This window comes from Haliotis rubra, unplaced genomic scaffold, assembly GCF_003918875.1.
Source record: "Haliotis rubra isolate DU_JTF1 unplaced genomic scaffold, ASM391887v1 Scf123, whole genome shotgun sequence".
NCBI lineage: Eukaryota > Metazoa > Mollusca > Gastropoda > Lepetellida > Haliotidae > Haliotis > Haliotis rubra.
The window spans coordinates 1,600,740-1,744,918 of record NW_025765148.1 but is presented as its reverse complement, the minus strand read 5'-3'; the positions used below and the strand labels follow the sequence as shown (position 1 = coordinate 1,744,918).

At 40.4% G+C, this 144,179-nt stretch overlaps 1 protein-coding gene across 2 annotated transcripts; it reads left to right on the top strand.

Annotated features, from left to right (window-relative positions):
• The first annotated feature begins 29,112 nt into the window (after window positions 1–29,112).
• LOC124266078 (LIM/homeobox protein Lhx1-like) lies at window positions 29,113–87,518 on the top strand. Of its 2 annotated transcripts, none has more exons than XM_046700896.1 (6): window positions 29,113–29,661; window positions 30,788–30,990; window positions 43,230–43,828; window positions 61,968–62,136; window positions 78,295–78,435; window positions 84,974–87,518. In XM_046700896.1, exons 1-6 carry the CDS (start codon window positions 29,492–29,494, stop codon window positions 85,156–85,158), a joined length of 1,467 nt encoding a protein of 488 aa, XP_046556852.1. In that variant the 5' UTR covers window positions 29,113–29,491; the 3' UTR covers window positions 85,159–87,518. The 2 variants fall into 2 exon arrangements, with proteins under 2 accessions (XP_046556852.1, XP_046556853.1); XM_046700897.1 differs by having other exon boundaries at window positions 29,114–29,661; window positions 78,295–78,393.
• The last annotated feature ends 56,661 nt before the right edge of the window (window positions 87,519–144,179 follow it).

Below are 144,179 nucleotides of genomic sequence, written 5' to 3'. Positions count from 1 at the left end.
CGACAGTGCAGGACATCCATACCTTTTCAGTGAACACCCGGTGGCTATACTGATTTTCAGCGATGCACTCGCGATGCATTCAGCGGTATTTAGACTTTTATGTCAATGTTGGGCGAATATTCTCTGGTGCTGGCGTTTTATGATTTTGCTCGAAAGCGATCGTAAAGTAGCTTGTACTTTTAATACGTATGTCGTTTGACTTATTATTTATAAACATTACCTTGATACGACAGGGAAGTAGGAGCTCTGTAGTAATCACGTTAAGGTTGAGGTAGATGACGTGTGGGTACATGTGAAACGGGCAAACTTAAGGTTATATTACGTTAAGGAGAGTGAAAGAAATATTGTTTACGTTCTATTTACTTGAAGACATACTCCATACTTGAACAACATCTCAGACCAAGCCAACAGTCGGATGGTAGGAAGTGGTGGCGGCCTACGTCGCTATAGGCATTACGGGTAGTATTGACCGATCAAGGCTCGGCTACCCTGATTGAGATGATGATAGGTTGTGACTTAGCACTTTCACAGTCGAGTACCCCGACTAAATCCACGACGAGCTGAGACAAGCGTCTGTCACGACCCACCGACTCGACTTCTAGAACCCCAGACTGTCACGCAGTTCGCGTGAACGTACTTCTACCCGAGTTATGCCATTGTTTTCTGCGCAGCTCTGCTACGGTTCAATAATAAGTATGTGACTCACCTTTGTCATTATTTTGCTAATTTCTAATTGTACAAATTATTCTAACTACATCTAAATTCACATTCTTGTGATATAGGTCACGCTCATGCTACACTAGACTAACAACTAGTCTCTGAAATGAACATATTTTACTGAAAAAAGTTCATAGTAACAAAATAAAAAAATATATATAATGAAAAGAAGCCCTGAGACTTTCTTCATTTTCAGAAGCTGTGGAAATCTAGACTTGCCACATTTTCTAGACTTGCGTGGGCTTTCTTGGATATATTTGCTTCAGGGTCTGTACGACAGACTAATGTTACACGTGCATCATATTTACTGTACATAGTTCTGTAAGGTTGATGAAGCTAATTTTGTACGGCAAATTAGCACAAATCCTGTTAATTGGCCGGCCACGTTTAATTAGGCGATGGTGAAGATAAGTTGTTTTCTCCGAAGTCCGATGTCGCCGAGTAAATAAGACGAGCGGTGTAGGGTCAGCGCACACAGTGACTGCGACGCCATGCGTGGTCGAACTGCTACTCTTTGTGTCCGGGTTAGAATTGGTTCTTCAGCAACCCAAGCTTGTCGTAAGAGGCAACTAACGGGATCGGGAGGTCAGATGGTCATACTGTCCCAGGTGCGCAGATCGATGTTCATGTTGTTGATCACTGGATTGTCTGGTCCAGACCCGATTATTTACAGACCGCCGCCATATAGCTGGAATATTGCTGAGTGCGGCGTAAAACAACAAACCAACTGTTTGTCTCCTGATAGTTGCCTCTGGAATCTCGACCTGGAAACTTGGATGCGGATTATGTGAGATAGTTCTGTTTTCTGTAATGCTGGTGTTATTGCTTATGTCTGTTTAAGGTATATTGTTTTATAGCAGTTTGTCTTGAATCTTATCTATAGATTAACTTTAAAGTCCCTGTGACCTTTCTTCGTAAACTGGGATAAATTACTCGCGTTTTTATATGTTTACCAAGAGTAGGCCCTAATTCCTGGCCAAGTGCCTGTGTGAAATTCAGCGTCCCTTATTCTATAAGCAATTATTGGATTGTACTCAGTCACGTGGTGATAGTTTTATGGTCTTAATTAACATTCCGAATGTGGTTTGTAACTAGGCCTTATTTACCTCGACGATTAATTGTCACATATCATTGTCTACCTGTGCACTGCTGTAGATGTTGTCTCTTGTAGCTGTCTCTTTGCGTGGCGACCGTTCTCCTGGAGTGATTAGATCAATTACCCTAAGTGCTTCATCAAGCAGGGGTGTGTTTGTGGGCACTCATGTGTTGTCTAATGAAACTGAGTTAACTGCATTCCTTTGCATGTTTGTCATTGGCAGTTTTCGACACATAAGAAGTAATTATCTATAATTGTTGTACTTTGAGACGAACCCAAATGAACGAGTATATGACGTGTACAAATCATACAGGTGCTCTGACCTGCAGTATATACTGGAATGTGAAAAAGAAAATCGAAATAAAAGTAAAGTTAAATTCTTTCTGCCGTCCTGTTTTGTTTTATAATGCTACCCACTGTTCACATACGGGGAAGACTTTGACTGCACGTTTTGTTGAAACTTGAAAGGGCACAAGAATTATGTTTCCGTGGTTTCTCATCACACAGCAGCATAGATACATTTCCATATTAAATTAAATGAAAACCCCACTCATGTTAAAATCCGTATATATAATAATAACTCATAAACTATATAACATAAACGTGAAATATTCGTAATGCCATTAACACAGTAAATAATACGGCAAAACCTTGAGAGAATATAACTACGCTGTCTGAGTGCACATGATGGATCTATTATCCTCACGACTCTTCATGTACCACATACCCCGCGTTTTTTAGATGAATTGACATGCCTCTGCATGTGTTTGTTACCCGCGTCTTCGATTGGCCAGGGCATGCCATCTTTCTGGGAACACCTGGTATCATCACTTCTAGTGTTTGATAGTTATGAACAATACATAATCATTATAGAATCCGAATGCTAGAACTGAGTACCTTTACAAGTCTGGTCACGTACCTTTAATGTGAAGGTGAATTAGCCCTTGTATTGCGTGACATTTGATACGGTCACTTTCTCATATGGTTTCAGTCCAGTCGTACGAGTGTTTTACTGTTTGATTCGAAGTCAGTCGTGTGGATTATGTATGAAGAGGTTGTTTATCGATTTGACGGACATAAGCGACGCTAGCAGTAACGACATCAGTGACACTAACGACATCAACGACATCGGTTACATCAACAGTATTAACATTAACGACATCACCAGCATTAACATTAACGATCAGCGATATCAACGAACGACACCGACGACATCTCTTTACGCGTCCGTACACAAACTGCACATCTCCTATCTCCTGAAATGGTGCTGTTACACGTCACCGTCATGTCTGTACGACAATCAAGCTTCATCTCCGTCAAACCAGGCGCCATTAGATTAAGGTGATCACAGTCATGTGTGTTCTTCCAACTTGTCCGACACAAATTGTCGACACCTCGACACATGATCCCCCTGCATGCCCAGCCCGTGAAGCACGTGGGTGGCAGCGTCTGGGTGGGGAATGGGGGTCTTTATCCCCGGGGATTTGGCCCTACTCCCACCCCAGCCTCCGCTAGACATCCTGACTTCACGAGTTGATCTCTAAATCCTCAGTCACTATGCAGCAGTGTACAGCCACGGTGACGAACCAGGCAACTTGATACACAGCGGTAGCAACTTTGCCCATGACGAAGTCACACCACCCTCCCACATTGAGGGACTGCTGGGGGTTGGGGGTTGGGGGGTAATTAATGACAGTACGACATATGACCGGCTTATGAATATATAGAGGTGCCTCCATACGGCCTGTGCGTGTGATGAGGGATTTGGGTTTACCTTGAGATGAGGTTTGGCGTTGGGTATGGATTCAGATGTAGGATTATCTTGTCCTATGGGGGTGGGGGTCGAGGGTGGGGGTGGACGCCACCCGCTCAGAGGGTAAGACGAGTGCGCATTGATACAAAGACATATCAGAGACAAGATGACAAGAACGATGAAAGGACACCAAGAACGAAATACACGAAGATAGATATTTGGGAAAAGAGGAAACAATAGGACAAAATACACGAAAATAGATATTTGGGAAAAGAGGACACAATAGGACAAAATACACGAAGATATATATTTGAGAAAAGAGGACACAATAGGACAAAATACACGAAGATAGATATTTGGAAAAGAGGAAACAATAGGACAAAATACACGAAGATATATATTTAGGAAAAGGAAAAGAGAACACGATAGGACAAAATACACGAAGATAGATATTTGGAAAAGAGGACAAATAGGACAAAATACACGAAGATAGATATTTGGAGGACACAATAGGACAAAAGATACACGAGAGACACACAATAGAAGATATATATTTGGGAAAAGAGAGGACACAATACAAAATACACGAAGATATATATTTGGGAAAAGAGGACACAATAGGACAAAAGAAGACAATAATAGGACACACGAAGATATATATTTGGGAAAGAGGAAACAATAGGACAAAAATACACGAAGATAGGACACAAATAGGACAAAATACACGAAGATGAAGATAGGATACACGAAGATTATGGGAAAAGAGGACACAATAGGACAAAAATACACGAAGATAGATATTTGGACAAAATACACGAAAAAGAGGACACAATAGGACAAAATACACGAAGATATATATTTGGGAAAAGGACAAAATAGGACAAAATAGGACAAAATACACGAAGATATATATTAGGACAAAATACACGAAGATACACAATAGGACAAAATACACGAAAGATAGATATTTGGGAAAAGAGGACAAAATAGGACAAAATACACGAAGATAGATATTTGGGAAAAGAGAAAACAATAGGACAAAAGAGACCCACGGACACAATAGGACAAAATACACGAAGATAGATATTTTGAAAAGAGGACACAATAGGACAAAATACACGAAGATAGATATTTGGGAAAAGAGAGGACACGAAGATATATTTGGGAAAAGAGGACACAATAGGACAAAATACACGAAGATAGACAATAGGACAAAATACACGAAGATAGATATTTGGGAAAAGAGGACACAATAGGACAAAATACACGAAGATAGATATTTGGGAAAAGAGGACACAATAGGACAAAATACACGAAGATATATATTTGAAGATAGATATTTGGGAAAAGAGGACAAAATAGGAAAGAGGACACAATAGGACAAAATACACGAAGATAGATATTTGGGAAAAGAGGACACAATAGGACAAAATACACGAAGATAGATATTTGGGAAAAGAGGACAAAATAGGACAAAATACACGAAGATAGATATTTAGGAAAAGAGGAAAGAGGAAACAACAATAGGACAAAATACACGAAGATATATATTTGAGAAAAGAGGACACAATAGGACCAAATACACGAAGATAGATATTTGGGAAAAGAGGACACAATAGGACAAAATACACGAAGATAGATATTTGGGAAAAGAGGACACAATAGGACAAAAGGGGAAAAGAGGACACAATAGGACAAAATACACGAAGATATATATTTGGGGAAAGAGGAAACAAAAGGACAAAATACACGAAGATATATATTTGGGAAATTAGGACACAATAGGACAAAATACATGAAGATAGATATTTGAGAAAAGAGGACACAATAGGACAAAATACACGAAGATAGATATTTGGGAAAGGAGGACAAAATAGGACAAAATACACGAAGATATATATTTGGGAAAAGAGGACACAATAGGACAAAATACACGAAGATAGATATTTGGGAAAAGATATAGACAAAATACATGTAGATATATATTTGGGAAAAGAGGACACAATAGGACATAATTCAGCAGGATATATATTTGGGAACAGAGGACAAGACAGAACAAAGACACGAAGATATATCAGGGACAAGCGGACAATGTTGGGTCGCTATGCCACTTTTATTGATGTATGTGTAGATTCAGTGACACAAATATAGACTGAATCTAAATGGTTTCTTTTTTTGACATAACCACAGAATTGCACGAAATCATATTTGGACACAGTAGATGGAATAGTTTAAATGCATAGGGATCTATTTAGAAGTGAGTTGGGTTTTACGCCGCTATTAGCAATATTCCAGCAATATCACGGCGGGGACACCAGAAATGGGCTTCACACATTGTAGGGAATCGAACATTGGCCTTTAACAAGCGAACGCTGTAACCTCTAGGTTGTCCCACCGCCCGAGTTATTTAGAGACATAATGATAAACACATTACCGGCATTTCCTTGGTGGGTGGTGGTTCTGACGGATACCTGGGACGTGGAGGGTTTCTGTCAGAGGGCGGGAGGCGGTAGGGCGTCCACACGCCAGGACGCCAAAGCCAAATTATCAGAAAGAAATCAGCTAGCGTTTCATCATGCGCACAATACGTGTACTGATGGCTGGGTGCGGTATGGTCTTGTTTGTTGGAGGACAGTTTCAGTTAAAGCATGAAGCATAGACTAACACTTAGTCTCTACATTTATATAATCTTAGAAATATACAATTCCTTTTAAATTGAAAAGGAGTTCCTGTGACGTTTGAGATTCAGAACCTGAGGAAATCTGGACTTGCTTCATTTAGGGCTTTAGTATTAAAGAAAGGGCTGAAAAACAATGCGGCTGATGGACTGTGAGACAGACTACATCATGCAAGGAGTGCTATGCAAGCCCGATATGTAGGTCTGGGATATTTACAACCTTCAACACTCACAAGCCTCTCTGATATGCAGGACAACTCTGGGGATGTATATAACTGCTTGTTTGTCTGTTGTTTAATGGCGCACTCAGCTTAATGTTTTATATGTATTTGTACTAGCACGTGTCATCGAAATATTTTCTTCTTCTTCTTTCCTCTTCATTCTGCTTGTATGACATCGGTCTGTAAATTGCTGATTCAGGACTAGTCATCGATCAGCGAACCAGACCAGCCGATCACCTAAGTCGTCTTTTACGACCAGCGCGGGTTCATCATTTTCAATCCGAACCTTCATGGGGAACAAGCATGGGTTGGTGAGGGCCAATTCTAATACTGAACATCACGGGGGAACTAGCATGGGTTGCTGAGGGCCAATTCTAATACTGAACATCACGGGGGAACTAGCATGGGTTGGTGAGGGCCAATTCTAATACTGAACATCACGGGGGAACTAGCATGGGTTGGTGAGGGCCAATTCTAATACTGAACATCACGGGGGAACTAGCATGGGTTGGTGAGGGCCAAATCTAATACTGAACATCACGGGGGAACTAGCATGGGTTGGTGAGGGCCAAATCTAATACTGAACATCACGGGGAACTAGCATGGGGGAACATGGGTTGGTGAGGGCCAAATCTAATACTGAACATCACGGGGGAACTAGCATGGGTTGCTGAGGGCCAAATCTAATACTGAACATCACGGGGGAACTAGCATGGGTTGCTGAGGGCCAAATCTAATACTGAACATCACGGGGGAACTAGCATGGGTTGCTGAGGGCCAAATCTAATACTGAACATCACGGGGGAACTAGCATGGGTTGCTGAGGGCCAAATCTAATACTGAACATCACGGGGGAACTAGCATGGGTTGCTGAGGGCCAAATGTAATACTGAACATCACGGGGGAACTAGCATGGGTTGCTGAGGGCCAAATGTAATACTGAACATCACGGGGGAACTAGCATGGGTTGCTGAGGGCCAAATCTAATACTGAACATCACGGGGGAACTAGCATAGGTTGCTGAGGGCCAAATCTAATACTGAACATCACGGGGGAACTAGCATGGGTTGCTGAGGGCCAAATGTAATACTGAACATCACGGGGGAACTACTAGCATGGGTTGCTGAGGGCCAAATGTAATACTGAACATCACGGGGAACTAGCATGGGTTGCCAAATGAGGGCCAAATCTAATACTGAACATCACGGGGGAACTAGCATGGGTTGCTGAGGGCCAAATGTAATACTGAACATCACGGGGGAACTAGCATGGGTTGCTGAGGGCCAAATGTAATACTGAACATCACAGGGAACTAGCATGAGTTGTTGAGGGCCAAATGTAATACTAGAACATCACAGGGAACTAGCATGAGGGCCAAATGTAATACTGAACATCACAGGGGAACTAGCATGGGTTGCTTGAGGGCCAAATGTAATACTGAACATCACGGGGGAACTAGCATGGGTTGCTGAGGGCCAAATCTAATACTGAACATCACGGGGGAACTAGCATGGGTTGTTGAGGGCCAAATGTAATACTGAACATCACGGGGGAACTAGCATGGGTTGCTGAGGGCCAAATGTAATACTGAACATCACGGGGGAACTAGCATGAGTTGTTGAGCGCCAAATCTAATACTGAACATCACGGGGGAACTAGCATGGGGTTGCTGAGGGCCAAATCTAATACTGAACATCACGGGGGAACTAGCATGAGTTGTTGAGCGCCAAATCTAATACTGAACATCACGGGGGAACTAGCATGGGTTGCCGAGGGCCAAATCTAATACTGAACATCACGGGGGAACTAGCATGGGTTGTTGAGCGCCAAATCTACGGGGAACTAGCATGAGTTGTTGAGCGCCAAATCTAATACTGAACATCACGGGGGAACTAGCTGCGGTTGCCGAGGGTCAAATGTAATACTGAACATCACGGGGGAACTAGCATGGGTTGCCGAGGGCCAAATCTAATACTGAACATCACGGGGGAACTAGCATGACTTGCTAAATGCCAATCCTAACCAGCACCTTCAGGAGAGACATGCATGGGTTGCTGAGGGCCAATTCTGACCCGGAACTTCACGGGAGACATGCAAAGGTTCCTGAAGACCTAGCAGGAACTTCACGATGAGAAGCATGCGTTGCTGACGGCCAATCCTAACCCGCACCTTCACGGGAGACATGCAAAGGTTCCTGAAGACCAGTTCTAACCTGAACCGTCATGGGAGACTAGCATGGGTTTCTGAGAACCAATTCTAACCCGCACGGTACGGTATGAATAAGGAAATGCATTGCATTAATACATCAATCTGAGTTTGTGGACAAAGTGCCGTGTCTTACAGAGCGCCTTGTCTTAATACCACCCTGTATTAATGAAGTCACCCGTTAAATGTCAACGTCTGATCCCCAGTGATCCCCAGTGATCATCCAGTGATCCTGGCCCTGGATGTCTACGGGTAACCCTCATTATTATCGTCAAACCATCTCCCCATTAGCCGCCCAAGCTTCCCATTCTGATGTGTGGTGATCCGGCGTTCCCACTCCGAGTATGTGGGCGTGCATGTGTTAATACCCCGTGGACACTGCTGTCAGATCACGGCTCATACCGGTATTGATATTTCTCTTGGACGTCTCCGCCACGATGACGACGGTGGTCACCTTGGCGATGGCAAGGGTGCAGCAACAATGACGACGGCGGTCAACACGGCGGTAGCAAGGATGTTACAACAATACCGACGTCTACTGCATCAAAGCAGCGACGACACCATGTGCATCACCAGTAACCACTGAGTGCATAATATCGAGGCCCCTGGAGCATGTTTTTCAATTCACACGTATTTATATTGGATTCTCGTGAGTCAAAATGTATATGACAATATAAAAGTTATTTTCACGCCAATCATATTTTTCTGTATATATTTATCACAAACTCTCTTGCCTGACAGAACAGTCCTTCCATCCTCCCTGAACATAGACGTGTTAAATATTATATCATTTCTTCATTATGCCACATCTAATCACAGTTTAGTTTCATGGCCCAAATATTACCTCAAACCAGTAAGATCAAATTGGTAATTTTTGCTACACTTTGATGATGATGATGATGATGATGATGATGATGATGATGATGATGATTTGGAGATTTAACGTGCGCTTTCAGACATAATGCGTATTTCGCACACGGACCCTTTGCGCAGCGTCCTGTATGTATATGCTCAGTGTCCAAGATGGCTGCCCTGTCGGCCATATTCATAATCTACCGCCGATTGCAAGTTTTACATTTTGAATGGGATGGTGTGTATCATGCGTATGAGCAGAAACAAATATTCAGCTGGAGGCGTGAAACATGGTCATGGCTCGTCTGAGACTTTCAATAGTGGTACAGGAAAGACGTCATGATACGAGTATGTCTACTCCATTTCCTGTTCTGTTTCCAATGGCGTAAAGTTTACGATCGATTCTGAAGGATCTTCTGTGTTTTAGGACAAATATAAACGGAGTTGTTGATGTAGATTAAAAAGCATTTATTCAACAACATCCTATTTTTCACAGAAGTCTGACGTCATCACTGAATCATATATCATTTATCACCTTTTAAATTTGTCGTATGGATTATTGTTGAAATATTTCAGAAATATTAGCTGAATATGGCTTGAATTTTGTTGAAACATTGCTGGCATGTCGAGGAAATATTGTTAAAATAGAGCACTGTTATAGAAACCGACCTTCGCGCGTTCCGTGAAAACGCACATTCAACCGTATCGTGGACAATGAAATACACAATGCCATTTAGAAAGTGGTCAAACGTAACATATGTTATATTTGGAATAACACTTTCTTAGTAAAATACAGATTCTAGTACTTTTTGGGTTGAGTCCCATCCGGGATTCGAACCCACACCCTCAGAGTCAGGCACCTAATCGCCAGCACACAAAGTCAGCCGCCTAGATTGCTCAGCCAGCGGTGGAAGCTAGACAGGCTGAACCATAGCCCCAGTCTTCACGCACACACAATCTACACACAGTGGAGAGACAATGGCGAGGTGAGCTCCAGTCGCTAGTGCTTTTCGGCTTCTAATATATAACAAATATATCGACAATACAGTAGTGGTACAAGAACTTTTGGTACATGGTTTGGGTAGTATAACAACCAAAGGCATCATTTACACTATTTATCCGTAAATGTTGGAAAAGTTTGTTTTGAACATTGAAGAGCGTTCGCTATGAATTAAGTAGTAAATACTGGCCATAAATCGGACAACGCTCCTCAGCTCACAAGCTGCTGCCATCACGTAACGCGTTAGGTGGTCCATGCTAATGTGCCCTCAAACTTTAATTCGAACAATTCGAAAAATGTGTAAATCATGCACGGCTGTAAAAAAAGCGTATATTGTTTGTGCATTTTGCTCCCCGTGGTGACCTCATTATAACGCGCCTGTGCCATCACAGGTGGTACGGGAATATATCACAATTAGCAAGTCCTTTGTATATTAAACAGCCTTTGTGTTGTAATACCTGCACGCTGACAATCAGAGATGTACAGTTGCTAAGGTACGTTGTGAAAAGGTGGGCGTGTCCTGCCCCTTCATTAACACATGCATTAACAGTCAATTGTAACCTGACAAAAATCGGAAATATGATACAAGTAAAAAAGGTATTGCATCGCACATATGTTTTGTCATTGATGAAAATTTAGAAATTACCTCAAATTGTCTATCATAGACATTAGTAGAACGCTTCACTGAAGCCTTGAATGTTGTAGCCTAGATCGAACAACTGAGCAAGAGTGGTATGATGCTCTTGGTAATCTTGGATAAAAGACCATGCTCTGTTGTAGCTCACACGTTGTGAACTGTAAACACCAAAGGCTGGAGCTGCTGGAACATTGCTCGACATGAAGGGTGGTCGACTATTGGAAAGTTGAAATCATCCCTTTTGTCATACAACCCTGTCGATGGTTTTGGGCAGCATGAAGTTAACACCGGGGTCGTGTTTCGCTATTCGAATAACCGACAACGTGCTAGCATTGGGTTCGTTATGCATGAAAACATTTACAGTTATGTGTACTGAACTCATATAATAAAAGACATGGAGTTTATGTCCATCAATTTTATCGAGTCTTTGAACAGAAGTGATACACATATAGGCAAGAATTTATGGATCTCAATTTCTTTATTTTGATGGACACAAAATAAAGAATACAGTCCATCAAAATATAGAATCTGACATCCATAAATTCTTGCCTTTATCACTTTTATCCAATATAACATAGTCTATAGTCCCTTTCCAAACAACTGTTTAGTTATTGAACACTTCTGAATAACGGGAACTATGTCCACCAAGGAAACATGCTGGCATTGATTAAATGAGTTTCTAGTACTGTAGAAATGGCTTGAAACTGGGCGTTATACGAACCTTCCCGTCAATGAGAGAGTGTGTTTTAACTTACCGAGTGTGTGGAAGATGAGATGCATGTTTTACTTCAATGTCCAGTTTATAATGACGTCCGTAAAGATCTTCTAACTAAATGTAACGATGAGTGGCCTGATTGTAATGTACAAGATGATGATGTTAAGCTATCTGTTTTAACCTGGCCAGCCCAAGCGTTGTACATGTAAGTGCCAAAACCCGCAAAGCCATTTTAAATTTACGTAAGGATATTTTATATACCTTTTAGTGTTTTCACCTTTTACCTGTGTATATTATCCATGTTAGTTTTTTTCTCTCATTTGTATTATTAGTAAATTTAATTTGTACATTTTCAATGTTTAGCCTCTCATAACTCCAAAAGGAACGGCTCATTGCAATAACTTAATATACTTTAATGTATACTTGAGGTAAAAACTATAATAAACAATCTGTCTGTCTGTCTGTTTCATGTACAGCCTTTGAATAAGGAACCACTACCAACCAATAACGAAGAGCGAACCAAACAGAGAATCTTTCTGCATCTAAACACATGAGGCGGTCTCCCCGAGCAGAAATCCCGATTCATATACATAAACAGGGGCGGATACAGCTTTTTGAGAAAGTATGTGCGTGTGTGTGAGTGAGTGAGTGTGTTTGCGTGCGCGCGTACATGCAGGTCATTTTCACGAAGGTTTCAATGGTCATTCAATAACCTTTCAGGACAAGTAGTACGGGGTGGTGGTGGTTGCGCACCCCCTACCCCCCCCCCCCCACACACACACACACACACACACTATCAGTTTAAATAACACGAAGACATGAAACCTGTATGTTTAACAGTTATTACTGCTTGTAGCCACATTCAGGTAGTTAGTGCTCATCATCCTATCGATCAAGAGGCCAATACGTTGTTAATCAGAAAATGTTCATGCGTTTTAATTTAAGATTATTTCCTATGCCAACATTCATGAAGATCCGTGTTAGAATTGGTCTTCAGCAACCCATGCTTGTCTCCAGTTAAGATCCGGGTTAGAATTGGTCTTCAGCAACCCATGGTTGTCTACCGTTAAGATCCGGGTTAGAATTGGTCTTCAGCAACCCATGCTTGTCGTAAGAGGCCACTAACGGAATCAGGTGGTCAGACTCTCTGACTTGGTTGACAAATGTCATCGTATCCCAATTGCGTAGATCGATGCTCATGCCGTTGATCACTGGACTGTCTGGTCCAGACCCGATTGTTTACAGACCGCCACCATATAGCTGGAATATTGCAGAGTGCGGCGTTAAACAACAACCAAACCCAACCAATCCCTATGTCAACTCCGAACTAAAGGTTGATACGCATTATCTGATCCTGATTAAATAATATGGTTTCACTGGGAATTACGACACATACAGAACAAATAACTAAACTCAATTATCAACTTGACGTACGATTGTTTGAAAACATTTCAGCGTCAACACCTACCTATGAAGGAGTCTCTGTTTACAGAATCCCATAATCTACTTAAGGTCACTGAATATCCCCTCAACACCCCGGAACAATACCCGATAGATCAGCCCTCGCACCCAGCCCACCCAAATGTACAACGCAAGCTCCTCACAGCTTACACACGTTCAAGTGTCGCTTCTTAATCCCGCGATCACCTTAATTGTATACTCAGCCCTACTCCGATCAAGAGAGCATGTTTATTTAATCCATATCAGCAAGAATAACAGTACTTTGGCCATAACGACAATATATAAAGACAGTCCTTTAAATCCGATTACTTTTATTATGTGTCAATTTCGTTCTCTGGGGCGGTACTTACCGTTGGGTAGGTGTGAGGTCCTCGTCAAGCGGCCGCAGCTCAGACGGGCCAAGAATGTCCGTGTATACACGAATGATCAATTGCTGCTATACACACTCAGATATTCACTTAATAAAACTGTTCGCTGGTTTCGAATTCAAAGTAAGCAATATTTAGTATCAGGTTGTCTTCAACAGAGGGAAGAGGATATGTTATTTGACAGACTACACACATTTCAACGTGTGAGTGGGTTTCGGGGTGTTTATGGCATTGTATCCCTACATTTGTGAATACTGTATATATTTTTATACACCCTGTATAACTGTTATATTCCCCGATGCCGACGCGAACTGGGTCATGAATCATAGGAGGCAATTAAAAAGAATTTTTATTAAATAGAACGACATGAATTCGCAACTATTGCCTGCAATTGCATACTAGATTATTGTATGGTAATACCAATTTGTTAGAAACTAAAAGTTTTGACTAAAAAAGATATATTTACTGAGTGGGGCGTAACTTTTTTATATGCAATGAAGACTATGAATCAATGATGAGCAGAAGGAACTATAGGCTGGCTTCACAACTGCGTTTATAAATGTCGATTCTTACATTCAAATGGATTACATTTTGTGCAATGCTATGTAGATATGTAGCTCTGAACACATACTTGATAAAAGCAAGTCTTTCAGAATGTCAAATGGTCGGTCATTTAGACAGACTGGCTTGAGGAAACGAGTCTAGTTTGGTTGGACTGAAGTGGACGCTAGTCTGAAGTAGGGTTACATACACACGGGTCAAGGGTATATAGATAGTCAGCTGAAAAGTTGTGTGTAGCAACCATTATATTTCTTCATGTACGGTAAAGTTAGGTCTATCGGTATATGTGCTTCAGCCAAAGGTGTAGAGATATGATGTTCGCCTTCTGGCTTGTTGTTTTACGCTGCACACAGCAATATTCCAGCTATATGGCAGCAGTCTGTAAAAATTCAAGTCTGGACCAAACAATCCAGGGATCAACAGCATGACCATCGATCTACGCAATTGGGATACGATGACAAGTGTCAACCAAGTCAGCGAGCCTGACCACCCGATCCCGTTAGTGGCCACTTACGACAAACATGGGTTACTGAAGATCAATTCTAACTCTGATGTTCTCGGGTTGTAGAGATATGAAGATGACGAGAACACACGTTCGCTACTTAGTTGTTTGTTTCTTTATGTAACGCCCACGCAGCAACGCAGCTGGTTTGTAAATAATCGAGTCGGACCAGACAATCCAGTGACTGACGTCATGGGCACCGATCTACCCAACTGGCACACTAGAACACGTATCATCCATGCAACGTTTAAGATGTTCATTCGGAATGCAGAATACAGAATAGTTTTAAACGCTGCCGGTCGAACGCACGGCCGTGTAAAAAATATAACATTGCACGTGCTTACTCGGATCCACTCAAGTCAAATTAAATGGACCATCTCGAGGGAATGAGATAATGAAAGATTGGACGTGGTCCCAGTTGCACAAAGCGATCTTAGTGTGAAGACGATAACACCGCCCACAATTCACTTTGCCGAAGTGCTAACGCCATCATCACTCCCGTAACTCAACAAGAAAATATCCTGCACACAAATTTGACAAGCAAGGCGCGAATACTCAGGACATATGTATTTAAAATGTTTTCATTACTAACTACAGATCTGAGACAATCCTGTGATATACACTATAACTGTCAGTCTTTGACTGGCATTCTCGAAGCTGACGAGATGATGAATGAGAAATATTTTATGGATATACAACTTCTTTATTCTGTATAGGCGACGTTTCCACATAGATTCTAATGTCGTTGTCAAGCAAGTGGTGACTGTCTTCTCAAAATTACTGATATCATACCCACATGGGTACACTGTGTGAAACCCATTTCTGGTGTCCCCCGCCGTGATATTGCTGGACTATTAGTAAAAGCGTCGTAACACTAAACTCACTCACTCACTGATATCATACACAGTCAGTGAATATTCTGTACCACTCTGAAATGTGACAAATACGTTTTGTACAACTAGAAAACCCTCAAAATCGATGCATTCCAAATAAGACAGAATATCAATTAGAGTGAGTGAGTTTAGTTTTACGCTACTTTTCCGCAATATTTCAACAATATCACGGCGGGGGACACCAGAAACGAGCTTCGCACATTGTACCCATGTGGGGAATGGAACCAGGGTCTTCAGCGTGACGAGCGAGCATAGACTCATGCCAATAATGGTTGTCAAAAAAAACCCCAAAAACCCCACCCCCACCCCACATCCCCTCTCCAATTAAAAAGGTTTGAAGGGGGTGACAACCATTATTGGCATGAGTAGATATACATTAGAAGGTGACATATATCTTGAATCACATTAGACATAATGTGGCTCTATGGTTTCACGCAGGACTAACAAAAAGTCCCAGAATAAATCTTATTTAAGAACAAAATTATTCATCTGCAAAACAAGTCCAAATGGAGCCCAAAACACTCCTAGAGGCAAGCTAGACTTCCAAACTCATTTCAGACTTCAGTAGGGACTCCTGTTCAATATAGCTTGTGGACACTGGGAAACAAACTTCTTTCACTGATCAATTCAGAAACAGAACAAACTTATTTAAACCTTAAAAACTTGATAACATTTTTTTTAAGATCTACGTTATTCGGTAACTCGTCAGGGGTTGCGTTTAAGTAGTAGAGCTCCATCAGTCTCAAAACAGTACTTCTATAAAAGATAAGTGATCTGTAGAGCATCCATTATTTCCCGAACAAGCAATTCTCCGTTGTAATATAGCTCGACAGTAACGTTTAATATTCCCTAACACCACCTCTCATCCTTTCTATCTTTTATCTCAAAATATTGACAACCCAAACAAAAACATGGCGGAAGGCTTTGTGCTATCAACTTGGCCCACTCAAGGGATTATCCCTGATCTTCCGCCAGATCCAGCTAATCCAGAGGTGTCAACGATGATCTCAGTGACACGGTTGATCCCCAGAGCCTGCCTGACCCGTCAACTCCAGCCGTCGGATCTCACCCAGCCAAGATCCCGCCCCCCCCCGGGACTGATGGAACAGCACCCTGCCGTGAGATCCCTGGTGGGGACTCAGTCTGACAGACGTCCACCACGCTCCCTGAGAAACTCCTGGCAGGGTCGAAAGGCTTCGCTCGGACGCGCACATCAGGGACTTTGGATACCGCTCTGGTAACAACTTTAAAAGCTCCTGACAGGGTCGAAAGGCATCGGCTCGGACATGCGCATCGGCAGGCGGAGATAAAGACGACGGCAGTAACAACGTCGCTGGGGCAAATTACCCCATTTGAAAGTCCCTGGAGGATGCGCGATCGCACGAAAACTCCTCTTCTTCGTCATAATGGCTGTAGTGTGTTATTCCTATAGCCCATGGCTCAGAGCTGCGGGACAGGGCTAGCTTCATGGGTCATTGTGGTATTACATGGGGCATTTTATTGCCTGTCTTGGCCAGGAAAACCGGACAAAACAAATTTTCAATCTGTTAAGGGGTCGATATGTTCTGTCCATCACGGTAACTCGATCCTGTGACGGAACTTACCAGAGCATGAACGGCGAGTATCTTGCAGTGACTGAACTTGTTGTATGCCATTGATTGGAGTATTCGGACATTATTGACAGAAACGTTCACCTTATGTTAAGAACCAGAAAAAACAATTACGTTTTTACAATTAACAGTATAAGGGAGTTGTGTACTGGGAGAAAAACTCGAATGTCTTATGAATAATAATAATATTATAGACATCATGTCAACAACGAGGGCAGTAACTGTTGTTGCCGCAGCTAGGGTGAGTGAGTGAGTCTGGTTTAGCGCAGGTTTAATACTACTGTTACGTTCACTTGTTTTATGAAAGCGAGCCAAAGCGCAAGTGAGTGAGTGAGTGAGTGAGCGAATGAGCGAGTGAGCGAGTGTTCCAACACTTTCACTGTGAGGGGAATGGATATTACCCGTTCTACTCATATGGTGGGGGTGTGGGGTGTGGTGTGTGTGTGTGTGTGTGTGTGTGTGTGTGGACTAGCCTAGTGGTTAAAGCGTTCGCTCGTCACGCCGAAAACCCGGGTTCAATTCCCCATATGGGTACAATGTGTACAGCCCATTTCTGATGTCACTTGGAACATAACTTAGTGATTCTAGCAACAACAACATGACGATGGACATGTTGTGACGTCAAACAGGGTATGAACAGCTGGTGACTCAACGTGGTAGAGCAGAAGTCCTGTGCAGCATAACGTGGAACAATCTGAGCTAATCATTGAATTACTGACCATAATGGGGAAGATGTTTCTATCAGATAATGTTAAGAAATGAATTGTCAATATGATTTTGCAAAAGAGTTAAAATGAAGAAATGGTTGATCTGATGTAAGCGCTCAATAAATCTTCGATTGAATACGCCGGGGTCAGCTATTACGTGCTTCCACCGATTGATAATTGAGGAGGAACTATGGTCTACAGGTTTCTGGAAAAATGGTAGTAGTAGTAGTAGTAGTAGTAGTAGTAGTAGTAGTAGTAGTAGTAGTAGTAAAACAGTTTATTAAAGTGTCACACCCACAAAATTTGCAGTAAAATACAAAATCACATAAAACAGTTTATAGGAAGTGCGTCCAGCCATACATGGGCTTACGAGACACTATAAATACATTATAAATACATTAATGGTACACACATGATAGAATATAATATGGGATATAGAAATTTAGGCAGATTGTAGATAAGACACACTGATAACAACACTCCTCGATGAAACAACAAAAGAGAAAGAATAACAGTAGATTCTTAAGTAATCATAAATTAAGCCCATAAATGGGATATATATACATGTATATTAATACTATTCCGCCATTTGAAGTCTTTTAAACATATTAAAAAGTGCAGTTACTAATTATTTTTGTAAAACATATGAATTCATTATATAAGACAATTTATCTCCATCACAAAGGTGATTAAATTTTTTGTTGCTTTCTGCACCTGCGTTAAAAAGGTTAAATCTAACGTCTTTATAAAAAAATCATTTGATCAAAAAGTGAAATTCATTTACAATAAGATCTGTACAAGCATTTTTACAATATGTACATGGCCTTTCTGCAAGTGGCATAGAAGGCTTGGTATATCTGTCCGTTTCAACATACAATAACGGTAGATTCTTAAAATAATCATAATAAATTGAGTCCAAAGAAATAAGAATAAATGACACATACTTTGTATATATAAAATCAACATTATGGGTCAGTCTCAGGAAGTGTAATAAGTTTTCTCCTGAATACACAATGCCAATTAGAAAGCGGTCAAATGTAACACATGTTATATTTGGGATTATACTTTCTTAATAAAGTACAGATTCTAGTACTTTTGTTGGGTTGAGTTCCATCCGGGATTCGAACTCACAGTCTCGAAGTCTTTCATCTTATCCACTCAGATAAAGTGGCGATTAAGTGCCTTTCTGTGGTTTCAAATCCCGGTTGGGATATATAACAAACATAGTATGTACTTGTAATAATCTCATGTTTCATATTTCATGTTTCTATTTATGATTCAATTGCATCTAATTTAAATATTGATCCGGGTATTATTATTTAAATGTTGAGTGAGTGAGTGAGTGAGTGAGTGAGTGAGTAAGTGAGTGAGAGAGTGTTCCAACAATGTCACTGTGAGGGGAATGGATATCACCCGTTCTACTCACATGGGGATTCGTACCCAACCTCATTCTGACACATCAAACAAAGTGTGATCCACGGAATGACGAATTGTGATCTCATCGTCCAGACGTCATCCGTCTCTCACAGCAAGCAGCTGTTGACCCACTGACCTACCTATTCAAGTCCCAATAAGTCCCCATTCCTCGAGATAATTATCCAAATTATATTACATGATGAGTGTGGAAGCTGGTCACCGCCTTCACCACCAGGGTTAGAGTGAGTGAGTGAGTGAGTTTAGTTTTACGCCGCAGTCAGCAATAATCCAGCTATATGGCGACGGACTGTAAATAATTGAGTCTGGACCAGACAATCCAGTGATTAATAGCATGAGCATCGATCTGCGCAATTGGGAACGGATGACATGTGTCAGTTGAGCCTGACTGCACCCGATCCCGTTAGTCGCCTCTTACCACAACCATTGGTTACTGAAGATCAATATTCTAACCCGGACCTTCACGGGCACCAGGGTTAGATCTGAAGTAGACGACACCTTGTAGAGAATAGTCTTTTTTCTGACTAACATCAAAATCTCTGAAATGAAAATATTTCACAAAAATCCTTGGTTATTTCGTCTTCTGGTACACAACACAGGATCCCGGAAGTATTTCCAGGCACCGAAGGGATGTTGACTTAGAACAGTGTTGTACATTTGCTTGAGAGTTTCCTGATATTTGGTCCCTGGATCTGTGACAATATCCATGGTGTGTGTCGTCATAATCATCATCATCATGAAAACAAAGTCAAAACGGTATTTATTTCAGCGAAATCGTCTCAACGATGGAAAGAATACACGTGTGATAAAAATGTTTCTTGTGGTGCCAGCCGACCAAGGCATAAACAAACACACTACACCCATACTGACTGTCAGGATCTTGTAATGTGCCTTTGGTGCCGAGCGTCGGGCATGCAAGTAAAACATTTTGGCATGACGCGACCGGGACTAGAACCCTAGAGAGTCTGCTCTCCTACGCTGTATCCACTAGGCCACGAGGTGAGTGAGTTTAGTTTTACGCCGCTTTTAGCAATATTCCAGCAATATCACGGCGGGGGACACCTGTAATGGGCTTCACTCATTGTACCCATGTGGGGAATCGAACCTTCGGTGTGACGAGCGAACGCTTTAACCACTAGGCTAACCCACCGCCCCTAGACCACGGAACGTGTGTGTGTGCGTGCGAATGTGAGGATGAATTATGCAAGGCGGTGGAAGGAGAGGAAAGCCATTCTGATAAATAGATAACGGTGTTGAAATACCTCACACTCAGAACTATAACCTACATATTTTCAAATTGATTTATATATATGCACTTGTATTTTATACATGAACGTGCACGTAATCGACATACGTGTAAACTTCTGTAATACCATCTCAATAATTACCTGAAATGTGCAACTTAAACGAGATCGAAGATTAATTTCACGTTTTATGTGTTTTCCCAGCCTAGTTATCGTTAAGAAATATATATATAAAGAAATATTATCATGTACATTCTGAAACCCATAAGTTTATGTCATTGATGAATAATTCCAGTAAAACACATTTAGAAAGCGTGTCCATATATATTCACAAAGCTTTCATTCTCAGAAAGAATGTACTTCTATCCACACATGGTTGATTATTGCACTACAGGCCTGTGGCCTTTCAGCATGAAGTAAAGATTGAGTCACCTGAAATTATCTGTAATAACCAAATCACCCGAAAAGATTATTTATAAAAAATTTACCTACCAAATATATCCATGTAAATATATTATTTCCAGAACGCTAGTATAGTCAGTTAGAAAGACGACAGATATGTGAAGCCTACACCACCTGGTGTCTTGATACATGTACACTTAACTATAAAGGTAGTTTCATCTTAGCCAATCCGAATATAGTTTTTTATTCTGCCAAAACCTGCAAGCTTTTGCTTCAGAAGCGGAAACAAATTGTTATATGGTAATAAGTAATGGTTATATATTATGTATGTATATTTTATGATATCTTACTGATGTATTGTTTATTGTTCCTCGTTATTTAACAATAACTTCTATGTGTATATAGTTTTCATATTGCGTGTATATGTTCTTAGCTAATAGTCTCTCGTAACCCAGAAAGGGTGGCTCACTGTTGTATTGTACTTTTATCGTGTATTGTCATTATGCGCTTGTGAGGTGAGACTTTAAAAAACTATCTGTCTGTCTGTCTGTCTGTCTATCTAAACCTTCAGGTGTATTTGAGATTGCATTACACAGGTGACTGAACTGTACGGAACGCTGTTGAGTCAGTCCTCCAGTTTCTGAATTTATCAAACAATACCAGTTTGAATTACGCTCAGTGATAGTGCAGGAAGTGTCCCAAATTCATGGTGCATCTGAATAAATAGTTGTTTCATTTTAATTCATTGTTCGTATAACTCAATAGGATATCTGACACGTCATCATCATCATCATCATCATGACTCTCATAATCACATCAACATCATAATGACGCTTTACGAAAGATAACCGCATCAAACACATCACAAGATACGTCTTTAAAAAAGGCAAGGTACAATCATCATCATTATCATCATCATTATCATCATCATCATCATCATCATCACATCATAATGACACTTTACGAAAGATAACCGCATCAAACACATCACAAGATACGTCTTTAAAAAGGGCAAGGTACAATCATCATTATCATCATCATTATCATCATCATTATCATCATCATCACATCATAATGACACTTTACGAAAGATAACCGCATCAAACACATCACAAGATACGTCTTTAAAAAAGGCAAGGTACAATCATCATCATTATCATCATCATCATCATCACATCATCATCATCACATCATAATGACACTTTTACGAAAGATAACCGCATCAAACACATCACAAGATCATCATCTTTAAAAATGACACTTTACGCAAGGTACAATCATCATCATTATCATCATCATTATCATCATCATCATCATCATCATCACATCATAATGACACTTTACGAATAACCGCATCAAACACACATCACAAGATACGTCTTTAAAAAGGCATAAATCATCATCATTATCATCAATTACACATCACATCATAATGACACAAAAGATACGCATCTTCACAAGATAAAAAGGCAAGGTACAATCATCATCATTATCATCATCATTATCATCATCATCATCATCATCATCACATCATAATGACACTTTACGAAAGATAACCGCATCAAACACATCACAAGATACGTCTTTAAAAAAGGCAAGGTACAATCATCATCATTATCATCATCATTATCATCATCATTATCATCATCATCACATCATAATGACACTTTACGAAAGATAACCGCATCAAACACATCACAAGATACGTCTTTAAAAAAGGCAAGGTACAATCATCATCATTATCATCATCATTATCATCATCATTATCATCATCATCACATCATAATGACACTTTACGAAAGATAACCGCATCAAACACATCACAAGATACGTCTTTAAAAAAGGCAAGGTACAATCATCATCATTATCATCATCATTATCATCATCATCATCATCATTATCACATCATAATGACGCTTTACGAAAGACAACCGCATTGAAGAAAACAGGATTCCATCGTCATAATCATCACATCATCATCACCATCATCATCATCACCATCATCACAACAGCAACATCATCACAATTACGCTTTGCGAAAGATAAAAACACATCACAATATACGTCTTTGAAGAATGCGGGGTATCATCATCATCATTATCATCATTACCATCACAACAACATGATCACAAACACGTATTACGAAAGCTAACCAAACACATCACACTAAACGTCTTTGAAGAATGCGCTGTTTCATCATTGCTCTACAAATCCTTGGCTGAGTGAAATATGTTTTCACATCCGTCCTGTCAACAACAGACAATCAAACGGTTCCTCTACCAGGCGCAGCTTTGAGGAGGCACGACTTCGGTGTAGCGTTAGAATAGAGCACCATTATTGACAAAATATTCAAAATATTCCACAAAAACATTTCCCTATTCTATTGAACCTCTTGAATGCCTCAAAAACATTGTCTTCCCCTCCTCAAGGCAAAGCGGGCCCCGTCAGATACCATTTAAGCTCGGGATACGGATATACTACAAATCGCCCGGGGGGTCGGGGCCGCAGAAACAGGGCTGGCTGTGGGTCCGTATCAGGGTAGGAGATCCGGGGAATGTTTACACAAGATGCAACTTGGCGGTCACTTTCAGACAGTTTTCTTTGGAAGCTTATTTTCAATATTTTTCTTCGTCACCCAAGGACTGGAGTTTTTGCCCTGGGGGGTGGGTCTGTTCAGGGTATGTCCCACCCGTCTGTCGGGGTGCACACAGCAGCTTTGATCCTCAGTGCTAATGGATTTACCCGGGGATCTATGTTTTTGTAGCAATTACCCTTAAACTGTTGCCAAATGTAGTTCAAATAGGTAAATACGGGGACAAAGACCGTAGAGCGATACATCTTATAGGCGCTTTGTGTAACTTCAGCTGCGGTGAATGATCATTGTTTTTCCTTTTGTCTACTCACAACATGGACAAACACACCCCCTGAGTTCCTGAACACCTCACCCCGGGCCTCGATACAGCATCACCCCTGTGATCATTTCACGGTGCTGTGAGACCGGTCTGGCACCAATCCCGTACCGGGGTGGTTACGCTGTGGCGAAACGGTGCTGGCTTTCCAGCGTAGGTGTTGCATACACGTTACATCATACATTAATAGGGATTCTAGAAACACCTCGGTCGCGCCCTCCTTTAGCTGCGTGCCACTCGGATATCTCGATGAAGGAATACAACATAGCTGTGTTAGGTGGGAGTCTCGTGATGATGTTAAACTCACCTGTCAATGTTGACGATGTTTTATCATAACGGAAATTGAGAAACCATTGGACGTGTCAGTGTGTTTCTGTATGTGGGCCATTTGAAATGAAAAGATTTAAATACTCGTGATTTAAACACAAAAACGTGACCTGTTATAAAGGTAATCTATAAAAGTATTTCATGAATATAAACAGCTGGGGAAGGAAAGTACACATTTACACGTGTACTATAGCTGTGTTCTGGAACTATATAAAGTTTGCAGAGTTTCAGCGGTTGTTTTCAGACTTAGCCAAGTTTGTAATTGTTTCATCAAATCAAAAATATAATCTTAGCTTTCTTCAGCATGACAGTATATGTAATGACATTCGAGGCTTTGAACAAGATTTGGAAACACATTGCCAGTCCTTCAAAGGTTTGTGAGCTAGAAGAATTTAAATATAGATTAAATTTAAATGTAATTTTCTGGTGCTTTAAAAATTATGAAATCTCGAACTCAGTGGGTATTTCATCGTCTACAAAAGATGTCAAAGACCGTTTGTTTTGAAGGTAGTAGTAGTTATGATAAAACAACCTTCAGCGTCCAACATATACTCTCAGTAACTTCTTTGAGTGGCATTTTAGAATTTAAGCTGGGAAGTACAAAACACACAGAATTTATGGATAACAACTTCTTTATATAAAGAAGTTTGTCTATTATATACTCTCATTAAAACTATGTTTCACTAAGTTCACTAATCTCATGAAAACATCTCTTTGCACTCGCGACACAAGTTGGCTGGCTCAAAAACAAAATGAAATCAATTATATTTGATGTGCGTAAACTGATTTAGCTATGAATAAACGTTGATCGATTGCAGCGATCGATAACCAGCGGATACAAGTTGGTAAGGAACGTCTTCACACGGGGAGTCGGGAACGCGCCCTCGTTTGTGGGAGTAATTATCGATTGATTGAGCAATTACAGGTGTTATTACACGGGTAGTGTATACAGGGGTGTGTTATCGGGGACATAACAATAACGATGGGTGGGTATATCGGGTCGTAAACCCGTCCCCCACTAATAGTGTAGACACGGCAGTAAACCATAAGGCGCATGAGTGACGATTGCCGTAGATCTGTCTGTCGTAATTAGGGCAAGCGTTCATTGACATTCCTTTGCATTGCAGTAGTGATTGGTCAAGTTATACAACCATCATTTCATACATTATAACATATCTAATAATTAACTATTGTTTTTGCATTTTCTTCGTCTTTAATGCTTTCTAAATGAACAAGTAAAATATGTTATAAAGTGATGCGATCATAATAGATCTTTTGTTAAATGCATTTACTCCGGTTGTAGCAATATCGCAGCCCAGCAACCAACATCGAGACCAGGGACTCTTAGAATGGTCTTCAAACGCTCTTCCGTGGAGATTCGAACCAAGACTTCCGGGGTGATGAGCAAACGCCTTTACCACTAGGATACCTCACCACCTCCTCCTTTTCCCTCTACTACTACTACTACTACTACTACTACTACTACTACTACTACTACTACTACTACTATAAACAACAACAATGCTGTCTTGTAATCTTCAAATCCTCTGTAGCAATTCAATAAAACTCGCCAAAATAGAATTCTCGGGTTATTTTTCTGAATATCAAAACAGAATCAACATTCAATCAGCTAGGGCTGCCATCAGATGTCCATTCACGGCTTTCACAAACAGTACAAAATTGATTTTAATGTCGTCTAACGATGAATATCGTATCAGAAACAGAATTGTCGTTGGGAGTCAATTCTGTCGGAAACATTTACCTGTCGATGTCGTTGCACAAGGCTGTATGAGGATTAAGCCTTGTTTAACTGGACTGTTCACAGACAGATGTTGGCTCTAGATATTGCTGTATGAACATTTATTTCACATAAAATGAACTGAAAACACACCAAATGATAATAATCTGACAGAACTCACTTCACGTGCAATGTGTCGCACGGTTGTAATAGTCCCGTTTCTTTGATATTTACCAGAGCGAGGAACTTGGTAATGTTTTCAAAATGATAATTTAACGTGGTTTGGATCGCGGGTTCCATTGTCCCGGGGTATGGGTCATTTACTTCTCCTCGTCGTTGTGCGGGTGTTTGTTTTACGGGCTCAAAATACAATGTTGGTGTTTTTGTATAATTATTCCTCATCCACCTATGATATGTATCGTAGTTCTGCTGGCCAACAAACCGTCAACATGTGCTGTACACACAATTAAATCATATCTCATTGTCATCCTGCGTGGTCCCAACTCCATTCTGTGAATAAACCGTTGTGAATTTCCACTTGTTTTAACAAGATTTTGTTAGATAGCAGTGAAATTATACAATTCATTAACTTTCCATTTACGGTTTAAACGTAAAAAATAATTGATCTTACACCAGCCCCCAAACACACATTTTTAACTGATTGAAAATATTCGACCTTATCTCTCTTAATGTTAACAATTTATTAAATTTATTTAAACAAAACCTGAGATATTAAAGTTGAAACATGTTATTCAGACAGGAAAACATCTGGTTCCTTCACTTGTGGACTTTGTTACAAAACCCGCGTCAGTTTTTGACAAGTTCGCTGTATCCGGATTTATGTGAGTGACACTTCGCAGATCCCGACTTGGCGGGAGAAGTGGTCATCTCACGTTGTCACGAGTGGTCAGTGAGCCAGCACGAGATGGCCATCTGCCAGCTGACACCCGGAAACGACCCGCTCAGAGACTCGGGGTGGACGAGTAGTTTGACCGCCGTATCGATCTCATCGTCAATGGTCCCTCCACAGTAACGCGGATGGTCTTGTCATGGTCCCCCCACAGTAACGCGGATGGTCTTGTCATGGTCCCCCCACAGTAACGCGGATGGTCTTGTCATGGTCCCCCCACAGTAACGCGGATGGTCTTGTCATGGTCCCCCCACAGTAACGCGGATGGTCTTGTCATGGTCCCCCCACAGTAACGCGGATGGTCTTGTCATGCAGAAAGTCAGCAGTGGATTCTTCTCAACAATGTTTCGAGTTTTACATTTTGAAAACCATAGCATGACATTATGGAGCATAATATAAGTGAAAGTTGGAAACCATAGCATGACATTATGGAGCATAATATAAGTGAAAGTTGGAAACCATAGCATGACATTATGGAGTATAATATAAGTGAAAGTTGAAAACCATAGCATGACATTATGGAGTATAATATAAGTGAAATTTGGAAACCATAGCATGACATTATGGAGTATAATATAAGTGAAAGTTGGAAACCATAGCATGACATTATGGAGCATAATATAAGTGAAACCAAATTTGGAAACCATAGCATGACATTATGGAGTATAATATAAGTGAAAGTTGGAAACCATAGCATGACATTATGGAGTATAATATAAGTGAAAGTTGGACCCCAGATTTGATGACAGGGTATATGGAAATATGTGATATAAAATACTATCGGAATTATACATTATTCCATGTCGTAACGTCTATGAGACGGAACGATGATGGTGTTGACAACGCCGTCATCAACATCTTCATTATTGTAGTGGGGTAAAACTGAGACAGTTTGACTGAGATATAACACCATACCAGCTTTTTTTCTGACAGTTTTTGATTTTCCTACGTACTTGGGAATGTTAGTCTGTGTCTCAGTCCCTGAACCACATTATTTTCCCTAGTGCCAAGCCCTCCCTGCAGTGCTATAGCCCTAAATAAAGCAAGTCTAGATTTCCTTAGGTTCTGAATCTCTGGTCTCCCTGGGGCTCCTTTTCAATTTAAATGGGCTTGTTTGTTACTATCAAGATTATATATATTCAGAGACTAAGCATTAGTCTATTGGTAATGTGAGAGACATCTTTGTTTCCAACACCGTCGACGTAAAGATTCAGAATGGCGTGATTCACAATCATCATACTAACAACAGTCGATGCGTTTCTCATACTCGCCAATGTCGGGACTTATTCTTGAGGACAAATATGTTTTTAAGTCTATTGCCTGAATGATAATTAATTCACTGTCAATGATTTTTTATTGATTTTCTCAAAATTTGTGATACATCTGTAACGTCGTAATACATCTGCAACGTCGTAATACATCTGCAACGTTGGGATACATCTGCAACGTTGTGGTACATCTGCAACATGCAGAACTATATTCGATCTCATCGTTCCTTTAAGGTACGTTTAAACTGAAACTGTAAAATGGATAAAAACTATTAGAATTTACCGTGATCTAAGTCAGTGTACGTGTAACTCCACGGCCATTGTGCACCACGAGAATGGTGGTAACTGTTTATATTAAAGCTACACTAATGGTCTGTGCAAACGTACGTGAAATGGAAACTGCATTAACTTGCTTTCAACAGGGTTTTTGATCACAGCCATGTAACGAATGTTTCACTTTGAATTTGTAAGAGATTCTCACTAAAACACCACTTCCATACTGAAATGTTTGGCTAGGGATTTATGGGTAAATATTTCGTTTTCAGCAGTGCGTTGGAAATCCGATATGTGTTCTTGAAGAATATACATACAAAGAGACGGGAGAGTGAGAATGTAGGTGTTGTATAAGCCCTACTCAGACCCCTTCTGAGGGTCGGGTGTTGAGGGGTCTGCCTCAGGGGACAGCCTCACTACTACCCTATGGGAGATCACTCCTCAATCTGAGCCAGTAACCACAGCGAGTGGCTGGTGCAGCTATCGCCTGTCAAGACAATCTGAACGCTGATTGGCCGACGTATGTGAGTGTGGCGTGTTCAATGGGCGATCAGCGTGAGGGTTTCTATGGTGACTGTGAAGGTGATTGGCAGGTGTTGGATCCGCCCCTTCAGCGTGTCATGATGTTATGGTACACGAAAACTTTCAGCACAAACTCCGAATAAGAGGCCGAGTGATCGTGTGTGGAATCTCATGGGCAGACATGCAAACCCGGACGTGAATGAACAATATAGGATTCTACCCTAATCTACGGACGTGTGTTCTGTGTTATAGGGATAGTTTCATACACCCAGGGACAGACACATCGCCACAGTCTCCGCAGCCTTTCATTTGGATTGCAGTAATTGTCCTAGTGTCAGTGGCATACCCGCTACACATTTTTACCTTTGGCCGTGCTTCTAAGTTAAAAGGCTGGCACTGTCAGTTGACCCGCGGGCTTTGATCCCGACCCTCAAGTTGGAGCCTGTGTCACGGCCCGTGGGGTGCGGCAGTGATTGTGAGGGTGGAGCAATGGTGCAGTGCGCTGGTTGTGAACGACCGATCTTGGACAGATTCCTATTGAATGTTTTGGACCGAGCGTGGCATGCTAAATGTGTTCAGTGCAGCGACTGCAAAAGTAATTTGACAGAAAAATGTTTCTATAGGGACGGAAAGTTGTACTGCCGAACAGATTTCTTCAGGTAAGACACTGTACAACTGTACAATAGTAACAGTACATTGTATTGAACTGACACCTCAATATTGATAGACGGAGGGCTTGGGCATTGCCTCGGATGCATTCACACATTTAAGTTAAAAATTGTGTCAACTTTGCATGGCTATTTGATGTAATTTCAACGGCCTCGCATGTCAATACTGCCATGCTTACACTACAATACCCTCTACTCACGTTGTCATGCTAAAATACTTAGACATAAACACACAGTCAGTTTGAGAAAATGTGTCAATATTTTCAATTTATTTTTTTACAATTCTGTTACAGTTTGCTTCACTAAAACAATATTTATTCAAAGTTTTGATTTTATTTCGAACCTGAACGTGAATTTAATTACAGGCTCGAGTGGAGTCGAGAGATAACTATTTGAAATAGTCTTAATTACACACATGGGCTATTTGTATTTTCAATAGAGTAGATTAATTATTTAGCCGGGTCTATTGGGAGTTTATCCATAACTAGTAATAACTCAACACGGTATTTCCTCAAAGGAGGAGGCGTGGATACAACTCGGAGATCGATGCTAAGCTTTGAACACATTGATTACATTTATAGGGTGAGAACACGGGTAGGTAGGTATGTAGGCATTACGAAGATATATGTGCATATTTGATATACCTTTGACAGAATGCATCGTATAAATACTTCCCTGTTGAACTTACATGTTTCATTTAAACATGAGAGCTACTCAAGAGTTTTTAAATCACTCGGTTAAACCAACACATACAGGTTTTCCATTTAATTCATGTTATACCACCTGAACAGACTTAGCTAAATTTGAACATTTTCAATAAAATTGCAGTAATATTCAAACCATTTCCTTGTGTAAGGACCGTATCATCTTACCGGGAAACTTTCCGAGGAGGATACAATATTCTAACATGCCGTGCAGTTGTACAATACAATGTGAACACAACATTTCTACAGCCTATACAATTGTAAAATACAATGTGAACACAACATTTTAACAACCATGCACAATAAAATGTGTGGACTTAAAACAAGGAAACAGTTCATCTAATATTTGTTTTCTATCCAAAGCCCGTTTTGTTGTTAACACAATTGTTTATTTATTTATTTTTATTTTTCAGACGGTACGGAACCAAGTGTGCTGGCTGTACACAAGGTATATCCCCTAACGATCTCGTGCGGAGGGCAAGAAACAAAGTGTTTCATTTAAAGTGTTTTACATGCATGGTATGTCGGAAACAGTTATCTACAGGGGAGGAACTCTATATATTAGATGAGAATAAATTCATCTGTAAAGAAGACTACATCAGCAGCAAGTTTTCAGGTAAGAGTGAGATAAAATGAATGTGTTTATGTTCTGGTTCAGGTTCACCCACATACGAACTCGGGTGTCCATGTCTCAGACTCCTCGCTTACGAAGCATCCCTTTCAGAAATATTCGTTTCATCCGTTTATGTATTTTTCCACTTTTCGTCAATTCCCATTCACAGTCCCCAACAGCCGTTTGATACAAATTGCCGGTAACTGTTCTGTTTGTTAGAAGTTCTCGCAAATTAACTTAATTTTATTCTAGGCGATAATCGGCTCCCATTTTAGCGCGCGGCCATCTAAACCTGTATCTCACGTGCTAATTGGCTCATGTTTAAAAGCCGGATAGAGCGACGCGTGCCGAAACCATTAAATTCAATCACTGCCTCATCAAATAGATAAGTGCCTATATTCACGATTAAAGTGAGGATTGTATACATACCATATAAATAAACAATATCGGATCCGATATCTGTCTTATTACAAAAGATTAGACGCATATTTGTTGAGTTAAAACATAAGCCATAATATTCTTATTGTCAGGGTTTGGGGAAAATGAATAACACCTCATTCATATACAACAAAACAACACGACCGCAGTATGATTCTCACCGAGTCTCGCATATACTCACATTTCTTAGGCGTTGAATGCTTTAATATGAATAGTTCTCAACATTTTTTTATTTTATGTTTGAGGCCTTTTACAAAAGGAATTCTTGTTATGCACAAGTCAAACTTGATTGTTGCTCAGACGGATGATCAAAGCTGTCTATATCCACCAGTTTGTGAGAGGGCGACAGAACGTACTCGGTGATGTAAAACAGTCTCTGCGTGTATCTCGGCCTATGTAAGGCTCTGTGGTGCGCTTACAATGCTCGAAATATTTTTCATAGCCTTGTTGAAATCAAGATGCTAACATACATTGCGGCAGCCGATCAGATTAAACAGGGTGGCGGGGAGGGTTAGCTCCTCTGGATGCTAAATATGATGACTTTATAACAAAACTTCAAACAGGAAAGTGTATTTTTTTCAGTCCGTTGTTCAAAAGACATTGAAATGTCGTCGGGATACCGAGTTAAACAGACCATTATAATGTTCCATAGTCGACTTATTTACTTTGTGTGAAATGAAGCTTTAACTATTAATAAAATGGTGAATATAACCTATTTTTAATTGATATAAATATTGATAACATTTTAGAGACCTCAGAAAATTAGAAGTTCATAATTACAGTTAAATACAAGACAATACTTGGTTCATATCCCCCACGGTCACAAGCGACAACGTTACAATGTCGTTGTCGTTGTCCCGGCGTCTAACCCAATGTGACGGGAGCCAGGGAGAGGAGAACAACTGCGACACCAACAGCCCCCTTCCCCCCTCACTGGCGCGGTGACACCGACGATCGAACTGAAGAACCCGCAACAATAGAACGTGTGTGGACAATGTACTCGGAGCTCCTACAATGGCAAGTGGAGCGGACTTCTGTTAGATTCTTTGGTCAAGTGCTCTCATCGATTGAATCTATTCTGAAATCAGAATGCTGGGCTACCCAGAGGCGCTGTCTGAATATCTAAACGTACAAAATGTCGAAATTCCTCCCTTCTGTTACCATGCCCCGCTCCTAAACCATCCCCCAATCTTGCCATAAGTGCCGATATGCTGTCAAATTAAAGTTGCGCACGGAAAAGAGTTTTGTAATATTTGAAAAGTTTGTAAATATCATTCGCCCATTAAGCAACTCTCTGTCCCATCCTCAGTATCTGCCAGACACATAGTGTGGTTCTGAATAAGCATTTACTCTGCGGCGACTCGTCCGGTTTGAAACGTCCCCATAAGCATCCCTATCGCTAACAATGAGGTACATTGATAACTCATCGACATATTGAACGCCAAATGGATAATACCACTGATAGGGATATGATAACATCGCCACGGTCTGGTAGACCGTACTACTTTCACTACGTTTCCATCAACAGCCCGCAATAGTCACATCGAATAACGCTGACGGCTCACGGATGAAAAATCGAATCTGTTTAAGCTATTAATCAGATATGTTTCTGTTTGGTTTAGTGGAAATACTTGAGAAAAAACACGAGGGTATGTTTGTAGTGTTTTAACATTCGCTGAATAAACATCACAAGTCGGAATTGTTTAGGAGCGCCATATCTGATGCCACTTATACCCACAACATTTAGAACGCAATCACCATTGCCGAGTTCGGTGCAAATCTTGCGTCATAACAATAGGAGCTGGAAAAAAGGGTAATCGTTTCAACTTTAGTCTTTGACATGTTTCATAAATAATGTGACACGTACAAAATTGAATTGAGATGTCTGCAGCGGGGGAAATAATTGTTTTTTAACGAGATTGCGGAAACATTTATCCAGGAACAATAGCAGCAACAATTAGTAGACTGCACATCGTTTAACACAGAGGATGGTTCAGCGCCGAGAGATAGATATCGCAGGGTTGGGGAATTAGGGTCCCGTTGAGTTATCGCGTTCTGTGTTTAGACCAAAGGATACCAAACCCTTAAGTCCTATTTCCAAAACAAACCACGGGCGAGAAGAGCAGGGTGGCCACTGAACCTATGTATACAGCCAGCCCCGTCCACGCTGAAGTCGGTTACAGATGCCATGTGACTGTACGATAAAGAGCATATATGTAGGCTTCAGCTGCTTGTAGGAGTGTGATGCCGTCATACACATAGGGGCCCAGACTACGGGTGGTATCCCCGGCCCTTTTAAGTCCCCCTTCTCACAGCGTTCGTGAATGGGAAACATGTATATGGTGCTTTTACAACTGCAGTGAACGTGTATAGTATTGTTGTATTATGTCTGAGCGACAAATTTACCCGTGTTTTCGCCGCAGCAATGGCTGCCCGTTTCTTTTTAAGCACCGAAGCACGGATAAATAAAATTTTACGACATCTGTGTACAAGTTTGGACAAAGAGATGCATCTATCTCGAGAGTTTAGTTCCTAAACGTTTATGTTACTTGTTGAACGCAAGGGGGTATACTTAGATAGACAACCCGCTGCTTCTCATAAAGAAATCACAGGCCAGTTTATACCTCTGAAAACAATACAGTATCCAGAGATTAAAGTGAACGCTATAAGACGATACGTTATTTTAATGAATCGAGAAATTTTGGACCACTAAATAATATAACTGAAGACTTGAGCACAAACGATGTGCCGCTTCGCCGCTTCCAGTAACAAGCGGAGAACGCAAATAAGGCACTAAAAGTATGTTTATTGAATAAACTTTTAGAAATTCATTTAAGAAAAGTTTTGCAATGGCAGATAATTTTTCTTTGATCTTGGGCAAGGGTAACAGTCATGCTGTGGAAGGTCGCGCGAAGGATGCGCTTCAGGAGATGTATGGGGTGTATCGATGTACGGCTAGATCGATGTTCATGCGATACACCTAGATACCCGCACGAGGTTATTAAACATACATTGTTACATGCATGATCCACCGCGAATATTCACCAAAAGTCAATTACAGATTTCCAGATGCATTTGATTATATTAATTGTCTTGTAAATGAATTTTTCAGTTGATGATTTTTAACTCTTGTAATGTTTATATAATTATTATTTATGTTAAATTGCTTAGAAATATATCAAATTACTTACCGGAAATTGGAAACTATTGAGGAAATGTTAATTTTCACCAAGTTGTCACTTGGATTATACAGCGCGCGTGAAAATATACAGATATGTCAGAATATATATCTAGAAAAATAAGCACCAAATAATGAAACTAAAGCAGGCATTGCGATAGCTATCGACAGATATGTAAACGGTCATGGCAGAAATGCGTAATTCTTGGTTTTTAAAATACTCACCTGTCTAATGCCCTAACGGCTGAGTAACTAGCAGTATCAGACTACTCGCCTTATGATGAACGAGGAGTGAAGAGATGTTCTCATCAAACAAGTGACTTGGGAATATTTTACATATATCCTTCCCTAACAGAATTTTAATGACCGTAGTTGAGGGGTTCCTGCTTCTAGGAGAGCGGCTGGTTTGCCGTTTAGCTGCCCGTAACGGCTTTACAGAACTGACGAGTGAAAAGTGCCATTTACTCTGAGGTTTGGCTCTAAACTCATTTATTTTCCCGATTGGTGAATGTATGTATGTAAATACACGCTACAAATAGCGAGTCTCGTACACCATTTTCAGCTCGTGTCAACTTATCGTTTTCCGTTTTTTGAACGTTTCGTATTTTCTTGTTTTCATTACTATCGCAAATATTACCACGTGTATATTTTTGTTTGATATAACTCTGAAAGAGTTGACTATTATCTAGAGAAAGCTGTTTTATTTTTACATGCTATGGAATTTCATGTTTTTAATTTGATCGAAATTAATACGTTAACCTGTTTTATTACGTAAAACCTACACATTTACTTCGCCTTACCGTTTCACTAAACTTGTTTTTAAAATACCAATAATCAAACCTCGACGGGAGTTCAGTAATTGACGAGTGATCCAAGAAAAGAATCACCTAATTGGTTATTTCAGTAGCTGAAATGCGAAAATTAGTGCAAAATGTCTTTGAAAAATTCATGAGTATTTCAACGTGGTTCTGTGAAATATGGTCCAAGAGAAGATAACACGTGCAAATAGTGAAATTTCTCGCGGATGATCAAACGTTGTCTCAATCTCGCTACTGTGTTAGTCCTGTCCGTGCACGAATCTCTTTCACAACACACTTAACACTCGTTTAATAAAATTAACTTACACAACTCCATCCGCCCATCTGTAATGTAAATTTAATTGGCACAGTAAATTGATGCGCGCGTTTAGAATCGTAATCGGATTGAATGCACCTTGTCACCAAACGCGCTCTAATGTGTAGTCCGTCTCATTCCTCGCGCGTGCATTGAAACGCGCCGCGGCACGTGCGAAAAATGCTATCTTTGCTTCAAATTGTTCCTACATGTATGGCGTCTCTTTTCAAATATCCAGTATGACAGACAATACGATTGGGTTGATTTGTAGCCATTAGTAAACATAGGGGATTCGAAACTATTGATAGCGATCAGCTTGACGACACCTCTCCTATCATAAGTTACTTTGTACAAATCAATAGTTTTTATTTCCCTAACATTGATCAATATCCACTGATATCCACTGATATCTTCGTTTTGTATGATATTCATATATTTGCTTGAAAATCGTCATAATTCAAAACACTTGGACCAAAATGTACCCACATAGTCGCATTTTGATCGACTATGTGGGTACATTTTGGTCCAAGTGTTTTCAAATCGAGCAAAATGTACCCTTAGACTACCAGTCATCTCGTGTCGGTGCTTTTGTTAATGATTCCATGTTTTAGATGCACCCTGATTCCGAAACAACCAATATTATTTAACTGATTGATTATCTGATTACCATTACATCTACAGACACATTTCGACCAGCATGTACAATTATATACAAATACGTAAAACGGTTTAACATAGTATTATATGCTTCACACTCACACATCTAAAACTCGTGGCTGTTTAGATTAACAACTTACTTCAATATCTGTTTATAAAATAACGTAAGCCAAGCGGTGGGTTTCTTATCGCCAACAGCACAATGTTCACTTGTCCATTGCATGAAAAGTTAATGTTTGTTGGAATGACATTTAAGTTGGAGTTATTTTGGAGTTATTTCCTGAGGAATTATGCCCTCAGTACCGCGACCACAACTTCTATTTCACGTCCGTCAACCCGGCCCCGAGACCCGCTGGTCACCTAGAGGCATCAAGTCTATCGGACTCGACCGTATTCTGAGAGATGTCGAGCGAGAATCTTTGAAAGAAATTAAAGATCAAGTTTAAAGAATTCAAAGAAAAAGACAAGGGTTTGTTCGGTGAAGGCTTTGGAGTCAAAATCGTCCTAGGAATGGATTTTCTGATTGATTTCCCATTGAAAAAGGAGCGTCTCACGCGAGCGGGACTTGTTATCGAATTTGATAGGGGAATTGTCTTCCGATATTGGACGGGCCGGACCTGATTTACGCCAACATCGGCCCCTGTTTGCTTTAACCTCTCACGTTTGTTTGTCGTATTAAATTGTCGATTCGTGTCAAGTAGATAATACAAAATCAATGGGTCCATAATGGCCCTGCCTCCGAATTTGTGAGCCCCAATCCCCTCCCCTGGCCCCAAGGCTCTGATCAGTCGTGTCCAAGACGTCTCCCGGACACAGGACTCGGACCACGAATCTAATTACAGGGGGTGTTCACACTCGCCCGACTGGGGGCATTGTTAGCCCTGTGGGGGTTAAACTAACTTGGCCCAAGACACCTTGTTCAACGTCCTTGCTGCTAGGAACAGATTGGGAGTGCAAATGTCAAGTTTAGAGTTGGTTTAAGAACAAGACCTGCATACTTCATGAATGCAGAGGTGTTGGTGGGTTGGGTGTTTAGGGTAGGTTGGGAGGGGGGGGACATAGTGTCTGACGCTGGACACAACAAGACCTAGATTATGGGGAGATATCGATGCGTGTGAGTGAGGGAGTTAGAATTGAAAGTAAAAAATTCAGTAATGTTCCAAATAAGAGCACCGAACAGGAAACATGACATGTGATAATTCACCGTTAAGCTTTAAATAAATGGTTCCAAATTTTCTGCTCATTTAAGGAAACAATCAAACGAAAATCTATTTAAATCCACCATTTTCGTGTACTTTCAAGCCAAAGAATTGCTTTTGTAACGTACACTGTTACTCACTCACTCACACATTGAAAAAACGTGTAATATTTCACTGTATTTGATTTCTGGTTGAACAAGTTTAACGGATTTGATATTGGCGTAGCTCTTTACTAAGCTGTTAGCCAACGCGGCGTAATGGCCGTGTTTCGGCAGTTTATTAAATGAATGGCATCTCGAATGTTTAATTACACATTATGAGAATTAAGCTCTGATAATACTCAGGTACAGATAATGACCGATGTGCAATGTCCATCAAATACGGCTCGTCGTCTCCCAATAGGTGTGTATTTACACTGAAATACACAATCACAGGTAACGTATCCATTAACAGACGTGCCACGTGCGGCCATATTGACAATACACACGGAACTCTCTTACGATTGTCCCACCGTTTTATCTATATCAATATTTGTCTAGTACAGTTTTACCCCCTGTCCTTCCCAAAAGCGGAGAGAGCCAGCTTGCGAGTAACTGTTTGCATTGCCTCGCCATTTAAGCGATAATCTGATCATGTTTGCTTGTCATAGTTGTTGAATGAAACTGAATCCTCGAATTGGACGCTTGTGGAAGGTTTAATTGGTAATTCAAGAGGTTATTGTGAAAATTGTACGATGTTATTACTATAGATAATATCAGTTCGTTGTGATGTAATATTTCTGAAATTACAAAGTCAATTTTAAAGTCATTTTGACCTTACAAATTTTACCGACTTTTGAAACATAAACTTCCATAAAGTAGTTCCAGAAAAAAGTGAATATTTTATTGGCATTGATAACTACCGGGGTCCTCGTGAATATTTCACTATTCTCCCTTTCTGTGTGTTGACAGTCGTATTTCCTCACGTGAATATTTAATTCGTCTCAATATTTTCTTTATTGACCAATTATTGTTATTTGGTTCCGTGACTTCTGCTTTGGGATGCGTCTGCGGTCCTGTGTTTGTTTTCCAGTTCCGGTGAGGGTTTTATTCAAATTCTGTCCCTTAAGACGGAACGGGAATATTTTTCTTTGAGCCTCGGACGACAGCAATGGCGTGCTATAGAGGAAATATTGACTACTCTAGGAGAAGCGCCCCGTCTGTCGGACCAGGATCTCTCGATTTGAATGGCGGACTCTCTCTTTCGACTTTCTGACTCATCCACTCTTTGTTTCGTCGTCATGTTAAACCTTTGTCAAAGGACGAAAAGAAGATCAAAATGACGCCCGTGTTACCTCGTTTCAAAGGCAACTGCTCAGGATTTAAAGAAACTAAGCAAACAAACTGTATCTTACTTTCCCGCCTTTTTCAAAATGTCGTCTGCCCAAATCTCGACCCTTCCCTCGTCTCTATCCAATTATTACTCCAATCTTATGACATTTGGCTGGTCGGTTTGTACCTTATTCAATTTACAGCATCACTTAAAGACAATCATTCATAGGGGAGCCGGTCCTCATTCAATAACACATCGGCCCCTTGGTTCGAGCCGCGGGCTGAAGCCCTGTGGGGTCCTCGCTTCAACCGTCATCAGGCTAACCAAATCTGTGCGGCACCCTCGGGGCGGCAGCAGCAACCGTCAAACTCCATCTGTCGCCGTCCCCGTCTCTGATTTATAAACAAACTTGCATGTTGTGCACATTACATCGATTGTAAATACCTTAGTGCGATATAACGTGCAGATACGACAATAATGTTAGCATGTTAACACACAATCCTAGTCCAGTATCTTTGTAACATCTTAAGTAGATGAGACTGACATGTCATCGCAAAGTATAATCGCAAATGTACTTTTTTCTCATGACTTTACAGGTCCACATTGTATATATGCATATTTATTAGCATTTCCTATTTATTCATATGTGTAAGAGAAGATAATGGGAATGACACTTGTGACAATGGTTTACAGTTTAGATGGTGGATAGACATGCATTACCATGGAAACCTCATTCGAATAGTCTGAAAAAGGACAAAGATAAAACCAGGTCCCTGTGAGAAATGTTGGAACTGGACATTGAAGCTGGGTACGCGAACTCTCCGTGTTGATTCATGCCATCTAACATCCCGTTAACAAGGGACTGTTTTCATACCACCATGGTGTTTGGGCATAAATAATTGAACAGATTTAAAAAGATATTCCGGGTTTTTAGTGACAACTCACAAGTCCGGAGAAGCGATTCTGGAACCAATTGCCATGTCCACGTGCTTCCTTATTGTCATTCTCACACAATTACTTAAGCGACGATGGTAAACTGTGGTTTGGGGACACTGAGACAATAATTTGTGACTAATTTGTCAAATCGTGGACACCGATAACTGGATTTGGACACGATACCGCTCTCAATTCGTCCCAAATTGAACACCTTGGGGGCTTGGTAATCACGTTAGCGCGTAACAAGCATTTCATCCATAGCGCCGGGCAGCACCAAGCGACTAGACAATATATGGCGAACAAGTCAGCTATTTTACTGGGAGTTTATCAGTCAATTTCCGTTCGTTTCTCTTCCTTCTGAAGCTTTTGATACTGTTGTTTGATGCCGCAATCGGTAACGTCATTCCTGTAATTTCGTTCCGTTTTATTTTCCTTGTGATGAACGTGTAATATGCAGTATTACCCTATTTGCGGTTCTGTGTTGTTGCAAAAGTGATCACGATTTTCTAAATTGTTATAAAAACGAATTATGATTTAATGTTGCGCTCATTGAGAACGCAAATTGAAGGCCATGTTTTTCATGGGTATTATTACGTTTGATGCAAGGCTGGCAATTCTGAGTACAAGAAAACTTATTTGACAAGTTCTGTGAACCAAAACCAACAGTTTTAATGATCATTTCAGTCCCAGGGGTGGAATAACCACATGCTTAATGAACAATACCTTTATGTTCATCAAGGAGCTTATGACAAACTCTTTGAAGTCGGACGTCCCTGAAACTAACAAATTATTAACTTGAATGTAGACGAAAAAAAACCCACCCTTAGCGAACCGAGAATATCCGATTGACTGATGTTTAAGTGTATATAACCCTACTGTTTATGGTAGTTTCAGAGAACGATCGATGTTTGCGTTTATATTTTTTTTCTCATCAACAATGCTGTTGGCCTACTTCATTAAAACTTCATGGGTCTCATTAAAACTAACTGATATCTAATTTGCCCCTCTCAAAGGTTGAGACTCGGTCGACACGGGTGAGGGTCTCGTACAATACGGACAAAACGATATTTCAAGATTAGCTTTGATTTGTCTCGTTGAGGGAGAGTTTACGTTAAGTTGTTGTGACACGAATCTTATTTATTATGTATGGTTTGTTTCAGCCGTCGCGCTGTGCTAGGCTGCCAGAGCCTTTGATTTATTCAAACACGTATATCAAAGACACATTTTCTTTAATGCTGCACATTGAATTAAACCAGTGACCTGATTTGTACGAAGACAAAATCTTAGTTGATGTACAGATAAATGGGATTTATGGGGATTTGTACGAAATTAATATATTTTGGGATTTTAAATCCTTTATCTTCTTATAATGCACATGAGAATTAATCTTTATTATTGATCAAGTTTCATTAAACCGAGAGAATTATTTTTTTAATATTTAAAAAAATAAACACTAATTCCTCTCGGGGTGGTTTTATTGGCAACGATCTATTGGAGGGGTATCATGATTATGTGTGTATGGATAATAGCAATAATTATTTGTTGGCATGTTTACAAAATCCTCCTGATCTCCCGCTGTTGTAATTGTCTGTAATCTTCATTCAACCACAAGCATCATTTGTGTTGTACACACACACATAGCAACGCTAAACACAGGCTTTGTTCGCCATTTCACCTTTATTTGTAAACTCGCCGATTAGGGAAGGGAAGCGCGCTGCAAGCTAGAACCACTCACCTAGGGGTCTACCATTAGTTCTCCGTCGGACGCAAAGTGAGAAAAAATATCATACATCGTTTAAGAAATTGAATAGAAATTCGAAAATTGGAATTCATATTGAATAGATAGCACACCGTTAGTGTTATAATTTGTTAAATTTGCGAAACACACGTGTTCAGGCGGTGTAGTGTTCTGTGCCAGATAATAATGTAACAGTTGGTTATGCGATATTTTGATTACAATTTCTCTTCAGTATGATTATCATTTGTGGTAAATCAATTGAAATGTATCGATCTTGTCGAATCATAATTTCCTTCCTTCCTCAACTATCCCGATCGTAATTGTGTTTTTCCTAATTAATATTTTTTTGCTCCTAAGATTTTTTTTTATTTCACAAAACAGCGTGATTTTTATTGAATATTTTAACAAATATTGCCAAATAAAGAGAAACTATTATATTAGCCTTTTAAGCTTCCAAAAAACTCTTTTCCTTTTTGTGTTTTGCAACACGCCGGCTGCATTCTGGGTATATTACCCTCGGTTTCCCGTCCTAGCTGGTATGTGAGTGTCGCTTTACAGAGACGCCGTTAGCTCCACATACTCAATTCAAGCATTAAAGAAAACAAACTTTGAGGGAAGAATTTGCGATACTTTGAGAGTGATATAGTGGAGGCGAGAGAATGCTTTTTACCAAACCCTCCGCCATATTTCACAGTCTGCATCAGCTGGGCCCTGCATCTGTGACAGGCTGCAGCGGATCAGCATCGTGTTCGTCTACTAAAACACAGTCATTGCTGAATAAGTAACATTTTTTTACCGCTCCAGAAAAACGTAACAATAATTCGTGCCCTCGACGTTGTATACGGTGACGCTGGGACAGGCCGGTTGTCACATTCTCTCCATCACAATGACTAACGACAGAAATACATGATTCATCGCCCAAGGACTATTCGCGTGATGTGGTCGAATGGATACAACGCGACTGGATTTCTCGTCGTGTGCGCTGGCCCATTTTAATTTCTATAAAGCCGTGATTTAATATTAAATATACGGCACGTCACTTGCCATGGAGCATACATTCCTTAAATGTTTGGACTGCGATGTTTCAGATGTACAGGATAAACATGAAGATTTACATGTAATATATACCTACAGTGATGTTTACATGTAATATATACCTACAGTGATGTTTAAAAGCAATATGCCACTTGACTGATGATTAGAGGTCGTGTATTATTGATAGTACAAAACATAGGATTTAAAAGCGCTGCTACTGCTATACTATAATGGGTTCCATAAAAGGATTTGCGTATGCTACTTTATATGTATTAATAAACAAGAAGTTTTCTGTACGAACAGGCTTAACTGTTTTGATGTGTTTCTCAAGCTGTGACGTTGGGTGAAATTGTTGCTATTTGTTCAGAACTGAATTGCAGTTCTTCGTAAATCATTGAATTACATTAACTCGCGTAAGCATAAAATTTTAGAGAACACAGTGTTGAGATCTATGCAGAGGGTCGCGCTGTTGCTGATGGTATACGGAGAGTAATATTCAGTTGTCAATTCGGACGATGAAGAGTAGTTGTGGTTTGGGGAACAGCATTCAGTAGATGATGTTGTTGCCAACTCATGCTGTTGATGGTGCTGTTGATCGTGAAGAGATTCAGATTAATCACTGCTTCGGTTGTTTTAGGTTCAGACGGAGAGGACGAGGGCGACCCCGACAGCGGCATCGACACGCAAGGCAACATCTCGGACAAAGACTTCGCTCTGGAAGCCGATAATAGCAAAGAAGAGAAAGAAAATATCATGTCGGGTATTGGGAATAATAACAACACTAACTTCATGAACAATAACAACAACAACAGCAGTATGGGGTCGAACCCCGTGTTGTCCCCAAGCCTCAACAGCCCTGCCCCCATTAAGGAGGAACCCCTCCGACCAGACTCCTGTCCCCTCGACGTGAGTCCAGCATCAGTAGATTCCAATGCTTCTGTGGGTTCGAATCTTGGACTAGACACATCCAGTGGTAATATTAAATGTAACGAAAGTACCGGAAGCGGAAGTCCTCAGAGCGGTACCCAAGGAAGTGGGGTCGGGGGGTCGAACGGCTCCGGGAATAGCGGAAGCGGAAACACACAGGTTGGGGCCAAAAGACGGGGTCCAAGAACCACGATTAAAGCTAAGCAGTTGGAGACTCTTAAAGCAGCATTTGCTGCCACGCCGAAACCAACTCGACATATACGTGAACAGCTTGCTCAAGAGACAGGGCTCAACATGAGAGTGATTCAGGTAAGAGTATGTCTTGCATTAATCTCTTACCACCATCTTTGTATTCCAGAAAGGCCTCGAGTCGCTCTGTTCGGGGGTGACGGGATTGGCATTGTCAGCGCTATTGTCGCGAGTGTCAGCTGAACGGGGGGTGTCTCGGGGTAACGCGGTAGCCCGGGGTGGGGGGCAAGAAACGGCCTTCTGTGCCATTCTGGGGACATGCTTAGATGTCACATCTCGTCACGCTTCGGTTCTTTGCGAGGATGCGTTACTTATTTTGATAAAAAAATTCAATTCTATTCCAATAGTAAAACTCCATCGCCTAATTTCTTTAAGCAGTGTTTGTGTTGGCAGTTGTGTTATGATGCGACGGGCTTGAGTCTATCACAGGCCAGGCCACTGTTTCCTTCAATGCCTTTAATAATGTCCTTCTTCAAGTGCATTGTCTGGCTTTCTATTGCCATTGTGGGCTTGAGGGTATCACGAGTTTCGAGTGATTGTACGCTTATTCCAAGCTTGCTGTATCTATGTGTGCCTGTTGCCCCCTTTATCTCGATAATACCTTATAATTTGTAATCCCATTTCCATTTCGCTCCAAGTATTGTCACGTTGAAGGGCTCGGATGTAAAAATGATAAATCAGATGTATTGACAGACAGATTCTCTTTATACCCTCTTGACGCTCGAGAACTCACACCTCTGTTGGGACTTTAAGGTGAAGAGCTCAGCGCCTCTTTGAAATTTTCCAAGCGAGAGTGTTCAACAAAAGCTTACACTCCTTTTAGAATTTTATGGTAGAAGCTACGCGAGTCTTTTCAACCTTCTTTCTTCGAGAGTGAGAAAGGGGAGAGTATCGCGTCATATTGTAACCTTGTAATCATTTTTTCCTAAGGTCGCGGCCCGCTGCATAAATGTTTGTGAATATTCCGAGATTAGCTGAAACCGAACCTCGCATCGGACACGTTGTTTCAGTTCAAGGCGTCAAGTTTCTCTCACACTCAGTGAGCTGTTCCTACATCCTACACCGCAGTAAACGCGTTAACAACACTCCTCCCGGCGACTGGACGAGTTAAGAAAACGGACATTCTTCTAAAAACCACTGAACTCATTAACCCCAAGTATAAACTCCGTTTGATGTAAACTTATGTCTTCCAAGGAAGAATTCTCTCCAAATGTTCTGTTTCTTTGTGGACCTCTCGGGGCTTTCAATATGAGCTTCCCTCTGGGTGGTATGGTTGGTAGATTGGTAGAGCCGAGGTTCTTCAGCATAACCTATACCAGGCTTTGTTTTGGTACAAAGACACGCATACTACTGTTGTACAGAGAAATATCAGCGCGGAAATTACATCAAATTTTATGATGGTGATTCTGCTGTAAGATACGTTTTATTGTCTCCCTTGTATTGTTTATTTTCCGTTACAATGCCTGTAGCTATGAAGGCACATACCCACTTTGTATAGTCTGCAGGGGGATATCAAAGTGTCTGTATGCGAGTTCAACAGAAGGAGCCCTCTGCTCAGTTGTACAATAGAATGTAGGTCTAATGCATGAAAAACTGAGATCAAAGAAAACAGCTCTTTGACAAGTTATTGCAAGACAGAACCCTGAACGAAGTAGGAAACCAGTGTTTTAGACTCCACACATTTTTAAATTTCATATTTACACCCCGCATAGTCTGACGATTTGGGTGGGCTAAGTCAAACATGTTTTTATACATAACAATAGATCAGGCTTAAATTAGATGTTCTACTACTTTGTGTCTGTCTGGTTTAAGAAATTAGACGTTTAGACTCGCCAAGCTGCTGCTAAAACCTGGATACCAGTATAGTTGATATTTGTTATTTTTAGTCTATTTTCAAGTTTATTTTTGAATTGGTCTGTTTTATATCTGTTTCTGAAAAATATTGGTGGCGCAAAAATATAACTTACTCGTGGAAATGTTTTCAGTTTCTCGTGGAACTTTGTTTTAGTTCCCAGAACAAATAACCATTAAACAACTGTCAATGATTTCGAGCATTGGAGTTTTATGTGTTACCCGTGTTTGAACATATGTATTACAATGGTGTGTACGTGTGAACATTAGTGTTGTGTTGAAGTATAAGGTTTACAATGATTCAACACGTAATATAAATCAGACTACAATACAGTATATAGTAGGAGGTGGGGAAGCTGTAGTAGAGGCTCTTCGTGGTTGGATCTCGACTTGATTACCGAACAACGGAGAATCAAAAGCGCTTGAGTTGATTTCCAATTCCAAGACTTCCTTTCTAGCGAGCAGTGGCGGCCTGTGTTTGAGCTTTCTAGCAAGATTGTTTAATTTCATCGCCCCAGGCGTGATGTATGAAGAGGGAAGGCGATATGTTTTTCGAATCAAAGGAAATGGGGAAAATTCGGTCCTATTTATGGTACGGGCGATGTGTATGACAGTCATTTCCTTTAGAGCCGCGCAAGAGATGCCATACATATCGACTCCATTGCGCGGACGCGCCAATTCGGAATCCGCACGTTCGTCTCCGTTGGCGGACTGGACGCGAGCAGGCTGGGATCGTGGCTCATCGTTGGCCAATAGACTTTGAAAAACGATCCGAAAAACAGGACAGAGACTTTATTTGCGTTAATTACTGTCAAACGTTTTGTGTGAGGCGTGCTAACAGACTTGAGTTAACGGTCTGGCACGCACCAGTAGCCCCTAGTTTCACGAGTGCTGTTAATTGCCACTATTAATCACCAATGGTTCGATAAGGTCGCCAATTAGAGAACAAAAATCGCACTACTTTCACTTGCGGTGTGTTCTTCTTTCGATTAGGTCAAGTATTCTCAATTTACGGACGTATGCCAGCAGATTAGTGTAAACTCCCCGTCACCATTAATCTGTCCTCTCCCCGACTCTTCCCCTAAACACGCTGAGAGATTAAATGAATCTCTGACAACAACCCTAAAGATACGGGAAGGAAACCGCCATTACGATAATTTGTCTTTTCGTCCGATTCTCTGGCAGGATAATGGTGCCATTAACTCTGCAAGGATCTGTTGGTCTGGAGAGGATGCAGACCCTTGTCTGAATGAAACTGTTAAAAGATCATCGGGTTTACAGTTAAGGCAGAGCGATGTGTTTCTAAAATATTGTAGATAGCCTATTCTTAACACGCATTGTGCTGCATATAGTTAAGTAATTTCGTGAGGTTAATATGTAACGCTACCTTGAATGGGGTGAGTGAGTGAGTTTAGTTTTACGTCGCTTGTAGCAATATTCCAGCAATATCACGGCGGGGGACACCAGAAATGGGCTTCACACATGTTACCTTGAATGGATGAAGTAATGTTTCGTCGGTGTGTCTTGAACGAAAACATGTTTTCTGAAATTAAGTTTACATCAAGGACGTGTATCAGAAATATACGCAAGAAACGCCATTTCCATTACCACAAGAAATCTCGAAGTTCCTTGTTCGAATCTGACTCTATCAAGAGAATATGTTTCTGAATGTCTATCAAATGGTAATGATACCACGTGTTCGCGAAACGGTCAGCGTATCCTTCCGCATCGTTGGCTCCCGACACACATGCACAGGCTTGTCAAGTATTCGTTCTGAATAAGGACGGAAGCATATGGAACGATCAAAGGTAAAAGTTTAAAACTCGCGATGTAGGATATGAACCTGCACCTTTAACGTGAGAATGCTTGAAAGATATGGGCTATATCAAACTTTATAACAAAAAATATTCATCTGGTCGACGAAGAATGCCACTAAACTTGGGCTATTTTAGTAGATATATGTCGTGAAAAAACTAAAATGTCGCAACGTCTCGTCACGAGGCGAGATGTTACGAAATGGGGCATAAACATGTCACTGTTTGGAAATTAAACATACTTCATGATGACAGGGCAATAGAAGTGAAGATTGTTGAGGCGACTATTCCCACACTCGATAAGTGTTCATAGTACAACGAAGCGGAGGAATTAGACACAGTGTGCATTTGTGGAAAGTAAGATATAAATAACCGTCTCAAGTTAAATCGGGGGAAATGGCAGATAGGCGATAGGCAAGATATCCTTAAGCCTTGTTGCAGGATCCGCCAGTAACAGGTTTATCTCACACTGTAAACAAATGCTGGCGATGGTCCGAGCCAAGCTTTCATGTCATCCAAGTTAAAAATCATAAATATGAGAGTTTTGGCGTATAACACCATTGGTACGTAGTCTTGATGGAATCGCGGACCGATATCTCAGTGATACGGCCAAAGATAGTGCGGGTACCGCTGTTTGCCGTCCCATTACTGCTGCCCTCAGCGCGGAGAGATACGTAAATCTGACTCGCGGAGGGTCCCATGGGAATAAGCGTATCTTGGTTCCATAGAGGCTATCTCAGTGCGAATATCATAGAACGAAACAATAATCTCTTGTTCTTTCACGCCATGTGGCACGAAAAGGATATTTATGAGAGATAAGGGTCGAGTTGAATTTCAGCGAAGCTCGAATTTAACACACAAGTGTGATCTATGCTTCGACACATTGACTAAGACAAAGGCTGGGGTACTAAAGCATACCCCTGACAACGTCCCCCCTTCACACGCTGATCCCCTTTGTCCCCTTATTAAGTATCCCCCTTCCCCCTTCATTATCGGAGGAAGCTATAATGACCGCATACTCCCTATCGCTTTAAACGCTGGGCGAATTACATAGTGGACAAATTGTTCTTCAATGGATCGTGTAAATGACGGAAGCATTAAATCACCGCGGGTGAAAGCGAAGGGGTGTGGAAACGCCGTACTCTTCTCGTATTCTGGTAGATTTTTCACACACACTTAACCGAGGCTATTCATTCCGACGCGAGCTGATTGTTCTCTTATCCTAAATGTTCCTCGAGTAGGGAAATGTTGACGCTAATTTTGCATTTATTTTGTACATTAATCTTCAATAAACCACAAAAGTTGAATCTATATATGTATTTGTACACTATAACTAAACAAGAGAACGACCATAGGTATAGAACACACATTAACAAATAAGTATTGTTTTACGACACCCCTGGCAATATCCAAGAAACAATACCCCTCCCACAAATTAACAAGCGTCCATCAAAGCAAAAAAATCCCATTTGAGACCTATATATTAAAGGACGGTAATGTTACTAAAAACACACCGTGATGAGCGTGCATTGATGTGTGGAAAAGCGCTATACAAATGGAACTATTATTATTATTATTATGAGTTTGATATGTTTTGGTGTATGCACAATCTCATAATCATTAACACAATCCCATACAAGAGTACATTTTTCGTTGCTTAAAATCAACTGTAATGAAGAAGGTATTTGTGCAGGGCAGGTATATCCGTATATGAAGCAAGTTACAGGTGCCCCCACGTGTTGGCCGAACCGTTCACTGCGGGCGATATGCAGGATAAGTAAATACACGTCGCGGCACCCCGACGTGACAGGTCAATCGGTTTACTCCGTGACATAGAACGTGACCCCTGACCTTCAAACTATGTCCTCTGTTGACACAAACCGACATACGTACACGAGTTCTGTACAAATACGGATGTTGTTTGCGTATTGTACGCATGTACCGTTTGCTATCGATTTCCTTTAATTCAACCAGAAACACACGGAAGAAGTCGCTCTAATACATTGTGTGTCTCTCTCTTGTCACAATTTGTATTTGAAACTTATTATTTAGAATTAGAAAGAAATTACTTCCAAATATAAAGCTGAAATATATATTATAATTTTAATGACAAAGGATGCTGATGCTACCTTGGCTGAGGTGCTGTCTTCAAATTAACAAACACAGTTGAACAACCAACATACTTTAGTACCTTTAAGAAATACATTTTAGACTGAATGCTCTCATCCGTGTTGAACAGGCTCCATGCATACAGTCCCTGCAACTATATAAAAATACATTGTATTATTTTCTTAGAATTACATGCCCCACCAGGTATGTTGTAGTATGCATTTAAACATTATACAGGCTCGTCTGTTCTCCTAAGCGTGTAAAATATAAATAATAACATAAAATGATATCAAAGCGTTAGTTTTCCCTAATTAACTTATCTAGGCTTTGATCAGCTGTTTTATGATCGCCAGATCTGTTCTTTCGGGTGAAGAGTAACATCAGCATACACGTATACTCGGAGTTCAAACAAGTTTATGATGTCTTTGAATAACATCGCCAGTGCATGCGCACCCAAGCATGCATGCAGTCTGTTGCAATAGTTGCACTGTAAGGCAACCTGGCCAACCTTTCGGACAAAGATCATCGATGGTAAAACTCACCTGACGGACAGTTTGAGACTCGTGGACTGTGATATTCTTATCAGTGAATAATTGTAAATTTTCAATAAATCATAAATATGACTGGTTAATATATTATTATCAGGTAGAGAAAGTAATGCCACGCTTCAATGTTTGCCAGGTTATTACATTTGAAAGTCAGTATGGAAGGAAATTGATGACGATGATAAAGATTCATCTGTTATAGTATCAGCTGATACAAACTTTTTAAAATCAAATTCGACACAAACAGTGCATTTTAAGGGATAGCGAAACCAATTCTCTTCTTAAAATCAATAATATGGTATCAAATATGCTAGAATTGTGTTTCTTTTGTGAAAAAACGTGAGAAGGTTGTGCTTGTTTCGGCTATCGAGTGGCCATGTTAAGATCGATCTGGAGAGTTTACTCCCAGTCGCACACTGTAAAACACACCTGTTGTAATCTCGGATTCAAAAGCTCAACTCAAAAACTCCAGTGAGAGCATGCACTTCTGTTTCCTCCCTAACGATTACCCCCAATGCAAGTTCAATTTTCAAGTGACTTGATCCGACTTGACGAAGGCTCAACAATCTAAGAAGAGGCTTTGTGTGAATGTCGAAAATCACGTGACTCCTTCACGTGCATTGATTTGCGCATGCGCGTTTATTTCGGACATCGATTCTGGCGCTGACGGTGTCAAACTTTAATTGATTTGAATTGGAAGTTTTCGAATTCCGATTGGAGCCCTCCAGAGCGAAGTGAACAGTGTTCCTTAAGATTTGGTTTGTTTACATCGCTGTCCCCCACTAATCACACGTCCTTTCATCCTGATGATATTTTCGAACGACAATATATTATCGATATTGGTTTTTGCTAAATGAATATACCCTCACTAATGAAGGTCCTAGAGTATAAAGGTCATTAAATCACATTCGGGAAGTCCAGTGTTCAGTGTGATACGATACATCTTATAACTAGATGTCAAGTCTTGGAGATTCAAACGCATGACTATTAACGTACATTATTAATGTAGCGAAGTAACCGCGGGTTGAATAAACGATATGATTTCTATTATTCTCCCAGCACCCGTCGTACGGGGTTACCTCAGGATCAGACGAGGTGTGGCGATCGTTTGTTTATTGCTTGTACAGCCAATTCCATTTCTTTAAATATTGAGTAGAAGTTTATTGTATTCATTGCAGAATAGGTTTTCGGGGAATAGTGATTTTTTAAATTATTCACTACGATTCTTTTGTTTGATTAAATGTGAAAGTGTTTTGAATGTCAATCTGACGGTAGCGTTCACGGACATGTCTGATTACGTCTATTGTGTTTAAAATACTTTGGCAGATTTATTAATCGTTTACGAAGTTCTCGCTGACGTTTTTAATGATGCCAGAGCCTAATGAAATATTTCCTTTAAAATAGACCACATCCGTTTTATAATTTCATGAACTATTTCTATGTAGAATATGTATTATAGAAACACTTCTGAATGCAAGTGAACCGTTTCACACAATGATTCCGGAAACACAATCCATGCACCCGTGAAAGCCAGCCAGTCCACGAAACAGTAAATCAGTTTTGACACGCCTGAATTCTGCCAGCATGGACCCAATACCTTCATTCGACACGCCGAACTTGTTTTCGACATCTAGACCCATTTACGGCATGCGTACGACTGCGCGAAGGCTCCACACACCACATGGGTACCTGCAGAAACAAACAGATACATTTAGTTTGCCAGGTAGACCAGCACGGGGAAATGTTTGCGTTATAAATCACACCTAGGTTTCCGAACGACCCGGAACGGCGATCGAAACACTGTGTATTCCGGTCATGGTTCCTTGAAGTCCTTTTCAGAATGTGTGCGAATATTTCTGTGTTTTTCTACGGCAAGATTCCCAACACTGGATGGGCATGCGCGAGTTTGCACTCCAACCAACGTCAACGTAACTTCACGCCTTGCACGTGCGTTACGCGCAGTCCGTGCCGAATCCCGTGCATGAGGCAAATGTGACATATGGACCCAAGGGCTGTTGTATATATCCTATCAAATTGCCCCTGGTCATTGTCTAACACCCCAGGCCCACAAGTCTCGTTCTTGCTTCAAAGCCCCCAACACTAACACACGCTTCAACATTTTTAAACAGAGATTGGTTTCTGTAAACCTTTCCTTCTGCAAAGCGGAAACGTGTTATAATCCAGCCAGCCCCGTGGTCACAGCTGTGGGAGAGCTTCGGTCTCTTCCAACGCTTGTGCATGACTTGATGAAAAGGGAAAGAGGCCTACAGTCGATGCGATTCGCTCTCAGCGTTCCATCTTTTGTCGCAGGTATTCGGCGTTACAGAATCGTTTAACGGATTCGCAACCTTGTACGAAATAGAGATGTTCAATGTTGGGTGTCCCTTACTCTACCAGGGGTATTAAAATACCAGCAACACTCCGTTGGTTGACAGTTCGAGAGGGTGTTGGGTAGCCCCACACCTTGTCACTGTTGCAACTGGTGTCTTGAGCAAGGGATCTTCCTTTCAAGCATTCAGCTTTTTAAGAAGAGAATTTGAAATATGTTTCTTCCAAGCACGAACCGGTTGTAGTGACGTCGTATTAGGATGCCACGGTCGTGTATGCGAAGTGTTTGTAATAACAGTGGCCGACGTTCAAATATGTCAGTTGTCATCATGCAGAGTCCCTCGTAACATCGTATGTTTTCAGTAATTGTGAATATTAGATTGGTAGGAATATAGATATGGAACTGGGTGCCGTTGTACAAAGCGATCTCGGCGCTAAGGTGACTCCAGACTATCATACCCTATAGACTTAACGTAGTTTTAGCGCTAAGGTTGTTTTGTACAACGGCACCTTGATCTGTCACAAGCTATATGTAAGGTCACAGTGTTTGGTTGGGGCTGCAATCTGGCTTCGAGTTCCAGGTGGTTGTCTAACAGTGTGAGTCTCCAGTGTGGAGGGGTCGGTCTGGTAACAGTTACTCAACAATGACCGGGACTATGGACTTCTCCGACCCTGTCCTACTGGCGCACGTCACATGGGGATCCTCCACTTCATGACTGTATTGTTAGCCGAGATTGTCATTGAGAGAGCGCTGTGTGTTTGCTAATGAAAGGACAATGTCTGTCTGTTGCCTTGTAAGCGGGACGGACGAATCTGACTGTTGGAACCACCCAGCGAAAAATCGAATTATTCCCCTCGAGACAACGGTCATACTATTGTCGCCATGGCAACTCTGAAACGAATGACACCCCTTGGACCGGACAGTCTGTCATGGAAAAGTAGCTGACGTTCTATGTCGAAATTGCTATTTTGAAAAAAAAATATTTCCTAATGTTTTGCCCTCAAGAAATAAGAACTTTGGTTATCTTAGACGTCGTTGGGAAATATCACGTTTTATTACTGACCAGTTTCGATACAAATATTAAAGAAATAGTCGAGTTCCTGGCTGCTTTGCTTCAGTCGGAAGCGCATTTCCAGCCCAATACTTCAGCGTTGACACAGATTCGAAAATAATGACTCGTTTTAAACAGCGAATCACGAACAGTTGAGTTATCCCCCCTTTCCAGAGAATTGTAGAGATTCGATTAGATTCTTCCCTGCGGCGTTCGAGCCGAGTTGACGTGAGACTGTCGGTCTCGTACGGGTTCGATCCCCACATGCCCTTGGGAGGGAAATCGCATTTTAGTGTCTTCTCTCTGATCGCGCTGGTCACCGCTAGAGGGGTTTCTTTCAAATAGTCGTGTTTTTTCTTCTGTAGAGAAACAAGAATTGACGTTGTTGACCTTTTGGCCTTCAAATAAATCAATGTTTTCTCTTTTGAGTCGAGAGTTTGAAGGGCTGGCACGGGATAAGGTAAAATATTGATGGAACTGAACCTATTCAAGAGATTTCATTAAAGTGGCAAGATCAGCCTGAGCGGAGGAAACTATAATTAATGCAATATAAATGCAATTAGAAAAATATACATTTTTTCGGCTTCAGTTGAACTTGGTGTCATAGGAATGAGAAGAATGCATCATCATGTAAATTTCACTGACTTTGAAATATTTTCCTGAATAATATTTCCTGGTTCTTCTGTTATTCCATCACAGTCACTGTTCTCCAATCGTCATATCGCATGATGAAAGACAGAAAGTCCATCGGAGCATATCTGCTTGTAGGCGGCCGCCATCTTTGTTTTTCAAATTGCCTCAGTTCGATGTCGCCTTAAATTCTCTTGAGGGGTCATTGAACAAAAATATTTTTTGGAAAATGTGTTAGAACACGATTCCCGTGGCTGCCTCCCGGACAAAGGCTAGATACAGGATCCATCATCGGCTATGCAACATGAGACTTGAGCGTGCCGAACAGACGACATCTTTGACCTTTCCCGCCATTTCTTGCTCTCTCCCATCCACTAACGGCCTGTTTACAAGACCGTGTCTTATTCGGTTTCCAGATCCGGTTGTGACTTGCCATCATGTCAGTTACCATTGTTTTCCGTATTAATCATGATATTTTCATTGCTAAGGTTTCTGATGACCATCTTGCAGCGTGGCCAAATGTGAAAATTATTCATATATTTTGAAATAATACCATGTCTCTCTACTTTATCAACGGATGACCTTAACGAGTGGTTGTCAGATGTTAGCGAATTGTTCACCACATTATTTCCAGTATAAATGACGTTGTACTTGATGTCAATTTTATTTATAACTCAAACACGAGAATTGGATTTGAAGCGGTCGAGACCCTAAAAACGTCCGCATTAGTATCTTTTTCTCTGATTTTCTAACAGCAATTATCCTGGTTTCGAATAGGTGAAGTTTAGTAATGTCCAAAGACTGTTTTAAATTGAGATGCCGCCAAGGTGTCTTAAAACCTTAAAGCTCTTTCCTTTTCTATTTTCGTTTTAACACTTCTTAAAGAGCAGAGGCTCATTTGCATATTTCCAATCAGAACGTTGTTTGAAGTGGTGATGGAGTATTGATTGGCTGGACCGGACGAGTGTTACCTAATGCACAATCGAACGGACTGCCTATGTTTTCTGAGTAGAACAGTGTGTCAGTCTCTTTAAGGCAATTCGCAATTAAAAAGCAGTTGATTTCTCTTGTGTGGTAAAATTACCAACACAGAACTACTTAGGCGGAGGGTTTTCCGGCGTAGAGGAGTAAATCGCCATACGCGTGCGCATTTGTCTATCAATTACAGCCATTCCCCTTTGAAAGGCGACGACAGAACCTCTATAATAGAATTGCCGTTCGTCAACAAACTACAAACACGTAGGTAACAGAATTGGCAAGTTTGAAGCGTAATGGCCGGCTGATTTGGTTTCCAGGCATAACATTGCCACAACGTTTGCCGACGGTTCGGCCAGAGCCGCGAGATCGTTAATAAATGGTTTTCTAACGCTACTGGTCCCACTCGCGTGGAAGCTGAGACCGCGCGGTTTGGTCCCCAGGGTCTCTAGTTCTCATTTCAGCAGTAACTGAAGCATTTAGGACACTTAATTCCCAGCATCTGAGTCCGCTTGCTCGACGCCGGCGAGCGTCTGTCGTACTGAATATGAATGTGTCTTAAGCTGGTGTTTGTGAGCGGGACCGTGATCCGTCAAGGCAGTTAGTTAATCCTCAAGATCTAAGACGGGAGGGGGAAGGGAAATTTTTGCATTTCCCCTAAGATCGCCACTTGAATATTCCGTGTATGATAACTGCAATGTCTGGCCCGTGACGTAAGCGTTCTCCGACCGTGTAAAAATAAATAAAAGGGGTAAAAAAAATCAACTGAGCTCCATACTTTAAAGAACGCTTTCGTTTTGAGTAATTTGATATCTTGATTTAGCTAGCCATAACATTAAACATCAGCTTACCAGCGGAACAAAAAACGTCAACATTGACCCATTTAGTCGAAGTAGGTCACGGCGGAACAACGTCAAGAGGCTTGACTATTTCCCAATATTGCTGCAGAGACATGTGTACAAATCCCATGTGAACACTTTGCCATGTGAAACAGGGTCAGCTTTCTCTTTGAAGCGTCACACATCTTCAGATACTTTCATTCTTCCGCTGGAACTACTTTGCCCCTTGTTCTCGGGATTTCCTCACCTTTTCAACTCGAACGCTCCCTCCTGCTCCCCCTCCTCATGCTCTGTCACCGCTCACACGGTGTTATCGCCAGATATATTCCTTCCATCTTTGATCTCAGCCCCCCTCAAAGAGAAGGGCCTAGAATCATGGGTCTCCCACTTGTCTTTGTTTTGTAATCCTACGCCGAGCGTTGCTAGCCCTTCACGCATGCAATACTTCTCCTAGCCACGGCTGCAAGATGCGAATAAGGTTTCACCTTTTGGGATACGAAACCATAACATAAATACAGGGGTGGAGATGTTTCGTCGGTAGAGGCACTCCTTGGCATCACGTCGAGATGTTTACAGCCAACTGGAATGTTTTAACGAACAAGGAGTACGTGTGGAAACGGGGTCTTTCAAATTTAGATTAATAATAAATTTTGTTAATTCTGTTTGAGATGGAAACTGAGAATTAAACAGTGTGGAGTTATTTTCATAAAATGTGCATTTACTATATATGATAATTTTATTGCTGTTTTACACATCGGCTGTGTACGTTCAGTCAAACATTAAAGCATTAAACGTGTCAGGTAACGAATATGATATCTCGAATAGAAGTTGAATCTTTTATAAATTTTGAGAATGGTACGCAGGCAGAAATAAAATTAAAGAGGGCATGTTGGATACTGTCATATAGAGTGTAACAAGTTACAATTCTGTAAAGAATATAACAGAAAGATCCAACCCACATCTATTGCCAAACCATGCACAGAAAATCTTGCCCACTGAGCTTGGGTCTTTTGGCACATTGAGAAACCCCATCCCTCCCCCCAGTGTCTCCCCAGGGGCCATTGTGGATCCCGACAGGGGCTGAGGGATGCGAACACTGGGGTAAAACGACCCCGAAAACCGAGCCAGAGTGCCACACACGATCTCCGCAAATAATGTACCTTCACATCCCAAATTAAACAACTGGATCTTGAGTTCGGCTACTCCAAGCCGAGAACATTGACGGTGGTAACGGGCTATCTTTGTTATGTGTCGTTTTCAATTTGAAGCTTTGATGTACAAAGAGGAAGCGAGATGGTTCTCTTCATCACGGGGGTACATTCAAAGACCCCCTCCTGCTGTAGCAGCAGACAGGCCTCCCTCACAGCGGCCCCATCGCCACCTACCGTGGGGAGTGTATCTACCGTCACTCACAGGGGTGGATCGCGCCGCGGTTCTAATCCACCTTGTTTAATATGATCAACTCCGCCATATATAATTGGATTTTAATGAATTTCACAAGGGTATAAATACCTTTTGTGCACAATCTTCTTAAGTGTCGAAAACAGAAAAACTCCACGCCAGTGACAACAAAGTGAAAGTTATTGGCACATCCTATGTGTTAATTCTGTAGCTTGGATTCATTTCTTGAAAATATGCAATTGTTGTTTCTAACCCTGCCAAACAGCGTTATTACTGTTAACACTGAATTCTTGTCACGAATTATCATCAGCGACGAGCTTAATCATTATCATATTTAGATATACTCCGAATATTTCGTTTAAAAATTTATTAGAAATGCGTTAGTCATATGACAGTTATACCATTCCCGTGTTAAACAGTATATTGTCATATCGGCTCTGTTATCAACCAACCAATAGGTGGTATATATCAATGTCCTAGTGTTGCCCTATAGTTCATGCTCCAACCTCTGTGTTAAATCTGTATTGATATCAGTGTTAAACCCCATTTCACAGTGTATTGATATTCGATATAATCATGCTGTTGTCCCGATATTTGTTTAAAACAACTAAAACGTATCCCCTATTAAATGCAGAGGGTGTTATTTGCTAGCGGGACATTAGCACTCCGGGACTGTGTAGATCAAAGCAATCGTTCATGACCAGCTCATGGTGTTAAAAGGCCTTCAATACGATTTAGGATTCTTAAACCAACGTTTATCGTTGGATGCTGCTACCCTACTGCTAGTTTAAGCCTATCCCGGGAGGGGGGACACGCAGTGGGATGCTGTACGGGGGGTGAGCGCTAATTTTACTGATTAGCTGTTTAATATTTTGCCAAGCGCTGCAACTGTCGCCTACTGTAGGCCTGATTTAAGACAAGGGCCAGCAAAAGGGGTTCGTAGTGGGTAGCTCGCTGAACAAATACCCCCAAGGCATTGCCAGGCAGAAATAATTCCGCGGTGGAGCCATTCTATAACCTCAACTCACACAAGCACTAGCGGAGGTTTGTTCTTGTAGAGACGCCCTAGGGAACGTTCCGTGGTGTAGGGAGACCCTTTCCCCCTTTTTCTTCAACTGTAGAAAGCTGAGCGAGCAACAATGGTAGTGGCACGACAATCGCGTGTTTGGTTCAAGGCCTAAGCCAATTCAGCTGCTCTCTCTCGCAGAGAGAATCGCAAGGAAATTCTATCTGAGAAACTGCGACAATAGGCGGAGAGAGTGTAAATATGTTATTCTTGGGATTAGCGTTGTGGAAACAGGTCTCGGCTATGAAACGGAGCCAACATGGCCCCTAGGAAAGTGCTGGTCAGTGTTGCATGTTGGTAACTCGAGATGACTGCAAAGAAAAGGCAAATTTGTATTGTGAATTGATGTCCTCGTCAGGAGCCCATTCCGCACGTGACGGCGTTGCATGACACTTTAAAGATCCAGTTGGTAGCCTGTCGTGGGAGGGGAACTCAATAATTGATCGGGAATTGCTGGATAACTGTCTTTATACAAATAGACACCAATAGCTGCTCCGATAAACCCCTTCCTCTCATCCTTAGAAAGGCTTTTGTCTAAGAATCACTTTTATTTGATATTTAAACCTTCCTTCATTACACGGTCAGGTGGGCATCTATGCCAACATGGCACGGTAATACCCGGTTATGGCATACAGGGTTCGTAAACATAGGGAAACTAATTTCCTCTCCCATAAACATTCAATTCAGAGGTATTACAAAAGATTTGGAATCACTGATGCTTCGTGAGCAGACTCGACAGATCCCGGGTACTGGGTCTAGATCAGATATGTTTTGCTTCATCATTGGTCCATTCTGTAGTCATCTCTAATTGTGGACTTCGGTAAGGTCCTGATTGAGGATGGTCTGAACGGGAAGTCAACTGTTTTGTAGCGGGCAATTCAGCAGTTTAACTGTTGAAAGGACCTGTAATTGGCAGTGGTTGTGTGTGAAAGGGCCGGCCTAGATGACACCGGGTAACGGTGTAATGATAGACTTTGGATATTACAATCACCGTTAAACTGTCTCCTCTGGTCTCTTCCCCGTGATAAGCCTGTGAGTCCTGTCTCAGTTTCGTGGTCGTGTTGGCTGGGGACACCTACAGTCGGGGAGACACCAGACAACCTGACTCTGCTGCAACATATTGGGTAACTGCGATGCTTCTACTTGGTCGGACTGTAATTACATTGGGAGAACATTCCTTAACCAAACCGTGAAGTCTGCGCCTGCCCTTTACGTGTAATTAGGAGTCGGTTCATCTTGCACAGTTCCAGAGAGGCAATTTGGCGAACCAGCAGGCTGACGTGTTCTTGTCCCAAGGGTGGAATGAGAGATGGGAAAATTACCCCGAAATTTTCAGTTATCTTGGAATCGGGACATATATCCTCGGATCTATATCCTCGTGTTATAACACATACGCTTGGAGGACAGAGACTATGAAACCCGTACAATCTGAACTACTTGGGTCAGGGGTGTTCTTCTGATTTGGTAGTAGCATTGACGGTCAGCGATAAGAACACTGCCGGGTTCTTTGTCAATGATTCTTTTCTGTTCAGTGTCTTGGGGTGGACGGACAATTGTTGAGGTGCAGAAGTATGGTCAAGATCGGGTGAGAGGGAAAGGGGTGTGGACAAGTAGATGTGGAGGGGGACACGGTGTGTCGAGGAGGGGACGAGAGGGTAGAGCGAGAAAGGAACGGGGGGTCGAAAGATAATAATAGTGGAAAAAAGATGTGAGAATATCAGCTTCCATTGTTACCAAGTTGATATTCGAACAAACGGGCCGGGGATGCCGACACGATTATGGTCAATTGATGTGAGAAGTTTTATAGATGCATTGTCAAGACTTTTATGGACATTTAGATCAAATAGCTTTGGAATAGGTCTTTATATTATATTATTCACAAACGATCATTCATGCTCCGTGTGTCTCCCCAAGCGTGAGACTGGGCAAGTGATCCAGCTCTCGCCAATATACTACACTCACGGATCAGCGTAATCTAGTGATCAGTAATTAAAAAATTCGCTTTGAAAGGTCTACTATGTGTACATGCGGAATGTCGACGAAATGTATTTGGCAGAGTTTTTAATTATTAAAAATTAAACGTTAGAAGAGTGCAGTTAAGGCTGTTTCTGAGGCTTAAAGGTTTGACACTTTGGGTTTGAGAAAACGCTAAACCGAAATAGTTTTGACATTAAATATGTAAAATCCTTAACGTTTGAGACAACAAAAGGAGATAATTAGTCTTCTAAGTACATGTTCAAGAACTGACGTACCTGCACGGATTTATGACACCGGTACCGAGTTTTCGTAAAATGATTTGAACATTTGACATAAGGAACAATGAATCAGCTATATGCCGAGTCCCATCCCATCTGTTTGACGCCATTAAAACACCTGTTGCTACACGGGTAAATTCATGTCAAGAAGGCGATTGCGTTTAATAATTAACTCTTTGCCTAAGAGGGCTCCTCCGCAGTTCTTCCCAGATAAAATTAACATGAGGTTTGGTATTACCCAATCCGGGGAGTCAATTTCAGTCGACTACAGCACCTGGCTGTTGCTTTGTCACGAGAGTTATGCGGTGCTCTGCTAGTTACACACCAATTACAACAACGTTTCCAAAGACTGTGACGTCGAGTGGACAGTCCTGAGTACCTGGATAACGCCACTACAGGGGCTTATTTTCTCAGGGATCATGCTGTTTTTCTTTAATTTTGTTTCATTTGTTTGACCGACTCTTCTTCTACCTAGACGCGGGTCGCATTTCTAGCGGGACCCAGCACGCCTCTGTCGATTTTACCCCTGCCCCGTCTCTCTCCATAGGTTCCTTAGATCAACATCAAAAATCAATTGTATTTGTTTTAGTAATTCGTTAAATCATATCTTCCTTGTGTAAATACATCTTGTTGATACATGAAACCGACATGGTTAGAGTCGCCAAGTATTATGGATTATGTACGGTTCGACGAAATGGACATCACGCATGGTTTTAATTTGTGTGGATTTCCTCCATGTGTGTTGTACATTTGTTTCTCTGTCATCCACATACAAAATATTATGACATTAACAAAATATGATTTTTAGCATTTCGAACAAGTATGGATTTTCTGACTTCATGTGTAGCACTTTCCGAGGCTGATTTAACCCACCAATCAAATTAAATGTATTTGTTTAGGGATATTGCGTTAACGATCTAAACGTTATATTATTCAGTCATGCAGAATTTTACTTACGCGTTCCTTGAATGCGTTTACATGATGGAAAATTATCATTGAGTAATTTTCATCGTAAAAAAATATATCAATACTTTAACCTTGCATAGTAATCATAACATTTTCATTTGTATTTTCGGAGGCATTAATAATATTCATTGAGAGATTTGCAATATTCCTTTATAAAAATCTGAATATGTATTTATATATACATAAATCTCAAATTAATATATGTGTTCTTTTATGAAAACTATAATTTCTCGGTAAGATACTAATGCATTTACATATACGTTTATATATATATGTATATATATTTTGAACTAAAGATCACATGTAGGTGTCTCTGTTAGAAGTAATATACATAGACAAAGAGACTAATTTGTTGTGGTTTTTTTCAGGTTTGGTTCCAGAACCGTCGGTCAAAGGAACGGCGCATGAAACAGTTGAGCGCCCTGGGTGCAAGGCGGCATTTCTTCCGTAACCCACGGCGGATGCGTCTACGTCCCGGCGAGGACATGGCAGACAGCCCGGATATGCTGGGGGCCCCGGGATTCGGCTACATGTCAGGTAGGCACCCAGCGGACCCTATGGATAATTACATGTACCTCGACCACCCCGAGTACGTCCAGCCCGACTTCGACCCCATGGAATACAGTCATAATGACTATAACGAATATTCCAACCATTCCGAAATGGTTTGGAATCAGGGGGGATTTGGGGGGTACGGTGGGTACCCGGATGAAACCTATGTGATGTGATGCGTGACTGCTGCATGGACTACCCGACTGGGACGCAGTTGTTTTTTCACATTGCATTTTTACCTGACATTCTGTGAAATGTTTACGTCGGAAGAAATTATCAGGATGGTGCCCAGTTTATGTTTTAGCATAATGTCTCAGTGCATATCTGTGTCCAACTTAACGTGCTGTACATATTACTTCTGTGTATTTATGAATTTGTCCATATGTTGTATATTGTGAAATGTTGCCGAGAACTATGGAAATATCGCTGACACAGGGGAACCTGTTGAAAACACTGATATTTGCGATATTGAAAAATTGCATATTGTGAAAGCTGTTGTTACCTACAAAAAATGGATTAACTCTGCATTGGCAATAAAAATATATATGAGGAATATATGACTATTGTTCACATTTATTTTAATTCTCTTGAGTTAAATTCACATAGACATTCACATGGATTTGAAAGGAGTTTCAGACTAACAGTACTATTGCAAATTTGTGAGCATTGTTGATGCGTTTTAAATAAATTCCATGGATCTCGAATTTGGGATATGTGATTACTGATACACTTCTGACAAAAAACCCAAACGATTACAACTTTTAAAACACGGAACGAAATATATTTTCGTTAAAAACGTGTTGATTTTAATGACCTTTTCCTGAAATGTCTTACATACGATATTTCGTTAAGAGAAACTGTTGTTTTGACGATACCAAGTATCAAGGTGTAACGTTCAAAATTACATCATAATTACATTATATAGGTATGGTCTTATTTACCACGGATTGGAAATACACAAGTTTATGTTCAATTGCTGCACCTGGTTGTCTACAAGCTGTATGGGGGATGGTTTGGGATTTTACATTGTTCTAATTTCAACGAAATTATTGAAATGTTTACGTAATGTCCCTACTAGTAAGCGGCTCGAGAGTATCTCGGGAGAATCAGCAAACATGTCGGCGGGATGTGTAACCGAAGCAGTCGGCTATGTAACAAGCAATGTTTATGACGGTATTATTCATATTTTGTGACTGTTTAAAATTTATTATCAGGGAATATGTTGAGAGGAGGGAATTAAACTGCACTTATCACAGGTTTTCTCCGGGGTGGGCTCCACGAACGATGCACCCCCAATTGAGCGGAAGTGGCTTCAAAGAAACTATTCAAAATAACACCCATTATAATTTCATTAACTTCTAATGAAAACTTTTAAGCCAAGTTTATTGCAAATGCAAAGTTTGTACCCTATCTTTTCCTTTTTTTGACGTGTGATTGGTCACGTGCGTCTTTCAGCCGACTTGGTTTTACTGCCGGATAAAAGGAGTTACTTCAGAATTGTTTTGATTGAAAATTTGCATATATCTGTCTTTTGATTTTTAAATATTTTTCCAAAATATTAATCAAGCTTGGCTGCATCTGTTCGATGGGGCAAATGACAAATTTATGATTCTTTAGAGAAAGTTTTGACTTTTCGTAGTAACTTATATCTTAGCATTCTCCTAAAATACATCAGAATGACAGAGCCATACACACTTATTTTTCGCGCAAAAGAGCGCAACAAAACCACATTTATCAATGCAAGACCGGGGCAGATGATACACGCAAAAATAACAATAATTAATAAGCAATATCAGCTGATCTGTCATGTATGACAGTTAATGTTAGCTCTGATTAATAAGTAACACCGTTGCTTAGTAACGAATTATTATTCGCTAAAGAAATATTTATTAGAAAAACACTGGATCTAGTCGCAATCACATGCTCTGTAACAGATGTACACAAACATTTTATTTCCAAACGTATAATTAATTATTCAGGTAACAATAGTGTACTTACGACTATAGGTCGAGTGGTTACGATAGCAACAATTAATTCATATTCTAGATTTAGAGACACGTGTGCTGTGCAGGAAAAGTACATCCTTCAAACTGAAACAAATAACGACTGCCGTCTTATATTCCAATTTTTCTTTTTCCCCCTTTTTATGAAACATTTACACTTTTAATTTCTAGGTAAAACATATAGGACAACACAATTCATTTGAGTAGAGCTCAAATTGCAACTAAATACATTCAAGGCCGATGCTTGTTCTCGTACAAGTGATATAGAGTAACTTACTGTTTTGAAGTAGTTTTCTCCTGGTCAGGACTATGGTTAGTGTCGAAGATTATGATTTTGTCTGACATATTATGACATTATATGCTAATGTCACTTTTACAAATCAAATATGCCTTTGCAAGCAATAAATACGTTTGATTAAAAATTCATGATAACCTTTCCAGATTGTTTTCTGTTTGTGGTGATGCCGTAAGCGATTTGTAAAAAAACAGAAGTTTTCCTAACGCCTAGCGGAAATGTGAATTATTAATACGTGTTGTGTAAAAACAACGCATTGCTGTAGAGAGATTCGGTCACTGACTGTAGTCGGTCCGCCCGACTGTGGTATGATAATTCTTATGTTATCATTTTATTTGTTTTTTTTACGGAAGTTATGTTTTTTTCAAACGTTTCTTCAATTTTTATTCTTTTAGAGAAACTTACAAAAAATATACCATTTCGAAATAAATACAAAATTCATGGTAAAGTATGGATTTTGACGTAATCCAGATTAACCAGCCCGGCGATTGAGGCACAGTTCACACATGAACGTATTTAATATATACAAAAGAACAAAGAGGTTTCAACACGGAATATATACGTTAACTGGAAATGGAAAAAATGTGCTTTTGAAAGAATATATAAGTCTTTCCTAAATGAAACTGAAAATCTGTAAAGTTGTATAAGCGGAGACACATCACTCCGTAGACAATGCTAGTCTGACAACTCATGTTGGGTGCACAGGGTTTCTGACAGCGTTAAAAAATATAAAAATTAATATCTTATAAGCAAACCGACATCGATATAATTTCGATACATTTCCATAGACTGATGAGTTACTGCAGGAGAATAGACAGGTTTTGAGCATACCGGGTTCATTGCTTTCTGTTATCGGCAATTATCGTTCAGGGATGACAATGCGAGAGGGTACATCGTCCTTACAAATCTCTATCAATACGAACAAGCATCAGGCTGAGAGGGCGGTCTTGGGGTCGCCCCTCAGCACATTGACGATATTAAAGGGACAGGGGTCTCAAGACTAACCGCGAATTTCTGAGGGGATTCCGCCGCGTAGGGACAAAGGATAGGCGTTGGATTTAGGATCCGATGCTTAGTCTAGTATATATGATACAATTTTGTGTTTAGTTTGTAAGCTGATTTCAGTGTTTTCCTTATTGTCCACAGTAAGAGCGTTCAGCGTCTTCAATATACGGCCTACACAACCATCCCTGCTTTGTAAGGGTTTTACAATGGCGGCATTGTAGGGTAGTTTGGTTCTTGCTTAGATTGCGCCAAGGCGCTAAGACTTCCATACCACCTTTGGGGCGGAACAAAGGTTAGTGTGCGGGAGGGGGGCCTAGGCGTTCTGACCCTCCCAAGGGAGGGGGAGAGAGAGAAGACATTTGGTTTGTACCCCACATACAGGTGCGTGCTAGTGGCAAGAGCGGGCGTTCGTCTTTTGAAAACATCTCAATGTGGTCTAGTTGTCGCCCAGCATGCAATGGACGATTCAACCCACCATTTTATCAAGCACATATTCTTCGGCGCATTTCGCCAGCGCCATGCAGGGAGCTGTTGTTATTCTCGCCAACTTTCTTCACGGTAAAATTTCAAAACCGAAAAAATCGTCACCACACAACAAAAGCAGCAAGGCAATATTGACAAGCCGGCTCCAGCTGATTGTGACAAGACCTGCTTCCATTCCTCTGGGCTTAATGATCAGTTATCGATCTCCCTCCAACGTAATTATTTTCAATTGTATCCAAACCCAGGTGTTCTGTGATCTCGGCGTTTTAAATATGAATTGTAAACAAGATTTAGTAAATAACGTCATCATCAGGTGGTGAGCGGGTGTTAACAAATAACCTTGGCTACATTACGGTACCGCTGCGACTTCAACACAAAACACAGTGATACAAGAGCATGTTCCCATACCTGTAACACGGGATCATACTGTAACACGGGAGGGATCATACTGTAACACGGGATCATACTGTAACACGGGATCATACGGGATCATACTGTAACACGGGATCATACTGTCAACACTGTAACACGGGATCATACTGTAACACGGGATCATACTGTAACACGGGATCATACGTAACACGGGATCATACTGTAACACGGGATCACTGGGATCATACACGGGATCATACTGTAACACGGGATCATACGGGATCATACTGTAACACGGAATCATACTGTTACGTGTCAACTGCATTAATAACAATAATGAAAATAACAACATTATTTATAATAACATATCTATTTGATTGTACATCCATTATTTTAATTTTTAAGACGAAAACCTGGCCTAATTTGTTCTCAAAGAATCATTTCAGATGCTACATGACTTTTATCAAATTCATATATACAGACACTGAAATATACCAGTTTCTCAAATATTTCTCAGATATATTGTAATAGTACATATACAGATAACATACAAACATACATTCGCGTGTTCATATGTATGATATACTACGCTAGATTTCTATCAAAACACTTGCAATATGTACACAAGCGGCCTCCATGATAACATCACTATCAACCGACTCAGTCAAGTGGCCCTAACATAACAGCACAGCGCTTCTGTTGATGTGTTTGTTAATACAGTAGATATTCTATCCTTGTAGATTCCCATTTTGCCAGATCAAAGATCATCTGTGCATAAGTACGGATTTTTTCCACCGTGGTAAAGATTGATATGTGTTCCCCTTGTGATTTAACATAACCGAGTGACTGTTTAACAATCCAGCGAGCTGGAGCCGTAGCTCGTTCATCCACCCGACGCTCTGTCCTCAGGCAGCTTCTGAACCACATCCCCGTCTACCTGTTTCGTTTGATCGTAAAGAAATGTATTGCCAGGCTCCTTCCCAAATTCCTATACCCCAGCTATTGTTCGGAGCAAAAGCAATACGATTGTCGCTTTGAACCGATATGTTTGTCGATGTTGTAAGATAGTGTTTTTATAACCACGACTCATAGGTCGGACTGTTTTCCTATCCACAACTTATGAATGGCCTTATGTCGAAGCTCTGTACCCGGCGGTATAGGGCTCTTTGAAGCTGTACAAGTCGGAGTTGATAAAAATATCTTTTAATTTCTATAAGACTTGAGAACGCTCTCACCATTTCCTGTTTAATGGAGTGGTAACAATGCAGCGATGTGACTGGTAACAAGCCTCGCCACCATCAACGACTTGAACGGCAACCTTCTCGGTATGACGTCACATTCGGCCGGGGAGGTATGCTATAAAATACTAATCACAGCGTTCCGGAACGACGCTTGACTATAGTCAACTATTTGTCAGGTGAGCAATGGCGTCGACTTGGGGCTTGCATGAGCAGAGCTTGACACCTGGAACATCGTCTACAGTAGACCCCAGTTCTATACACACTGCCACTTACGCGGGTATTTGCCAAGGAGAAAAGGAATTAAATTTACATCATGGCATTAAGATACGGGCTGAAGATGGTGATGATTTACGAGCGCTGATGACGGCAATGTTGTTTGCGTTTTTTCCCCTGACTGGCGGGTGGGCAGTTAACGAAACACCCTGCAACGTTAAGCTTTAAAATGCTGTCGAAATCACCTCGTTGATTTTAGGGAAATGTTGTCAGTTTCTATACGCGTTGCCATGCCTATACACATGTTCACATTTAGAGCATAATTCCTATTTGAATACGGAACGCCCGTTTCGCCGAGAGATTCCCCACTGAGAATGAGATAAAATGTTATATAACACCTTCTGTGTTGTTTAGCCGTTGTGGTATATGCTTTTATACTTTTATTGCATTTCAAACGATTATGTCTAACGCGCCAGCGTAGGGGATGTCGTTTAATGTTAGTTACACCAATGGTGGAGTCCCAGGGTTAAAGTAGTCTCTATTTCTCAACTATCAACAAATGGAGGTTGTTTTGTAAGTTGTGTTACAAGAAGTGGGACCATTGGAAAACACGTCTCAAAGGGAATGGCGATGGATATTTTTTAGAAAGATATTAGCTTGCTACTAAAACTGTTACCGGTGTAGGTGGTATGGGTGTTAAGGGTTTTATTTTGTACATAAATAATATTTTACGAGTGTTATAAATGATAGATAATCTGTCATCATATACATATTGCTGAAAAGATTTGTATCGAACAAGCGAAGCTCAACAGGGTTGATGGGTGGTTTTAATGGAAGCAGTTTAGATCCCTTTGAAAAGGGCGAAAACTGAATCTGTTCATTTGATTGAAAAAAACCTCTTAAATGTGCTATTTCTATCCATTCAAAAGGTTTGAAACTGAATATGGATGTCGGAATGTTTCTTGCAATTAACAAGAGCATCTATAGTGTAATTTGATACTCATTAAACCATCGTTAAGCTCCAGATAGTAAAATAATTGAGTAAAATCCGATCAACATGTTAATTGTTAGCCAATGAAATAATGTCAATCACTTAACTCCGTGACACCGATCACTAGCTGACCAATCACATTCGTGCTTGACTGCACTTTCCGGAATGAGCATTCTTGAGTCAGACCCGGTAGAAATGACACTTGGAGTTGCTTATGTAATCTAATAGCTATCGGCATGGGATGGGCAAATATTGCCCGTGGCATATTATCCTAGGACCTTTGTATCAAGGGCATGTTTACTCTTCGCACCGGGTCATTGTCGCTATTGTTACTATGTATTATAGGAAAATCATGACTTTCCCCAATAGAATTTAAGAATTGTTTGGAATTTTAGCGTTTGTTCAAATGTCACTCTGACCCAGAGCAAATATTATCAATACAGTTGAATTGAGAACTGTGTTGGTTTAATTTTTGATCGCATATGAATACAGTTTAATTAAACGAAGATTCCAGTTTTTAGCTGTGAAAGTATGAATTTTATTCTCTCGGGAGTCCTATTTTCCTTAATGAGATAAAATTGAATTAAGAGTTCATCACAGCCTTGGATGTGACAAGGTATCGTTTTATTAGGATGTTTTTCGTTTATTGTAAATGGACACGCAGCAGGCCCGAGCTTCACAATATGTTTCCGATATTGGGCTCAGCGATATGTTGTTATTTATCTATGTCCATTAAGAGATGGTGTCAACTTGCGGGCAGTCAGTTCACCGACACGAAATTTGTGATTTGTCTCTGTACATTGTGTTGTGTAGCATCGACAAGGAACAAGCGGCAGCCTGTTGTCCACGGATGGGAGAATATGATTAATGTGGTCCTGAGTGGCTCGTCTTTCACTGGGGCCTGGCTAACTTGTCAGAGGCACATCAGGGTTCCAACTGACACAGACAAAGAATACACCTTTACCCAGCTTCTAGGCGTCACATGTGGAAGGCCGGGTAGATCTGTTGACATTGCCCCTAGAGACTGGAGAGGGCAGGGGCACATGGGCGAGGGTAGATCTGTTGTCATTACCCTCAGAGACTGGAGAGGGGAGGGGCACATGGGTGAGGGTAGATCTGTTGTCATTACCCCCACGAGAGAGGGGAGGGGCACGTGGACGAGGGTAGGTCTGTTGTCATTGCCCCCAGAGACTGGAGAGGGGAGGGGCACACGGGTGAGGGTAGATCTGTTGACATTGCCCCCAGAGACTGGAGAGGGGAGGGACACATGGGTGAGGGTAGATCTGTTGACATTGCCCCAGAGACTGGAGAGGGGAGGGACACATGGGTGAGGGTAGATCTGTTGACATTGTCCCCAGAGACTGGTGAGGGAGGGGCACACGGGTGAGGGTAGATCTGTTGACATTGTCCCCAGAGACTGGAGAGGGAGGGGGGCAGGGTGAGGGTAGATCTGTTGACATGGGTGAGGGTAGATCTGAGGGTAGATCTGTTGACATTGTCCCCAGAGACTGGAGAGGGGAGGGGCACATGGGTGAGGGTAGATCTGTTGACATTGTCCCCAGAGACTGGAGAGGGGAGGGGCACATGGGTGAGGGTAGATCTGTTGTCATTACCCCCAGAGACAGGAGAGGGAAGGAGCACATGGGTGAGGGTAGATCTGTTGACATTACCCCCAGAGACTGGAGAGGGGAGGGGCACATGGGTGAGGGTAGATCTGTTGACATTACCATCAGAGAATGGAGAGGGATGGGGCACATGGGCGAGGGTAGATCTGTTGTACGAGGGTAGTTTTAGTGACGTCATACACCCTTCCCCCTCCTCAATGGCACCTCTTTTCGCTTGGTTCCCCGCCCTGCACCTCGTCATTGAGGGAGCAAGAGATGTGCAGATCCTTACAGACTTTGGGGATGGGAGGGGAGGATGCCACACTTTGGGGATGGGAGGGGAGGATGCCACACTTTGGGGATGGGAGGGAGGATGCCACACTTTGGGGATGGGAGGGAGGATGCCACACTTTGGGGATGGGAGGGGAGGATGCCACACTTTGGGGATGGGAGGGAGGATGCCACACTTTGGGGATGGGAGGGAGGATGCCACACTTTGGGGATGGGAGGGGAGGATGCCACACTTTGGGGATGGGAGGGGAGGATGCCACACTTTGGGGATGGGAGGGGAGGATGCCACACTTTGGGGATGGGAGGGGAGGATGCCACACTTTGGCCAGGGTTATAACCCATGCTCCCATCAAACCCCTCTTCAGTATCAAGGGGATGGGGTAGAGGCGCGGGCTCTTGAGCAAGCTCACCCCCAGGGTATACGAAGGGGGTAGGGTGGCCTCTCGGGTAGACCCACCAGGTGTAGGTTGGTGGTATAACTCGGAATGGCAAGTTTCTTTTCGACTGTTTCCTTTTCTGGTTAAGTGTAGGGCACTGTTACCGATGTTCTAGTGTTGACATCATTGCAGTGTTAAAAGTGACATAGTCTTGTATTAGTGCTGATACAGTGTTAGTGCAGTGTTAAAGATGCCCTAGTGTTGATAGTGATGATATAGTGTTTTGTAGTGTTATAACTGTTCTAGTGTGGGTGTTAGTCTAGTGTTTAAGAGGTTCTAGTGCTTGTGTAGTGTTCAGGCTGTTCTAGTGTTGATGTTAGTTATGATGTAGTGCTTGTGTAGTGTTCAGGGTGGTCTAGTGTTGACGTTAGTTATGATGTAGAGCTTGTGTAGTGTTAGGCTGTAGTGTTGATGTTAGTTATGCTGTAGTGCTAGTGTTCAGGCTGTTCTAGTGTTGATGTTAGTTATGATGTAGTGTTAGTGTAGTGTTCAGGCTGGTCTAGTGTTGATGTTAGTTATGATGTAGTGTTAGTGTAGTGTTCAGGCTGGTCTAGTGTTGATGTTAGTTATGATGTAGTGTTAGTGTAGTGTTCAGGCTGGTCTAGTGTTGATGTTAGTTATGATGTAGTGTTAGTGTAGTGTTCAGGCTGGTCTAGTGTTGATGTTAGTTATGATGTAGTGTTGAGTGTAGTGTTCAGGCTGGTCTAGTGTTGATGTTAGTTATGATGTAGTGTTAGTGTAGTGTTCAAGCTGGTCTAGTGTTGATGTTAGTTATGATGTAGTGTTAGAGTGTAGTGTTCAAGCTGGTCTAGTGTTGATGTTAGTTATGATGTAGTGTTAGTGTAGTGTTCAGGCTGGTCTAGTGTTGATGTTAGTTATGATGTAGTGCTTGTGTAGTGTTCAGGCTGGTCTAGTGTTGATGTTAGTTATGATGTAGTGTTAGTGTAGTGTTCAGGCTGGTCTAGTGTTGATGTTAGTTATGATGTAGTGCTTGTGTAGTGTTCAGGCTGTTCTAGTGTTGATGTTAGTTATGATGTAGTGCTTGTGTAGTGTTCAGGCTGGTCTAGTGTTGATGTTAGTTATGATGTAGTGTTAGTGTAGTGTTCAGGCTGGTCTAGTGTTGATGTTAGTTATGATGTAGTGCTTGTGTAGTGTTCAGGCTGGTCTAGTGTTGACGTTAGTTATGATGTAGTGTTAGTGTAGTGTTCAAGCTGGTCTAGTGTTGATGTTAGTTATGATGTAGTGTTAGTGTAGTGTTCAAGCTGGTCTAGTGTTGATGTTAGTTATGATGTAGTGTTAAGGGTGGTCTGGTGTTTATGCTTGGTGAGGGCGGTGTAGTGTTCATGACCGAGTATTGATGTCCAAGTGTGAAGTAACTTGTCTTGGCTCCTGTGAAACCGAGGCCCTGACCATTATCCCCAGGCTTACCCATGACGTAGACAACCCAGACGCAGAATATAACCTCTCTCACACTGGGTCCGTGTGGAAACTTTAGCCAGGATCAAACAGAATAATGCTGGGAATTTCCCACCTTAGAGATCATACCTATCCCCTGACGCTCCACGGACAGGTGTTGCTGTATTGGAGATCGGGGTACGGAATAGCAGATCGGGTGGGGAACAGAGTATCGGGTAGGAAACGCTGTTATTACCCATAGCTGTGAGTATCCTGCAGTCTGACAACCACTCGCTTCAGGAATACAATACAAGTGCTCACATGACAACAACATGGAACGTGTATGCTAATTCAGTATATGGGGTTTAGTCTCGGAAATGACAATAATCTACTAATCCATTTTTCAGTTATTGTTTTGATATGTCATAGAAAAAGGCACGACGAATGTCTTCAGTTTCTGAAGATAAAAAAAAAAAAAAAAAATATGGGCTCACTACAGAATTGGTGACTTGCTAATGAAGTCCTCGTATTATAGTTTCATGATCTGTTTGAGAAACTAATGCTTTTGCACAGAGATTGGTATGATTTGCTCATTTCAAGGAATTTGAACTCATTAGTTTCCATGTAGGTTTAATTGTCATGCATTATCAAATATGAAGTGATATATTTTTATAGAGGTCAGCATGCGTCATATAGAGTTGTAACACTTCATGTTTAGACCCGAATACCTTCACCCGTCGCGTGTACGTCATTAGCATCGATCTCACTGATACTGACTTCTCGGAATCGCCTCACAAGCACTGATTGAATAACGGTTATGAGTTATGACAGTATATTCGTCATTTGATGGATAAAAACGATACAAATTGTATATGTTTTTATGTCCGATTGCGTGCATTCTGCTGCTAGGAGGAGCAGTATTTCAGATTACCTGCTTTTGGTACTGAACCCAACAACCTCTGTTAGCTGACAAGCAACTCATCGCCACGTGATAACGTCAGCGATAAGTGCTTATCAGCGCTGACTGAAACGATGAAAGTTACCGTAGAGTGGTCTTTGGTTTGTCATCGAAACACTAGGGGGCGCTAGAGAGAGGGTGTGAAAATGAGATGGGAAAAGCTTACGAAATGACTCGTCATATAGATTTGTATAAAACATGGATTCGTGAATAGTATAAAATATTACGAAAACTGATAATAAAACGTTGACATCGTGGATTTGGAAGTGAAAAATATTATGATAAAGAATAGGTTTATGATATGAAAGAATTAGTTTATAATATTATATGATATTATAGAACACCCGTATATTCTTACTTTCCAGCATATCGACGTATTCCTCGCTGTTCATTGTGATGCGTACACTCGAATGACGTTCGACAAAAGACACGGAGCTGTCTCTTGTTAAAGACCATTTGGCAGGACACCATTTATGTATTATGTATGAGCTAAGTGCTAATGTAGCATAAATTTCAAAAAGGGCATTTTTGTTAAGAAAAAATAGCAAATTCGTCTGTCAAGAATTAACATGATAGACACATTACTGTCAAGCAGTTTGTGATAATATTCCTATAGTATCGCCCTCGTCAAGCTGAATGTTGATACGGGTTAGAATTACGTACGCATGCCGCTTTCAATGGCCCCCAAATCGCCGTATTATTGCGCGGTGAGGAGAACATCTGTCCATGATTCCACATCTGACAGCGGGGGCCAAAAAAATATGGCTTACCTAGACCTAAATTATAGATAATAAATCATAGACAACTGTGCTTTGACGACAATCCCCAGATTAGATATAGGCATAGTGAAGGCACATGAAAGGCGAACTCGCCAACGTTGGGCGGAAGGTCGCGTGAAATCTCGCGATATTCGGCGTTACTTTTCAAGCTTCCATATGTGATAAGTTTTACAATTAGTACGAGAGTTTATCCACGCACGATCGTACATAGCCCGGTTTCTTTGTTTCGTGAGAAGTAATACCAATATTCATTCATTGAAACACACGACCCCGTTGTATATGCAAACAAAATGTCAATCACTCTAGTTTCAAATTCATAATAATGATAAAAATGAAGAAGGTAAAAATAGTACACCAAATCCACTCAAAACGCATGCTTTATGAGCCGATATTATAACTCGGTTATTCAATCTGTGTGCGTTGGATCTTCTCCTCTCCCTTGAGTGTATGTAGTTACAGCTATTTCACTTTCTAATGCTCGGGTCGTTCAATCTATTGACAAAGAATCAAAACATTATTTATATGAAGAAAGTGCATGCCTTGTTACAAAGTGTGATGATGTGTTTCTTGTAAACCGCTGAATGACATTCCCCTGTAATGCGAGAGCTGGATGTAATCTAACCTCCACTCTCCAGTATTCTGACCCCCGTAGGAGTGCGTTGTACACAGATGTAGATACTGTGAGGCTATCGCCGCGTAGCTCCGCCCATGTGAATAAATTACTAGAGACGACGCTGGTCTGTGAGGTTGTTTATGGTGGCGCGAACACGGCGCATGTTGTGTTTCTCGGCTAGAATGTCACCATGTCCCCATTGGGAGCACTCGGGCATTGTACCAAGCCTTCTACATCGTGATTCGTACCTACTGATCGATCTTGCAACATGTGTCAAAATTGCTTTCAGTGTCAAACATATTTTCTGTTCAAAAATCGATGTTTCCTATGTCGTCAGTGCCTTCGTGAGATTCACTGGTTGATATAATTATGTTAAGTAGGTCAGAACTTTAAGGATTAATTATATTTCTGCTGAATTGTAGGTCGAATTTCTGTAATATAAATAGACAGGTTGAACGTGATTTTGTCCATATGTTTTCTACGTGCCACCAATTTACTCGTCAAACTATACCTCTCCATCGTCATTAAAAAGGTTGAACCAAGCCATCCAACCGAACACGACCATCTGATCCGCCACCCGAGACAGCCTCCAGACACGCGGGTCGGTCGCAATTGAACATTCAGATTTGACGCATCATTGGTATCAGTTCATCTCGAAAAAAGTATTAGTACAATAAAAGGCTTATTATTCTACATCGCGCTGAATCGGTTGTGATTTCCTTGATATGTCGTGGCGATGTCACCTACAAGAGCGCGCGGCTACAGCGAGATTGTTATCATTCTCCGTCTTTCAACAGTTTCCTATTTTAGTCTTACACCCGACAGAGTGTCAGCTAGACGATAAGGCAGACTTGTCAGGCTGTCATCCCCACCACCCGCATCCCCACCCTAGCAAGGCGACCACCCTCACGTGATAGGTCACGCCCCACCCAGACCACCCATAACCTCCCTCCTTTGGTAGTACACGCTTACCCACTGGGACAGGTAGATCTCACCCCACCCAGCGGTAGTACACGTTCTACTCCACAGACAGAATCATACCCTTTACACTCCCAGTAGAACACCTTTACTTTCGAGACAGAGCGATTACCACACCCACCCATTTGTTTCTACCCACCCAATCCGAACTAATGTTTTGGGTACATATTTGTGTCCGAGAAACCATCCCTCGTCCATCCCAACTCTTAATTACCTGTACTGATCCCGCTCAAGCAATCCCCATTGAAAGTAAATAATGTAAATAAAAGCGAGTCGCATTTTTTATGCAACAAAACAAACAAATGCAACAAAATCTGATTTTGCAACATTGTTTCTAAAACTAATCCAGAATTTGTACACGTCTTCAGAACATACAAGAAATATTTTATGTCATAATTAAGTAACATTGGAAGCAGGGACTTATCGAATCATATCCTATCCAAAATGGTCAAAGTTCGACCCGTTAAACGTTCATGTATAACAGTAACCGGTAATGCAGACAGCACTGAAACACCTCGCGTTGAAAAATATTTTTCTCAATGATATTATCGAATTTATCACATATAACTGCAGTTGATTTTTATTTGAAAGCTGTTAATAAAATATCTAGTGGCAAAAATGTAATAGCTCGTATACGGATGGATAAATTTCATTCTAAATGACATACGCAAGCTGTGATCAAAATATGAATTTGTACATGAATAACCAAAGACAAATGTATCGACAATAACTTGGGATAATAGCCTGATTCGTCACGTTAGGCTATGGGGTGGTGTCTTTTGTAGGTTGGCTGTATGTCAATACATGTCGCTTTATCTGCAACACATGTTGGGGAGAGTTATAGAAAATCACTCATATAAACACATTATTAGTTCCGGAACTACCCACAGGAATAGACCTAACAAGGTCACCGGTGGGAAACAAGATGAATCTATGAAACGAAACATGCACTAGGTCCCTCCATCGCTTGTGCGTCACTTAATAGTTGGCGGGTGAGCCGATGTGATTGTAAAGCCAATGAATAAAGGAGTAATTGTTTCTGAGTTCATTAATGTGAGTGAATAGATTTGCATTTGTCATAAGGGGAACAGGTATAGTCAGGCTTTGTAATGGATATATTAGAAGTTTGGAAATGACGTGTTTCAGAAAATATATTGGGATTCTAGAAATAGGAAAATCATGTTTGTGGCAACCCTGTTACCGTAATTGTCACTGTTAGTCCGAACACTGTTAATCCGGGCACCTTTTGAAACTGAAACGTTAGTGCAACACACAGTGGTTAGTCAGGACTCGTCGTTAATCGGGACGGTCTCAGCCGACACTGTCCGGAGTAAGGAGTGTGTACTGTATAGTGTTAAAGTAAATGTGAGATGTATATCGTCGGATTAAGCAATTAACAGTACCAACAACAAGAATAATAATAAGTATATATACTACTTCTATTAACAATAATAATAATGCGCAATATTGTGTATATATGTTATAATAATTTTATGACTCCATGTGTCCAAGTACCGTATAGGATATAAAGCCATACCTGAATTAATTTATTCAATAGCCTACAAATACACACCTATTGTACTAAGCCTAAGCACCTAGCTAGATATTAAATACATTCATGCATGAACTCACCTAGGAGGTGATAGATATATGTGTTACATACATACACATTAAACATACACCAGCACATGTGTCTGGATACACACATAGCTCGGCAGTGAAGCTGTCGTATCGTTAACACCACGGAGTAGATGTTCACAAAACTGACATGACTAACAAAAACAACGTATATAAATCCAGTTCAAATCATGTTGAATTTCAAGCATCCATCTGCGCGAGATAGTTTGATGGTTGCAGTAAAGGGTCGTACATCTGTGTCGTGTATCTCCGACAAGGTGAGGAGGACGTGGTAACATGCTGCCCGCTCAACTCGTATCTCGTCATTCTATCGGTTCTGTGCTTCCTACTAGATCATCGGATTTCATTGTCAATGTATTTTGCGCCCTGATAATAAATTCTCCCGACTGTTTTCACAGTTTTGCGAATCTGGTATCTATTAGTATTGAATTGTAAATTGAAATTAATAAGCTCTCATAAAACATATTTCTATGATTTTTGATAATATATTTCCATCGCCTGTGCGTGTCTTGTGATCGTTTTGTGTGATGGTAACTAGGATATATGATATTTACGACTAATGTGTTTTGCATTTATTCCATTAAAACCAGACTGAAATTATCACATATTTCCTTCAATTACAAGAACTTGGAAATATGACACGATCAGGTGTCATAAATTGTCTCACAATGACATAAAATATTTGATTTGTCGATGGCTGTTAATGATATACAAGTATACATTTTGAGCCTATATATTGTACCTAGTCAGCAGAGATTCATATTGTCAAATGCGTTTGTGTATGTGAATAAGAAATATGAGTAGATGGTAATGTGTAGAAAATACAGTTTCTTCTTTTTCTTTTCAGATAATGGACAGGAATTTTATCCTGGTTACCAAGGTTACAACGAGTTTTTCCTCGGTCAAGGTCAAGACGGCAGCATTGGCTTCCTGCCACCCTCTCAAGGTACCCCACCTCTCACTTTAGACCCATCAATGCACCCGCCAGGTATGTTCAAGGGAGATAATCCTGACATACCTGTTCCGTGTCATGTACGAAACAAACCCCGTCGAGAAACAGATTCACTGACATTTCTTTAATAATCTACTCTGTCAAAACTTTTATACATAATTTTTGAAACTATTCTTACATAAATTAAAATTACGTTTGAATATTATTATTTTTTTATTCCTGATTGGTCCGGCGTTCGTAAGAATGTTTACGCCTAATCATTTCTTTTGGTAAAGTGGAAATGAATAAATATTGTTTGAAAAATGGAAAAATAATTTTGAAAAAAGTTAACTGATCTCCCAAGGTTTTGCGCGCTCACTAAAACATGTCTTTTACTTTCTGTATTCTTATGGCAGTTCGGACAAGCGAAAGCCTTCTCCCCTCTCGATTCCCCATATATGCATAAAGCTTATGTCTGATGTCCCCGTCCTGATATTGCTGGTATAAAACCAAAAATCACTCACTCATTCACTTACTCATAACTCATGTGAGAACAAAGCGTATTATTTCAACTAACACCTTGTACTTGTAGTTCTGTATCAATACAATGAATGGTCTTTGTTTAAATCAATAACGCTTCACTAACTACCACGGCCTGTCAACCTCGGCTACATCGCCCCCTCGGTGCTGTGGGCACCCCGACGGGCTGGTTGTAATTAACATTGTTTGGTAACACAAGTCAGTGATAGTAACTTGTTAAGAATCGCTGACCAGGAAAATAATTAGTCAATCATCGAGATGCTGATACAACTTGCGCAATCCTATAAGACGCGCAGCGGTACTTGACAATTATTATGCAAGCTATCGCTGGGTTTACAAACACTATTACAAATGTTAAGGACACGATAGCGGTAGACTCTCTCCATCACTCCATGAGTGGAACATATGGACAGAGATCTCCTACTGGTGACATGGAACCATTGTGCCCTTGCTTCCGTCTTCAACATTCAATAGTAATTAAGTCCTTCACAGCAGAACCTCAGCATTCTTCTTTTCGTTAGGTCATTAATTACTTCTATGATAAAGAAGTCCCAGAAATGCCGTTCTTGGTCGAGATTTGTGATAGACTAAACGAGACAGCCTCGGGCCCAGTGTAGCTCTTCAGCGCAGGAAGTCCAAAAAGGACAAGTTCAATAGTTCTCTAGTCTTGGAAGTCACAGAAGTTTGTGAACGGCACGAGTATGTAGCCTGTTCGAGCTGCCACTGATTTATATCGTGAATCCCCGCGCTACCGGCCATTCTCTCACAAATATGAGCCGTGCCTTTAATTACAAAGGATGATTGCATAGATCGAGTGTTATGATATGCCGCGAGGGAGAACGGGGCTTGAGCAAATGCCGCCATTCCAAGGAGTTATAGGAAATTTATCCGTAGAGTCTTGGAGATCATCTATCACCAAGTATCCCCTTCCCCCTTGCCGTTATCTCCCCAAAGCCCGGGGGATTACGCTCAATCGATTATGTCCCTCCAACCAGCTGACTCCGGACCGGCTGTATAGAGAGAGTGTTTTGACAGGCGCTTTTTATAATTATCTGTCGATTATGGTCGAAGGGCTCAACTCAATGGTTGTCTTCAGGGTCGGCACTTGCCACCCATGAAATAAAGACATCACTAGCCGGAAAGGAAAGATTAATATCGAAAGATTATGCAAAAGAATTCTTTGGACCGTTGACTTGATGTGCCCGGAAATATAAAAGAAAGAAAACTTTCTGCAGAAGAGGTGCTTGAAAAACTTGACTCATGCTTAATTAACGACGAGGATGGTCACCCATGGATCATGGTCACGTGATCTGTTGAAGATTTATAAGTAAAAATAATTTTTGCTAACGGCGAATATTTTCTTAATTAAATAAATTGTTTTGGATTTATGAGCATTAGAAAACATAGCGAAACACGCATATACCATAATCATTTCAATTAAGCCACGACATAGGAGGTCGTGTTTAAGGACTCTCATGATCTGCTGAAGAGAAGCTTTCACTCACCTAGCCCTACTTCACCCCGCTTCAAAAAGCCATCGGTCCCCTGAACACGGAGCATGGTGCGATTTTATCAGCTTATAATTCAAAACAGAATGTCGTTTTAGTGTTTTCGCCAACTTAAAAGGGTGCGTACGAGATGCGTAAATGTAAGACACTTGCGCACGTGCATGCCAAGAGCGCGCACGGCTCAGAGAAACATACACCCACGATACGGACTTTAAATTCGTTTCGGCGCCCGCACCATTCCGCGAATGTTCTGCACTTGTGTCTGTCGCTCATAGCCCCCTATCGGCCGCCCTCTTCACAGTAGGTGAAGCGACCTCTGGTGGCAACGAAGGAAATCAATTAATTTCGTAAAGAGAACAACATTGTGTGAATATTTCCATACTCAGTGTTTTGCAGGAGCATCTGTTTGTATGTATTGAATGTACCTAACGGAATGGGTTCCCGACCGTGGGGGTCGCTGGACAGCTGATTGCCTTCCATGACCTCCAGGATGGGTTCAGACCTCCTGATAAATCTTAAAAGATCCGCGTCCACCGTAAATTATGCAATAAATAACCCTAGGCTTAGTGCCCCATAAACATATATCTTCCAGTTCAGTTCGATGAGGTCGTTCTTGAAGCAAGGAACAAACCCGCCTTCATTCACGATGTTGTGGAGCAAGCTCATGCCGCGGAGAACGACTTGTCAATCAGTCATTTCGGTACCATCTGTCCATTTTCACAAATTTATATCCATAAACGCCAACATACCTGCCACGTTCTGTGAATGAATTCAGAAATAGAAACGCCATTGGTTATGTTTAACAAGAACAATAAACTGCTTTATCCTTAAAAGGTATATTTTCCAAAACTGAACATGCGGAGTCAGCTATTTTCAGACACTCAATAGAAAGTATTTTTTAAATGGCCGTTGATAAAAAAATGTTTCAATTTAAATAATCTCAGTTGCATGGAATTAAAAATCACAGTATTAAATATACTTTTAGACATTGAAGGCAGGGACACGTGCTTGTATCAATGTATCCTGGTGGTCGCTCCTGCTTCTGCATAAGGCAAACAATTTGACAGATAATGCATATTAACACCGCCACCTTGTTCTTACACCCCAATGAACAGGACATTGTCCTTCAAACAAGACCAATGACGTCATCGCTAACATTGCCTCGCCCCAACAACGGAAGATTTAGATTTGTCACAACGAAGGAACGACATCCCCGTCGAGGTCGTCGTGGTGTATTTTTCTCAACATATCGGAAATGCAGTTTTGTAGATGAGGACGGCCATGTTCTGGCACATACGCTGTCCATAGTCAAATAGACATATGATAATTCGAAAAGTATTCTCAACTGTCTAATTAACACTCCAAACACTCTGGCTTTGCTGGGCCGTGAGGGAGAATAATTTCTCGCACTTGGCGGCTGCCAGCGACATTTTAGCTTCAAATGGTTGCTATCTCCGTCTTTGTTCCCCCCGAGCACGTGTTTGACGATCGATCTTCACGGATACCAGACCCGGACTCACTTCCGGGATGGGGTCAAGGCGGCTCCATGGTTGCCCCTCTGCCATTTGTTGTGCAAACTTTGTCACGTCTTCTTTGAAAATAGTTCCGTCACGCTTGGCGTTATCTGGGACACTTCACGACGCACTTCCGGCCATTCACACCCGTGATCATTCAATCTGCCATTCAGGATTGTTGGCATGCGAGAAGACTACTTTCGGCCATTGTATTATGTCAACAACTACATCGACTGTAACCGCTACTACGTGTCACTCTGGTTGTTGTCACGACTACTACTACTTGTACTACAACTGCTCTGTCTCACGGACGTCGAACGCTGAAAACACTACTTGGATTTGTACGTGTCGCATGGACAAACCTAAAGTTACTTAATAGTTTATTTTCTGTTAGTACGACTGCTACAACAGACAACAACAACTACCACTACTATTACTTCAACTACCACAACAGCTGACGCTGCTACTACTACTACTACGACTACTACTACTACTACTACTACTACTACTACTACTACTACTACTACTACTACTTCTACTACTACTACTACTACTACTACTACTACTACTACTACTACTCTACTTCTACTGCTACTCCTACTCCTACTCCTACTCCTACCAGTAATACTTCTCCTGATGTATAAATATTCAACATTCGGGGTACATTAATCAATCCTGATATTTAATTGATTACGTCCAGAAGGTAGCTCGAGATTCTATAAACTTTCTCCCCAACCCCCTCTCCATCCGCACATCGTCCTCGCCATCACGCCTGTTACAACACCAACTGTAACAGTCTTTCTTTATGCCCACACCGACTGCTACTTAACTACGACTGCAGTGACATCCGCCCAACACATGCAGCTGTTACCGCATCGCCTACCTTTGTCAGCAGAGGGTATGCCCAACTTTCATCCACAATCCTCCCCACGTTCGTTCAATCCTAGCTGACAGACAGTATTCCTAACAACTATGTTTGATTGTCACGTGGATATGTTTCACTCATCAACGTATTTTGTCTCCTCTTCCTCCCCATTTCCGACATGGGTGGTGTTTCCTCACCCATCGAGTCAGGGGGAGGCTATAATGTACTTTACGTATGTTTACACGCAGTGAAGCAAGATTGAATGCGCTTTCAAGAACGCTTGCAGTTAAAAAAAACCCGTCCATCATTTGCAATGGGGATTAGGAGGAATAGTAACCGCGCGCAGTCGATACGTATTCTAATTTCTCAAACTTAGTAACCGTTTCGGCTTCGTAACCGTTCCGACTTTCAACTGGTATTTTGATTAGGTGTAATATTAATCGGTCGATCTGTATTCAAGGTTCTCAATATTAGGTAGAGCTGGGGCTTAGAAATTCAGCTTATATGCCAACATGGACAAAGGGCTTTGGTGGCACCGCTCATTTTCATTTTGCAAAGGAACATTTAACTGTTTCCATTTGTATCTGAAACCCATGCCGATAGATAGATCCAAAAGTGTATTTCCGGAACCTTAAACCCTCATGTCTGGAGATGAGGTACTTTCCTTAGGCTTGCCCCAACTTCCCGATTTCCTAAATCGCCCTCCTGTTCTTTCAGCTGCACTCATATCGTTCCATCTCGTTTGAAACCCAGTGGCGGAGTTTTATTGCTATACACTGGCCATTTATGTCAAAAGAGGCAGAGAGTGTCTCGTTCTAGCAGGCTTCAAGAGGGCCATTGTTTGTCTCCTGTGTCTCGGAAGGTCCATAAAATGCCAGGAAAGAGAATGTTTAACATGAGAATCAGCCAAACTTTTCACCAATGTACGTGTTCTTCACGCTATGCATCTAGATACCGGCTTTAAACTTGATGAATGCCCGTTTGAGCCCGTGCGTGTGCCTTGAAGGCAGCGTGCGCGGAAGTTCTCAATACTTTAACCGCATCTTTATCCAAATCCATGCATTCCATGTCATAAATGCTTTTTACGATCTTCTCCGCAGACCGTTTTTGTGTTCTGACAACCCAGAATCCCAAGGCATGTGTTAGATATACCTCCTCGTGCACCAAGAAGCGAAATATTCAACAAAGCGGTACTAGATTTGTTGTGACTTGGCCTTTCTTTGACTAAATCGCAACCCTTTGATTTCCCCAGGACGGTTTATCGTTGCCTAATTAGACGCATATGGCCACAGCGTGCAGAAAAGGGGGTTTCCAAGACGCTAGCAAAGATCTTATCGCTGAAAGTCACCATTGCATTCCGTTGGTACAAAAAACGACCACTTCGTAGGTTGTTTCAACTGTCTACGCTGCGTTCCCAAAGTGCTTTAGGATTGTAAACTCCCAACAATCTCCAGCTGATGGTTTATATGACGCCCAAACTGTCACCGGAATTTATCGTCAGGACAATACTAGCATTTTGCCCACGTCTCTCCGATGCGTGCTGACAGCTCTTAGATTTTTGAAGTGAAATGATGATAAACAAACGACCCAAACAAACCTTAATAGGTTCCTTTAACGACACTGTCGAATATTTACTTTGTGTTTTCTTGCTGATATTATCAAACCGTTAAAACACTTGAATTTCTGGACATTCTTAGTTTGTTAAGGATGGACGATGCACTATAAATCTTTGGACGTTTGTGTTTGAATGTCACGTTTGTGTTGGGATGTTGTAAACCCGACGCCGATAACAGTACATGCCCGTCTCATCAACGCAAATAGTTGTCAAGCAGTGATACCGATCAACAGGCATTTATCACCACTCTTATCTGGTGATGCATGTCCAAATTAGGCATTACCAAATTTGGAATGTGAAGCTTTGAAGCCAGTCGGAACTGTTTGTTAATCTGAGTGAGTGAGTGAGTGAGGGAGGGAACACCAGAAATGGGCTTCACACATTGTATCCATGTGGGGAATCGAACCCGGGTCTTCGGCGTGAGGAGCGAACGTTTTAACCACTAGACCACCCCACCGCCCCTCTTATATATGTGATTTGACATGAGATTTTGTATATTTTTTTTAGGTGAAATGTGTGAATAGTTTGTAACGAGGATTTTGTTTATTTTCAGGGTTAGGCCAGGAAGGTCAGTTTCTACCTGGAGATATCCTTCCGCCAGCGTCAACCCCCGAGCCGATGCCGCTTCACGGACATGATGGTTCGTTTATTCCGCGCTCAATTCCCGGGACTCCTTTCAGCCAGTCTCTGTCCCAGTCCCTCAGTCATCACCACCCGGAAATGTCCGAAGCGTGGTGACAGTGAATCGGGCCGTGCGCAGTGAAGATGCGCAAACACATCACGGGTCATACCTTAAAGTACAAGCATTGTACACGACTACCAGAAAGTGTCAGAGTTCACTGTGACGCGTCAAGACATGACTTGTGTGTTGAATTGTGATTAATGGCTGTCCCCATACGGGCAGTTGGATGACGCAACTTCCTGTAAACTGAATTCTGGGAAAAGCAACTGGACAACAACAAGTGTGCGAGAAAGCACAACACATTTCACTCAATCAACATGTCTCGTGCATCAAGGATCAAGGACAACTCGAGGGAAGGCTTCGACTTATGTGCCATGGACACTGTGTAGCTCGACCTTCGAGACATCCGGACTAAATGTACATTTGGTAAAACAGATGATGATTTTACATAATATTGAAGCATAATTTAAATCTGTACATAATTCGTCATTTTTCGTGACAAGCATAGTGTCTGTCCTGTATGTATTTTGTTCAGTGTCCGCCATTATTCCTCGCAGTGTGGGAGGTATATTAAAGATGAACTTCGTAAGACCCCACCACCCGTAGCTGTACCCTAGATGTAAAGAAGTCCCTAATTTATGCTGGAAAACTTCAGTCGCTCGTTTGAGCTTAACACAGTCCTAAAACTGTTTACCAAAGCGCGTGGCTCGAATAACTACCGGGGTCAAGGAGTGCACGTACCCGGACTGCGTACGAAGTGTCTGCGCAGACCACGTAGCTACTCACCCTTCTAAGCCTCATGTTGACTGCAGTTGATGGCATAAAGGCCGTACATGTACAATGTTTTATCTCATTTGACTTCAATTATCTCCCCTCTTCGCGACTAAACGTTTGAAGCTCGCAACAATGTCCCTGCTCGTCCGCTGTGCCCTCCGTCCCTTTCTAGTCCGTATTCGTTTGAAACAAACGGGAGGGAGCTATGTCAATCTACCGCCATAAATGTCCCATAGAAAGGTTTACAGAATGGTTGGAACAATTTGGCTTTGAAACCTAAACTGAGTTAGTCTCGGGTCCATTTTCTGTGTAAACATGCTTTAGGTTTTGAAATAAAATGGAAGGTCTCTGAGGACAGTCACGTGACGCATACACGCACGAGATTCCAAAGCTGCCTGGTCTCAAGGGGAGAGCTATTACAAAGGTAAACTTGCTTCCCGCGACGAGGAATGAAATTTTAATGGATAATCCGTTAGCGATTTAATACCTCGGCGGCAACTGAGAGCTTTTAATTCTTCCTCTGTTGTTCAATGCTGGCTGAGATTTGATATTCGCTCAAATACCAAACATATCGGAATTGTGTGTCGTGTTTACCTGGCGCACTTGTGTAGGGACCGTTGCAAGGGAGGAAATCACATCAACTCTAAGCAGTCTTGCATATTAAATTAAAGAGGGCTTTATTCAGCGGCCTCAACGCGACAATAACGTTATGAATCGCTCGGCTGGAATTACTGTTTATTTTCGGAGGGAACCTTTACCAACCGTTATAATTCCCATTCAAACGACAACCTACAAAACCCATTACGAGCATCATCGTCAGAAAACACACAAAACAATCGCTTTTGGAATCATAGCTTCCCGTATTATCATGCGACATAATGTCTGAAATAGCTGTACTCAACGTACGAAACAACGGTTTAACAGGGTGATTGACTTCGTATGTTTCCAATTCAATATGGTGGCCCCCTCGTGTTCAATGTTCTCTGTTTTATCATCGTCACAATGTAGTGCTCCAATGTCTTACCATGGATATGTTTCACCTCAGGTACTTGGTGCAAAGTCCCGTATGAGCTTTGTGTGTGCGGTGTTTTCTCGCCCCGTATTAGCACCAAAAAATAAACTGTCTAAATTATGGGTACCAGATGTGAAGGGTTCTTTAATATATTTACGAACTCCTTCCAAAAGTACGGAATCACTACTGCAAACGATTTTCACAAGCTATTACATTTCTGGATATTATACAGACCAACGATGTCACATCCTTGTTTATTATTTAATAACTTTAATAACAAGACCATTACCAAAATCAGTTGACAATCGTATTCATCAAAAGTGTTATTTATTTTCAGAATTTTACTTTTTCAACTGATATCAAAAGCATCCTTTGACGATTTATTCACAATAGGCATGGTGTTCCCAGTATTATGGAGAAAACACACTGCAGAAATATCAGCTCATACGAAAGGATTTTCACCCATAACAATTTTCGTAAACTATAATTTCCAAACGAATCCTCCAAATTTTCAATGTGAATACGACGACCACTTGCTGTGGAGCTCCGACTGTCGAGCGTTACCGCAGCGAGGGCCGCATCAGGCCCAACAGTATAATCCCAAACAAATAAAATGAAATTCCACACCAATTGGTTTTATTTACGTGTTTGTTCAGAACAACCTGGGACCCAGCAGGGCGAGAGCCTGGGGGAGGGTTTCCAGTGGTAGTTGCCGGTCCTGAGCTTGTGTTTGGAGACAAGAAGATGGAGAATGGTCTCCGGGAAGTATAAGGTCCAGATGCAGACTAATATCTCACTCGAGAGTCTGCAGTGTAACACGTTGACACAGAACAAGGAGATGAAAAAGGTCTGAGAAAATATGTCCATCTCTATCGTGTTAACGATAGACACCCAACCCTCGGCGGTGTACAGACAATGACGATTTGAGCCCAAAGAGTTGTTAGCTTATAGCGGGACATGATTGTCTACGTGTCCCGTTGTCTTTAAGGGACTCACCAAGTCGGTTCCGATACTAACACAATGCCAAGTTTCAAATGGCTGGATTGACATGATATACGTGAGAATCGAACGATGATATACACAGCTTTAATTTAATTCATTTATATCAATATTGGATGATATACATGCACGCTATGTCAAGATATACATGCCAATTATAAGATGACATACATGTCAATTTCTAGGATGATATACATGCCAACTATGAGAATATATTAAGCATATTAACAAATAATAAACTACCCATCAAAAGTTTAGACTCACTTAAAGCACTCACTATATGTTATGCATATATGTGTGGTTACATCGGTTAAATTGCTAAAAAGCATGTGCAAAAATCGTGCATGTGAACAGCTGTGTTGTGGTGTAAAACGTAGTTAAAAATTCGCCAACACTCAGTTTCACCTTTAACCCATGACAATAATCTTTTCAACGTTACAAATGTGTCAACAGTACCTTTAAACAGTATGGAACATTTTGCAAAATCTAGTTTAGAAGAGTTGACTTAAGTAAGTGGCTACATTTACACTAGTGAGTCTAAACATTTGATGGGTAGTATATTCATGAGTATTATCAGAAGATGTACATCACCCCCAGACAGGGAAACTACAACCCAAGATGATACACATACATATGAATTTTACATCTGACAATTATATAATGATATACATGACAGTCCTTACATAATAACCACCACAAACAGATGATATACTTAATATAATTATGAGATGATAAACATGACAATTTTCAGATGATATACATTGCTGTTCTCAGATGATATACATTGTAATTAGTAGCTGATACAGATAGTAATTCTCAGGTGATATACAAGGCAATTCTTAGATGATACACATAACAATTAGTAGACGACGTGCATGACAACTATACAATGATATACATGGCAATTATACAATGATATACATGACAATTATACAATGATATACATGGCAATTATACAATGATATACATGGCAATTATACAATGATATACATGACAATTATACAATGATATACATGACAATTATTAGACGATGTGCATGACAATTATGCAATTATATACATGACAATTATACAATGATATACATGGCAATTATACAATGATATACATGACAATTATACAATGATATACATGACAATTATACAATGATACACATGACATTATACAATGATATACATGACATATACAATGATATACATGACAATTATACAATGATATACATGACAATTATACAATGATATACATGACAATTATATTATACAATGATACATGTTATGCATGACATGGCAATATACAATGATATACATGGCAATTATACAATGATATACATGACAATTATACAATGATATACATGACAATTATACAATGATATACATGACAATTATACAATGATATACATGACAATTATACAATGATATACATGACAATTATACAATGATATACATGACAGTTATACAATGATATACATGACAATTATACAATGATATACATGGCAATTATACAATGATATACATGACAATTATTAGACGATATACTTGGCAATTATCAGATACTGTATGTTTCAATCTGAAGAAGTTATATGTTGATACTTATATTATTATATGACCTTACCAATGGTACGGCAATACACCCGACAACCACACCATAGTACATGGTACTGGACACTGAAGGGGCAGATATGTGATCCAAACACTGTGTCATCACCGTGGATCAGACACTGTTACTGAAACATTAAGCAATCTCAATTATGACTTTTGGGTGAAGACACGTGATCCTGACTGAAAACAATAACACGTTCATATCACAGTTTCTGAAGTGGCATCTGAAGCGGTTCTAAGATTTGTGAAAACTAGATGACAAAACGGTTGACTGTTCGGATGACGTATTTTATCACACAATATTACATACACAGTCGTAAGCGTATTGTTGAGGATTGAGATTAAACAGATGGCATGTAGCATAGTCCCATTGCATTTGCACGGGTAATTGTTTAAATGCAAGCACAATTTAGTTAGCACAAGGATATATGCACAATTATAAAAAAAACCTGAATATCACCCGGATCAATGATGCGACTAAGAATGAATAACCTGAAGCTGCTGTTACCCTACCTGTATCTGGAAGAACGGTTGACAATGCTTCTTATATATTTCTAGTTCAAAGACATTTTTAAGAATCGAGCTACGGATAAGTTTTTAAAATATATTTATCCTTGTTTTGAAATGACTGATATCGATTAGGACATGGTCTGTTCTACGCCAAAAGTCAATATTTGTCTATCACTTCTTTTGCTTTCTATGATGAGGTAACTCAGTATCTGGGGAAAAGGGATGTTCTTGTTCCCCCATTTCACAATATGACGGTGGTATCTGAAATATTTACAAACTTTAGAATGATTAAGAATTAACTGTTACCTAAAGGTACGTGGGATGTCGGGTCATATGGCTCTAACACTGGGTGTGAAAGACGTTGTTTTGGTATATATATTATATATACATATATATTATGGCGACTGGTGCTTGACCATCACATGCTGACCACAGTTCCCTCCATACAGTTCATACAGGTACTTAACTCACCGGGCAAAGTTATCTCTGCTTATCGACGACTGACATGTTACATTAGAACTAAGTATTCTCCCCACGGAGATATTCCGAATTCCCCGGAAACTTCGGGAAATCGTCGGAACGAAAAATGAGCATCTGCGATGTAACCGAAACTGCCCATTACGTCATCGCCACCCAGGGCGCGGACACTTTATATACTTGACCATCTGCCGGACAGTTGTGGGTGTCCATCTGCTCCAGCTGACCACACGGGGGCGTGGCTAACATGCCCCACGTGGATTTAAATAGACACACGCGAGTCTAATACTTCCCCTGGCAGCTAAAGATAATGGTCGTATTGTCCGCTCAGCAGTTCAACGAGGATTAGACAGGGGTCGTCTCCACCTTTGAACTGCCGCCAGTCGATATCACATTATGGTGGAAATTATGTAGAACTGTTTACATGCGGCTGCTGGTTGAGACTTTGACGGATGCAGATTAATGTATAATGACGAAAATCAGTTTTCGTGTCAATCCCCGAGATCATCGTCAGTGATTATGTCCCTTGAAGGCGATGCCATTGGTAAAAATGGAATATATATGAATACCCTTTCTGAGGTACCGACCACTAAACTCCGTGACGGCGGGTAGGTGAGATGAGATTGGAGAAGAATATTTTTTCAGTCACTGATTAAATGTTTTTATATTTTTTGCAAACATCCAGCTTGTAAATTAGTTGCTTATTAAGAATAACTGAGGTAAAATCATTAGTGTCAAGAAAATTCAGGAAAACTGTATATCTTAAAAAACTTCAAGCCTCACCAGACACTCAAATGGTCGGTTCCATGGACAAGATTAGTATTCGGAAGTCATGAACCGTGATGATAAATATCCGTCAAGTGACTTACACATGTAAATATTTCCTCTGAACTCTTTGCCTGGCTGTCAATATTGGACGGTATTCTCCTGTCAGCGTCAAATAATGGATGTCAACACCTTCATCACGGTATGACCAACGGTGCTGTACGGACGTTTTAACCATAGCTATTCTGGTGGGCGAATAGTCCTCTACGTAGACTGTGTGGCACCAGCTATTCCCAGTATATGTATATAGGGCTGGTATATGTAGATGTCCTAGTGATACGAGCGTGGGTCGGATCGTGGTATCTCCACACACAAGAAACCTTTTTATCCGGAAACCCCATTAATCCTTCTAGGATAGGGTTTTAATACAAGTGAGTGAGTTTAGTTTTACACCGGACTCCAGCTATATTCCAGCTATATGGCGGTCTGTAAATAATCGAGTCTGGACCAGACAATCCTGTGATCAACAGTATGAACATCGATCTGCGCAATTCGGGATATGATGACATGTGTCAACCAAGTCAGTGAGCCTGACCACCAGATCCCGTTAGTCCTCTCTTACGACAAGAACGAGATACTGAAGATAAATTCTAACCCGGATCTTCACGGGGTTTTTTTATACCAAGGAAAGTTCTTGACAAAAACGGTTTGTTTATCGGCCGTTTGTTTCTAATGATAAAAGAACTGGGTTTCACTGAGGGGCAGCTAGCATGGGTGTCCGGCTTGTGGAAAGGTTTTCACCAGAATTAGCGGACCTTGACAACCACTGACTGTTCCAGGTTCGTTTTACCTGTAGGTCTGTTGTCATGTAATTTTATCAAGGGCTGATAAGATAGGAGTTCGGGTGTAATACCGGTATATAAACATCAGAGAAAACAGGACGCATTGAAACACCCCACACCACCACCCCCACCCACCCCACCCACACCCCCAACAACAAACCTGTGTACAAGCGGTGTGAAGATAGTGGAGTCTTAACAAAACAACCAGTGATTGATATCATGAGCATCAGTCGATTGGACTACAGTGACATGGTCCAACCAATTCAGGAAACCTGTAAAAGGTTTTGTTTCTAAAATTCGCACTGACAATGTTACATTACTCTGTGCCCCAAACCCGCCTGGACAATATTACAATGCTTTGTGCCCAAACCACACCCTTAACAATGTTGCAATGCTTTGTGCTCCAAACACACCTTAACAATGTTGCAATGCTTTGTGCCCAAACACACCCTTGACAATGTTACAATGGTTTGTGCCCCAACACACCCTTGACAATATTACAATGCTTTGTGCCCCAACACACCCTTGACAATGTTACAATGCTTTGTGCCCCAACACACCCTTGAGAATATTACATGCTCTGTGCCCCATCACACCCTTGACAATGTTACATTGCTTTGTGCCCCAACCACGCCTTGACAATGTGACAATGCTTTGTGCCCAAACCACACCCTTAACAATGTTGCAATGCTTTGTGCTCCAAACACACCTTAACAATGTTGCAATGCTTTGTGCCCAAACACACCCTTGACAATGTTACAATGGTTTGTGCCCCAACACACCCTTGACAATATTACAATGCTTTGTGCCCCAACACACCCTTGACAATGTTACAATGCTTTGTGCCCCAACACACCCTTGAGAATATTACATGCTCTGTGCCCCATCACACCCTTGACAATGTTACATTGCTTTGTGCCCCAACCATGCCTTGACAATGTGACAATGCTTTGTGCCCCAACACACCCTTGACAATGTTACAATGCTTTGTGCCCCATCACACCCTTGACAATGTTACATGCTTTGTGCCCCAACACACCCTTGACAATGTTACAATGATTTGTGCCCCAACCACGCCTTGACAATGTGACAATGCTTTGTGCCCCAACCACGCCTTGACAATGTTACAATGCTTTGTGCCCCAACCACGCCTTAACAATGTTACAATGCTTTGTGCCCAAACCACACCCTTGACAATGTTACAATGCTTTGTGCCCCAACAAGACTTGACAATGTGACAATGCTTTGTGCCCAAAGCACGCCATGACAATGCTTTGTGCCCCAACCTAGCCTTGACAATGTTGCAATACTTTGTGCCACAAACACACCCTTGACAATGGTACAGTGCTTTGTGCCTCAGCACGCCTTGACAATGTTACAATGCTTTGTGCACCAAACACACCCTTGATAATGTTACAGTGCTTTGTGCCCAAACACACCTTGACAATGTTACAATGCTTTGTGCCCCAACAAGACTTGACAATATTACAGTGCTTTGTGCCCCAGCACTCCTTGACAATGTTACAATGATTTGTGCCCCAAACACGCCTTAACAATGTTACAATGCTTTGTGCCCCAAACACTCCTTGACAATGTTACAGTGCTTTGTGCCCCAACACTCCTTGACAATGTGACAATGCTTTGTGCCCCAACGCGCCTTGACAATGTGACAATGCTTTGTGTCCCAACACGCCTTGATAATGTCACAATGCTTTGTGTCCCAAACACACCCTTGACAATGTTACAGTGCTTTGTGCCCAAACACTCCTTGACAATGTTACAATGCTTTGTGCCCCAACACGCCTTGACAATGTTACAATGCTTTGTGCCCCAACACTCCTTGACAATGTTACAATGCTTTGTGCCCCAACAAGACTTGACAATATTACAGTGCTTTGTGCCCCAGCACTCCTTGACAATGTTACAATGATTTGTGCCCCAAACATGCCTTAACAATGTTACAATGCTTTGTGCCCCAACGAGACTTGACAATATTACAGTGCTTTGTGCCCAACACTCCTTGACAATGTTACAATGATTTGTGCCCCAACACGCCTTGACAATGTGACAATGCTTTGTGTCCCAACACGCCTTGACAATGTTACAGTGCTTTGTGCCCCAACACTTCTTGACAATGTTACAATGCTTTGTGCCCCAACACGCCTTGACAATGTTACAATGCTTTGTGCCCCAACACGCCTTGACAATGTTACAATGCTTTGTGCCCCAACAAGACTTAACAATATTACAGTGCTTTGTGCACCAGCACTCCTTGACAATGTTACAATGATTTGTGCCCCAAACACGCCTTAACAATGTTACAATGCTTTGTGTCCCAACACTCATTGACAATGTTTCGGTGCTTTGTGCTCCAACACGCCTTAACAATGTTACAATGCTTTGTGTCCCAACACTCATTGACAATGTTTCGGTGCTTTGTGCTCCAACACGCCTTGACAATGTTACAATGCTTTGTGTCCCAACACGCCTTGATAATGTGACAATGCTTTGTGCCCCAAACACACCCTTGACAATGTTACAGTGCTTTGTGGCCCAACACACCTTAACAATGTTACAATGCTTTGTGCCGCAAACACACCCTTGACAATGTTACAGTGCTTTGTGCTCCAACACACCTTGACAATGTTACAATGCTTTGTGCCCCAAACACACCCTTGACAATGTTACAATGCTTTGTGCCGCAAACACACCCTTGACAATGTTACAGTGCTTTGTGCCCAACACTCCTTGACAATGTTACAATGCTTTGTGCCCCAAACACACCCTTGACAATGTTACAATGCTTTGTGCCCCAAACACAACTTTACAATGTTACAATGCGTTGTGCCCCAACACGACTTGACAATGTTACAATGCGTTGAAGGTGATAGTCCTATATCCAGCTGATAAGTTAAATATCTGAAACTTTAGATTAGATAAGTCCCGTTTTAATCACACTTTCAGCATTCTGAGGGGAGATAAGAGCAAATTATGAGCCTAGAAAACTACCTGAAAAAATCAGTTTATCTCGAAGCAGATATGCATGAATTACTCACTCGACATATTACATCATAAAATGTGATGGATCGTTTTCTTTTTAAGAAATAAATTTCCTTTTTTCTAGCCTGTTTCTTGGGTTCGTGAGATTTCCAAACGGTATATTTATAATTGATATAAGCAGACTTGGTTCGTGTTACCGGTATCAAAGGAACGTGCAGGACCTGGTTTGGAAGTCATTACTTTAGGGTTTCTCTAACTCTCTATTCAAGATTAATTTTGGCTATTTCATCCATGGTGATAAATTGTAGTTTTTCATCAGGATTATCACTTCGCACTCTCATAAATTCTGGTTTATGACAAAAATTTATAAATTATGATTCGTACGTTTTTTCAATTTGATAAAATCTGAGATAAAATCGTGGGGAATATGGCGGAATTCTGCCACATATTGCCCTTATAATACATATCATATTTGACGGTAGCGTTTCATTTCCTAAAGTTTACATGTACAGAACATAGTAGAAACAGCAAGAATCAGTACACATCAAAGTACAGTTTGTTGTGACATAAGTACATAAATAAAGCGGAACTGTCGGGCAAAAGAAAGAAATCGTTTAACTACTAATTACTGCGTGGCGAGAAATTGAGACCAGCGCGTTCTCTGAGGTGTCATGTGCATGTCGCCTGTTGTAAGATACTCATACCGTTTACATTACAATGTATACTGCATATATGTAGATTTAATCACACGATAAACGTTACCATTTGTAAATGTAAATCATTACAGTAAAATATTTGATGTGAAATGAGTTGGTGACTTGTCAGCAACAAACTTGAGGGTATTTTTCAGATGCATTGTCGTGTGTTACTATCCGACAACTTTATCAGCTTTTAACAGAAAAACCTCGCTAGTAGGCGGGGAGAAGTTGATTTTCATGGAATATTGCTATAAAATGACACAGACGAGAAAGGATACAGCATGTATTGGGTAAGTTTAGTGTATGAGTGACCTCCTCCAGGTCTAGCGTCTACAGTTGCTGGTAAAGTACTGATTACGTCTGAATTAGAGAGGAACCAGAATGACCCTAGCATTAGCATGAAATTAGTCCAACTAATTAATCAATTGCGGTTTTACCAAAATCTTGGCATACTTTGCATATAACACAGATAGATATATAAGGATCTGCGTTTATTGTCAACTAGAGTCTATTGTTCGGTCAGTGTATTTTGTGGATGAATTAAAAAGATAAAACTACAATGTATTTAATATTATTACATTTGTGGCAGTAAAAATGCCAATTTTGTAGATTTGTAAAACATTATGGCAAAATATCAATTTATAACAGTTTTCGTAACTTATGTATTTATTTCAGAACGTTCTGTTTCTGTTGCTCTGGTATGTTCTCTTGTCCAGAGCACCATTACCCTGCTGTTGAAGTAGTATTGATTTGTCTATGAATTATGTGGTTTAGTATCGATCTGTATGTCTCGTCATTAAGTCTACAAATAGTTCCCCCTTGCGGTTGAAACTCAGCTTTTAACGATTCTCCCCTAGGTATTTACCTGTGAGTCCCCCGGGAGGGCCACACCGACCCCTATCGAGCGCCGTAATAACGGTATTACCATGATGGGCGGGGTCACCCGGTTTTCTATTCCTTTTACCATATTACTTTGTTTAATCTTTTTTTGATGTCCACTCTTCGTCCATGCTGTTGTATTTTGTCATTTATTTTCCATTTTCTATTTCACAAGCACAAACGACTTAGTACAACCTTTAACCGTTACTGTCAGCGAAAAATGGATTTTCTATCTAAACCGTAGCACTAACGTGGTAATGAGACTCGCGCAATGACAGAACTGCCGGTAGAACAAAGCATCGCACAATCCCGCGAGATCCCACGAGACCGATTCCTACCGCGCGCACGTGAACGTACTTCTCTTTGAAATCATATTTCGCATTATATGCATAGCGGCCCATTAATTACAGTAATCCACAGATATTGGCGCGCGTATTAAGCTCCACAACAGCTCTTTTACAGATACCGACTCCATGATCTAACGGGTTAGGATCAAACGGGCGAACATCTTGTATGGTTGGAGGTTACAGAACTGGTTAAATGGGGGTTCACGACGGAGGGGGAATTGACCGGGAGCGGGTGTTTGAAGGGCGGGCGAGGAAGAGCGGGTGTGTGTTATCGCGATATTTTGATATCTTTATCAGAACTGCACTTTGAACAAGAAAAGGGTATGAGTAAATTTACATTGCTTTTAAAAAGGCACCACAGACAAAATAATAATAATATATCGATTTTTGTTTTCGGTGTATCCAGCAAAACGGGTGATGTATTACCCCAATCAACCTCTGTTTATTGGACATGAATACCAATTTAAATATCACTTGTACAAGCCCCCGTAAATTGTAATTATGTTGTATTTAGGTGCTCAGGTCCGTCAGTGAGTGGGTGGGTGAGTGAGTGAGTGAGTGGGTGATTTAACGACGCTTTGAGCAGTATTGTGATGCAGGTGTATTTTGCCGTCTTGATAAATCCAACGAAAGTTGGCCTCCAAAACAGTCATCGTGGTTTTAGATTCCGATCCATGCACCGTGACAATGAGTTCAGAACCTAAACATATAAAATACATGTTTAGATCTATACTTGTATAGGAATGTGTTTAAATCCTTAACGAAATACACATTTTCGTGCATTCTATCTCAGCACATTTAGGGCTCCAACACATGAAAACATCGAGCATTAAGATGTTATTGTATATAAGCTGACGAGCTCGTAGTGATCACGGTGTCGAAGTTTCCGACAACCTCGATTATCCAGTATTATCATTATACACACATTGTCCCGTTAGGTACCCCAGACACTACCGTAAAAAGTCTGCGTCTGATACTGTCATACTTCATTCTGTATTCTTGATACATTGGATTATTCCCCAGAAGGTAATGCACTGTGATATTCAAAGTAGCGCTTTGAGGCATTCAACAGAAAGTAGTAAACTGGATTATTCCACAGAAAGTAGTGCTTTGGATTATTCAACAGAAAGTAGTGCTTTGAGGTATTCAACAGAAAGTAGTACTTTGGATTATTCAACAGAAAGTGGTACTTTGGATTATTCCAAGAAAGTAGTACCTTAGATTATTCCACAGATAGTAGTACCTTAGATTATTCCACAGATAGTTGTACGTTGTATTATTCGACAGAAAGTAGTACTTTGTTTTATTCCACATAAATAAGTACTTTGGATTATACAGCAGAAAGATGTACTTTAGATTATTCGACAGGAAGTAGTTCTTTGGATTATTCCACAGATAGCAGTACTTTGGATTATTCAACATAAAGTAGTACTTTGGAATATTCCACAGAAAGTAGTCCTTTGGATTATTCAACAGAAAGTAGTCCTTTGAAGTATTCAACAGAAAGTAGTCCTTTGGATTATTCAACAGAAAGTAGTCCTTTGAAGTATTCAACAGAAAGTAGTCCTTTGAGGTATTAAAGAGAAAGTAGTACCTTGGATTAGTCAACAGAGTGTCGTACTTTGGATTATTTAAAAGAATGTAGTACTTTGGATTATTCCACAGAAAGTCGTACTTTGGATTATTCAGCAGAAAGTAGTGTGTTGCGCTCTGAGAAACTGTAAAGCAGGTCAGAACACGAAAAGACCCTAACCATGATGAGAGTGAGGGCGTGAGTATATTTCAATACTCCAGTACACCAGCAATATCACGGCGGAGAACACCAGAAATGGGTTTCATACATTGTACCCAAGTGGGAATCACACCCGGGTCGTCGGGGTTACGAGCCCCTAAACATGGCACACCCGGGTTTATCTCTGTAATTCAATACGAAACATCCTTAAATGCAAAACGTGTTTAGTTTTTAAACGCGATCCTAAACACATCTAAATATCTGTACGAAGCAAGTTCTTTGGGCATGGAACCGGCTTATGTTTGTGTTAAGAATCTTTACGCATTTTTAACAGTGCAGAGTCGCACGTTTGTGTCACTCCAAGGGTAGATAACTCTGCACAGCGAGTATCGGCGCCTCAGACGCCAGGGTCAGCCGGGGCGTGGTAGATTCACTGTATATGTATATATAAAATACATATTGCACTTTCCCGAAAAATCCCATTTATATGCCTCGATGAATAACAATTATATGGCCCAGTGCCTGTGACATAAATTGTACACCAAACTACACCATGGCAGACTATGTAAGGTGAAACACAATATTTTCACGCCGGACTAGTATTACAACAACCCATGGATCCAATTAAAACCACCCATTTGCTACGTGCACTAGTATTCTTTGAATAAACACAATCTGCATACATTGTCCTACTATCTGGCTGAGTCCGCTTATACTCGGCATCCAGGGACTGAAAAACGGAATATTTATACCTGTTTGATATACTATACTGTACTATATGCATATTCTGACATATGTCTCCCCAACATAGCAAAGGATGCTGAATTGATGAAATCCCGGTGTCGATTCCCAAAATGAGTCCAATCTGTGATGCCAACATCCAGTGTCCTGATATTGCTGGAATATTTTAAGAGCGGTCGTGATCTATGAATTATTACCTGTAATATGTTTACGTAAGTAATCATTAATATGTCAGTATCCGGGCGGTGGGGTAGCCTAGTGGTTAAGGCGTTCGCTCATCATGCTGAAGACCCGGGTTCGATTCCCCACATGGGTACAATGTGTGAAGCCCATTTCTTGTGTCCCCCGCCATGATATTGCTGGAATATTGCTAAGAGTGGCGTAAAACTACACTCACTCACTATATCAGTATCCCATCACGTGCCATCCTCGCACCCGAGTCCCTCTGTCTTTATTACATGTCTCTCCTACACACGCAGATACTGTTTCAGATCCAGCCGGGCCGCGGAAAGAATACATCCATATGACAAACACTATATTGCACTTTACATAGTGTTGTATTTTTTATTTGGCATTTTGTACACGCTCAGTGACGTTTTGTTAATGTTTGTAAAAAATAGTTTCAAGTCCAGTTTTTATGTTTCAGGCAAGCAGTTTAGTTACAATCATATACTGAAGTACAATAGAAACTACACACTTGGTACTTTGGGATAATTTTCCACAGAATCAACATTCGTAAATATGACTTGTATGTCACAACCAAAACACTAATATTCAAATATTTTTATTTTTGTTTTGAAAATAACCCCAGGACATCATTTGTTGACTTACTTTTGAACGTCAGTAAAACCCTGACATCTCCCGTTACACTACACGATGCTGGCTGGTGTTAGCCTAGATTCCATAGGGGTGGTAATCCGAGGACGACGTTAGTACCATGACTAAATACTACACGTGTATCGAACCGCGCTTAGCCTGAATTTATTCGAGGGGCGCTGGGGTAGCATAGTGGTTAAAGCGTTCGCTCGTCACAACGAAGAACCGGGTTCGATTCCCTACATGGGTACAATGTGTGAAGCCCATTTATTGTGTTCCCCACCGTGATATTGCTAGAATATTGCTAAAAGCGGCGTAAAACTAAACTCCCTCATTCACGGAATGTAATCGAATGAAATTCGAGATAACCAGGTTTGAGTTCCCTACAAACTCGTCAAAGGTTCACAAGAGAACATCAGTCGAGTTACTTTGTCGTGTTTTATGCAATACATCGAGTGAGAGATCTGTCTCCCTGCTACAGGGTCAACGGCGCTAGGACGGAGTAACTGACACCGATCACAGACATTTCTAGTCAATTATTTATATCAAACCATTGGCACAAACAAGCTACCACAGTCTTCATCTAAAACGGTGCCAACTTTTAAAAACTTGAGAGACACGAATCTATCAAATATTTAGACACTGCTACAAGACAAGCGATTCTAGTTTTGTATCCAACCGAGGACCATGCCTCGCGGGTCGAGCAACTTATCGATTTTGGGTCCTCGTACCCACTCGGTGCTCGATCCAGACCAGTGAAAAGCGAAGAACATATTATATTCCTCGTGTCCTATTAAATAACGTAAAATAATACACTGACTGGGTAAAAGGAGACATGAACGTTTCAAGCTGAGAGATGGGATATTCTCATAAACTAATTAAACATCGCTGCACGAGATTGAACAAGGGAAAATGGAGATATATGCGGGTCGGAGCGAGCGGAAATATCATAGTGGGCTCAAAGCAAAACATCAGCCAGGCTTGGGGCCATGTGCACAAATACAGGCGTATTGGTGGTGGTTCCCCAATGCTACCCTTATCCAGGTACATGAGGCTCGGCTTTGTAATTAACTCTTACAATGGCTACAAGGATGTTAATTAATCGGCTGATTACCATAATGTTGATTTCGTGTGTCAGGTCCACTGACGTTGTTGGACGCTGCCTCGGGACATCCTTGTGCTTTTCGTGTTCCTGTGTTTGCTTAATTGATTTTTATGATCATATGATGTTCGTGCGCGAATTACATTGCTGTCGACACGCATTTAGCGATTCAATTTGTTGCAACGTTTGGCGTTTCTTTAAGGAATTGTGGATTGCGGGTTTTTCGTGGTCTCTTTTATCAACATTGTTTACTTAACTTAGGCAATGGTGGTTGATAGTGGTGGCATTACTACTACTACCACCACCACCACCGCTGCTGCTGCTGCTGCTACTACTACTAGTAGTACTACTACCACCACTACCACCACCACCGCTGCTGCTGCTGCTACTACTGCTACTACTACTAGTACTACTACTACCACCACTACCACCACCACCGCTGCTGCTGCTACTACTACTACTACTACTACTATTACTACTAGTAGTAGTACTACTACCACCACCACCACCACCACCGCCGCCGCCACCGCTGCTGCTGCTGCTGCTACTACTACTACTACTACTACTACTACTACTACTACTACTACTACTACTACTACTACTACTGCTACCACTACTACTACTACTTCTACTACTACTACTTCTACTACTACTACTACTACTACTAGTAGTAGTACTACTACCACCACCACCACCACCACCACCGCCGCCGCTGCTGCTGCTGCTACTACTACTACTACTACTACTACTACTACTACTACTACTACTACTACCACTAGTACTACTGCTACTACCACCATCACCACCACCGCTGCTGCTGCTGCTGCTACTACTACTACTACTACTACTACTAGTACTGCTACCACTACTACTACTACTTCTACTACTACGACAATGACAACTACTACTACTACTACTACTGCTGCTGCTACTACTCCAACAACTACTACTACTACTACTACTACTACTACTACTACTAGTACTTCTACCACCACCACCACCGCCACCGCTACTGCTGCTGCTACTACTACTACTACTACTACTACTACTACTACTACTACTACTACCACTAGTACTACTACTACAACCACCACCACCGCCGCCGCTGCTGCTGCTACTACTACTGCTACTACCACCATCACCACCACCGCTGCTGCTGCTGCTACTACTACTACTACTACTAGTACTGCTACCACTACTACTACTACTGCTGCTGCTGCTGCTACTACTACAACAACTACTACTACTACTACTACTGCTACTACTACTACTACTACTACTACTACTACAACAACTACTACTACTACTAATACTACTACTGCTGCTGCTGCTACTACTACTACTACAACAACTACTACTACTACTGCTGCTACTACTACTACTACTGCTGCTGCTACTACTACTACTACTGCTGCTGCTGCTGCTGCTACTACTACTACTACTGCTGCTGCTGCTGCTGCTGCTGCTGCTACTACTACTACTACTACTACTACTACTACTACTGCTACTACTACCATTACTAGTACTACGACTAGTACTACTTCACTTTTATTGCGCCAAGCCTTCATAGTCAGTGAAGTTACAGAAAGACATGAAGCTACAGGGGTACAGCTAATAAGCTTGTATAAAGGAAAGGTTTTATATATGACCAGAAATTATGGAGAATTTTAGGAATATGTGTAATTGGATTTCTAGTATAAACCACAGGGGCGTGTCACGCTTAGAAACAGCGTTAGAAAGACATATAGGTACATAGACCCTACCCTAGTACTATATAAAAGGAAAGGGATGTAACGACGGAACCACCCCCTCCTCAATCAAAGTTAGATTTCACCACGTAAACTATTTTTAAGGCCCCGTCGAGGCCTACGGATCGAAAGCGAGATGATTTCCCCACAAAATGAGCTATAAATGGTCACAATCGGATCATTATTTCAAAAGTTATACGCCACGACTCACCGAAAACAGCTACCTCCGCAGTTCCAAGCCAAAATCATGGATCACCCAAGACAGCGAAAACTCACCTTTTAAATTCGTTTATTAATTCCAGCCACGCTGACAGCACCTATGTAGGGCTAGATTCGACCGGCAGCGGCATTCCACGGGTCTAAAAACTTACTGCAACATCTACAAATCATTTCCTCGACAGTAAGCAGGCACTTTCTCCAAAACCATCGGCAATCATACTCACTTGTCGGCCATAGACGGCCTTGACATTCGAGTGATCTGAGCAGATCCGCAGAAACTGAATTAGGCAATCCGACTGGTGGAAAATGTAATATACTGTAAGATTTTGACTGTTTGCTAATGGGCGCGAAATATGAACTTTACAATATTCCTTCTATTTTGGATCATGTACGGAACAGTAAATTGTTAAGAATAATTTTAGAGGTTGTAAAAATGTATTCGATATTGATTCATTTTTAGGAAATTGACTGTCGGTGACAGCAGGCGGCTTGGTATTCTTGTTTCTTAAAACAAACGAAGGAGTTAACTTAACTTAAGGCTGGATATGATTGATAGAGGAACTGTGACTGTCTGTAAGGAGACAATTAGAACTGAGCTGCATGCAATGGGTTGGCAGAAAAGTCGAGGAATTCCATCACCGATCATGAAACCTGAACAAACGGAGCGAAGGTTGAACTGGTGCTTACAGCATAGAAATTTTAACTGGGACAATGTGATTTTCTCAGATGAAAGTTCTGTGTGGCTGTTTCCTAATACACTGAAATTCTGGACCAAACAAACTGAAAAACCTTTGTATCAGCGCCAAAAGTACAGTCCGAAATTTAACGTGTGGGGTGGCATATCTTTGTTAGGGGCAACGCCCCTCTGAGTATTTGAAGGGAACATGAACAGTGAGCGGTACACAGATATTCTCGAGGGACATTTACTTCCATCTGCTCACGTGTTCTGTGGAAACGTTTGGATTTTCCAGCAGGACTACGACCCAAAACATCGTTCAAAGCATTCACAGGCCTGGTTTCGGACCCAAAATATGACATTATTAGATTGGCCCAGCTATAGCCCTGACCTAAATCCAATAGAAAATGTTTGGGGACTTATGAAGGAAAGTGTCAATAAGAAAAATCTGACAAATATTGCTGAAATGAAAGAACAGGAGTTCCGATATTGGGACAGCATGGACCACGACTTTCTAACTTCTTTGATCAGTAGTATGCCCCGCCACATTGAAGCCTGCATTGCTGCCCATGGTGACTTGACAAAATACTAACTGTTCACCTGTCTTTGAATCTGGAGTTATGTTCTGCTAATATTCACATTTAATACGTGAGTAATGAGTGAAAAAAATAACAAAATTACAATCTTTAAATTCTCAATAATTTCTGGTTGTACTATAAGTTGACGTCAGTAGGATTCAAGCGAGTCTCGTTATCCCTGTTCCAGTAGTACATGTTCTTCCAGAACTGGGTACGGGCGACAGACGTTCAGCCAACTTTGTTTCTGCTATGACGAGTTGTTATGTGCTGATCTGAATGTCCTCAATGGTTGAAACAGTTGAGTCAGGTGTTGGAGTATCCTGGTGAGCAGACATCATACAGAGCTGAACAGGTCAGAGACCCTGATCTGAATGTCCTCAATGGTTGAAACAGTTGAGTCAGGTGTTGGAGTATCCTGGTGAGCAGACATCATACAGGGATGAACAGGTCAGAGACCCTGATCTGAATGTCCTCAATGGTTGAAACAGTTGAGTCAGGTGTTGGAGTATCTTGGTGAGCAGACATCATACAGAGCTGAACAGGTCAGAGACCCTGATCTGAATGTTCTCAATGGTTGAAACAGTTGGGTCAGGTGTTGGAGTATCCTGGTGAGCAGACATCATACAGAGCTGAACAGGTCAGAGACCTTGATCTGAATGTCCTCAATGGTTGAAACAGTTGAGTCAGGTGTTGGAGTATCTTGGTGAGCAGACATCATACAGAGCTGAACAGGTCAGAGACCCTGATCTGAATGTTCTCAATGGTTGAAACAGTTGAGTCAGGTGTTGGAGTATCCTGGTGAGCAGACATCATACAGAGCTGAACAGGTCAGAGACCCTGATCTGAATGTCCTCAATGGTTGAAACAGTTGAGTCAGGTGTTGGAGTATCCTGGTGAGCAGACATCATACAGGGATGAACAGGTCAGAGACCCTGATCTGAATGTCCTCAATGGTTGAAACAGTTGAGTCAGGTGTTGGAGTATCTTGGTGAGCAGACATCATACAGAGCTGAACAGGTCAGAGACCCTGATCTGAATGTTCTCAATGGTTGAAACAGTTGGGTCAGGTGTTGGAGTATCCTGGTGAGCAGACATCATACAGAGCTGAACAGGTCAGAGACCTTGATCTGAATGTCCTCAATGGTTGAAACAGTTGAGTCAGGTGTTGGAGTATCTTGGTGAGCAGACATCATACAGAGCTGAACAGGTCAGAGACCCTGATCTGAATGTTCTCAATGGTTGAAACAGTTGAGTCAGGTGTTGGAGTATCCTGGTGGGCAGTCATCATACAGAGCTGAACAGGTCAGAGACCTTGATCTGAATGTCCTCAATGGTTGAAACAGTTGAGTCAGGTGTTGGAGTATCTTGGTGAGCAGTCATCATACAGAGCTGAACAGGTCAGAGACCTTGATCTGAATGTCCTCAATGGTTGAAACAGTTGAGTCAGGTGTTGGAGTATCTTGGTGAGCAGTCATCATACAGAGCTGAACAGGTCAGAGACCTTGATCTGAATGTCCTCAATGGTTGAAACAGTTGAGTCAGGTGTTGGAGTATCTTGGTGAGCAGTCATCATACAGAGCTGAACAGGTCAGAGACCTTGATCTGAATGTCCTCAATGGTTGAAACAGTTGGGTCAGGTGTTGGAGTATCCTGGTGAGCAGACGTCATACAGACCTTCATCTGAATGTCCTGCCTGACAAATGGCTGGAGGAGCTGATGTAACACAGGTGTTGTGAGCGGCACCGAGCGGGGCATGAGGGTTTCAATTACTGTAGCCATGCGGGTAGCAAACCTGGGCGTGACGCTTTAACAATATGGCCACCCTAACACCAACGGCGGGGTGAAACGGAAGTAGCAATTATCGAGTGAGTGAGTGAGTGAGTTTGTGGCTGAGTTTATGACCATGTTAAACAGTGTTCCATTACCCCATTACGTGTCAGCTTCCTATTGGACAACAGTCTGAGATGATGTAGGTACCAGGCGTCCATTGGCTAAACGCTGGAGCACGGGTATGGTGTAAAAACCCAGAGACACAGTCAGGGTGAATCTGATTTGTTGGGAACCATAGTACCAGTGTCCATTGCCGTTGGAGTGGTGTAGTTGTCTGGTTAGTTGTATTACACCTTCACAGCTGTTACTACTGTAACAAAACCGCTGTCAGAAGTAGTGTTGAACCCATCTCACTCACTCATTCTAGCATATAATCACGTGTTACAGTATAATCACAACACATCCATCTATTCAAAGCTGCGTAAATACCAAGTGTTTAAAGTACGTTTCTTTCTAATGCATCGTTCTACATCAACAATACCACATTGCCCTTACCTGCCACACACGAACCTACCAATTGTATTTGTAAATCTTCACTATACCTACAGACAGCCCCTTCATTACATGCACCATGCTTGTCCGGGTGGGTATTCAAGGGGAGATAATCATGTATTGTTTATTTTGGTCCCTTCTTCCGCCCCAGGGGCTATGCTGACCCCCAGGAAACCCGAGCCCTCTCCCTTGTGTCTGTGATCCGATGACCAGATATCAAGCGTTGTAATCCTGTGCGATGACCCATGGTCAGACAGCGATGTCCATCCAGGCGGATATAACGACATCTGACGCGAGCGGGGACTGGAGGAGCGGGGATTAACACAGGGCATAGGCTCAATCGTTGTCATTTCCATTTTGTTTTAATCACGCTGAACATGTGTTCTCCCAAAGGCCCCACGCCATGTTACTGTCTCCATGAACTGTTATATTGTGTTACTGTCTCCATGTAGTGTTATATTGTGTTACTGTCTCCGTGTACTGTTATATTGTGTTACTGTCTCCATATACTGTTATATTGTGTTACTGTCTCCATGCACTGTTATACAGTGTTACTGTCTCCATGTACTGTTATATTGTGTTACTGTCTCCATGTACTGTTATATTGTGTTACTGTCTCCGTGAACTGTTATATTGTGTTACTGTCTCCATGTACTGTTATATTGTGTTACTGTCTCCATGTACTGTTATACTGTGTTACTGTCTCTATGTACTGTTATATTGTGTCACTGTCTCCATGTACTGTTATTCTGTTACTGTCTCCATGCACTGTGTTACTGTGTTACTGTCTCCATGCACTGTTATACTGTCTTCATGCACTGTTATATTGTGTTACTGTCTCCATGCACTGTTATACTGTGTTACTGTCTCCGTGCACTGTTATACTGTGTTACTGTCTCCATGCACTGTTATATTGTGTTACCGTCTCCATGTACTGTTATACAGTGTTACTGTCTCCATGCACTGTTATATTGTGTTACTGTCTCCATGTACTGTTATACTGTGTTACTGTCTCCATGCACTGTTATACTGTGTTACTGTCTCCATGCACTGTTATATTGTGTTACTGTCTCCATGTAGTGTTATATTGTGTTACTGTCTCCATGTACTGTTATATTGTGTTACTGTCTCCATGTACTGTTATACTGTGTTACTGTCTCCATGCACTGTTATTCTGTGTTACTGTCTCCATGCACTGTTATATTGTGTTACTGTCTCCATGTACTGTTATACTGTGTTACTGTCTCCATGCACTGTTATTCTGTGTTACTGTCTCCATGCACTGTTATTCTGTGTTACTGTCTCCATGCACTGTTATATTGTGTTACTGTCTCCATGTACTGTTATTCTGTGTTACTGTCTCCATGTACTGTTATACTGTGTTACTGTCTCCATATATATTGTGTTACTGTCTCCATGCACTGTTATTCTGTGTTACTGTCTCCATGCACTGTTATACTGTTATGCACTGTTATGTGTTACTGTCTCCATGCACTGTTATATTGTGTTACTGTCTCCATGTACTGTTATTCTGTGTTACTGTCTCCATGCACTGTTATTCTGTATTACTGTCTCCATGCACTGTTATACTGTGTTACTGTCTCCATGCACTGTTATATTGTGTTACTGTCTCCATGTACTGTTATTCTGTGTTACTGTCTCCATGTACTGTTATACTGTGTTACTGTCTCCATGCACTGTTATTCTGTGTTACTGTCTCCATGCACTGTTATATTGTGTTACTGTCTCCATGCACTGTTATACTGTGTTACTGTCTCCATGCACTGTTGCACATAGTTACTCAAGCTTCTACAGACTAGTCTCTGCTTGTTGGTACTCACTTTCTGCAACTGTACAAATCCCTGGCGTCATTTTGATTTTGGCAGTTTTTCACTTTTGACAAGAAAAGAAAATACACTCTTCAAAAAATGAAACGCATGAGCCACCTTTAGAAGAATTTATTGCGTTAGTTTAATAGCAATTATTTCAAGTAATGTCGTGGTAAAAAAGGTGATAATTCACACGTCTATAGACAAAGAGCTCGCCAACACAACAGCAGTCTCGGCATAGACTAGTTTAGCCGACGAAGTCGCTCTTGTGGAGTTCTTCTCCACTCTTCCTGCAATACGTTGGCCAGCTGTGGAAGTGTCCGGGGCGTGTTTTGACGTTGACGTACACGCCGATCGAGTTTATCCCATAGTTGTTCTATCGGGTTAGATCTGTTGATCGGGAAGGCCACGACAAGACATGTACATTGACGTTAGAATTGGCAAGGTAGTGGAACGTGACGCGTGCTGTATGTGAAGTAGCGTTGTCATGCTGGAACAGCTCCCTCTGTCGGTCCATAATCGGAAGCATGTGACGTGCAAGGACTTCGTTGATGTACCGAATCGCTTCTCCGTGCACTGTTATACCTGGGCGGTATTGGTCTGCAGGAAACGACGAGATATGGTGCTCTAATGAACGTTGAAATGTCGGGCAACAGCAGACTGTACCTCCCCAGCTTCAAGGCGGCCTATGGCGAAGTTACGACTGACGGCGCTCGGTCGTGGGATGGTGATTATCTCTTTTCCTGGCGAAAACGAATGACAAAATTAAACACAACGTGTGCCTTTTTTATAGGGATCGATACCGTATATTACTTGCATGTACATTTTGTATTGCATGTTTTCTTGATGACGTTTTGGCGAAAATTTCAAGCAATAATTCGTAATATTTGGTGTACATACAATATACCACATGGCTCAGCCATCCATCCTCAAGACACCTTTGAGGTACAATCGAGAATGCTCCTTTTTTCAAGAATGAATAGCGTCATAAACGGCTCGATCAAGCTTACATCAAGGCAGAAAAGGTTCTATGGCAGACATGTGGAGAGCATTTCCAAATTTGACGGATCACTGACAAAATCACGTCGTAATCAGTTATTCTGATTTGGACCATTCGTTTCAATTGACCAGCCTCTGCGTGTGTTTATGACGGGTGCCTCAAGTGGAGCAGGATACGCTCACCTTTTCGCGAACACCTGGTGTCATCTCTGTTGATACCAATTCCTTAACCCATGCTCATGACTGGAATCGTATCATCGACTCTGTTTTTAGTTGAAATTTCTTATGGATGTTGAAAGGGTTTTGTCGACGTCATTTAGTGAGACGGAGAGAGTTAAAATAGGGATGTGTAATAAAACGTGGTGTATCGGCCGTTCAAGCGTTCTGGGGGTCGACAGTGACATAGTGTAAATGACGCAAAGGCAATCATTATTGCTAAGGCTTTTAGAAACACATAACCATTTAACGGTTCCAGACCAATTCATGGTATATCATCTCAAGGTGTATACGATGAAGATGAGTTGTATTTGAGTACAACGTCTGAATATTTCACCAAGTGTTGCTTATCTGCCAATTCGTCTGCAGACAAGTAGCATGTTCTGTGTCGTTAGAGCACGGCATAAATATTACAGCAATCAAGGAAATTGAGCGAAATAATTATGAAAGTTTCGTTTAAGTGATAAACAACAGACATAACGGCAGTATGTCTTTGAGATAGGTGCTAACGGCCGTTTTCAACAGATGCTCTGTTTTCCCCAATAACGGCATCTCTTAATGTCTTCTGAACAAGTGCCCAGTCTGTCTCGGCTACGACATGAACGACCGACGTCAGAGTGAGTGAGTGAGTTTAGTTTTACGCTGCACTCAGCAATATTCCAGCTAAACGGCGGCGGTCTGTAAATAATCGAGTCTGGACCAGACAATCCAGTGATCAGCAGCATGAGCATCGATCTGCGCAATTGGGAACCGATGACATGTGTCAACCAAGTCAGTGAGCCTGACCACCCGATCCCGTTAGTCGCCTCTTACGACAAGCATGGGTTACTGAAGATCAATATTCTAACCCGGACCTTCACGGGTCCGACGTCAGAGAACTTGTGTACGAGTGTGTGTGTGCGATGCTATGTTAATGCGTCAAACATTGTCACAAAATATTTTGAAAAACAGTTTACAAAGGGAGGTTTTTTTTGTTTACTTCATTCAGATATTTACAAGATACCGTTATGCGTTAGTGAATGAATTGCCTCTTCAAGGAGTATATGGGTTTCTGTCAAGCCAAGATAGCTCCGGTGTAGCATTCTTCAGGTTCTGTTTCTGTAAGAACCAGATCTGAATCAACACAAAACCCATTGGGTGTACGTGTGAATCGCGCAGTATTCCTGAAGACGCTGTGCAACTAGTCACAAAAATATCTCTGATTAAATGTTGAAGTGATTTCATTCGTTCCAAGAACCTAGCCAAAGCTATGGAAGCTTCAAGATTGATCTTGACAAACATGAGCAAAGAAGGTACTACTTTTAGATATCGCTTTTGAACACACCAATCTTATCGTTGTCTATTGCATTAAGGTAATAGTTCGTGTAGATGATCGCGCCGTAAAACAACACTCCGTCAGTCACTCGTTGACATCATACAACTTAAAACTGTGAAATACTTGGTCGCACTAGCATTTCCCCTGCACATGTGGGACTCTACATGTTGAGATGTACAAGAAATATCGATACAAAGCACGGGGCTGTCAGCAAAAACGGTCTTTCGAAACTGTTAGAATCCAATATTTCTGTCACATTCAAACGAAATTCAAATTCAGAAACGAGATTTTGACAGCTAATCAGAAATAACAACATTCGTAAAAGAGTCAGTATCTAAACAACCCTTTTCTGTTTTTTACTCAGAAATCGACATAAACAATTTTTCAGCAGATACCGTGGATGAGAGGGATTCTGTGTGTGTAATCTTTACGACGTTAAGGGAGGTATCGCTGTCTGGAGCTCTGCGAGATCTATAGACAGGCCCAAGTTGCAAAGACGATTCTTCGGAAACAATTACATACATATATTTGTCGGGTTCGGAGAGAGCGTTACTGTATCAAAGATCTGGGAACAGAAAAATTGCATCAAACGAAATGTGAGCAAGGATACCGACTCTTTTTGCCAAAGTCACTGCGCGGGTGATTGAATTTGGGACCAAACATATTCTGACACAGAGAATGATAAAGTATTCCTTTCTGTTCTAGGACATTGTATTCATTAATTCTCTTCACTTGGTCATACGTACAGAACAGTAACTGGCTAAACCTGGCTAACCAACAGGGATTGGCTATACCTTGACAGCGGTAATTGGCCGAACTTATAGAACAGGAAAAATAAATGAACATTGTTCTCTTTTCACAATTACTACATGTTTCGAAACTTGGTGACAGATTGAAGTCTTGGGCACGGCGGCAATGGCGTTAACGTCCTGTATTAAGAGCAGTTGATGCCAGAGTATTAACATATACACCAGAACACCGGGTGTCATCACGGTTTATAGTGATTCATTCAAGTTCCATCACTACATTGCCCCATACCAACCATGAGTGAGTGAGTTTAGTTTAACGCCGCTTTTAGCAATACTCCAGCAATATCACGACAAGGAACACCAGATGGCTGACTTTGTGTCCTGGCCATTAGGTGCCTGACTCTGAGAGTGCGGTTTTCTGGATGGGATTCAACCCAACAAAAGTACTAGAACTGTACTGCTAAAGTGTGATCCCAAATATAACATGTGTTACATTTGACCACTTTCTAAATGGAGGTGTGCTGTTACGGCAACAGTAGATGATGACGATCGATTCTCAGTTGTTGATGTTTGGAAATAATTGTATTTTTACCGTTATGTATTCTGTAGTGTTAAAATACTAGCTTATTAATTGCATTGTTTTAGCCATTTTTCGCGTTAGGGTACCGCGGTGGTAGCTGTCTCCCGGGAGCTGTCGTTTCACGCTGCTTTGACTCAGAAAGTGATTAACTCTTACGAACCATTCTAATGTCATTGAGGTTGAATCTAGTTGTCGCTGCTCCTTAACACCGGCGAAGCATGAAATACTATGACCTAATTGAACTCTCCACGTGCTAATTTCACGTGCGTGGAAATCTGTTTAAACACACAGACTAGTGATTTCTGGATAAAACAGCACCCTCACTGAATTGTTAAGAGGAAAATATTTCCTTAATTGCAGTTTCTAAACCTCAGATGCAAATATCTGGTTTCAAATTTTTATTTCCACGCAATAAACCGTTTAGGACGTAGCGGGACATTGACTGTTTCGCTTCCTAATGGGACGAGTCACGGACATTCGAAACTGAGGTAATGGTTGGCGCGGGTCGGGTCGGAACGGGGTATCATTTAGCTCATCAGCTAACACACGCGTCAAATGGACTATTGTCTTGGTAGTTTGTATGTGATAATCCAAGATACCGATCGGATCATTTTCTCCCAACTTTTCGATCGCTCTTCTTTCGAAGAAAATCTCTCCGATCTCTCAAACGGCATCTGTCAGGCTCGAATAAGGACGCCATTTTGGAAGTTATATTTCTTCCTCCGTTATGAAGAGTTATACAAAGGGAGGTAATTAATGCTATATCGGTAAAATGGACGGATAATCTTTCAAGGAATCTTCGTCTTCGACTCGTTTCTCCCGGGAGCAGTTCGTCATCGCTTACGGCGCATGAAGTCGTATGAAAATTGGCTTGTGCTGGAGTCATTTATCATGTAAATTACCCAGGCTCTCTTGGGCTGGGGTGAAAGAGCCCAAGTCCCAAACGCAGGGTAACAATAAATTTGTCACTTTAGTAGTACATCATTACCGGGTATTATCGAATCAAAGTGCCTGTTTCGGCATCAATAATTAGATTGCCGTTTGTGCGGAATTAACAGCTGGCAATGATTATGCAACCATGATGTGCCGTTAGGTTTATCGTAGTTCCACTGTATTCTTGTTCAATGATAGCTAGCCGCTGCCGTGGCCGCTAGCCGATAAGGGACATTTAAAGAAGGCAAATGGCGACTACCAGGTTTATTACCAGTTTTACAAGTAGTGTATTCCTTCCAGGCGGTTTTGGCCTCCGTTTCGTGGTAACTGAATAATCAAATGCATTGCCGGATCGCAATAGTCTCAATCACATAGTCTGAACAACGGTTATAGGACATTACAGTCAATCGTTGGACTGGAAAATAGACAACGCTCATTCAAATTGAACGCAATTTCAATGTTCTAAAAGTACAAAGTGCATTTTACATGTTCGATTTCAAGTGGCATTAATAAATTCAGCCCTTGTTGAAATTCATGTCAATCATGTCTTATCTTCATAAGTGTCAATGGTTGCAGAAATGCAACGGAAGAAACTTAAGTAAAATACGTTGCGGAAAAGCAGCTTATCCTCCGTTATTGTTTCTGGCCTGACGGTGTTTCTCAATACGATAACCTATGTGGATTCAAACCCAAGAATTCAGGCTTGATGCCACTGAGCCAAACAAACCCACAAGGTGGCCAACTATGCCCCAGGAATATGTGCACATTCGACACGTTGTATACAACTTTGATTAATGATATGATAGACAGCCATGTCGTCATATCTAACCACGCATGTCTGACGCTCCCAGATTGCCACAGACCTGTCTGACAGACATGCGCAACACAATCCAGAAACAGGCAGGTGCGTGGTGGCGTTATCTCGCTGCCTGCTGCGGGCAACTACCTACACCAGCATATCTACCCTCTCCTGTAAACATGAGTGGGGGGCAGATAGCATACCTTGGTTTGCTGTTGGTGCTCAGGATTGAACAATCACTTCCGCTTCCGGTTGTTAATGCAGTTCCCTGCAGATAAGACTTGTTTATGACATGTAGGTATTCTGTGAAGATACGTGTAGTCAAATAAGTAACATCAGGCTCCAGTCGAGACAGCACAACAGGACAGGTGTTAATACGACAAAGTGGTACGTCTTGGAACTTGAAACAAACCACGTATTTCTGACAGCTTATGAGCAAAACTCTGCATGAATACATATTTCAAAGGAACACAGTCCTGAAAGGCGTGCAAAGCTGATAGGCCTCCTCGCGGCAATGTCCTAAAGTCTGAAAAGCTCTCAGAATCATACAGAGCTCAAAGACGTACAAGATTAAGAAACGTACAGAGCTCAAAGATGTACAAGATTAAGAAACGTACAGAGCTCAAAGACGTACAAGATTAAGAAACGTACAGAGCTCAAAGATGTACAAGATTAAGAAACGTACAGAGCTCAAAGATGTACAAGATTAAGAAACGTACAGAGCTCAAAGATGTACAAGATCAAAGATAAAGATTAAGAAACGTACAGATCTCAAAGACGTACAAGATTAAGAAACAAAAAGACGTACAAGATTAAGAAACGTACAGATCTCAAAGACGTACAAGATTAAGAAACGTACAGATCTCAAAGACGTACAAGATTAAGAAACGTACAGAGCTCAAAGATGTACAAGATTAAGAAACGTACAGATCTCAAAGATGTACAAGATTAAGAAACGTACAAGATTAAGAAACGAAGCTCAACGTACAGAGCTCAAAGACGTACAAGATTAAGAAACGTACAGATCTCAAAGACGTACAAGACTAAGAAACGTACAGAGCTCAAAGACGTACAGACGTAATGAAACGTAATCTAAATGATGTGAAAGTAGAATCCAAGCTAGTAGTCCCAACAAAATCGGGTGGTTAAAAGCCTTCTTTTTCTGTCAGCTGGCTAAAATGGTATGATGTATATCAGGCTCAACTGATGATCGTTCATACTGCTTAGGGACTGGCGGTGAGGTAGCCTAGTGGTTAAAGCGTTCCCTCGTCACACCGAACGTCTGGGTTCGATTCCCCATATGGGTACAATGTGTGAAGCCCATTTCATTTGTCCCCGCCGTGATATTGCTGAAATATTGCTAGAAGGGTCGTAAAACTAAATTTATCTTGTCACAACAGGACTTGGACATTACCTGAAATACGCACCAGATCGCATACAGTTCCCCTTTAAAAGGTTCCACCTTGACATTCACCTTACCTGTGACCTTCAAGGTACTGTAGTGAAGATCTATTCTATTAATTCCCATTTTATTCTTCAAATGGCGTTATACATCTTACAGACTTGAACACGCAAAGTTATCAATCATGTTCAATAAAACTTCCCTTGGTGACGTTTCATTACCATGTTGAGTTTTTCGTCCATTGTAGATGGAAATACTTGTCAATGACTCTCAATGTATCACTTAAACATCGAATTCAATAAATACTCATTGCTGTTTTCTCTATCCCTAACTGTCAAGCATTCACCATTAAACAAGGCTGCCTCCTCTGTTTGACAGCTGTATTGGAATTGCATGTTTTAATCGCCTTGCTACAAAATAAGACATCAGTAATAGACTTTGTCGCGTTGACAGTCGTAATCATATAAATTCAGCCTGTCGTCTGAATAGCGATTAGATTATCTTCAAACAGAATGGATTTAGTTTGCAGTGAGCTCACGCGCAATTCATCATGGCGGACAGAGTCGAAGTCAGCGCCATCTCGCGGTCGTCAGGGAATTGAGTAGGATGACGGAGCATCGTGCGCCTCCCTGGAGCAGAGCTCTGTCAAAATGGTCAACCCAGTGCTCCCGATGCCTCGTTGATTACAAACCTGATGTTCGCTCGTTTGTAAGAGACCGGATTTTTAATTAACTCCCAGGCATAGGTCAAGATATGTTTTAAATGGCGACGTATCGAGGGATATGGCTTCGCGCCATGAGCCCTGCTCACCAGATAGGGGGCACGGGTCGGTTGTCAACGTGTCAAAAGGGGATTTAAAAAATAATAGTAACCTACGGAATGCCCGACTGGAGGTACGGCGCCGATACCATGAAGCCCCATGCGGGCAGTACCATCAAGGGAGCGTGTTTGTTCACCTGCTCTTCTATAAATGGATATGCTTGCATCTCTTCCAAGCAAAGCAGGCAAAAGCGCAAGACGAATTCAAACACATGAAAGGAATGAGATTTTCTCGTTAGCGTCCCTAAAAGGGCAACAATAGCACTGAAGGTGTCGGGACGGGGCTGAAATTGGATGATAATTGTCGGGGTGCTATCATAGACTTGGGGTCGTCTGTCTCTATTGTTGATCACCATCGTCTTATGAACTAACGCTCGTTCTAAGACATCCCTCTTCGACCCCTACTGGGTAAAACTAAGAGTAATTTCGATGACTGCGTCCTGACGTTCTTGTCTGAAAGACGGCCAGTGTTGACCATTCATCCTGGGACTAATCTGGGTTTAGAAACATTGTGTCTTGGTACACGGGCGACTGCAGTAAAGCCACTGTTTGCTTCCCTACACAATTGTTATCGCTCTTCATACAGGCGAAAAATAAAAGCAGCTTTGCTAGAAGTCGATGAAGCAAATATTTTGAACAAATTGAAATATTTGTAGGTGTTACAACTTAATCCATACTGAATCCCCTGGGTTCAACATGTCACCTACCAACAATTCCATCTTAATATATGACAAAGTCCCTGGTGTGTGTTGTTCACAAAGGAAGAGGGTGACATTTAGGAGTTCATTAAAGCTCAATAACACCAGGCCCCATTCACAGACCAGGGAGAAAAAAGATGCCTGTTAATCAAATGTAAGGTGTCAGACATTTAAAGTGAATCTATTTTTACAGAAGCGCTTTAGAAATAACATTCATCTTGCCAATGTGGGTCTAATACTTGTACAAGATGGATGGCATCTTGAGTGAAGAGGTGTTGATTTGCTACAAAGGCAACATCATCTTCTCTTACTTTATACTTACCTGGGTGTTCATCAAAACATATTGTAATCTTGGTGAAGGTTGTCAGTATTGCATCTACATGTTGAAAACACGCTTTATAATATTCGTATTTAGGCAAGTAGTTTTGCAAGATTATTGACTATCAACCCGAAGCAACAAAACACTGATTCATTCGGAAGAGAATTTTGTAGAGAATTTCAAGCAGTAAGGATAAACTCCGAAACGTTGTGTCCCTCATATTAAAGATGTTGACATCCTCAGTTAGTTTCCTTGTGTATTGCACTTCTTTCACACTCAAAGACCTGATTGATTCATTCGTGTTGCTTAAAATATTAAGGACAATTGTAAAGACATCTAGAATACCTAAAGGTTATTGTAAAGGTGTGTACTGATTGAGTAAAATATATAAAACATTACAATTACTACGTATATATATATATATAATTTGTTCGTGAACATTCCAATCTGAAGCATGAAATGCGTTTGTAGCTTATAGTCTTTGAGAGGAAAGCATCTTCTTCTAAACTGGATTTGACCAATAATTTACAATCGAAACCTTACGAAACCTTAACATTAGGGATAAGAATATGACATATATCTACTAAACGTATTAATGTCACGACCGGAATACGTATACGATCGTACGGTAGAAATATGTTCCTCGAAATGATGGAATTCTGTCCCTGAACCCTGTTAAGCAAAGACTGCAGTGCTCGGCAACAACCACTTTCAGTGGCATATATCAGCAGGTTTCATAACTGCGACGGATGTGATTAATGTACAAATATCTATTCACTTGATGGACATCAATTTCACAAATGGTTGCAATAAAACACTACAATTATTACGTTTAATCCTACTAATTAAAATATGTCATTTCTTTCGCTGAAGTGGAATGTTCATTCATCACCAGCCGTCAAGATAGAAGACATGTCCTTTATGATAAATAAAGAATGGATGACATGTTTCCTGAGACGTGATCAAAGCAATAAGGTTAAGGGCGATCCATCACAATGTACTCCTCGAGCCAAAATTGACCCGTCTCTATGTTTGAAAAATGAAATTGACCAAAGCAACAGCAAAGTCATACTTTAATATTTTTTATTCATCACAAGACTTTTAGTATCGTAGGGCATTAGTTGTTTAAATAAACCCAATATCTGACCTGAGTCACGACCAGGGCTAAGCCGTTGACATTTGCAAAATGGCCATTCGACCCAAGTCCAGATGAAATTGGAAAGCATGTCGACGAAGACGCAGTATGACCGTGTGTGAGTGACAGCTCCAGGCTTCCTAGTTAGTTGTGTAATTCAGAAATTCATCCGTCATGTTGAACCGTTTTCTCTCCGGTTGTCCCATTGTCCATTTATTGATTGGGGCTTTCTGTACGGACGGAGATCACTGATGGAATTTGGCACAACACGGGGACAATGGCTCATGCCGGTGCCAACACCACTTATGCAAAGATCGGACATTTCATTACGGCACTATTTGACATGGAACATTGTCTTGGAACATTTTCGTTTTAAAATGTTTCTCACCTACTGCATTGAGTCTCATCTAGAGGACAGGAAAATGTTTATGTAAGCAGCCACCGAGTATTGCCCACTATTGTCATGTTATTCAAACGCTGCGGAGAAGATTTTACAATTTACTTATATTCATGTCCTAAATGAATATATTTGACAGCGAATTTTCCTTTCCAATTTTCCAACGTCTTTCGTTTTAACAAAATTCTGAACATTATTTTCAGTAGGATTCCGATTAATTTAAGATTCTTCTCTTCAAAAGCGACATAAAATAGACATGATTGTTTTACATGTTTGACATTATTTCAACATTTTATCAAAGATATTTCTGAGAAAATTTTGCACAGTGTCTATGCGAATACTGCATGCTGTACCTGTCCTTCCAAGTGATTTATAGCAATTCAAAATTTGTTCTTTGTAGAAAATTAGATCCTGAAGAATTCTACATAGGCTACAGATTCTCAAATAGTTTGATATTTTCTAAGGTTATTGCAGTTACACCAGTTACATAATAATTCATTATGACTGCTTAAAGATATCTGAATTAAGTTGAATAAAAAATAAACACACTCCGGAAATATCTTTTTGTCATATTCTGTAAAGCGGCAATATTGCTCTGACTGACTTAATCAAGAGCAAAGATCCACGAAATTAACTTAAGCTTAAGGTTCATCGATAATTTTTATATTTTCCATGTTCTACCTTCCCCTGAAACACAGTCGCCAGGAACGCTCCAAAACACCCAATCACAAGATTTCAAACAGAGTTATAAGTTTGCTAAAAACGTGTCTGATCACGGTTATAACTTTCAAAGCATCTGTGAAGCTTCTATTTTTGGGGTAGACATTTTTTGTCACTGGTGTGTAAAATTATGAAATTTTAAAATGATTTACTAAGGCTTGGAAATAGACAAAAAACATGTGATGCTGTTGTAAATCATCGTACCAAGGTCAAGCTCGTTTGGACCTTAAAAGGTTTGTAATGCAGACACCATTGTCTGGGGCTGTTGGAATATTGCTCACCATAAGTGAAAGTTCATTACTGGATAGCTGTAGTCATCACCCTTGTCATACATATAGCCTTGAGGATAGTTTTGATGACACACCCAGTCAAGAAGTGTCTCTGACAAAATAACATGTATACTGTTCGACTCAAAAATCTGTCCTGTTCCACGCTGAATCTGTCCTTCCACCCTTGAATCGGCACTATTCTACCCGCATGTACTGTTCTACGCTTGAACATGTCCTATTCTACTCTTGAATCTGTACTATTCAACCCTTGAATCCCTACGATTCTACCCTTGAACCTGCCCTATTCTACACTCTTGAATAATCTTTATTATCCTATCCTTGCTTACCTGTCCTATCTAGAAGTCAACATGCCCTATTCAACCTTTTAATCTATACTATTCTACCCTTGAATCTGTACTCCTTTACCCTTAAACCTGAACAATTCTTCCCTTGAATCATTATGTACGCGGCAACATATTATCCAAGCCTATGATGTAAAACCATGCACTAAAGTCGAAAATTTGAAGAATAAAACTTGGATTGAACCGATTCAATGCTTCAGTTTAAGATTTGTCCATAAACTGCATCCAGTGATTGCCCGAATGAAACCTCAGTTCCCCGGATGTGGAGGAGAGGGCGAGGATGTAACTGTCCTGGAGGACACTCCGGCAAGCTGCTCCACACACTGCACAAATTTCACCTTATCTTAAATTGGATTATCAGAAACATGGCACAAAAACTCGGGTGCTGAGATAGGGTCGGTTGAGATGAATTTATTCCGAGTCTAAAGACTGAGCTCTCGCTATCAGGGTGAGCAGGCAGAGGAATTCAGAGGGTTTTGTCGATACTTCGTCAACTGGAGTGAAGTGATAAGAAATAATTGATCTGCACAGACTGACGCAGTCGTACCGTAATAGTCACAAAAAGCTCGCCATGCGGCTTCACCATGGCCTTCCATCCCAAGCTGATGTCCCTCAGGCGTGAGTTCGAATTTCAAATCGCCCAGGCTATGTTTCTTTCTTTTGTTTATTTACTTACTCGCCACTCACCGGCTATTATTACTTTTAAATAAATAAATAAATAAATAAATAAATAAATAAAAATTCCACACCCCTGCTATTACTTTAACTTGCTCCAGAAAATACATAAACATATGAATAATTAAATAACAAAAAAAGTTAAAAATACAACAATAATATGCCGTTTACGAGAGAGAGAGAGAGAGAGAGAGAGAGAGAGAGAGAGAGAGAGAGAGAGAGAGAGAGAGAGAGAGAGAGAGAGAGAGAGAGAGAGAGAGAGAGAGAGCAGCAGATAACCTACTAGCTCTAGCTCTGGTTTCCTGCTAGATTCAAGTCAACTACGTCATTGGCACGCCAGAAGGACGCAACTCTGCTTGACAGTGGTGCAAGAATCTGTATCGAAACGTCGCACTCACGAATAAAAGAAGCTGTTATCCATAAAGTTTGTTCTATATTGCAACTCTGCCGTTTTATTTTTGGAGAAGTTATTTTTTCGTTTAATACGGTACGCCGATCTCCAATGTTTGAAAGGATCATTGAGGGGTAGAACTGCCAGGCTTATCTTGAACCAGCACGGACGGGAACGATGCATTGTGTTGTACGCCGACTGAATTCATTCTCGGAGTTTGAGGGTGAGATTTCCCCAGCTATCTCTACACGCCACTGACTGGCCAGAACTGACGGAAAACCGATCACAACTTAGGGTTAATCAACCGTGAGAAAAGATTTTGTCCACATAAACCCAACAAAACAACGCTAATTGCAATTCAGAAAAAAATACAGCTTACACTGTTTAATCGATGGTTCATGAATGAACCATACACCGACTCCCCTCGCTGAACCTCCTGGGCCAGTGATACCATATTGATGTTTTGTAAAGTTGTATTTTAATATCTGAAAGTTGTTATATGTGAGATTCCTCGGCTCTTAACCAGGACTGTGTGTTTGAGATTGTGGATTAACGAGAGAAGTATCACCTATCCCCCCATCTGGAATACGACACTCAACAAAGCTGGTATAAAAATAAAAATAAAAAATAAAAATCAAGAAAGAAAACTATTAAAAATATCACAGTCCTGGAATCATCCTAGCTGGTTCCCGCTGCATTTCCCCCTCCAATTAGCCGTACGAACCATTCAGGTCTGTTAATGAAGTCGCACAATGGCTGCTCCCATCCGTGGTCTGCCTGCTTGTTTCTTTTGTTTCCTCTTCAAACTGCCAATCGTTTTTTGATGTTTCATAAATAACTGCATATCGGGGTTGAGACTTGAAGTAGCGTTACAGAGTTTCCCCCCATGTGTCTTTTGATACAAGCATAACGACGAAGGTCGAGGTTTACCCAATGCCGATTGTTGTAGTTTTCAGTCAAATCGTTCTTGGAACTTTTGGGAACTTTTTTATACTGAGTGTGAAAAGGAAGTGAGGGTGAATGTATTTTAGCGATGTTTCCTGTGAAGCAAGTTCTGGGTGATGAATAGTGATTGAAAGTTGAAACATTTTCTTCAACAAATTTCTTCCTTTCGTGCAGTGTTGATGATATTTGTTGTTTGAGGATGTATAAGATGAAGGCGAACGACTGGAAATTATGATTATTATATTGAAGTATGTATTTTAAACAATACATACATCAATGAGACACAACAGTGTACTGGAACTCAAATAAATTGAAACCTAACTGAAACATATTTCTTTCAGTCTATCATACTTCTATCTATGGACAGTATCATTTGAAAAAAAACAACATTGTTAACATTTCCTATTAGGTCTTCGTTTTTTTATGATGATGATGATGATGATGATGATGATGATGATGATGAATTTCCATTTGAAACATGCCAAGGATGCGTAACACCTTCACAAATTGGTCACATAAGGAAAACAATGGTTCATTCAAATGTTCTTATTGAAAAAAAATAATTGAACTCAGCAATGTTTGAAACAACCACAAGCATATAGTTTATTGTGTGATGAGATCAAATGAAGATTTTCTTACTGAAGTCAGAGAGGATGATGTCTGCAAACCTGAAACTACCGCTGCTAACGTTCGTGAAAAGAAATTCCAGATTCACTAAAAAAATATTCCCAAAGAACTAACTTCCAACAACGAGTCCAAGAGTTCTCGAGGAGGCCAAATGTCAAAAACACCGGGTTCAACTCTCAAATCCTCTGCCGGTAGTGCGAGATTTACGCCATTGCATGAGATTTTGCGAGGGGCTCCAGTCCAGATTTCTTCCAATCCTTTGGAGATTTTAGGGCTCAGCATTCTTCGATTGGGGACAAATCGCGGATCTAAATGAAAATCACATTAAAGCAGCGCTATATTGCGAGATGATCGGCTCGTGGAACGATCAATATAGAGAATATTCATAGTGCGTGATGAGGTCAGTGAGGCGGAGTGACACAACATGGCGGACTATTGAGGGGGTTCGACAGGGCGTAGAATTTATGGATCTCTGGTCGATGTGACATGTGGGACAGAGGGAAGGGGAAAGCTGTTTAAGTGAAGGACCTAACCCCAGTGTGATACCAATTACCATTTGTCAATAATTACACCCAAAATGTTCAGCTACAAACCGCCTAGCTGTTCACAAAATCTCCGGCAAAAACTCTTCAAAAGTATGCTTTATTAAGCATCTTAGTTTTTAACCGAAAACGCTTTATAAACCTTGAACAGAATTGTGAATTACTAGTTGGAACAATGTAATGTCATGCCATCAATTTATTTGAAATAATCTTCGACACTAATTAGCATTCATTAACCGTTGAAGACAAATGTCATGAATATCAAGTTGACTTGCAATTACAGTGGTTCAAATATCCATTCATCTTGGTAACAATATGTTACAGAGGTTTGAATGTATCAATCATATGATTTGATACCCTAAAAGCTATTTTATGAATCCAGATTTGTAATTGTAAGTTTATCCAGGCTTAGTTTCCCCCGGATCACAATAAGGAAGGAAATGTGTTTTACGAACTTCTCATCAACATGGAGATGAGAATTGTTGTTTTATAAAATTGTGTTCATCCCTAGCTTCATGCCATCGCATGTGTTAACGATCTTCGACAAAGATATCCTTGTTTCTAACATTCGTCTTACAGGACCATTCCACAAACAATCCTAGCACCAAGAAGACCTAACTCTGTAGTCTTGCGTCATACGTATATCTGAGACCACTTTGTGAAGGGGGCACTGGTTTCGAACTCGGGGCGAACCCAGGACATTGTTACACAATACTGCTGCAGCAACCCAAGATGGGTAACCTCTGACCTAGATAGGATCTCACACCAGCACACGCCAAAGATAATACTATGAGTAAATAAGCAGTGGGCTTTTTGTGCACTCTACAACAACTGTACAAACGTCATGCTATACTATTGACAGTGTCGTCATGTCTCAGTTTTTGCCTGCCACTAGTGGAGAAGCAACTTCGTTCTGTGGCTAACCTGCAGCTGATACCGTGGAAGCTGCGTGCTTCCACCAGTGACACATGAACAGAATCTCCAAACGTGATGGCTCCATGCTTCAGCCCCTAGTTACTGGTACAGCTACCTACCAGTGTGATGGCTCCATGCATCTGGTTACTGATACGGCTACCTACAGCTCCATCTGGCTACCTACCAGTGTGATGGCTCCATGCTTCAACATCTGGTTACTGATACAGCTATAAGCGTGACGTCTCCATACTTCAGCCCCAAATGATACAGCTACAAACATGATGGCTCCATGTTTCAGCCCCTGGTCAGTGGTACAGCTACAAGCGTGATGGCTCCATGCTTCAAGCCCTGGTCACTGGTACAGCTACCTACCAGCGTGATGGCTCCATGCTTCAAGCCCTGGTCACTGGTACAGCTACCTACCAGCGTGATGGCTCCATGCTTCAAACCCTGGTCACTGGTACAGCTACCTACCAGCGTGATGGCTCCATGCTTCAAACCCTGGTCACTGGTACAGCTACAAGCGTGATGGCTCCATGCTTCAACCCCTGGTCAGTGGTACAGCTACAACCAGCGTGATGGCTCCATGTTTCAAGCCCTGGTCAGTGGTACAGCTACAAGCGTGATGGCTCCATGCTTCAAACCCTGGTCACTGGTACAGCTATCTACAAACGTGATGGCTCCATGCTTCAACCTCTGGCTGTTTGTACTGGCTGTTTGTACTGGCACACGAGGGTAGACTCCAGGCTGCAGTCGCGTTGCTTCAATCTGTGGACAAAGCATATTTCTATCTGTGACCACAATGAGGACCACGTTAAAAGCACTTCAATAAAACATTTTAACCTGATGGCTTCATTCTCATATCAGCTTCAGAACGTGACGGAGCCAAACTTCAATCTGGTCACCAAACATATACATGTACTACAGAACGTAACGTACTCACTCACTCGACCATATAACTATCTATGAAAGTATCGATGGGTATATTATATCTCATTATCTGGACCAATCAGTTAAACCTGATTATCAGATTATCAACCCCGTGTCTATAATTAACAGTCATGTTAAAACGTTCATATACCCATAAATGTCGGGTAAATCCATACTGTATAACCTTGAGAAGCAATATGGCCTATACAACATACATAGACAACATTTCCGAGCCTCAAACTAGCACTTCCAGCTACCATGTAGTTCTAGAAAGAAGTAATATTATTTTACGCCGCAGTAGGTAATGTTACAGCGGCTGTCGGCGACCCACAGTGACAGTGTTTAGCACCACCCGTTATGTTTCTGTTTGCACTTTTGATAAAGTTCATTCCCGGTATAAATTCATTCGGTGCACTAATTATAATTGCAATAATGATGATGATGATGATGATGATGATGGCGGTGGTGATGATAATGATGATGATGATGATGATGATTATGGCGGTGATGGTGGTGGTGATGATGATGCGGAGGAGGAGGAGAATGACATCACACAAAACTGAACTTCATTCTTTATCTTTGAAGCCTATGGGGGCGGTGGGGTAGCCTAGTGGTTAAGCCGATAACTGTACATGAAACAAAACATGCATGACCGAACATTTAACAAAACAAACAAACAAAATAAAAAATAGGAAAAAACACAAAAAGGTTTAACAAATTTGCTGATGCTTCATTACAACGGTATGCGATTGCGATGGCAACTGCAAGCAAACCACTGGTTATACAATACTATCTCGTCAAGTATGTTCCGAATACATATCGCCAATAAAACCAAGTCTTCAGCAAACATGTGCTCCGCACACCCCGAAGCGTCTGTCTCAGAAATACAGGAACAAAAGCTATTATCTTTAGCTGTTTGACATGACAAATGTTCTGTCTTCTCTCGCACACATTTTTTCACCGTTTCCTTGAGCGGAAGAAACAGAATTTTGTCATGTAAAACACGAACGCCGGGAGACAGGTGGACTCCGTCCGTACTTCGAGCAGATCGGTTGTGCTGCTTCAGCGATTGGAGAACTCCGGTTCCAAGCGTGGTGCGAGCGAGGTGCTATACGAGAAAAGTATACATCCAGATAAATAAACAAATATGCTTGTCAGGATATTATCAGATACTCAAGTTCTTAACTTTCTCGCGGGGTATTTTCAGAAGCGTCCTCTCGACTGCCGATCGTCTTCCATCGCTGTATTGCACGTTTCTTTAGCGTAAGGCGAACTGGGAGAAAGTTGAGCTATACTGGATTTTATCTCTTGTTTTCCTATGTCTTTCTGTGTCTTAATTTCAAATAAAGGTGAAACTAAATGCCTTGATTGAGAAAAATGATTGTTTTTGTGTGGAGCCGCTCCGATGGAGTCTCAGATGGGAACTGAATCAGGATCTCTTTAACTGCTGGTGGCAGTCGGATGTTGAAACAGCGTATTTATGTACAGTGTTGTTTTAGTTGCATCATGTATTATAAACAACTCATTCATACTTGCGCTTTGTCATTCTTAATGACATAACCACCGGTGTAATACGTTAGGCTGTCAGGGAACGACATGCATTTCACATTATAAAGTTAAATGATGAATTGATATCATAGAGTGTCTTCGAATGAGTGGGCTTCGACAAAGCAAGGCGACGTTCGTCATGCGTTACGATACAGTGTCTGTAAAGTTCAGACATTTTTCCCTACTGTCAATATTATTGTGACGTTCCGCTTTGTGGAGGGTACATATACCCAGCTCTGGAACTAACTTCTGGGCAATTGTCTGTACTTTCTCGTACGTTTCCCTTAAACATTTGCAGACTTGTTTAGCGAAGCAGCTGATTGCGATGCGTCCATTGTCAATATTTGCGACCCCACGCATACACTGTTTGATTTTTCGATTTTACATCGTTAATGACCAACATGTTCCCTTTGTGTTTGTGAAATGTGTAATTTAACTTGAATCATCCTGCGCTTTTTATTGTCGGTTCTGCATCTTGTTTTGTCATCATGGAAGGGAAACAAATCTACACCAGCGAAAATACCCCAGACACTGATCTGTACTAACTGTACAATTCCAAATAGAAGTAGAAATAAATCCTCCGACCAAACAATACGGTCAGACATGCAGATTCCTAATCAAACTTAAATAAACATTCAAATTTTCAATTATGCAAATCAAGGTTTAAGAATTCTAGAAATTTAGTCGTGGTCAGCTGAAGCCTTGTCCGGCGCCGGTTTTCTATAACCCAATCTTTGTAATCCGATTTCTTTAATAAGGCAACATTTCAGGTGAAAGGAATAACGCTGTGTTTGACTTTATTTGGAACCGCAATAACAAAGATCGACACATTTCCACTAAATCCATGTCTGTCATTTTTCGGGAGGGAGTTTATTACTGTAGTTATTCTCTGGTGAAGTGAGTTCGGGAATTTTTTATCCGCAGTTTGCAAAGAAAAACACGGAAAAAGGTAATGCCCCTGATTCACACCAATCTGATTGTTGAATAACGGACAACCAATAACATGTATTGTTACCATCATTGTTGTAAGTATTATTGTCGTTGTTTTGAAAAGAACTTTAGGTATTTAAGTATGCGAGATTCTAAATAAGAGCATGCCAAATTTACAATTTAGTGTATAACTAAACAGGGTTTCATTTTCTGCATAAAGGTAATCTCGTATCATAAATTTGACATTCAGTCTTCATATTGCAATATTTTCTGGTAAACATTTCATGGGTATATCCTGTCTTTTCAATTAATTCGGGATCGTGTCAATTGTCCTTTTCACAGGACTAAGGATGAGTTTCAATCCGTACATCTTGAAGTTGAGGCTGATGTGCCACAACATTCTTCTGTTCAGTCACCCTGATATATGTATCACAGCAGGAGGTGTATTTATCACACATTCTCAAGTCGTTATTGGGATTGAGTTTTATTCACTCATTCATTTTCAGTTATACATGACGTGCGTCACGGATTCACCATTTTTTGTGTGTATCTTTGAAGGTTGCATAAAGTAAGAATATTGCATCACGCAATGTAGATAATTTAAATACGTGTCTGATATTGCCAGATATAACTTAAATTAGATTCTTTATGTTGAATACTCCTCACATTTGTCATATGTCTTAAGTGTCTATCGTGGTATCCCGTCCGCCTAGTTTAAAGATAATCATCGAGTCACATTAAAAGGCTGGAAGGCCTAAAGTAACACCTGGTCAAATTGCGTATGCCAATGTGCGATTACATTAAGATCAGATTACATTAATCGTTAATTAATTATTAGATATTTAGGTAATGGTAGTTTAAAGGTTACTTTTACATGGTACAGTGGTCTTGTGCGCTTTCTACGAATTGCAAGTTACATCTCTTACTTGTGTCAGGATCCGCTGAGTCGTCCTCATCTATTACCTTCACGACAAAATCACACTGCCAGTTTCACTAAATTGATAAAAATAATTCATTTCGTTCAAGTTCTGTTTCCTCCAACATAAGGCTGACTCGCTGTAGTGTCCAAAGTGACGAAAACATAATTCAGATCTCACTAAATGACTAGAGTGAGTGAGTTTAGTTTTACGCCGCTTTAAGCAATATTCCCGCAAAATCACGGCGGGGGACACCAGAAATGGGCTTCACACATTGTACCCATGTGGGGACTCGAACCCGGGTCTTCAGCGTGACGAGCGAACGCTTTAACCACTGGGCTACCCCACCGCCCCACATGACTACAACACTCCCACGGACAGATAACTTCAGGTGTAGTCGACACGGGAAAAATGACCGCTCACTAAATACACTACCGTGCGAAGGAAAGTATACATTTGATAATTTGATTCGTTATCGGAAACTTTACTAGGCTGAAGAAACTTGTTGAAACACTGTCAAAAAACACAACTAGTTTATCTGTATGACATACATCATTATCGAGAAAACATTTCCTGTTTGATTAAGTATTAGCCCTCAAAAATGGATGTACATTTTCTTTTGTCAGGCAGTCTACACACAGACATATAATATCATATTTTGCTATAATGTTATTTGTATATATTTTTACAAAACCAGTGGTTTGGTGAAATAAAGAAAAGAAATCGATTATTTAATGCCCTGTAGTGTTTCTGTTCCACGGATTTTTGTTTGAATGTTTGACTGTCATTTCTGTTACTCTTATGCTCCTGGCATTATTAAGTACTTGCGACTACCTGGAAGAACATACAATGTTCTTGTACCAACTTCCTGGGCGGTACTGGCGGTATCTTAGAGATTTTTCAAATAGTGATCACTTCCATGTGTAGACACATAAAAATAGACCCAAAGTTTGAAACAAATGACAATGAAGAAGAGCTGATGCTTATCTTTTTTCGATGTGTATACATGAGACGAGGATGACGAGCTGGTTCCCATCACGGTACCTCTCTCCTCAGTGCGGTACATATATAACTAGGAGGATGGCAGCATGGGGTGAATGGATGTGGGATACATCTCTATATACCTGCTATTTCCAGGGAATATGATAGTACCACTTTTTCTGCACAGATGAGGAAAATAATGCAACCCGGAGCAAATACCACGAATAGTGAAAGACAAATGTGCTTCTGTATGAATGATCCTCTGTGCATGCTATTCACATAGACGTCAGCATGAAAAGATGACAAAGTAATAAACATACACAATGTATATAATATCACTGTAAAAGACGTGATTCAAAGAAAGAAATGATAGATATGATTGATATATGTTTCGTTTGATAATGTTTTTACGGAAAAGTATATTTCGCTGCTTTTAAATTCCTTTATAAGAATAATAATGAAAGACAAATGTGCTTCTATATGAATGCTAAGCTGTGCATGCTATTCACATAGACGACATTATGAAGCGATGGCAAAGCAATAAACATATGTAATATCAATACAAAAAACTTGATTCGAAGAAAGAAATGATAAATGTGACTGATATATTTTTTCGTTTGATAATATTTTTACGTAAAGGTATGCTTTGCTGCTTTTAAATTCTTTGAAGTCCAATTGACAACTGGACAAATAGTGGTTGCTTTAATGCAGAAATTAATGCCGAGTGACAAACAGCAAGGATTCTATTCAGATTGTTATTTTACAAAGCTGTTTTTCCAAAAGAGGATGAATGTCTTTTTCAACTTATAAAAGAAAGTACCAAACTTAACCTTAACTTGTTCAGCCATTCTAAAAAACCAGATTCGTACAATATCAGATTAATTTAATTCCTCTTAGTGATTTTCAAGCATGTCCAGAAATGCAGCGTACTTGAATGCTTGCATCCCTAACACTGCTAAATGTGCAATCTATCTGATGTGATAATCTTCACGGTTGTGGAGATTTCTCCCCCGGTTGGCTGAGCGCAGTGTCCTGGGAGTCTATGGACGGCTTGTGTTGTTTGTCAAACTCACGGTCACTGAACATAGTCTATTACCCAGGCAAATTAATCCACTAGGACGGGAGAGTTTTAAGCGGGCGGATTATCAGATGTCAATGAACTCGTCGACTGGGTATTGTCCATGACTGACCCCACACAAAACCGTTTGTATTGTTGACAGGCATCCATTGCATGATTGTTTTGTTATGAATATATATCTGATTAAATCAAATAATTTTGATTGGAACGTACATTTGTATATGATATTCTGGCAGTGGTAAGTAGTTCGGGTGTCTGTTTTTTTTATTTCGAGAAAAAACCGTTTCTGGTGCTTTCTGAACAGTCGGGATCCGCGTGAAATAGTTTTGACGATTTAAGCAAAATTGTTTCTTCAAAACATTTCTATGGAAAACCACACCATAGAACCGAACAAAAGGGGATCAGAAGAACTCTCCAGGAATATTTATTATAGGATATTTATATAGCGCACATATCCAGGCAACTAGTGCATGCTCAAGGCTGTATATACTACAGGATTTATGATATCAATATCCACTATGTGCATTATTAGTGTATAGGATAATATTACATAAACGATAGATGAATGATTATATACAATAGCGAGGCAGGTGACAGAAATCTCGCTGGGATCTCTGGAAGTTTCGTCTGATGCATGCGTCATGTTCAACTGGAATTTAATTTAAATCATGTGATGGTTGTTTTTTCAATACCATGGTTTGAATACCTAAAAACTTGCACAAAGAACTGCATCTGTAATAAAAACAAAACCAGCAAGCTGCCGAAATACTCCAAGTTTTTTTTGTTTTGATAAGCAGAAAATCAATCGTGAAAATATTTATTTTATTGTGAAACCACTGCAGTGTATTCCCTATGTGTTACATATTTGTAATTCATTTTAAAAAGATAAATATCGCTTTTTAATAGATTATGTACAAATATTCCCAGTATATTTTAACAAAACAACCAAAGTGATTATGAATTTTTCAAGCATTTCTGCTATTTTGAGAACAGTATGTTTCGTTTTAAATTCGTAAACCAGTGACGCGTGTTAAACAGAATGGGTGAAAACCGAAATATCACATCAAGCTTTAAAGCAGTTGTAACTTATCAATGAATATTACCTGTTGGACTCGCGAAAAAACCGCCATATCATCTCAGTTCTAATTTTCCGAAACCTCTATATTCTATAAGTACACATGCACTTACCACCATTCTTGTTACTTTACTTGAGTAGAGATGTTTCATAAACACAAAAAAAAGAAGAAAAAAAGATGGAACACATGATATCAAGGTTATTCAGTTTTTCAGTGACAATTCAATACACTAGGTTTCAAATCGACTGTTTGAATACTCTGGCTGGTCTTATGGGTCCATCAATGTTAATATGTTTACCTTACAGCAACAATAATAATCAGAACGAGAATAATAATGCCAAAAATGATACTTATAAATAACGCATAACATCATCAATGACGTCATTTGATAACATCAAACACAATACGAGATAAGATAAGATAAGATATTTATTGCATAGCATTCCATGAAGAAACAATGGCAATATTCTATAAACTACAAATATAAACACAGCAGGTACAAGAAATATAGATACATTTCACACATAAATGATGTACATTATAACACTTTTTTAGAAATCATGTGGTATAATGACATGGAAATAATATATGAGGAGACTATGGTAAGATATAGAATTCATTTAAAGTTGTAAAGATGGTGACATATTTTGGAAATTAATTAAGGACTTCTGTTCGTGAAAATTATTAGGAATTGTTTTTTGTTTGAGAGTGTAGTAAATTCTTGGTCATAATAAAGCATTGTGTGTATAAGTGATTCCCTTTCTTCGCTAAACTTTGTACATGATATTACATGGTGATACATTAGACACATCCTTATTGTGTATGTATGTATGTATGTATGTATGTGCGTGCGTGCGTGCGTGCGTGCATGCGTGCATGCGTGCATACATTGATACTGCTACTATATATATGTTAAGCTGATGCATACACGTAATTTCAATCAATTGCTGTCCAAAGAAAATTTAGTCAAGGATATCATGTCAAGTCATGTTCAGTCTCAAACGTCGAAACAGTTTGTGCAAACCATTTAAAAGTGACATGTTCTTGAACTCTGTCACTGAATTTGAAACACATCAACTACCGACGTACTCTGTACATACAGGATGATGTATAGCTCAAGGTTAATCAGTTACCTCAGAGAGAGGGAAGAACATCAACACTGACAATTACAGAGGACAGGAGGTCAGAGAATAAGTAAATACTATTTCCCTCAGCCTGACTGTGTTTCCAACATTTCAACACTACCCAGCCCAACTTAACAAAGTGCCGTCACAGGAACGTTTACTCAATCCCCACGTCGATCGCGCGATAAGGCAGAGCAGTTCAAATGATCATCGAATGAGGTTTGACATGACTCTGTCGCCAGCCTTCAATTACATCGGTAAACGTTGTTTCTGGGAAGCTCTGAGAAGGTAGTGTGTTTCCACCTTTGCTCAAACTGTTCGGGTTGAGAACCAGTCTTTACCAATACTACCATCAGCTCTGTTCGGTTGTAGTGAACGTGTACTGTTAAATGTGTTCACTGAATGATGAATGAAGGTATGGATGTATGCAGTTGAAAATGGTGTATGGGATACATGGCTAATGTATACTAGAGTCAGCAGCAAACATTACAAGGTGAAAGATTCAGATCTAAATAAAATAATAATGACTTTGATTGGATTATTTGTTCAATCGGGCAAAAATATGACGTCAATTGAAGTACAACGCTTCGATGCAAAAGGATACCTAGATTTGACTTATGTTTGGAAACAGATTCCTTTAGATGAAGACTAAATGTTGAATTGTGAAACAGATTCCTTAGAGGAAGACTAAATGTTGAATTCTGAAACAGATTCCTTTAGAGGAAGACTAAATGTTGAATTCAGAAACAGATTCCTTTAGAGGAAGACTAAATGTTGAATTCAGAAACAGATTCCTTTAGAGGAAGACTAAATGTTGAATTCTGAAACAGATTCCTTTAGAGGAAGACTAAATGTTGAATTCTGAAACAGATTCCTTTAGAGGAAGACTAAATGTTGAATTCTGAAACAGATTCCTTTAGAGGAAGACTAAATGTTGAATTCTGAAACAGATTCCTTTAGAGGAAGACTAAAGGTTGAATTCTGAAACAGATTCCTTTAGAGGAAGACTAAATGTTGAATTCTGAAACAGATTCCTTTAGAGGAAGACTAAATGTTGAATTCTGAAACAGATTCCTTTAGAGGAAGACTAAATGTTAATTTCTGAAACAGGTTCCTTTAGAGGAAGACTAAAGGTTGAATTCTGAAACAGATTCCTTTAGAGGAAGACTAAATGTTGAATTCTGAAACAGATTCCTTTAGAGGAAGACTAAATGTTGAATTCAGAAACAGATTCCTTTAGAGGAAGACTAAATGTTGAATTCTGAAACAGATTCCTTTAGAGGAAGACTAAATGTTGAATTCTGAAACAGATTCCTTTAGAGGAAGACTAAATGTTGAATTCTGAAACAGATTCCTTTAGAGGAAGACTAAAGGTTGAATTCTGAAACAGATTCCTTTAGAGGAAGACTAAATGTTGAATTCTGAAACAGATTCCTTTAGAGGAAGACTAAATGTTGAATTCTGAAACAGATTCCTTTAGAGGAAGACTAAATGTTAATTTCTGAAACAGGTTCCTTTAGAGGTACATTAAATGTTGAATTCCAGATTCCCTTAGAGGATGACTAAATGCTGAATTCAGAGACAGATTCCTTTAGAGGAAGACTAAATGTTGAATTCAGAAACAGATTCCTTTAGAGGAAGACTAAATGTTGAATTCAGAAACAGATTCCTTTAGAGGAAGACTAAATGTTGAATTCTGAAACAGATTCCTTTAGAGGAAGACTAAATGTTGAATTCTGAAACAATACTCAAAATAGAATATTCACAAATGCAATGAACAATAAGATCTAGAATGAGTTAAGGTAGCATTAATACATATGCAATACAATCTGCTAGAAATGATGCTGTATTTAGACGTTAGAAATACAATGTACAAAGAATATATGTTGTGTTGTTTTCTTGGCAATAAGACCCTTTCCTAGAAGAATATTCAAGTGTTTCACAAATTTTCTGAAAGGAATATAGGTAATTCAAGAATATATGCACTTTAAAACGTTTTTAAGAAATGATTAAATACAGCAAGATCCACTTAAACATGTAATGAGGAACCAATTCAGTAACTGACAACTTTACAACCACTATTGCTACTAAGGTACTACTACCAACCTCAACCGCCACCACGACTACTACAACTACTGCTACAAAAATCAATACATGCTGTTACAGCATTTAAAGAAGTCCTAAATACTTGATTATATATGCCTATATGTGAATTACTATATACAAGCCATCATATAAAATTATATGTGCCAATATATGAATTACTATATACAAGCAAGCAATCATACGTCATTATATGTGCCAGTATGTGGATTACTATATACAAGCCATCATATAAAATTATATGTGCCAATACATGAATTACTATATACAAGCAAGCAATCATACGTCATTATATGTGCCAGTATTTGGATTACTATATACAAGCCATCATATAAAATTATATGTGCCAGTACATGAATTACTATATACAAGCAAGCAATCATACGTCATTATATGTGCCAGGATTACTATATACAAGCAATCATATATCATTACATGTGTCAATATATGAAATAGAACGTACACATACACAATCATGCATGCTTATGTGTAGCTACATATGCTAATATTACCTTACCCAATGTGCATACTAAGCACGCATTTAATCATACGAGCGTAGATGTATCAATATATGTCTACTATAAACATACTTTTATACACTTACATAATGTATGTATGCATGTATGTATGTATGTGCGTGCGTGCGTGCGTGCGTGCGTGCGTGTATGTGTATGTATGTGCCCACACATGGGCATAGATAAAGAGAATTACATACCTAACTACTGAATGATCCCTTGTGTCTACTTTATGTATGCGCCATGTGACCTTGGTGTCTGATTTTTACTGTATCTATATACTCCCCATCAAAAGTTTAGACTCACTAGTGTAAATGTAGCCACTTACTTCAGGCAACTGTTCTACTAAATTTTGCAAAAGATTCCATACTGTTTAAAGGTAATATTTACACGTGGAGTGATGTATTGTAAAACAAATTCGTAACATTGAAAAGATTATTGTCATGAGTTAAATAAGTGATAAATATCAGTGAAAATTGGCCAATTCTTAACAAAACTTTACACTACAACACAGCTGTTCACATGCACCATATTTGCTACATGCTTTTCAGCAAGTTGATGCATGATCCTCGTGCAATTGATCTGCATAAGGTTTGCAGTTGGTTCCCCCAAGTTAGTGGAGAAATCAATCTTCGATGTAACCACATATAGATCCATAACATATAGTGAGTGTTTTAAGTGAGTCGAAACTTTTGAAAGGATGTGTAGTATATAAAGTATATTAAGCACTCTTTTTGTCAATTTGGTATCGGAAAATAATTTGTATATTCCAGAACGTTGACAAAGGTTTCACATCCATATTCATCGTAATAATCACGGTATAATAAACAACCAACATAAAGGACAGAAACATGTATAAATGTATGAATATATTTCTATATAATTACATCACCGTCAGGGCAAAAAGTCATTTGCATGTGTAACACAATTTTCAGTTTAACAAAAAATCGCATTATGTGATTGGTATAAAGCTCACATAATCTCTTTAAAAGAGAATCGTGTGTATAAAAAGATCACACGTCAACCTTTTCTTGCTAACATTCAAAGGACAATGAGAGAACCTATTGTAGATTTCACATTTGCAATTCATATAATTTTCCAAAAGATTAAATCCGCCACGTGTTACTAGTTATTTGATATGAAAGTCATTAGTACACGGGTAAATCATGTGAGGTTTATTCAAGTAAATGGTAATATATTCCACTGAATTCGTACGATAAAAATGTGATACAATAATCTCGGGATGACGGCATTTACATATCAAGCATCACGTTTAGTATATAAGAGACGATCTGTTCATGTCGAGACGTATTCAATTCGTCATCTGTTTATCTTGATTGTATTTGTACAAGCTTAAGATCGTACGATTGGATTCTGGAAATAAGGAACGACTTTTAACAGTGACAACTGTGTACAGGTCATGTTGTCATTGTAAATGATATTTCCGCGGTATTTGTTCGAGATTGTGTTCAGAAGTCAAAGGTGTCCTGATTTAAAGGTTGTCTGATGATAGGGAAATTCACTATTCATCAATGAGATGGGTTTTTTCAGGAGTGATAGATACACATGTATAGTGTTATCTGTTTAGCTTTGCGTAGAATAACATGAAAGTTATTTCATTTCCAATTATGAAGGCTTTTTATTAATTGATTTTAAACATTAGACTTGTGAGTGTTGTTTTTCACAGTTCATGAATATCTAAAAATATCTTAATTTCAAAACACGTACAACAAAACAATGCACTGCATTTTGCCCATCGTGGATATTAGTGTTGTCGTTCACTTTGTAATCACTAAACCAAATATGTAAAGTATATTTAATTTTAAAAACTTTAAATTGAATTGAAATAATATATTCCCACAGCAGGTAAACTTGCGATGCAATCATACTAAATATTTTTCTTTACTATTCAAAGTCAACACCTGGATAAATTTAATTCATCTGATTAAATCAATTTACAATTGAAGAGAAAATCCTAATTCCATTTACGATCACAATCATGTGTTTCAGTTATATATTTAATTGGATTATGTCAAATTACCGATAGCTTAGATGAACGTTTGCAAATGCTTCCAATGAAGCTTGAGTATATTAGGGTTCATCATCTGATAGAGGTATCACTGTGCAGTATCACGAAGAATTATAATTGCATAAATACACGAGTGAGTTGGGTTGGTGGGTTGGTTCGTGAGTGAGCGAGTGAGGTACCGAAGGAATATTCAGATGATGATTAATGAATTTAAATGATGGGAAAAAGTACTGAATGAATACCGATGAAGGTATAAACCGATAAAAAATGTTTAATTCGGGTTTGATTTTCACAAACTGAAAATTCTGTGTGAAGTGTTAGCACACAAAATATCGGCCAAGACAGGTAATGATAATTTGTTTCGCGTAATTATGGAAAAGGATCCCAACCCCACCCATCCACCCCACTGTATCATTGAGTTTACGAATAGAACGTATTCAAACAGCAACGAAATTACTATTACCCTTCAACTGTGTAAAGTGCATTTAATCAGACTTTCAGGAAATCTGCTTTACCAAATATTATCTAGTAAATCCTCTGTTCTCGATGCTCATTTGTGAATTCAGCCCCAAACATGCATTAAATACAATATTGTATCAGTTCCAGCGTATTTTCATATAGATAAATCGATTTTGTTATAATACAAATAAACATATGTGCACAAATTTTGTAATTGCTTCAATTACGTTTTCAATTTAAGAAATAGCGTGTCCCTCTCATCTCCCCCCTCGTGGGCCCAGACCCACCCTGAGAAAGGTCGGGGCACCAGAACGAGGAATTCAGAATTAGAGTCATTGAAACAGCGAGCAATGCCTCTACTCAATCGTCTCTCAGAGTGATGGATCGTCAAGTCGCCATCGGAGGCAGTTTGCTAACTAGTTGGGAATAAAAAAGTGATAGCCTTTTTTGTCTAGAGCTACGCAATGACCACATCATGGCCATAGTAGACACGTAGAGGTATTAGCATCCCTAGCATTAGGGAGAACGCCGTGTGAAGTCTTCCGCGTGCTCGGAGAGGTGAGAATATAGATTAGGTCATGATGTTATGATTAGTATAAATGTTTACTTGTTTCAAGTTAGTGTTGGACTTGGTATTTTGTTGTTTATTGTTATAAATGCATGAGTGAATTTTGGTTGGGATTATTTATTAAAGCAATACACATATTTTTACAATGGAACATATTTGCATTTAACATATTTGGTGTTTATGCCAGACAGTCCTCAGATACACAGCTGGTCCTACATGTGGAAACACTCCATGAGAAATAAAAGAAAAGGGAACAGTATGTTACAAAAATACGATATAATTTCATATTTTCTCTCAAAATTACTCTATTTATTAGTAATTTACAAGGTAATTATACCGTTATAATTTACCGTTATGCCCAGCTAGGATTCAGTGCAATCAATGTCGTTATATATACTATTTGACAGTCTGGTTTATACTAAATTCCTCAACGACTTACATATTGCTGCAGCAAATTCAGAGACATCGCCTACAGCTAAGATCACAGCCCCTTCCGAAATGTGGTTTACATTTGTTTGCGCATGCCCAATCTTCAAATAAGCGACTGTAATCATTGCGATTTCCGGCGGAGGGTGTTAATTGGCAAAAGAGATCGAAAACGTTCCTTAATTAACACAAACACGGACTCAAGGGACTGTAGAGCGCCTTTATTTGTGTTTGATTAGAGACAGAAATAGCCCGTTATGTTCAGTGATGGTTGAACATTTGCTACATGTGTAACGGACAAATGTGTTGCTAGATAAATCATGTAATTGAAATTGGCAACAGTTTTCAATTTCTCGATAGAATAATTGATATATACGCCTTTATATATGGTAGAAATATTCCTCTTTTGAGAAGAAATGTATATAAATTAGATATTACTTTTTCAAGTAGACAACAAATCAGGTAATATTATTACAAATTTATGTACATTTATATTATTCACAAATCGATAAAAAGAAGTATAGTAAATCAATCGTATATGATGTAGATACACTCAAAATGATGGCAACATGAAGGGTATGACTTGATAACAATGTTTGTTAACACTGGGATGTACAAAGACCAGCTGGATTATAAATTATTCCAAGTGTAATTTGTCTCTTGATCAACATGAATGTTTAATGACGATGTTATGCAACCTGAAATAGTAAACGTGACGGAACATAATATTAATAATTCATATTAATCATATCACATAACACTATGTTCGGATTAATTTTTTTCTGATACTATTCCTTTTTTAGGACTGCAACAGAATTAAATTTAATTTACATTATAATGCTTGGATATAATTAACCTGAAGACGGATTGATAATGGTTTATTATAATTCTTAGGATTTGTGTGATGAAATGGTTCACAAATGTGGATTGGTTCATGATCAAACTTAACATTTTATTAACGATTTATTTCAGTAATTTTTGTAAACTTAAAAATTGATCATGCATTATATAGCCATTACACGTTAGTTATCCGACAAGCATGGTTGTGCCTAAATGTAATAGTAGTATACCTTTTAGCGGCAGCAATAACAATAGTAGTAGAAGTAGTAGTAGTAGTAGTAGCAGCAGTAGCAGAAGAAGAAGAAGAAGAAGAAGAAGAAGAAGAAGAAGAAGAAGAAGTAGAAATAGAGTAGCTCATCTCGACAGAAATGAAAATGTTTCGGTTTGTTTAAAACAACTTAAAACATTATTTAATAGTAGACGTACACTATAATTTTTATATTTAGTTAAATTTAAGTATTTATCCGTTCCTTTCCGCAGTGAAATATGTAATAGTTTTTGTAAACATTCTACAATAGTTTGAGGCGTTGGAAGAGGTAACACTCGTTTCAAAGATACACTTTTTTCAGCGACGCGATGTAATTAGCAGCACAATGACCTTCATGTACATATAATCAGGTGTGGTAAAGATTTTATGTAGTTTTCAATGTCCCATTTAGTTTAATTTTTTCACTGCTATTTTGTCTTTTATTCCCAATCTGGTTCCGCAAATAGCCCACAATGCTTATACTTTGGCGATGTATATGAAGATCATACCGTCCTTCATACGCATTGTTGTTGACAATCAGCACGGAAGGAACCCGCTGGTGGCAAAATGAAAATTACATTTATTCACTTTACACGATATGAAACATGACCACATCTGTGTATGCTGTTCAAAATAAACACACAGACAATCCCTGTTTTGTGTTTATTGTTGCGTAGGCATCATCTCACGCAACACCCGAAGATACAAACAAAACCGTCTTCTCTTACTGAGATTTAATACGATTATATCTAGTAACCTGCTGATATTAAAACTGTGATACTGAATCTCCTATGATAATCTTTCATAATCTATGGTTTCAAATGAGAGTAAAATAACTTAGCAAAACCGGATTATTTTGTTGAAGACATCGGAATCCCCGAGAGCTATGCCTTCATGAAACTGATAGAGAGGAGACATTCAGTTTATTTTATGATGTCCTGTTTTGAAGCGGAGAGGTGAGTAAACACCAACTAGCAAATCCCAGTGTGGCGGAGCTCATGTCTCACAAGCCATCCATTAAAAGTTAAAATATTTGGTGGAACCACTCAGTGAATTAATCAAAGGGCAAAGTTGCTACCTGGCTACTTGAACATGGGGAGACGAAACGAGGCGCGAACCAACACCGTTCAACCATTCCCTTCCCCGCTGCGAAAACAGCAAAGCGGGGACCGTGCCACGATTGCTGGCTTTAAATTTTGGAATTGGTGAGTCTTTGAAATCGGATATTTTTCGCATATTTTTCTACAGTTCTGAACATATTTAGACCACATGGCCTGATATATGAAAAGTTTGCTATTTTTTCTTGGGAGGAATTTAGTCTGAAATATTCTTTTCCACTCACGGATAGAAAGTGTATTTGTGAAACCATTACAGAAAGTATTTCACGAACTGTATATATTCTCTCATCTGTATATATACACGCTTAGTGATATTTTTTCAAAAGTTTATAATATTGAAGTCTATCTCGTTTAATTTCATATTAATTTTTAAACTCCGGTCAATGTGACCTTGACTTTGGATACTAGCCTTACTGGTACTATACTGGTTTATTCATGCAGTGCAATGGAGTTCAGGTAACATGTCTGTCCACGGCATTTGTAATCAGAAACAACTATACAGCTATTGTCTATGAAAAGTGGTGTAAGAATACAATTTTATTATTCATGTATATCGCCGATGTATCTGCACGAAAGAATATATAAGTCTGTATTCATGTAACATATATTAGTTGTTGCAGGGTAGAACGTGACATGTTCCTACACAGAATATACATAACGATCGTCCTTGATCCCTTAAACAAAGCACAACTAAACACAAACATCAAATATTTAGAGCCTTTGATTCTAAACGACCAGCGAGACACTGTCTTAAGATCGCAGCACTGTGATGTTGTTATGTACTGTTTGATGTGTTTGAGTACAAATAAATAAAACCAATAATTTTTTCTTGTTAAGATCGTCACGTCTAGTCTACATACAAGTGAATAATCTGAGTGTCTGTGCAGATTCCTGACCGCACGCGATTGAAAAGCCATAGCGGTAACTATTCAAACTCACGGTTCAACAAAACCTGTCAAATTCCCATGATATAAACATCCTATTGAAATAACTTTATTAGCTGAGTATACTCATATGTGAAAGAAATGAATGATGTGACTTCTGAGACTGATAATGCACGGGTACACATATTTCCATGAAAATGAAAACATCTGACTGTTTTATTCGTTGATGAAAGAGCGTTGAATGCTCTGTTGTCATAACCAATGACATCATACGTCAGGAGGAACAGAAAAACTGGTTTTATAATGATTGCTAATACGCTGTTACGAGCGTTATCACTAGAACACAACTAAAAAGGCTGCCAATCAGCTGTTGTTGAATTCCAGGCCTTTCTTTCATTTTGTCATAACATTGCTGAGAGAATGACTATCACGTCACGGCGACGGGGTATAAGACTGAAAACACGTGGTTGAAATTGTCAGTAAAATACATAGATTATTATCATAGATGAAAGGGGATATTCAATGCAAAATAGATTTAAGCTCATGTATTTGCAGACAAAATACCCGGCGTGGTTTAAACTCCACACTTAAATACACATCTAACTTGGCTAAAGTAGAATAGAAACGTTGGTTGAGGGGGAAAAAGAGCGACGGTTTGTGACTTTTGTAACCAGGAAATGCATTTTACAGATTCGAGACAAAAATGATGTCTTCAACAGTCGGACTGAAAGATAAGAACGGGTAATGACGCGTGAATTTGCTTTTCAAACTTTATGATCTTTATTCCATAAAACTCTTCTGTCTCGTCACCCCCTAAGGTTGTCCCTCTAAATGAACCCCGCCGACCCCAAAACTACTCCCCCCCCTCCCTGCGTCACCGCCAAATCCCCTGGGGACGAGTCCAAACAAACACGCTGTGTTCTGTGAGCTGAACTCAGATCTCCCCACCCCCTGGTGGAGGAGTCTGGTTCCACTGGACCAAACTGGCTGCATGGTTTCTAACAACTAAATCCCTTACGCAGACAAAACAATCTTCAAAAGATTTTCGGGAACCCTCTAGTAAAAATACGGTGTCTTGGAAGTATTCTATGGGGGAAAGGTGCGGGTTGCCTTGCTGTTGAATAGTTTTGCACATTTACTGTGATTCAAAAAATGTTCAAATTTGATAAGACCTGTTCCCGTTGAGAGGCCTTAAAGACATTAAACGACGTATCTAAATTTGCCACCCATCCTGACTGTTTCTTGATCTACCTTGGGGAATCCCCTTATCATCTCCTGCTCGAGAAGATGAAGCGCGGTACGGCGGCCCACGTGAACATACATTGTAATCCAGAATGATTTAAGACGTACATGCACTTAATGCCATAGAAACTTATGTCAAAGGGATTTTCCAAATCACCATGACATCAATATGAATATAAAGTATTTGTGTTTCAAAGACGTAATAAAAACGTTGGATCAAAGAAACTGAAAGAGCAAATTACAGACAGTGAGTAATATTTATAAAAATATATTTATTCATAGTTTTTACGGCGTATTTAAAAAATCAGCATCTACGTCAGGATGCAAACCAGTTTATTCAAACAACTTAGAAAGACTTGGTATTAGGTAAAGTGACTAGTAGCTGCTGCAGTATATAAAGACACAAAATGTTAGAAAATTACTCTTTTGGATCCTTTTGAAGTTGAGAAATATTACGACTTTAATTAACAACACTGATGCACTGCCGAATTTGTCAAATTTTCGTCAAATGTTTTTCAAGTAAAATATCTACCCTTAAAAATGTGTCCAAGTTCATTAAGATTGTTTGTAAACACTTTAATTGATGTATCATTT

Excerpts from the sequence above, each read along its gene's own strand:
- LOC124266078 (XM_046700896.1), top strand. The coding sequence starts at position 29,492 with ATGGTGCAGTGCGCTGGTTGTGAACGACCGATCTTGGACAGATTCCTA. Across the intron at positions 43,829-61,967 it reads TCAACATGAGAGTGATTCAG|GTTTGGTTCCAGAACCGTCG; the intron begins GTAAGAGTATGT and ends GGTTTTTTTCAG. Across the intron at positions 78,436-84,973 it reads CCCATCAATGCACCCGCCAG|GGTTAGGCCAGGAAGGTCAG; the intron begins GTATGTTCAAGG and ends GTTTATTTTCAG.